General features: G+C 41.9%; 2 protein-coding genes, 1 non-coding gene and 1 pseudogene across 4 annotated transcripts in view; 1 reads left to right on the top strand and 3 right to left on the bottom strand.

Annotated features, from left to right (window-relative positions):
* The window catches only part of MYO7A (myosin VIIA), an 83,497-nt gene extending 46,893 nt beyond the window's left edge, over positions 1 to 36,604 (top strand). The window contains exons 26-47 of one of the 2 annotated variants that reach the window (XM_049889740.1): positions 2,186 to 2,312; positions 3,108 to 3,227; positions 3,836 to 4,009; positions 5,207 to 5,434; positions 7,055 to 7,225; positions 9,767 to 9,884; positions 11,578 to 11,704; positions 12,794 to 13,077; positions 15,632 to 15,822; positions 16,491 to 16,615; positions 16,941 to 17,098; positions 18,082 to 18,235; positions 23,916 to 24,071; positions 24,585 to 24,690; positions 25,973 to 26,086; positions 27,181 to 27,268; positions 27,460 to 27,566; positions 29,123 to 29,308; positions 29,813 to 29,929; positions 31,320 to 31,403; positions 32,490 to 32,609; positions 33,288 to 36,604. In XM_049889740.1, coding sequence (XP_049745697.1) covers positions 2,186 to 2,312; positions 3,108 to 3,227; positions 3,836 to 4,009; positions 5,207 to 5,434; positions 7,055 to 7,225; positions 9,767 to 9,884; positions 11,578 to 11,704; positions 12,794 to 13,077; positions 15,632 to 15,822; positions 16,491 to 16,615; positions 16,941 to 17,098; positions 18,082 to 18,235; positions 23,916 to 24,071; positions 24,585 to 24,690; positions 25,973 to 26,086; positions 27,181 to 27,268; positions 27,460 to 27,566; positions 29,123 to 29,308; positions 29,813 to 29,929; positions 31,320 to 31,403; positions 32,490 to 32,609; positions 33,288 to 33,377 — 3,145 coding nt within the window. In that variant the 3' untranslated portion in view covers positions 33,378 to 36,604. The remainder of the gene's footprint in view (positions 1 to 2,185; positions 2,313 to 3,107; positions 3,228 to 3,835; positions 4,010 to 5,206; positions 5,435 to 7,054; positions 7,226 to 9,766; positions 9,885 to 11,577; positions 11,705 to 12,793; positions 13,078 to 15,631; positions 15,823 to 16,490; positions 16,616 to 16,940; positions 17,099 to 18,081; positions 18,236 to 23,915; positions 24,072 to 24,584; positions 24,691 to 25,972; positions 26,087 to 27,180; positions 27,269 to 27,459; positions 27,567 to 29,122; positions 29,309 to 29,812; positions 29,930 to 31,319; positions 31,404 to 32,489; positions 32,610 to 33,287) is intronic. The other variant, XM_049889739.1, reaches the window with a different exon arrangement.
* On the bottom strand, positions 21,330 to 22,862 carry LOC126078848 (dolichyl-diphosphooligosaccharide--protein glycosyltransferase subunit STT3B-like; annotated as a pseudogene).
* Positions 36,605 to 49,145: 12,541 nt separating the features above from the next.
* Positions 49,146 to 131,782, bottom strand: LOC126078966 (glycerophosphodiester phosphodiesterase domain-containing protein 4-like). The gene is made up of 14 exons (XM_049889826.1): positions 131,727 to 131,782; positions 122,313 to 122,406; positions 119,644 to 119,703; positions 108,954 to 109,052; positions 108,789 to 108,882; positions 107,841 to 107,918; positions 106,938 to 107,083; positions 106,640 to 106,722; positions 95,233 to 95,383; positions 68,998 to 69,219; positions 67,932 to 68,086; positions 55,520 to 55,667; positions 50,531 to 50,613; positions 49,146 to 49,218 (listed from the first exon to the last, which is right to left on the bottom strand). Exons 1-14 carry the CDS (start codon positions 131,780 to 131,782, stop codon positions 49,146 to 49,148), a joined length of 1,542 nt encoding a protein of 513 aa, XP_049745783.1.
* A 5,179-nt stretch (positions 131,783 to 136,961) lies between these two features.
* On the bottom strand, positions 136,962 to 137,066 carry LOC126081313 (U6 spliceosomal RNA). Its single transcript, XR_007518359.1, has one exon. It is a non-coding gene; the product is annotated as a U6 spliceosomal RNA (small nuclear RNA).
* Between the last annotated feature and the right edge of the window lie 7,113 nt (positions 137,067 to 144,179).

The following is a 144,179-nucleotide window of genomic DNA, read 5'->3' as shown; positions in this document are numbered from 1 at the left end:
GATGGATCCTGGCTGAAAATAGAGAATACCAGAAGGATGTTTACCTGTGTTTTATTGACTATGCAAAGGCATTCGACTGTGTAGATCATAACAAATCATGGATAACACTGCAAAGAATGGGAATTCCAGAACACTTAATTGTACTCATGAGGAACCTTCACATAGATCAAGAGGCAGTTGTTCGGACAGAACAAGGTGATACTGATTGGTTTAAAGTCAGGAAAGGTGTGCGTCAGGGTTGTATCTTTTCACCATACCTTTTTAATCTGTATGCTGGACAAATAATACAAGAAGCCGGACTACATGAAGAAGAACAGGGCATCAGGATTGGAGGAAGACTCATAAACAGCCTGTGTTATGCAGATGACACAACCGTGCTGAAAGTGAAGAGGACTTGAAGCACTTACTAATGAAGATCAAAGCCCACAGCCTTGAGTATGGACTGCACCTCGACATAAACAAAACAAAAATCCTTACAGCTGGAGCAATGAGCAACATCATGATAAACGGAGAAAAGACTGAAGTTGTCAAGGATTTCATTTTACTTGGATCCACAATCAACAGCCATGGAAGCAGCAGTCAAGAAATCAAACGACATATTACATTGGGCAAAGCTGCTGCAAAGGACCTCTTCAAAGTGTTGAAGAGCAAAGATGTCACCCTAAAGTCTAAGGTGCGCCTGACCCAGGCCATGGTATTTTCAATCCTGCCATATGCATGTGAAAGCTGGACAATGAATAAGGAAGACTGAAGAAGAGTTGATGCCTTTAAATTGTGGTGTTGGCGAAGAATATTGAATATACCATGGACTGCCAAAAGAATGTACAAATCTGTCTTGGAAGAAGTGCAGCCCGATTGCTCCTTAGAAGCAAGGATGGTGAGACTGCATCTTACATACTTTGGATATGTTGTCAGGAGGGATCAGTCCCTGGAGAAGGACATCATGCTTGGCAGAGTAAAGAGTCAGCGAAAAAGAGGAAGACCCTCAATGAGGTGGATTGACACTGTGGCTGCAACAATGAGCTCAAGCATAATGATTGTAAGGATGGTGCAGGACCAGGCAGTATTTCTTTCTGTTGTGCATAGGGTCGCTATGAGTCGGAACTGACTCGACGGCACCTAACAACAACAACAACAACAACTTCTTCCTGCCCAGCCCTGCCTGCCCTTCTGGGAAGGAAGAGAAGCAGTTGCGCGCTCCCTGGTGGTCGCCTCATCTTTCCAGGTCCTGCCCTTGGCCCAGGGACCCTGGTTGCGTAGTGGCTAAGAACTACGACAGCTAACCAAAAGGTTGGCAGTTCAAATCCACCAGGCATTCCTTGGAAACTATGGGGCAGTTCCACTCTGCCCTTTAGGGTCTCTGTGAATTGGAATTGATTCAGTGGCGACGGGTTTTACAAGCCCTAGGCCCTGGACAGGCAGGCAGCTGACTTAGACAGCATCCAGTTTGTAGAAGGGAAGAATCTTTCCCAACAACAACAATAATTGCAACTTGCTTTTATGGAAGGTTTACTAAGATAGGCACTGTGCTAGGTGCTTTATAAGACTTCTCTCTCTCTCTCTCTTTTCGGCAAAGCAATTATTTAAAATCCCTTAAAGTTAAAAAAAAAATTGTTTTCATTGTTTTAATCTGATTATAAAAGCTATACATGGCCGCTTAAATAGTCAAGCATTATAGAAACATATCAAGAGAAAGTCAAGTTCCTACTCATTTCATACCCCGTAGACTCCCCAGATGTACTTCCTGTCTCTGCTTTACCAGTTGCCACTAGTAGACGTTGGACTTTCTGCCATGACTACGGGCTGGGGCCCAGAGAGGAGAACTAACTTGGCTTGATCACCCAGCTGGGCAGGATGAGTGTGGTTGCTGGTGGCTTGTGGCTGCTGTGCCCAGAGCATGGTACTCACCACTCTCTGGAACATGGGGCTCTGGCACGTGGAATCTGGATTGGAGTTAGAAACGTGCTTCATGCTTCGTGACCTTGTCTCTAAATTTAGCAAGAACCCTCTTCAGGGTCCCCCAAGGCCTGGGCTCAGCCTTCCCCCACCCAGCTCTATGTCCTCCTGGGCCACCGTGGGCAAGTGGAGGGGACAGCTGCGCAGTGTTCCACCTGCTGCTCGGAGGGTGGGACTCGGGGCCATTCCTCTGGAGCAGGTCTCCCTTCCTCCCTCCCCGGATACCCAGGGATGAGATCTACTGTCAGATCTGCAAGCAGCTCACCCACAACCCCTCCAAGAGCAGCTACGCCCGGGGCTGGATCCTTGTGTCCCTCTGCGTGGGCTGCTTCGCCCCCTCCGAGAAGTTCGTTAAGGTAGGGCAGGGGTCTGGCCCCTAGGGTGCAGAGGGGGGACTGGCTCTGTCCTGGCACTGAGTGAGGAGAGCAAAAGGAGGAAGCTCACCACTGGGTTGGGAGGCAGAAGAGTTTTGTAACAAGGGCCCCAGGGCCAGTGCCTTCAGGCCTCACCATCTCCCAACACTCCCTCCTCCCAGGCACCCACTACTTCACTCTATCCTCACCGCAGCCTCCTTTTATTTGCGAGGAGACCGAATTTGGCAGCAGTGTCTCCGGGGCTGTCTGGAAACTTGTCTTGAGGCAAGCACTTAGGTCAGCTCAGACTACTTTCTCAACTGTTTCTCAGTATCAGGCCCTGGGTTCTGGGGACAGAGGTGGAATTAGTCACAGCAGGACTACCCTACAGGTCAGTGCTATGAAGAGGGAAGCTCTTGCCCAGTTGGAAGGAGTCAGGGAAGGCTTCCTGGAGGAGGTGGTGAGGCCTAAGTTGGGCCCTGAAGGAAGAAGCGCAGTTAAGCTAGGTAAAGAGGGGAGTATGGTATGTGCCTGATGAGGTGAGGCAGGATGTGCAGCTATGACAGATGGGGCCAGATTGTGGTGGCCTTGCCAGCAAGCTAAGTTTCGCGGACTTGATCGTGAGGGCAGCAGAGAGCCATGGAAAGCAGACGAGGGCACAGGCAGATGGGCCTGAGTGTGAGGGCAGGGCCTGGGGACAGGAGACTTGTGAGGAAGTGAGGGCGGCCAAGAGAGGCTGGAGTGGGGGCTGGGAGAGGTAGTCCACCAGTCCCACCTCCCCTGGTCCTCTGTCTGCAGTACCTGCGGAACTTCATCCATGGGGGGCCCCCTGGCTATGCCCCGTACTGTGAGGAGCGGCTGAGGAGGACCTTTGTGAATGGGACACGGACACAGCCACCCAGCTGGCTTGAGCTGCAGGTGCTGCCCTGGCCCCACATGGGCACATGTGTGTGTGCATGTGTATTCGTGTGTGCATGTCTCCAATTTCCTCTGGTGCCCCATAAACTTCCCCTGCTTTGGGACCCACACTCCAGTTCTGAAATCCCAGGTCTGTTGGAACAGGAAAGGCCCAAAGGACAACTTATTCCCATCTGCTTGCTTTACGGTTAGAGTGACTTGGGAAAGCAAGGGTGCCCTCTGGGTCTCAGTGGCTTCATTTGCAAAATGGTGACAACGATACTCATCTCACAGGGTGTTGGGATGGTTACGTGAAATGAGGGCAGAAGTACCTGGCAGGTGGAATGCCTGCCCTCCCAGCCCGCCCTCTCAGCCCTAAAGGTCCGATTGGGGTGGGTTCCCTGGGCACCTATGATCAGGGACAGGCAGTGTCCCTGTGGAATGCTGGGAGCCTAGGCCTCAGGGACAGTTCTAACCCCAGAAGAGTAGGGAGCCAGAAGCTCAGAGGCTCCCCAGATGTCCTGGCGCTGGGCCCTAGGGCTGGTGGGAACATGAGCAAGTCTGAGGTAAAAAAAAAAAAAAAAAATTGAGGTAAAGTGATTCCATAAACCCCTTTGGGTCACTTCCAGGCCACCAAGTCCAAGAAACCCATCATGCTGCCTGTGACGTTCATGGATGGTACCACCAAGACCCTGCTGACAGACTCAGCAACCACAGCCAAAGAACTCTGCAACGCGCTGGCCGACAAGATCTCACTCAAGGACCGCTTTGGGTTCTCCCTCTACATTGCCCTGTTTGATAAGGTATGGGGCCCGGAAGCCCCTCCTCCTGGGTCCCTCCTGGGCTTGGCAGCTCCTGCTCCTATCTCAGTGCTGCCACCTACTGGCTCAGGTGACCTCGCATGGGTTGCTCCTTTAGGGCCCCGGTTTTCTCCTGTGTAAACCAGCGGCAATACCTGCTCTGCCTGGCTCATTAGGATTGTGGAGTGCTCTTAAGCACCTAAGGAAAAGTCCAACATCACAGTGCAGATTGCAACCAAGAGCTCGCTTCAATCTTATGTACTCAGGCAGAATTAATCTTTCCCTGGTGCTGGAGAGAGAGTATGGCTCGATGGGCTAGACAGCGGACAGCCATTCCAGCTCTCTGAGATTCAGTTTTCTCATCTACAAATGGGAATATAATCCTTTATCAGGTTGGTGGACCTGAGACAGACACAGAGAAGCCACTCAACAAATGGTAGTTCTTTTATGCTTGTTCATAACCAGCTGGAGTATAAGCATCCCCTGGGCCCACACCTGGCCTGGAGCCTTCTTCGACGAGCAGGACCTGGGTTGGGTGATTTTGCCTCCACACCCAGAAACATCACACACAGCAGAGGTGTCGCCCAACTGTGGCAGGTCCAAGGACAGAACTATATTGTTGGGCACAGTTTGCATGGATTTTTTAACCTGTAAAAGGAGCCCAGGTGTGCAATAGTTAAGCACTCAGCTGCTAATCAAAAGGTTGGAGGTTTGAGCCCGCCCAGCTGCTCCACAGGAGAAAAACCTGGCAATCTGATCCCATAAATATTACAGCCTAGAAAACTTTATGAGGTAGTTCTACTCTGTTATATGGGGTCATTATAAGTCAAAGCAGACTCGACAGCACTCAGCACCAACCCAACACAGATAGTTCTTATATTTTTGCTGACAATTTGTGCGTCAGTTTCACAAAAGATTTACACTAGGAAGTGGGAACTCTTGTGTGGCTGCGCCCAAAGCCGATGCTAGAAAGACAATAACTGGGTGTGTTGGCTCAGAGCCTGTGGCTGGGATCCAGGGTCCTAGTTCTGGTCTGCCTCTTGGGAGACCTTAGGCACGTCGGTGCTCTCTCTGAGCTCCAGTTTTCCATCTGAACAAGAACAGTTGGCACAGCTGGTGGCTCCTATAGTCCTTCCCTGTGTGGCTGCCAGCTCTTCCACTGGGGTCTTCTCTCCTGTGACCACTACCACGTGCCCACAGGTGTCCTCCCTGGGCAGTGGCAGTGACCATGTCATGGATGCCATCTCTCAGTGTGAGCAGTATGCCAAGGAGCAGGGTGCCCAGGAACGCAATGCCCCATGGCGTCTCTTCTTCCGCAAAGAGGTCTTCACACCCTGGCATAACCCCTCTGAAGACAATGTGGCCACCAACCTCATCTATCAGCAGGTGGTGCGAGGAGTCAAATTTGGGGAGTACAGGTGTGAGAAGGTGAGTGAGAGGAAATCTTCTGGCTGAGTTTGCTTGGCTCACAGCCACCCATTTTCCAAATGTGGGCTGAGCGCTACTGCCCATGACCCACCCACCATTAGCTATGTTCAGGTTATCCTGATTGAGTTTAGACATTATCTAGGCTTCTACTTGATTTAACACTACCTACATCATGAGAGTTGTGAAGATGAGATAAAATTACAGGAGCAAAGGCTTTGAAGAATATTATGAAGGTATTCCTATACCACTGTAGTGATTGTGTGTGGCACAGAGTACACACTTCAGTGTTACTGGCTTTATTGTTCTGAGTTACTGTAGTTAACTCTGCTCTAAATGAGTAAGAGATCCATTCATTTAGATCAGAGTTTGCAAATGTGTATTCTCCTATCTCCTTCTAAGGACAGGAGCAAGGTGGTTGTTTTGCTTCTGATGATAACGGTGATGATGGTTCTGATGATACATATGGTTCTGTTGGTGATTTGATGGAGGAATGAGGGTAGAGATGATAGAAATGAAGAGGATGGTAAAGGTCATGATGGTGGTGGTAGTGATGATGGTGGTGGTGGGATGGTGTTGGTAGTAGTGGTGATGGTGGTGGTGGGATGGTGGTGGTAGTAGTGGTGATGGTGGTGGTGGGATGGTGTTGGTAGTAGTGGTGATGGTGGTGGTGGGATGGTGGTGGTAGTAGTGGTGATGGTGGTGGTGGGATGGTGTTGGTAGTAGTGGTGATGGTGGTGGTGGGATGGTGTGGTAGTAGTGATGGTGGTGGTGGGATGGTGTTGGTAGTAGTGATCGTGGTGGTGGGATGGTGTTGGTAGTAGTAGTGATGGTGGTGTTGGTGTTTGTGGTGATGGTGTTGCTGTTGTGGTTAATGATGGTGGTGTGGTAATGGTGGTATGATGGTAGTAAGCTGGGTTGATATTCAGTAAGTATACATTAGTACAACCATATCAGTTGTAGAAAAATCTGATATACTCTGAAAGTAGTTGGAAAACATCTACTGTCTCAAGGCTACCAAGAACCTTTCTCTATTGCCCCTGCTGCCAGAGCCCTGGGGAGCCCCAGGCAGGCATCACTGGTGCTGCTGTGCACCAGCCCCAGTCAGAGAAGGGGCAAATGCCCTGTGCCAGCCTGGCTCTCTGAGGCCACTGCAGTATAGCCTACCCCCGAGGGGATGGTAGTAGTGGTGATGGGAATAGTGGTTGTGGGCACTCCCCTCACTCTGAACATCGCCAGTGGCACCTGAGACCCCACCTCCAGGGCAGGGTCTCCTCTTGCTTGTCAGCCCCAGTGGCTCTCTCATGGGGTTGAGCATGCAGAGACTGGCCCATTACCAGTGGACTGGCTGGTCTCTTTGGGCCAAGTCATATACCCTGGCTCTGGTGTTGAGAGGGCCCAGGAGACAAAAAGGGCATGGCCTTGCCCTTAGGGAGCTCACGATCTCACTGAGCAGACAGGAATTCAGTGGTGAATCAGTGAAAACACAAGGTCCCAAAGGCCAGTGTCTGAGAGCTACAGGAATGAAGGGCAGGAGAGCTGCCTGGGGCTTCGGTGTTCTGGAAGGGCTTTCCAGAGTGATCTGGGCCATATGTGTGACCCAGGTCTCCTCCACCACCTTAGGAGGACGACCTGGCCGAGCTAGCCTCACAGCAGTACTTTGTAGACTACGGCTCTGAGATGATCCTGGAGCGCCTGCTGAACCTTGTACCCACCTACATCCCGGACCGTGAGATTACGCCCCTGAAGACTCTAGAGAAGTGGGCCCACCTGGCCATTGCTGCCCACAAGAAGGTAGGAGGGCTGGGAGGGCTGTGGTGGTGGGCTTTCTGGTAACCCAGGCTGAGGCGCAAGGACCTGAGCCATCAAGGAGGTTGTAACTTTCACTTGACATCTGTCCATCCGTGGAACTGCCAGGGAACAGAATGGGTGGCAGGATGGCACCTTTGTCCTCCTGCCTCTCAGCAGCAGCCTTCCCACCACATGCATGTCAGTTCACTCATGTCTTCTGCCACCTGCTCTGGGCTGGGTCCCAGGGACACAGAGAGGGAGCAAAACTACTTCTTCAGCCACGTGAGGGAAATAGACTCTTGGTGATTGGGATCCCCTCTCCCGGACTTGCACCAGCCACTCACTAGTCTCTCAGCTTCCCAGGAGCCACAGCTCAGGAGCATTGGTGGATGCTGGAGGAAGCTTCTAGAAAGTGCACTCTCTTTTTTCCCTGAAAGACCTCCTGCTCCGACCCCCTCCCTGGAGAACTTTAGGCACACCCACCACCCCTCTTGCTTAAAGCCCCAGGCCCATAACCAGCCCTGGGTAGATCCTTCTCAAGGTCAGGGGCCTGCCCAGGTATCGCAGGGGTATACTGGCGAGGAAGGGGGTAGGGGAGGTGCTGGGCAGAGGCCATACTGCTGGTGTGCTGTTGCTGGTAGAGGACCGGTGGGCTCCCCATCCCAGGCCCATGTTGTATGGGAGTAGAAACATCTTTGCACATAAGTAGACAGAAGGCTCACAGATCAACAGTTTCTCATCCTCCTACTCTACATGGCCTCTTCCCTAGCCCAGGTGCTCGATGACCCCCTTTCACCTTCTCTGTTTACCTCCCCACCAGCCTGAAGCTCTCTCTGAATGTTCACTGCACCCCCTTCTTCACCTAGACCTGGCTCCCCGCAGAGGTCCTCCCTTTCCCTGCAGCCCACCCCAGAAGAGATGCATTCTCCCTGTCCACCTCAGCCTCCCGGGTGTAGCCTCCTGGGTCCTTCAAGGGAGAAACCTGCCCTCTGTACTTGGCATTCCCACCCCCACAGGTCACGTCCAGTTAGCTGCTAAAGCCTGTGCACTTGGTCTCCCAAACTTCTCCAGCCTCTGCCCCCGCCTTCCCTGGACCTCCTGCCGCTCCCTATTCCCTCCCATCCTGTCACGCTCTGGGTTGGGTGCCACTGCTCATGCATTCATCTCGTTCGGGGCACTTGCTGTGTGCAGGCACCGTACCAGGCCCTGGAGACACAGCCGTGAACAGGACAGACGTGGCCTCTGTTCTCTCAGAGCCCAGTGGGCCAGACCTCTTGCAGAGGAACAGGTGTGAATGAGTATTGTTTTTAGAGTGGGGGGCATAGTTTAAATTTTCAGACTTAATTGAAAGAACTGGAACTGCTGTATACTGCACACATTCCACCTTATTGTTTTTCTCTGCATACACGTTGTTGCTTCAAAGCAATCAGCCAATGAAAACCCTGTGGATCACAACGGTCTGCATAGGTGTGTAACCCGTTGCTGTTGAGTCAATTCCTACTCATAGCAACCCTATAGGACACAGTAGAACTGCCCCATAGGGTTTTCAAGGAGTGCCTGGCGGATTCAAACTGCCAACCTTTGGGTTAGCAGCCGAACTCTTAACCACTGTGCCAACAGGGTTTACGTATTATTAATTTTTCTGAAACTTTTAAGATTCACTCGGAGATACTGAGTACCTTGGCCCCTAAATACTCACCGCTTCTGGGATGTCACTGCTTTCAGGCCCTCTCAGCAGATGGAAATGTGGCAGTGTACGTCCCGATAGGCACATATTCACGTGTATCTTTATCTGTGTCTGTGTCTACATATAATAAAAAAAAAAAAAAACAGTGAGTTCATTCTGATCCCTCCAATTCTACTGCAGCATCACAGGGCTGGTGACTAGGGTTTGATTAAGGTTTGGGAGGATATTTTTAAATAAATGAAATGCTGGTGCTCTAGCTGAACCTTATCATTTCTTGCTGGGAGCTGCAATATCCCCTCACTGCTCTCCTTACTTCCAGGTTCCAGACCCATCTCCACACTATGTATGATCTTTCTAACACCCAGATTCACCTGGGTCAGTTCCGTCAAAAGCCCAATCTTGCAGTTGCGGTTTGGCCCACAATTCCAAGTGACCTGGTTCTTACACGCCATTTTCCTATCCCCCCTCCTCCCTGGCCAGCCTCGCGTGCACACCTCTGCTTAGCCATAGACTTTCCGGTTCCCCACATGCCTCTCGCTGTTCCCTGCCTCTTGGCCTTGTGCATGCAGAGTGTGTCTGCTGGGATTGCTGGCCCTCCTGTCTCTCGGGCTGGACTGGGGGCTCCTTGGCAGTGGAGCACATGTTTTCCCTAACTTTGAACCCCCAGGGCCTGCATAGAGACAGCCTCTACTGACATTGGTTGAATAAGAGAAAACAGAGTAATGGGTGTGGTGGTGGGCTGATAGGAATGTGGGCAAGACCATGACACGTGGGAGGGCACAGGGACATTTTGGGGGCAGTGACATCTGATTTCAGGCAGAGCTTGTTCATATCTTGTGTCCCCTGTCCTTCTCTAGGGGATTTACGCTCAAAGGAGAACTGATGCTCAGAAAGTCAAAGAGGACGTGGTCAATTATGCCCGCTTCAAGTGGCCCCTGCTTTTCTCCAGGTTTTATGAAGCTTACAAATTCTCAGGTACCCCTCACCCTCCTGTCTTCCAGTCTCCCTCTGCCCTTCTCCAGCCCCCTTACTCCACGGCCCCAGCCTACAGCAGAGGGAGGCGGGGAGTGGCTTGAGCCAGACTTCCCAGTCAGCAAGGGCCTAGCCTGCAGGGGCTGCCCGGTCTTTTCAGGTCAACACCGCTGAGTGGTCCTGCCTCCCTGAAGTCTGGTAGTGACTGCATGGGTGACTAGGACCCGCCTCCTCCTTCCACCCAAGCCTGGTCTCCCAACATTAGGCTCAGTCTTAGGGTCAGCATACACAGAACAGCCTGTATCAAATTGATACAAGGAGCCAAAGCCATCCTGCATTTGAAGGAGTAAGCTCCCAGTCATGGGTGGTGTGCAGGCAGGGTTGGGTGGCCCCAGTCAGGGATGTGGCTGAATAGAGTTTTGTTCAGCTCTGTTACAGCCCCCACGGCTGCCTCAACCAGACAGCTTTGTTCAAGAGTGGTAGTCCAGAGCTTATGGGCAATGGGAACACAACAGGGGTTTTCTGAGGAAGCAGTACCTGCAGGGAAATGAGTGCAAAGGAGCCGAATACCATTAGCCCTGGGCCAGAAAAGGCACTGGGTGCCTTATGTATCCTGTCTCATATAACCCCTCAGCACAAATACCATCCTATCAGTCAAGTTTTTTTGGGTGCAAGTGACAGAAAACTCAGCAGCCGTCCTCATGGTCCTAAGATGGCTGCAGCAGCTCCAGGCATCATAGCCTCAGACAAAAACTTCTCTAGGCAAAAAAGAAGCTATCTCTTCTCTGTTCTTCTTTAAGAGCCAAGAAAGTTTTCCCAGAAGTCTTTTCTCATCTAGCAGATTTCCTTTCACTTCTGATTGGCTAGAATTAGGTCACAGACTCTTTTCTAAGCCAGTTACTGGCAATGGGAATCAGATCATCTTTTTGGCACAGACCAGTCAGAATTCACTGGCAGGGTTGGTACTAGCACCAGCTTCCCCTGGGAAAGAATCAAGGTTCTGTTGGCATCACAGAACAGGGAATGGCTGTTGTGTTCCTAACCCACAGTGTCTCCACACTACTTTGTTGTAGCAGGGCTGAGACCCAAGGGAGTCTGGTCTTGAGCCTTGGCACGTAACAGGTGGTCAGTGATGCCTTAGACTGAGCACTTGAATGAATAGTTGGGTCATTATAGCACCTACTGTTACAGAAGAGGGTGGCTCAGAGAATGGGCAGGACCAGCTCTGCTGGGCTGGCTCTGTGAAGCTGGAAGTGGGCCTGGCTGATGCAAACCCACAAAGGCCATTTGCTCAGCTGTACCCCAGAGCCGGCTCTGTGCAGGCCCTGTGCTGGTGCTGGGCATCACAGAGTCCCCAGATATCAAGGCTGGAGGGAACTTTGGGGCTCAGTTAGTCTAGCCTCTCTCCATACCCCACTTTAGCATGGAGGAAGGACTTGTCCAAAGCTGTGCAAAGGCCAGTGGAAGGCTTGGGACTCAAACCCAGGTTTGCTACTGCAACACTCTCTTTCTTCTGCACCTTGGATTTCAGCTTTTAGGAATGCTATACTCTTTGATTCTCAGTTTCCCTATCTGTAAAACGGAAATCAGTATACTCTCAGCCCTGGCTGCCTCCCTGGTGGTTATGAGGATTGGGAAGAGTAGGGCCTGGGAGCTGGGATGGCCACCCTCCCCGTGTCTTTGGTCTCTGCTCCAGGCCCCAGCCTCCCCAAGAATGATGTCATTGTGGCAGTCAACTGGACAGGCGTCTACTTTGTGGATGAGCAGGAGCAGGTACTTCTGGAGCTGTCCTTCCCCGAGATCATGGCCGTGTCCAGCAGTAGGTGAGGAAGGGGCAATGGAGACACAGGCAGACAGAAGGGGAAGCAGAGGGCTGTCTTGGGAGCTATCATGCAGGTCATGGGGGTCTTTGAGGGCTTCTCTGCCTCACAGGATGTCACCAAGGCTCAAAGACATGCACTAGCCTGTCCTGGTCACACAGTGATGGAGCAGTTTGTACTACACTGGGCAGACCTCACAGGCATCTTCCTCCTAGCAGGAAGGCTTTATAGCACATTAGTAGTTTGTCTGAGATGGGGCGAGTGGTTAGAAGGACCAGTCACAGGTGTGTGAACAGAGCTTGGCTTGGGATTCAGGGGCCTGGGTGGGGCACCTCCATGTCCTCATCCCTCAGATAAGGGTCTGAATACTTTCCTTCTATAACAGCGGTGGGGAATAGATGCAATAATCAATGGGAGAGCTCTTTGTAAACTGAGAAGTGCGATGCACACAGGAGGGATGGTGGATGGTGAAGGGGGTTCCAGCTCATATCTGAAGTTCCTGGACAGACAGGCTTTCCACCAGTGCTGCCCCACCCCTGAATCCTTGGCTTATAGGAGTGTCTCTGACTATATCTGATGGGGGCCGGGGTTGGGACATGTCCAGCTCTGACTGGGCCCATGCCAGGCAGACAGGGCCTGTTGTGACAAGATGGTCCCCACCCTCTAGAAGCTTAAATTGAGAGGAGAGACAGACATGGAACAGGCCATTTGAAAGCAGGGATCAGTGTGATGAAGGCTGTGGGAGGGTAGGGAGGGTTTCTTGGAGGAGGTGGTATCTAGGCCAAGACCTGAGGGTGAGTAGGAATCATCCAGGCAAAGGGTAAGTGGGCTGGGCCAGGCCGGGATCATTCTGGACATGTCTGACTGGCTGAGAAATGCCTGGCTTGGGCCATGTCTCACCTTGGTCCGACTGTGTCTCATCCTGGGTAGACCAGGCCTTGCTCCGGCTGGGCCACATCTATCCTGGGTTAGGCTGGGCCTCACTTTGGCTGGGCCACATTTGACTCTGGCCAAGACATGGCTGACCTGGGCTAGGTGGGCCCTCTCTCTGGCCGGGCTGCATCTGACTCGGCTGGCCTTGGTCTCCTTCAGGGAGTGCCGTGTCTTGCTCTTGCTGGGCTGCTCTGACCTGGGCTGTGCTGCGTCTCACTCGGGCTGGGCAGGACTGACCCTGGATGGGCCCTGTTCTCCGTGTTGGTCCTGCAGGGGAGCAAAAATGACGGCCCCCAGCTTCACACTGGCCACCATCAAGGGGGATGAGTACACCTTCACCTCCAACAATGCTGAGGATATCCGTGACCTGGTAGTCACCTTTTTGGAAGGGCTCCGGAAGAGGTCTAAGTACGTGGTGGCCCTGCAGGACAACCCCAACCCTGGTGAGTGGCCCCTGGCACAGCCTGCCAGGCATTGAGAGCTTGGGGTGTTAGGCAGATTACATGTCTTCACCTTGGCCTGGCATTCAAGGCTGCTATTGCCTTGTTATCCTACCTTTCCCAGACAGCCGGCTCCAACTAGACCAAATAACAAAACTCTGTGCCTTCAATCTGTGCCCCGTGAGGAATCATCCCCTCCCTCCCTCTTGTTCCTTCTCTTTCTCTGCTGGGCTAATTCTCACTGGTTGTTCAATACCATCAAGAACTGATTTGCTGGGTGTTGGCAGGTGAATTAAGACAACAAGCCAAAAGGAAATCATAAGCAAGAGGCCAGAAAGAAGGTGCTGGCTCCCCCAATGTTCTATTTCCCCCACGGAATGGCATCAGGCAAGGGCCAGATGTATCAGCAAAGACAGGTGACAGGTGATATCTGCTCACTGCTGAGGGAGCCCTGAACAAAGGCTTCTGCCATTTTATGGACCCAGGGGCCGGGGGAGGGAAGGGGACAGGGCTTGGAATGGAAAAGTTCTGAGTACTGAGTCAGAGTGGAGAGTAATGGCTTCAAGGCCCCATGACAAGGTGGTCTTGACAGAGGCACCTGGAAGAGGCCTTGACCAAGGGCCCTGATAAAGATCCTCCAAATGGAGGAGCCTAGCTAAGGATGCAGATACCAGTAAGAGACTGGACAGCCAGGGAGCCTGAGTCTTTGACTGCAACTCACTCCAAAGACTGTGATGCACCCGCCATGCACCAAGTCTGGTTGAGGAGGGCAGCCCCCTACCCCCAGGCCTGCCAGGCAAGGTCTTTGTAATTGCCTGTGGTCCAGCCTGAAAGATCACACATAGGCTTTCGCCAAGAAGCTGGTTCCTCAAATACTATCTCCTGTCCCTTCTCCAGGTTAGATCATGAGTTCCTCCTCCATGTTCCCCAGGTACCCACTGTCTCAGTTTCCTAGCACTGCCATAACCAAAATACCACAAATGGGTGGCTTTAAAGAACAGACATTTATTTTCTCACAGTTCTGATAGCTAAAAGTCTAAATCAGGGTGTTAGTCTTGTCGATTCTTTCCTGTCAGTAGTCCAGGGTGTTCCTTGGTCACTTGGCTTGTAGGCGATCCTCACATCTTCCTCTGTGAGGATGTATGTGTATGTGTCTGTTCTGCTCTTTTTATAGCTCAGAGCTGATTAGGTTTAGAGTCCATGCTATGCTGTAAGACGTCAACTGATCGATTGATTACATTAAGTAAGATTGCATTACAGAAGGTGATCTGCCCTATTCAAAGCCAGCTGATTTAATTTCATGTTTAAATCATAACAGCATATGGCCAGAATTTCAACATATATTTTTGGTGGACACAATTCAACCCGTAACAGTCACCATCTTCAGATAATAACAGCAATGAAAAGTATCCTGGTTGAGCATCTCCTTGGTGGACCAGGGTGGGTCATGGAAAAGACAGAGATGAAACAGACTCCAGCCCTGCCCACAGTTGGGAGGAGGTGGAAACGCAGTTACAGCCCCTGTGACCAGCCAGTGACCTGGGAAGCCCAGAGGCTATAGGTGCCCAGAGAAGAGGCCCCTGCGCAGCCTGGGGGCTCAGGGAGGAAGGGATGTCTGAACAGAGTATATTGAGGCACAGAGAAGAGCATGAACAAAGCAAAGAGGCAAGAGAAAGCCGGCATGTCTGGGGACCTGCAAATAGTTTGGTTTGGGTAAAGTGAGGGAGGAAACACAAGAAACGAGGTGGAATAAGTCAGGAAAGCCAGGTCACAACAGACCTCATGGGCACGTCAAGAAGTGTGGGCTTTCCCGGCTACCGCTGATCACTGCCCTGACAGAGAACACAACAAAGAATCCCTAATGGAGCAGGAGCACAGTGGGATGCAGATTTCAAATTCTCACAAAAAGGCGAGGCTTTTTTTTTTTTTAATGGTCTGAGACTGGAGGGACCCTGACAGTCACGGTCCCCAGACCCTTTGTGAGCCCAAGATTGAAACCATTCCCGAAACCAACTCTCCAGATAGAGATTGGACTGGACTATAAGATAGCCACTGATACTGGTGAGGAGTGAGTTTTTTGGCTCAAATAGACACATGAGACTATGTGGGCAACTCCTGACTGGTGGCAAGATGAGAAGGAAGAGGGGAACAGGAACTGGTTGAATGGACGCAGGAAATACAGTGTGGAGAGGAGGAATGTGCTGTCTCATTAAGGGGAGAGTAGCTAGGAGTGCTCAGCGGGGTGTGTATAACTTTTTTATGAGAGACAGGCTTGATTTGTAAACGGTCACGTAAAGCACACACACACAAAAAGAAGTGTGGGCTTTCTCCTGAGGGCAATGGGGAGCCATGGAAGGGTTTTGAGCAGGGAAGTAGCCTACTCTTGTGGCCCTGTGGAGGGTTGTGGGAAGGTGGAGATAGGGTAGACATGAGTGGGACAGGGCCTCAGATTCTTTAATGGGAAGTATAGGCTTATATGTCGTCAACCCAAATAAAGATATTCCAACTCAGCCTCTCTCTTTGCCCCCATGTGGCCCCATTTGCCCCCACCCCCCAGCGGGGGAGGAATCAGGCTTCCTTAGCTTTGCCAAGGGAGACCTCATCATCCTGGACCATGACACCGGTGAACAGGTCATGAACTCGGGCTGGGCCAACGGCATCAATGAGAGGACCAAGCAGCGTGGGGACTTCCCCACTGATTGTGTGTATGTCATGCCCACTGTCACCATGCCACCGAGGGAGATTGTGGTAAGTGGACCAGGCTGGGGATGAATGGGGGGCTCCCTGGGACCCTATTTTTCCTCTTTCCATATCTGCAAAAGGAAGTGAGGACTCATACCAGATTAATGATTTGCAGCTTCTGCAGACACAAGTGAGAGTTTTATGGCACCACAGCTTAATGTTGGGGCAGCTATTAAACCTTTACCGAGTGGGGAGTGGCCTAGAAACTGCTTCAGAAGAGGCAGTGCCCAGGGGCAGGGCTCTGGATGGGAGAAGACTAGCCTGGGGGCATCACCTGGCACTCTCTGGAAGGACAATGAGGGCAGGGTTGGGAAGGGAAGGCCTAGGCCAGGCCCTGGTTCTTCTTGGAGTCCCTCTGAATACAGCATTGTGGACTCAGAGCCCAGCTTCCTAGGTGACACCAGAGCCCCCTGCCCTTGTCCAGGCTTTCTGATTGGTGCAACCTGCCCGGTTCAGCCACAGGGCACCTAGGGAAGGGTCATGAAGCCAGCATGTAACTTAAGAGATTCCAAACAGAAAAGGGTCCCAAGGTCTGAGTGGTGCATGGGGTCTACCTCGTCCTCCATGGAGAAGAGTCTCCCTCAGCCCCTTTCCAGAGGCCCTGGGCTTTTACATGGTGATCCCAGTAGCTTCAGGTGGACAGTGACCTCAGCTTCCCGCCTCCCGGCCCCCAGGCGCTGGTCACCATGACCCCTGACCAGAGGCAGGATGTCGTCCGGCTCCTGCAGCTGCGAACTGCGGAGCCCGAGGCGCGCGCCAAGCCTTACACGTTGGAGGAGTTCTCCTACGACTACTTCAGGTGACGGGGCTCCTGCAGAGAGGAGGGGCTGCAGGACAGTGAGCTGCAGGCCTCAGCTCCTCTCCAATGGGGGTGGTGGGGGGGCTTGTCCTCACCAACGCAGTCCCGGTGGGGAGACAGGCAAGAAAACAGGCAGCGGGAATTCGGAATGCCCAGAGTTAGGATGGGCATGCTGGGTGGGCCGTGGGAAGAGCAGAGGAGAGGAGGGACTTCCTGGAGGAGATGGAACTAGAGGAAGGGTGAGGAGGATGTCTTACCACCAGGCGGCTTATCCCTGGGGCCTCCAGTGTCGGGGTCAATGCTGACTGTTCCTGTGCTGTGCCAGGCCCCCACCCAAACACACTCTGAGCCGTGTGATGGTGTCCAAGGCACGTGGCAAGGATCGGCTGTGGAGCCACACGAGGGAGCCGCTTAAGCAGGCACTGCTCAAGAAGATCCTGGGCAGCGAGGAGCTCTCACAGGAGGCCTGCATGGCCTTCCTCGATATCCACACCTGCAGGGGACAGTGAAGTGGAGGGTGGTGGTCACGGGGAGGGGGACCCCAGGACAGGCAGGCCAGCTTCTGGCCTCCAGGGTTTTTGTCTGAAACACCCCTCCTTCCTTCTGAGGGGCTCAGCTGGGTCCTGGACAGATGTGGGGGATGTTGATGGAGTAACTCCATCCATGTACCTGGCGCTGTACAGTGTGCTAAGTGCTGCCTCCTGCATTGCCTCTTGGACCCCGTCATTCGTTGACAGATGTTCACTGTTCAGTGTGCTGGGCCGGGCCCCGCCCCTGGCCTCTTGAGCCTCAGCTGGGAGGGACGCATGCTGATCTCACTATTTTAAGGCTAAGATCAGTGCTGCGATGGGCCTGGGGGAGTACCGTGACCTGACCCGGCCTTGGAGAGGGGTAGGGAGGGCTTCCTGGAGGAAGTGGTATCGAGGCTGAGGCATGCAGGGTCAGTAGGGCTTAGCCAGGCAAAGGGGAGATGGGTTCCTAGACAAAGGGAACAGCACGTAAAAAGGCCCTGAGGCCAAAGAGGGCAGGGCTGTTTCTAGGGCACAGAACAATTCAGCATAGAGTTCAAGAAGGATAATTTGAAGAAGTGAATTGACTAAGGAAGGGCTCCCAAGCCATGTTAAGAAGCTTGAACTGTGTCTCAAGGCCTGGAGGAGACACGGGGCAGTGGGTGGCATGGTCAGATTTGTTCTTTGGAAAGTCCACCCTGTGGTGAGGACTTTGGATGTGGCAGGATGGCCAACAAGGAATTTGCCAGAGGAATTGGGGTTAGAGGGTGGGCAGTGGGCATGGGAAGCAGGACAGACAGATCATGCCCATTATGTAGATGCGTAGCCTGAGGCCCAAGGACTTGCCCAGGGCCACACACTGCAGGGGAGGCCAGGAGACCCTGTCGGAGAGGCCTCCTATCTCCCAGGCCAGTGCTCGCCCCACTCGGCCATAAGCCCTTCCTTAACAACCTCCACCTATGCTCAAGTACATGGGCGACTACCCATCCAAGAGGACACGCTGTGTCAACGAGCTCACCGACCAGATCTTTGAGGGTGCCCTGAAGGCTGAGCCTCTCAAGGATGAGGTGTACGTGCAGATCCTGAAGCAGCTGACCGACAACCACATCAGGTGACCTGGGGGTGGTGGGCAGGTGCAGGGGGCAGGCCCCTACCCCCTAGTGCTCAGAGCTTGAAGGGAATCTTAAAGCCCACCCACCTGTTGTGATGGGCGGGGAGCTCAACCCCTGCTGAGGTAGCAGCTGGGATAAGTCCTTCCTCACTCAGAGCAGGGAGCTGCCCTTGTGTCCCACCTCTGCCTCCAGGCCCAAGGATGACCCTCTAGGAACCAAGAGGTAGTGACTGTACCCCTTTGAGCCTGTCCTTCTCTAGGATTAATAGCCTTGGTCCTCTACCTGGTCTTCATACATTCCTGCTGCTCCCTGACTGAGCCCTTGGGTACCCACTTCCCAGCCCAGACCTGGACTGTCTGCCTATAGGGTCAGCTTGTGGTCAAATATCCCATTTCTGGCTCAGGCCGAGCTGGATGTCAGTCAGAAGCTCTGGGTGAAAACTCCCATGGGCTGGTAGTATTGGGCCCCCGAGGGTGTCGTCTTCTCCTCCATGCTGGGTCAGCCTGGGCCAAGGAGTGGGAAGTCCCACATATGCTCACCTCAGAGCCTGAGAAAAACTCCACTCTCTCTCCTTATGAAGAAGCCCTGGTGGTGCAGTGGTTAAGCACTTGACAGCTAAATGAAAGGTAGACGGTTTGAACCCACCAACTGTTCTGCGGAAGAAAGATGTGGTAATCTGCTTCCATAAAGATTACAGCCTTGGAAACCCTATGGGGCAGTTCTACTCTGTCCTGTAGGGTTGCTGGAGCCCCGATGGTGCAGTGGTTAAGAGGTTGGCTGCTAACCAAAAGGCTGGCAGTTCGAATCCACCAGCTGCACCTTGGAAACTATGAGTCAGAATCGACTAGACGGCAATGGATTCTCCTCTTATCCCCAGTCCCTGCCACCTCCCCAGTTTTGTCACTCACTACATCGCTTACACAAATCCACCCTCAAACCATGTTGTTGTTGTTGATAAGTGCTGTTAAGTCAGCTCTGACCCAGTGCCCTTATGTACAACAGAAACGAAACACTGCCCCAGGCCTGCCCCATCTTCACGATCGTCTTTATGCTTGAGCCCATTGTTGCAGTCACTGTGTCAATTCATCTCTTTGAGGGTCTCCCTCTTTTCCACTGACCCTTTACTTTACCAAGCATGATGTCCTTCTCCAGGGACTGGCCCTTCCTGATAAACGTCCAAAGTAGATGAACTTTCACCATCCTCACTTCTAAGGAGCATTCTGGTTGTACTTCTTCCAAGACAGATTTGTTTGTTCTTTTGGCAGTTCATGGTACACTCAACATTCTTCGCCAACATCATAACTCAAAGGCGTCAATTCTTCTTCAGTCTTCCTCATTCATTGTCTAGCTTTTGCATGCATACAAGGTGATTAAAAACAACATGGCTTTGATCAGGTGTACCTTCGTCCTTAAAGTGACACCTTTGCTTTCTAACACTTTAAAGAGGCCTTTTGCAGTAGGTTTGCCCAATGCAATGCATTGTTTGACTTCCTGGCTGCTGCTTCCATGGGTGTTGATTGTGGATCCAAGTAAAATGAAATCCTTGACAACATCAGTCCTTTCTCTTTCTATTTATCTTGATGGTGTTTATTGGTCCAGTTGTGAGGATTTTTGCTTTCTTTATGTTGAGGTGCAATCCATACTGAAGGCTGTGGTCTCTGATCTTCATTAGTAAGTGCTTCAAGTCCTCTTCACTTTCAGCAAGCAAGGTTGTATCATCTGCATAACGCAGGTGGTTAATGAGTCTTCCTCCAATCCTGATGCCCCGTTCTTCTTCATATAGTCCAGCTTCTCATATTATTTGCTCGGCATACAGATTGAGTAGGTATGGTGAAAGGACACAACCCTGATGCACAGCTTTCCTGACTTTAAACCATGCAGTATCCCCTTGTTTTGTCTGAATGGCTGCTTCTTGGCCTAGGTACAGGTTCCTCATGAGTACAATTAAGTGTTCTGGAATTCCCATTTTTCCCAATGGTATCCATAGTTTGTTATCATCCACACAGTCTAATGCCTTTGCAAAGTCAATAAAATACAGGTAAACATCCTTCTGGTATTCTCTGCTTTCAGCCGTGATCCATCTGACTTCAGCAATGATATCCCTCATTCCACGCCCTTTTCTGAATCCAACTTGTACTTCTGGCAGTTTCCTGTCGATGTACGGCTGTAACCACTTTTGCATGATCTTCAGCAAAATTTTACTTGCGTGTGATATTAGTGATATTGTTTGATAATTTCCGCATTCGGTTGGATCACCTATCTTTGGAATAGACATAAATATGAATCTCTTCCAGTCAGTCTTCCAAATTTCTTAGTATAGATGAGTGAGCACTCCCAGAGCTGTATCCATTTGTTGAAACATCTCAGTTGGTATTCCATCAATCCCTGCAATCCCTGGAGACTTGTTTTTCAACAATATCTTCAGTGCAGCTTGAACTTCTTCCTTCAGTACCTTCAGTTCTTAATCATATGGTATTTACTGAAATGAATGAATGTCGACCAATTCTTTTTGGTACAGTGAGTCTGTGTATTCCTTCCATCTTGTTTTGATGCTTCCTGTGTCGTTCAATATTTTGCCCAATAGAATCCTTCAATATTGCAACTTGAGGCTTGAATTTTTTTCTTCAGTTCTTTCAGCTTGAGAAATGCTGAGTGTGTTCTTCCCTTTTGGTTTTGTAACTTCAGGTCTTTGCACATGTCATTATAATGTTTATTTTGTCTTCTTGAGTTGCCCTTTGAAATCTTCTGTTCAGCTCTTTTACTTTATCATTTCTTTCTTTGGTTTTAGCTATTCTATGTTGAACGGTAGTTTCAGAGTCTCTTCTGACACCCATTTTGGTCTTTGATATTCTTTCCTGTCTTTTTAATGACCTCTTGCTTTCTTCATGTATGATGTCCTTGATGTCATTTTTTTTTTTTCAATAAGCCCATTTTTTAATTTTTTTAATCAGGCATTGTCAGAAAATTTTGTACATTAACCTGGACTAGCAATGATTCTGTACCCTCTGTTGCTGTAAAACATGACAGGAGCTAAAGGCAAAGACCAGTTCTCACAAGGACAACTGCTTCAAGTTAGGAACCAGAACAGTGTATTTAGACAGTCTTCTTAGATGTTTTCTTGCCTGTGTTAAAAACTAGCTGATTTTTAATGTAGCCACACTTCTTTTTGATGGTCTTCTTTGACAAATACTTCTGTTTTGGGATAATGTTGGTGACTCGAGGTTTATGATCTAGTGTCTCCCTGTTATTGGGTGCTTTTACATTATATATCCTAAAAAGCCAATGTTCTGATGTAATGGCTTCCTCTAAATGCCTGAATTTAATGTCTTTGTTTCCAATCTCAGCATTACATGTTCAGTCAAAACCTGGGGGTGTACGAAAATCCAGCTACATTTCTCCAAATCTGTAGTTTGACATTTTATACATAAGGCAATTCAACAAAGTGGGGGATCCTGCTTTGTCTACACAGAACTCTCCCTGTGGGGTGAAATAGTCACTTTCCCAAATGTCTTTTGGATGTTCTCCTTCAGCTATCCTAACCATCCAAAGAAACTTGTTGATATCATCACCAGACGAGCCAATAACACCTCCAAAAATAACCAAAACATAATCTACATCCAGAGTCTTCATAATTTTGTAGGCTGCTGTTTCATTTGAAGATATAACTTTTCCTACCAGTGCAATGTGTGTGCTATTCCATGTGTTATTATCCACCAAAGTAGTTCTATTAGTCATTCCAGCTATCTGGTAGCCATAGTCCCACCAAGACATCAGTATTTTGCTTTAGCAAAAAATGAGCTTCTCTAAAATCATCTAAGATATCCCTGGTGCTGTCATTATTATGAGAGACTAGGACCACACTTGGACTGGAGTAGGCATTGCCTGTGACCGAGGTACAGTGGACTGCAAACATCATCAATGACACCAGCATCAACATGGTGACGATGCTTTTTATGTTAGGACCTAATCCTTCTTCAGTTTTTTCCTGTTCAGTTACGTGTTTTCTCACTTTACCTGCCTTATCACACAAGTTTCCTGGATTTCTTTTGTCATTTTCATCACTGCTTTCTTCCACAGGTGGGTTCTCCCTTTTCATGTCCCCCCCACCCTCCAAACACTGCTCAGGAACATTGGAGAAGGCAGTTTGAGACAGCATATAGACAAGTGGAGTCAAGGTCAACATCACCCGCACCATCACGCCAGCAAAGTAGACGGCACTAATTGCATACAGAGCAACAAATACTCTTTCATCATTCATATTTTTAATGTGGAACCATAGACCTGCTGGGAGAAAGACACCCAAGTCGTAGGTTGATGCTCAGACACTGATGCAATAATTGGAATGTGTTTTTGCATACCCAGTGTCCCACAATGACTAAAACCTGCCACTCCATGGGGCAATGTAACCTGTATAAGCCAAACAGGTGACACTAAGAAACACAGCACCTGCAGCTAATGATACACCCAAAAAGAAAAGGGTCTGGAACTCTTTTTTGTTAATCGGTGTCTCAAATACTGCAAGAAAGCATAAGCCTACAGCAATGCAAAGACACAAAACCATACATCAGGTCTTTTCACACAGCCAAATTTTGTACATGCTATGCCTGCAGCCAGGAAGTCTGCCATTTCTTAATAATATGCGTATCAGAATTTGCCTTATCCTTCAAAGCCGAGCTCAAATGCCACTTCCTACCTGAAGCCAAGAGGGCTCTATGGCTTCCTCCCCTGGGCTCCCTTAACACAGTAATGATGCCTAAACTGTAGCACTGACCATTTATGTGCCATGCCCCACCAGGGTATTTATGCCCAGCTCAGGGGGTGAGGAGCTAGGCTGGAGTGAGGAGATGAGAGCAGAAGTCTGGTGATACCCCAGGTGCAGCTGACCTGGGGCTGGTGGCTGCAGGCCCAGGAGGCCCAGGTTCATGTGGTCCATAGGGATGGCTGTGAAGCAAAGAGGTGCCAGCACAGGCAGGGCTGAGTGGCTAAGAAGCAACAAGGCCAAGAGCATGTCTGATGAAAAGAATCTAGGAAGGGGGCCTATTGTCCCCAGAGCTCTGCCTATTCCTGCCCCCCTCCTGGGTTCATTTCAATTCAGGAAAACCTTTACTGGCACCCCTCAATGCCCAGCTGCATGCTGGGTGTTAGGACATGAGCCACCCCTTCTTCTGCCCCCTAAGAGCATCATTCTGAGGAGGGAAACCCAGTGACAGAAAAATTATGGCCCACAGAGCTCAGAGCAGTGCCCCAGGGGAGCCCAGGAGCTGGAATAACTCAATGCTACTCCAAGTGCTGATGAGTTAAGGAGTTTATCCCAGAATATAAATCACGCACTGCTTCCTTCATTGAGAAAGCCTTGCTATGAAAAAAATCTCAGCTGACCCAGAATACTTCGTAATTTGTTCTGGCATGAGAACCTTATCTCTGTGTGGCCTGGTGCAGGTTGGAGGACCACACTTTGAGCGGCACTGACTAGATCTGGCTGTCAGGAGGTGGGTCCTCTTTGGACCTCCAACAATGGTGGGGTTCAGGGCAGGCATGCACTGCCGTGATATGGAGCAGAGAGGGGTGTGTGGGCCTGCTGGGGGTTCTCAGAGATGGTTGGGGTGGAGGTGCACACGTTCCTGTGATTGGCTGATGATCGCTGCCGCCTGCTGGATGCCACTCCTCCACCTCCTGCAGGTATAGCGAGGAGCGGGGCTGGGAGCTGCTCTGGCTGTGCACAGGCCTCTACCCACCAAGCAACATCCTTCTGCCCCATGTGCAGCGCTTCCTGCAGTCCCGCAAGCACTGCCCACTAGCCATCGACTGCCTGCAGCGGCTCCAGAAAGCCCTGAGGTATAGTGTCCCTCCGAGGGCACTGGGCACAAGGCATGGGAGCAGGTGCTGGGATGGACTTTCAGCCACACAGGTTTGTGGGATGGGGATGAGGACATGACCACACAGCAGTTGGGGCCTTTCTCTGGAATACCAAACTGCTGGGTCCACCAGCGCATTCTGGACACAGTTTGAGAGTCTGGTTGCTCATAACTGCTTGGCTGATACTTTCAAGTCTGGTGGTGGACGGGGGTGGAGAACGGAAGCCCACTCAGCACTTTATACTCTTCAAATCCCACCTGCACCCTTCACTTCACCCAGTCCCCTCCACAGCCCTATGTGGGGGTAGTGTTATCCCTGTTTTACAGATGAGCAGCAAAAGGCTCTGAAAGCTTAAGGGACTGGTAGGAAGTGGTGGATGAGGATTAAAACTGGGGTCTGTCTGTCTCCAAAGTCCCCTCTGTTCCCTGCTTCCCATGGTCCCACTAATCCACCTGCTTCTGACTCTGCTGCCTCCCCAACCCTTGGTTTCAGAAATGGGTCCCGGAAGTACCCCCCACACCTGGTGGAAGTGGAGGCCATCCAACACAAAACCACCCAGATTTTCCACAAAGTCTACTTCCCTGATGACACTGATGAGGTGAGGTCCGCTGGCTCCTCGGTTTGTGGGTGCCCCTGATGGCCTGGGCTCCCTTGTCTGACACAGGTGCAGCCCTGACACCATTCCCCTGCCGCTCCTACATTTGCCACCTCAGTGGAGTCAGGGCCCAGCCAAGAGGCCAAAGACTTCCCGGGTCAAGGGGTGCTGTGGGGTGCCTGATCCAACCCCCTGCTTCTTTGGGCAGCTTTGTTGAGAAGGTTTTCTCTCCCTCCCTCCCTTGAGAGGCTCTGCGGTGAAGAAAAGTCCTTTCTCCCTCTGAGCTGAGCTCTGCACTGGTGCCACCCCCTCCCCATCCCCAGTTCTGTTTCCGAGCACAGAGCCTTCCTATAACCCTGAGCCCATTTTCCTGCAGGCATAGGCCCTGACCCATCTCTGCCTCCTAACCTGACATGATTGTAGGCCCCTCACCTGGCACCCTCTGCCAAAGGATCCTGTTTTTCTGCCATGCAGACATAGTCAGGCTCTCTTGTGTATCTCTACCTCCACCCCAGCTCAGCATAGCATCTCATTCAGATGCTTATGAGTCTAGCACCTAAACTTAGTTTGAAAAAGCAGTTCACTGGTCTAGGGACCAGGACCAAAATAACCAAACCCATTGCTGTCGAATTCAGATTCATAGCGACCCTATAGGACGGAGTAGAACTGCCCCATACACTTTCAAAGGAACACTTGGCGGATTTGAACTGCTGATGTTTTGGTTAGCAGCTGTAGCTCTTAACCACTGTCCACCAGGTTTTCCCTAGGGGCCAGAGATACTCAGAAATGTCACAGTAGGATTCCACTTACAAAGACAGAAAAATTACCTAAAGTCCTTTTCTGACCCTCCACTTCTCCCTCCTCCTTCCATCTGAACTTCACCAGGCTCTCAAATCCCTCTCCACCCCGGTCTGAGCTGCTGTTTCTCCTCTTCCTTTTTGGAATCCTGCTGTTTCTTTTCCTCAAGGCACCCTCCTTCCAATCACCCCATTCTCGTGTGTGCCCCTTGCCTCTACCATCACTCCAGTTTGTACAGCCCAGACCCAGGGCCCAAGGAGGCCAAGGCCAAGTCCTACTTGTGTTGTTTGGGAGAAGGGCCCAGCCATGAGTTGCTTTTTCCTGTCTTCTTAAAACGCTGTGCCCAGTGCTGGATCATAGGGAAGCCCCTCAGAGGGAGAGTGTCTTGCATGGGTCAGGGTGCTTGGTCCAGTGGAAGGCGCAGCCAGGGAGCATGAGAGGCCCAGGAGAAAGGCTGCTGGCACCAAGCAAACACCATCCCTCTCAGGCCTTCGAGGTGGAGTCCAGCACCAAGGCCAAGGACTTCTGCCAGAACATTGCCACCCGGCTGCTCCTCAAGACCTCCGAGGGGTTCAGCCTCTTTGTCAAAATTGCAGACAAGGTAGGTAATGTCTATTATGAGGAGCTTATGGGAGAGCAGGAGGAGGGCTGAGAAAAAGAGAGAGAGGGGAGAAATAAAGAGAGAGAGAGAGAGAAAGAAAGAGAGAGGGAGAAAGAAGGAGAGAAGGAGAAAGAGACAGAGAGACATGCTTGTATACAGCTCCTAAGTGTGCCCATCTCCTTCTTACATATCTACTGTGGCTCCCTTTACTTGGAGCAGCTGCCCTGAAATCTCTCCTCTGAGGCATTGCACAGCATGTCCTCAGACCCTGTTTGGAGCCATGTGCCTGGGCACTCTATGTTCTGGTCACATCAGGCTCCTCACCCTGCCCCCACACGCATGTACTTTCCAGACTTTGTTCTCACTGGTCTGTCAGCTGCCATGCCTGGGGCCGATTAACCCTTGAACTAATCCTTGAAGGGAGGCATGATTAACCCCATTTAATGCATCACAAAACTAGGTAGAGTTCAGAGAGGTTAAGTAATTTATCAAAGGTCACACAGCAGGGACTGAGATGCAGGTGGGTCTGACTCCAAAGCTCATGCCTCTGCCACCATCCCACATGGCCCTCCCTCCACGTCTCTGCACATGGAAGTCTTAAAGGCCCAGCTTTAAAGTCCCTCCCCATGAGAAGGCTTCTCTGACCATCTCAGAATTAGATGCTCCCTCCTGTTTGTCTCTGACAATTCCGTGCCCATCCACGTCTGTCTCCTCACATCACACCTGTCCTTGTGCCAGGCACAGGGGACTCAAAGGTGACCTCAATGTGATCCTGGAGCCAGGAGAGCCCAGAGCTTGTGGGAGGAGTCGGACATGGTTGCGAGAACATCAGCTTCAAGGAAGGGGCTGGGTCTTGCTCTCTGCCATGTCCCTGTGCTAGGGCAGTGTTCAGTAGACATTTGCTGAATGACTGAATGGAGACACTCAACAGGCACAGATGGGAGGAGGGTGGGGCTGATACAGGGAAACCCTTTCCGGCTGGGATTAAGTGTCTTTCTGGAGAAGGGGCCACCAGGAAGACCTTGGGTGGGAACATTGGAAAACACACTATTTGTTAAACTAAAATGAATGGACTAGAACAGCCGTGTCCCTAGGTCATCAGCGTCCCTGAGAATGACTTCTTCTTCGACTTTGTCCGACACCTGACAGACTGGATAAAGAAAGCGCGGCCAGTCAAGGATGGTAACGTGAGGTCGGGGTCCTGGGGTCATCTGGGACCCAGGGCAGGGCAGGTGCTTGCTTGGGGCCCTAGCGTGAGGTCCACCTGGGTGGGAACCGAGGCCAGGCCTTCTCCGGGCTGGTGCTGGGCTAGGAAGGGCGCGGGCACCTCTCTGTTTTGGGACCTCCTTGTGATCAACTGCCCTATGCCACAGGAATCGTGCCCTCGCTCACCTACCAGGTGTTCTTCATGAAGAAGCTGTGGACCACCACAGTGCCAGGGAAGGACCCCATGGCTGATTCCATCTTTCACTATTACCAGGTGAGCTGCCCACTGCCTCTCTGCTCCTGTTGCCACCCCTGCAGCTGCCAGCCCTGCTGTACTTTGTGATAACAGAGTCCTGCTGCCCTTGCCAGGTGAGGGGCCTGTAACAAGATGGCCTCAAAGAGATTCCCAGAATCATGTTCATCCTTCCCAGACCACCGGGCCCCCAGGGAGTGGCCCGAGTTCAGGTCCTTCTCTTTCCTAGCCGTCCAGCCCTCAAAGGCTTGATTTTTCTTCTTCTGAGCTCCCAAATCTCTGCTTGTTCTGGTTCCTCCCTCAGTGCAGGGTTGTTTTTTGAATTCAAGGTTCTGGTATTTTAACGAGGTGTATCCAGGGCCTCTGTGATTCATAAACAATTTCTACCACAGGCCTGGCTCTGAAGGAAGGTAGGAGGGAAGCTCACATGTTGCATTTCTATTATGTGTCTGGCACTTTTTACTCATTCTGTCCTCTCAACAAACCCCAAGAAGTAGGCATGTTGTTCCCATTTTATGGAGGGAGAAACTGAGATTCAGAGATGTTAGGTCATATAATTAAGATCACACAGCTGATGGTCCTGGGGTGTGATTCAGGGTCTTTGTGACTGCAGACTCAGTACTCTTTCCTGGGCTACAGCCTGCTCACCATTCTGTGGGAGAGCCAAGCCAGGAGGTTGGGAGGGGCCAGGGAGGCAGGAATGGTGGCTCCTATGGCAGAGAGAATCCTAGCCTGGAGTCAGAGGACTGCTGTCATCCAAACCTGGGATCTGCCTTTCCCTCGTGCCTGCTTCCCACCTCCACACCATGGATGGATGGTGGGTAGGTGGGTGGATGGATGGGTAGATGGATCAGTGGGTGGACAGATGAATGGGGGATGGGTGGGTGGATGGGTATGGATGGGTGGATAAGTGGGTTGGTGGGTGGGCAGATGCATGGGTGAGTAGATGTCCTCAGGTCAGTCTCAGTTTCCCTACCCTTCAAATAGTAGATAAGACAGCCCGAAGGCTCCAGGGGCCTGTGGGCAACACTAGCCCTTCAGAGACTTTATCTCTCCTTTTGGTCCACTCTCCATCCTCAGTCGCTCTGGTTCTGGGTTAGGGAGTTCTAAGGTGGTAAGGGGAGCCAGTGCTAAGGATGAAACCAGCCAGTCTCAAGGGAACATAATGACAGGAGGCCTTTCCCAAGGGAGGACAGGGCCTGGAGGGTCAGGAGTGTGGAACAGAACGGTCGGTCTCAGGTTCACCAGCTGGTCACTCCCACTTTTGTCACCTTTGCAATGGGGGCAATGGGGCTGCTAACCTCACTGAACTGTTCAGAGGGGAAATGAGATAATACTCATACATGGCTATGCTTTCAAACTATAACATGCTGGATCTGTACAGGCATAATTGTTATTTCCCTGTACTATGCCATTTCCCCTTGCTTTTGTATGCCGTTTCCCCTTGGGAAGTGGCGTCATCTGAGGCTGGAGAAGTGGGTGGGGGTAAGGCAGTAGACCCTGGCCTTGAAGGTGCTGGGGAAGGAGCCCACTGCCTCCAGGTCCCGCTACTCCTGTGACCTGTCTGTCTCTGGTAGGAGTTGCCCAAGTACCTCCGAGGCTACCACAAGTGCACACGGGAGGAGGTGCTGCAGCTGGGGGCGCTGATCTACAGGGTCAAGTTTGAGGAGGACAAGTCCTACTTCCCCAGTATCCCCAAGCTGCTTCGGGAGCTGGTGCCCCAGGACCTCATCCGGCAGATCTCGCCTGATGACTGGAAGCGGGTGAGCGTGGGAGAGGCAGAAGCAGTGGGGTTGCGGCAGCGGGTGGTGGAGGGGCTTGAATGGGTCTCTGGACACCCCAGGAGTCAAGGGGGAAGGTCCTGGACAGCCACCCAGGGAGGTACCTCTTGTGACTCATGTATGTGATCAAGCCACCCTCCCTTTCTTCCACCTGCTTTATTCTCCTGTCCCCCAATAGACGATTCAGCTGGCCACTTGGCAGTAACTTGCTCCCTTCTGGTTACCATGATGACTTGAGTTTACTTGATATCCACAGGCCATCTGCCTTGGGGGTGGGGGAGAAGCCAGGGAAGTCCTGGCTCTTAGAGCCTATTAGCTGAGACAAAGGGGAAGCCCCTCATGGCCTCTAGGACTGCCCATCCTACACCTGGCCCTCCAGAGCCAGTGACAGCTACTGACAGCACAGAATAAGGCAGGAGCGGCAGGGGAGGGGCCCCTGCTTGGGGCAGTGTCCTGGGCCCGCCCCTGACTCCCTGCCCCCTGCAGTCCATCGTTGCCTACTTCAACAAACACGCAGGCAAGTCCAAGGAGGAGGCCAAGCTGGCCTTCCTGAAGCTCATTTTCAAGTGGCCCACGTTTGGCTCAGCCTTCTTCGAGGTGAAGGTATGTCATGGGGGCCTTCTCTGAGAGGAGAAAGAGGACAAGGAGGGGGGTGAGAAGGCACAGAAAGTTCCGCTAGGACTGTGGGAAAGAGCAATACCTTCTGCCACCTGCCCTGGTGAGGAAAGGGGGGAACACCTCAGCCTTGTCCCACATGCTAAGTGCTGAACCCTGAGGGCACAGAGGCCCAGAAGCTCAGCCTAGTGGGGGAGGCAGATATGCAAACAGGTGAGGGTAATGGAGAATGATCTGTGCTATGACAGCGGGAAGCCTTCACAGAGGTGGCAGACCCCGGGAGAACCTGCCCAGACTGATGAGAAGGGCCGGGGAGGCTTCCTGATGGAGGTAACACCTGAGCTTTCCAGGGAGCCCCTGGGGAGAGTGTTCCTGGAGGAGGGCACAGTGTGTGCAAAGGCCCAGAGGTGTGAGATCTCAGGCCTGGGCAGGAAATGCAAGTGGTTAAGGGTGGATGGGCCCTAGGGTGTGAGGTGAGCAGACTGGGGTGAGGAAGTTTGGGGAGCAGGTGAGGGCATTGTGTTTCCTCCTGCGGGTGGTGCAGTCTTGGAGGGTTTTGAACAGGGAAGCTAGGACTAGAAGCGCGCTCTGGCTGTGGGGTGGAGGATGACTCCAAGGGGCCCAGTCTGAGAGGCAGAATGGTGAGGAGCCTAGTGAGAGAGGCTGAAGGGGTAGGTCAGGAGGGAGACGGGGGATAACTTTGTTGCATACCTAGGATGAGAGGCCTTTTGGGAAGCTTGAAGGAAAGACAGGTAGGATGGTAGCTGGAGGCAGGTGTAGGGTTCAAGTAGGGTTTTCTTTAAGGTGGGAGGCATTAGGGCTGAGGGAAAACACAGCAGAGACTCCTGGAGAAGGTGGAGGAGAGAAGGGATGGTTGAAAGAGGTCCCAGGAGCAGGGGGAGTGGACAGGGCCCAGAGCACTGAAGTGGGGAGCAGAGTTAGCTTTAAAGAGGAGGCAGGGTAATCCTTTATTACACTGAGGGAGAAGGGGTGGGGAGGAGATGTAGGTAAGATGGTAGCTTGAGGGGTCAGGGCAGTCTGATGGCTCCCGTTTTCTCTGTGAGGTCTTCTGCTGCGGGTGGAGGTGAGGAGAGTGGCGTAGCAGTCACTATGGGAGAGAGAGCTGTTCCGGATCCTCTGCTGTGGGGAGTGAGGGGTAATCTGGGGACCCATGAAGGGATTGGGGTAGCACTGAGGATCCAGCAGGAGTGGAAACTTTAAGGTCTGGCAGGGCCAACAGTACCTCTCTGCACCCCTGGAACCAAGCAGGTGGCAGAAGAGGTTGATTTTATCCTAGCTTCATTCTTGTCCCCAAATGCACATAGATTTTCCTATTCTCAGTCCTCCCATCTTATGGTTTCCTGTCTTTCTTCACTAGCAAACTACCGAGCCAAATTTCCCTGAGATCCTCTTAATTGCCATCAACAAGTATGGAGTCAGCCTCATTGATCCCAGAACCAAGGTGAGGAGTGACAAGAGTGAGCAGGCAGGGGTGGGCTTCTTCTCTACCAGCATGGTGGCCTCAGAAGGGCCTGCATCTGGGACACAGTGCACCCTAGACCCAAATCCTGAAAGCCCCTACCAGACCATCCTCACTCTCATCTGCCCCTCTCAGCCACCCTTCCTGAAAGATTGTATTTGCTGGGTCCACTTCCTTACTAAATCTAAGGAACTCTAATTAATATTTGGCCTTTCACAGGGAGGACAGGAAAGCTGGTAATATGGAACCCAAAGTTGACAGAGTGTTGACGTGTCGTGGGGTTGTTAACCAATGTCACAAAACAATGTGTGCTAGCTGTTTAGTGAGAAACTAGTTTGTTCTGTAAACCTTCATCTGAAGTACAATAAAAAAAGAAAAAAAAAATTGGCCTTTCAGCAGCATTGGATGCTACCAGCCACTCCCTCCTTCCAAAATGCTCTTTGCTTGTATTGGTCAAGATGGTCAGGTTGTTCAGAGGTAAAACATGTCCCTGTTGCTCGTATGTGTGAGTCAGAGCAATCCTGACCTGGGGACCAGGAAGTGCAGTCCTACCACGTGCCCAGAAGGGGGCAGCACCTATAGTTGGCCAACAGCGCCGATGACCACCATCCCCTCTTTGGCATGTGCCACACTTTCCTGATTTTCCTCTTATCTCTCTGGTCATTTATTCTCAGACACTTTAGTGGGCCTCTTCTCTACCCAGCCCATAATTGTTCCAAGCCCCAAGACTCTGTCCTTAGCCTTCTTTCTCCCTCCTCAAACTCCCTAGGTGATATTACCCAGGCTCACTTTAGTTCCCTCAGGCCTCATCCAGCTTTCCAATTTGAGCCCTATGTACCCAACACCCTACTGGTCTAGCCTAGCTATCCCACCAACTGGTCCAAATCAAGGCATGGGAGACGGAGCACCTGCTTCCTACAGCAGCTCCGTGGCGGAACTGGCCTCTTCCTGCTGCGCCTTTTCTTGTCAGAGGGCCTTTTGTGCTATGCTGTCTGTGGGCTGGACCTGGGGGGCAGTGAGACCAGGGGGTCCAGGCTGTGCAGCTTCATGCCCTTTCCGCTTCCTCAGGACATCTTGACCACTCACCCCTTCACCAAGATCTCCAACTGGAGCAGTGGCAACACCTACTTCCACATCACCATCGGGAACCTGGTGCGCGGGAGCAAACTGCTCTGTGAGACATCACTGGTGAGAGCCCTTCCTTCTGGGCCTGGTGGGCTCACTGCCTTGTCTGCAACTTCGGCCATCCTCTCGGTCCCTGGGACAAATACAAGGAGTGCTGTAAGGGTCAAGGTCAGATTGGGGCCAGGGTCAGAGGCCAGTTTAGGGGCGGGGAGGGGGCTTAACCCCTCATTCACTCAACAACAATTTTGTGAGTGCCTTCAGTATCTGGGTATTGTCTGTGGTTGTAGTTCTTTGGCCCCTGAGTTCAACAACAGAACCATTAGCAATGAGGCCTCCTGGACTGAGCTCAAACTTCCAAGGAGACCTCAGCTGGGATAGCCTTTAGAGCCATTCTTGGAAGTAGGCATCTAGAATTTGAAGGATCCACAAGCTGTGGACTTTATGTGAGATCACAACATCTTAGAACCTTAGACACAGGGCTGGATGAATCCAACCCTTCAACTGTCCAGATGGGGAGACTGAGTCCAAAGGAGGACAGGATTTGCCTTGCACCAGGGTTCTGCCCCCAGCCCTGGGTTCTCCCCACGGCACGGTTTCCTGAAGGCTGTGTTCTGGATCGCTATGAGTCGGAATCGACTCGACGGCACTGGGTTTGTTTTTTTTTTGGTTCATGTTCTGGGTTTGAGTGGGCCAGCCCTGTCCCACTCTGTGCTCTGCTTATCTTCTTGCCCCTGTGTCCAGGGCTACAAGATGGATGACCTCCTGACTTCCTACATTAGCCAGATGCTCACGGCCATGAGCAAACAGCGGGGCTCCAGGAGCAGCAAGTGAACAGCGGTGAGGAAGGGCTGGCTCCATGCTTGCTCCTTAGACAGCAGCTGGCTGAGGCCCATAAGCTCCTGCTACAGATGGGGGAAGACTTTGGCTATCCAGGCAGGAAGGCTGGACTGGCTGGCCACCACTGACTGCACCAACTTGATCTCTGATCCTTCTTCCAGTGAGGCAGCTGTGCAGAATCCCCACTCCTTCCACCTTGAGGCAGCTGGGTTGGGTTCTTGTACTGGCTTCCTATGGCATTCCCAGTTTTAAGAGCCTCCAATCTTTGGATGCACCTCCTATCTCAGACCAGCCCCATCATGCAACCCTGTTTAACTTCCTGTGTACCGTTGGGACAGAGGGATCAAGAGGACAACCCAGCTCTCCATACTGGGAGGGCCCAAATGAATTGTGCATTGAATGGAATATTCTGAAGCCTAAGGGCCTGGGGTCTTTAGCTGGGATGAGGGAGACAGACTACTTTCATATATTGCAGTGTGAGTTCTGGGTCCATGCTGAATCTCCCCTGGTCATCTCAGGGCATAAAATGTGTGTTTTATCCTCTGGCCCTTTAGTCTCTTTCCTGGGGGAGGGGGAGTGTGTGTGTGTGTGGGGCCAGGGCAGGATGCTTAGGGGACCGGCCTGTATAACTACTTCCTTGACCGTGTGTCTGCAGGGCCAAACTGGTCTGTTTGGGGGTCAGGGTGCCTATGCCCAAGGTGTGCTTAGAAGTGGCTTAAAGGATGCTGGGAGTCAGTGGGAGTCAACCTGGACAGCAGGGAGCTGAGTGTGCATGAGCTGGGGATACAGAAGAGGAACCAGTTTCTGGGCCTTAACCACGGCCAGTGGAGTCAGAGTGGTCCTTACATCTTCCAAGAAACATCTCTTTTGCTCATCAAGACATGTTCGAGAACCCCAAGAACAATGCTGAATTGGGCTAATGGATTACATCCAGAGGGTGTCTGTAAAGTGTTACTTTATGACTGGGGTGGGAAAAACAAGTTTGGGCATGACCAGGGCAGGTCTGGGGGTGGGGACTTCAGGCATAGGGGTCGGAGGATCCTCCTGGGATGTTGCTGGGATGAGTGCCTGGAGATGTGACAGTAAATAATCCCATTGAGGTGGGAGTACTTGTGACCCCAAAATCTCGATCTCTGTTTGCCTTTGATGTTCCTGATACTTCAGCAGAGATAAGTCCTGCTTCCCCTAACACACCCAAGGGCTGAAGTTGTTCCCATCTATGTGCTCAATGACTCCACAGGGAGCGCTATTCCTGTTCTCCCCAGCTGCCTGGGTAGGAGGGGGGAGAACGTGGAGGCCTAAACAAGCTGGCCCTGATCATGTGGCTGTCTAAGGAGACATTCCAGCCCCATCAATGTTTACATGACTCTACAGTCAGCCCAGGATAAAATCTGAACCAGAAGGAAGGTGCTGTGGTGATCTGCCTCTACACCATCATCATACAGGTGGGGATGCTGAGGCCCAGTGAGGGAGTGTAAATGGGTGATGGTCACACAGTGGAACTCAACTCACTGCTACTAATATCCAGCTCCTCTAGACAAAAGGGCTCCAGATGCTCGTTGAAAGCTCTAGTTTCCCTTCAAGGCCAAAGTTAAGCATGGGACTGTGCCCACCATCCCACTGACGAATCAGCCAATGAGAAGCTATTAGGAAGCATCCCACAACACACTGGAGCAGAGAATGTGTATGGACGATGAGACCTTTGCCCCTGACTCATGCCCATGTCACCACTCATCCTCTGGCTCAGGATGATATCACCTTTGCATTTGCCCCCAGTCCTGGGTGATCACAGAAGGTCCCAAAGTGTACACCACTACTGTTTGGCTTCCGGAGACGTTGCCTTTATTTACAGGCTGATGGTCACTACAGGCACTCCTTTCGCAGGGACTACTACAGAAGGATCAGGATGAGAAAAACCATATAATACCCAGAAAACCACCATCTCCAAGACCACACACAACTGTTTTCCCCTTGCCCATGAGATGCATTCTTTATAGACAGGCTGGACCAAATGGACTCCTGATAGCATCAGTGGTCCTTCTCCACTCCATTCTTTACCACTCCTCACCATCACCACCCATACAGAGAGGAAGAAGGGGGTAAGGTGTGGCTATTTCTTCTCTCAGAACATCCTAAAGCTGGAATCTGCTGTTAAAAAGGATTCGTGGGAGGGGGGTTCAACCATGGGGGCCTCTCTGGGGTGTGTTTTAGGAAGGAGGGCCACTTTAGAGGGCATTTTCCATTCATCCACCTTAATGACAGGTAAGGCAGTTCGGAGGGCGGACCGTCTGGTGGCCCACTGGGTGGGTTTTTTGGTTAGCTCAGAGGGCTTCTTTTTGGGCTCTGGTGGTTTAACATCATCCTTGGCAGGCATCAGGGGTTTGATGTTTTTCTTGGTTGGTGGTGTTTTGGCTTTCTTCTTCGGGGGTACTGTCAAAAGGAAGACACTTGAGTGGTTACTTTTCCTGCTGTCTATATTTGGGTAGGGGGCTTTTACAGTCCAAGGACTTTCTGAGACTTGGTTGAGAGGCTGTATGGATAAAGCTTCTCGAATCTTTCTCTCTCGGAGGGCCATTGCCTGAGTACCTGTGGGATAGAAAAAAAAAAAAAAGATTACTCAAATGTCACTTCTCCAAACTCTGCTTGCCATGTGATTAAATCTAGTCATCCCTCAAATATTAGCCCCTTACTTACCTTCTCAGGTTCTTCCCGCCAAACTCTCCCACCCCAAGATTTTGTGCAGATGTTATTATGGTCCTCCAATTCTGCCTGGGACTGAAGAGTCCATTGTGTGAGACTTTAGCTCACCAAGGGACCTCTCAAAAGGCATGGACTGACATTTGCTTAAAGTTCATGAATTTTACAATCCCTCCTTCAAAATCAACTTAAATAGAAAAATGAACTCTTCCTCAATAGAATATGAGCTTGAACGCAGGGAAAAAAAACTTTTTTTTCTCTGACTGATGGAAAAAACAGATAATAGAGACTTCTAATAATGGAACTAGGAAATTGGGACAAATCCTCTTACTTAAAACAAATTAAAAACAACATCTTAAAATTATCCAAGAGTTAATATAGTGAGGAACTGTGGGGCCAAAATCTAAAAGAATGTGAGTCTCCAAAGAAGCAAATCCAGGATCCAAAGTTATTTTTACTGAGTGTAATTTCAATCTGAAGACACAACTACACAAATAATCTGCATTTTTGTCAGCTTCATGGAATGACATTTTCATTGGATTTCAATCTGTAGGTCAATTCCATGACAACTAATATCTTTATGATATTGAGTTTTCTCATTCATGAACGTGGTATATTGCTCTATTTGTGGCTTAATTTCCTTCAGAAAGTTCTGTACTTTTCAGGGGCCCTTTATATATCTTCCTTTGTGAGGGCTTCCAAAGCTTTCATTAAAGTTATTCCTTAAGTATTGTATGTCTCTGTGCTATTCTAAGTGATGTTATTTCAAAATTTTATAATTTTCCAATTATTCATTGCTAAATAAAAAAATTTTTTTTTTTTTTAATATGTAGACATACAATTGATTTTTGTAAATCGATCTTGTATCTAACTCACTTCTTAGTTCCAATAGGTTTGTTTGTTGTTGTTTGAGTCCTTAGAATTTCTTATGTAAACAATCATATCATCTGTGAACCAGGACAGTTTTCTTTCTTCCTTTTCAATCTTTGTGCCTTTTATTCCTTTTTCTTGCCATATTATACTGGCTAGGATCTCCATGACAATGCCGAATAGAAATAGTGAAAGTAGATATACCCCTGCCTTATTCCTGATCATCAAAGAAAAATATTCAGTGTTTCACCATTAACTATGATAATGGCTATGTTTTTTTTTGCGATACCTTTTATCAGATTGAGGGAAGTTCCGTTCTATTCCTAGTTTGCCAAGAGTGTTTATCATAAATGGGTGTTAAATTTTGTCCCTGTATTTTCTGCTTTTTCCCTATATTTTAATGTAGTGGATTATATTCATTTTCAAAGGTTAAACCCATCTTACACTACTGAGATAAATCTCACTTGCTCATGGTGTATCATCAATTTGTTAATATTTGTTAAGAATTTTTACATCTAAGTTCATGAGTGATACTGACCTGTAAATTCAGTTTCTTGCAATGTCTTCGACAGGTTTTTATATCAGAGTATTACTGGCTTCAAAGAATGAGTTGAGAAGTGTGCCTGCCTCCTCTTTTTTTCTGAGTTTGTGTAAGATTGGTATTATTTCTTCCTGAAATACTTGATTCACCAATGCTGGGCCTAGAATTTCTTTGTGGTGAGGCTTTTGATATACGAACTTAATTGATAGATAAAACATTATTTAAATTTTCTATTTTTCTCTCAGTTCTGGTACATTGTGCATTTCAAAGAATTTGTCCATTTAAGTTTTCAGATTTAATGATATAAAAATGTTCATAATATTCCCTTATTTTCCCTTTTATGTCTAGGATCTGTAGATATAGTCCCTCTTACATCTGGTAATCAATCTCTCTGTATATCTATATATATGTCTATAGCTATGTTTTATAGATATATGTCCATCTGTTCATCTCTCTTGACAAGAGTTTATCAGTTTTATTAATCTTTTCAAAGATCTGACTTAAAGAAAATTTTGGTGAAAGTACTCATAGCCAAAGATACATCATTTCAACAATTTCTACACATAAAATTCAGTGACATCGGTTATATTCTTCAAGTTGTGCTGCCATTCTCACTATCCTTTTCCACATTATGCTACCATCATTTTCTTAAACTCACTGGCCCCAAGCTTCCCATCCAAATTTTCCAGGCGCTGTTGTTCATTTATCTCACATAGATAATTCTTTAAAAGAGCACAATGCTCAAAGCAGATGTACTTTACTAATTAAAATATGCTATTTTTGGTTCAAAGACTTCAGGGGATAGTTTTGGCATAAGGTTTAAATTTTAAAGATTATCTCAGGACAATAGTTTCAGGGGCTCATCTAGCCTCAATACCAGCTTTCCTGTTCCCTCCTGTCTTCTCGTCCTTGCCCTTGGGCTGGTGTGCCCATTTAGTCTCATTTTGTTTTATGGGCCTGTCTAATCTTTGGCTGAAGGGTGAACCTCAGTAGTGACTTCATTACTGAGCTATAACGGTGTCCATACTCTTGGGATTTCTCCAGTCTCTGTCAGACCAGTAAGTCTGGTCTTTTTTGTGTGTGTGTGAGTTAGAGTTTTGTTCTACATTTTTCTCCAGCTCTGTCCAGAACCCTCTATTGTGATCCCTGTCAGAGCAGTCCATAGTGGTAGCCGGGCTCCGTCTAGTTGTGTTGGACTCAGTCTGGTGGACGCTGTGGTAGTTGTTATCCTTTAGTCCTCTGGACTAATCTTTCCCTTGTGTGTTTGGTTTTCTTCATTCTCCCTTGCTCCTGAAGAGGTGAGACCAGCGGAGTATCTTAGATGGCCACTCACAAGCTTTTAAGATCCCAGATACTACTCACCAAAGTAAAATGTAGAGTATTTTTTATAAACTATGTTATGCCAATTGAGCAAGGTATTTCCCGAGATTATGGTCCCCACAGCCCTCAGCCCAGTGAGTTGGTCCCTCAGGGAGTTTGGATGTGTCTATGGAGCCTCCATGACCTTGCCTTGGACAAGTTGTGCTGGCTTCCCCATTTTGTGTACTTGATCAAAGTCACCACTTATCTATTGCCTATTTAGTGTTTTTCCCACCCACCCCTTCCGTCCCTCATAACCATCAAAGATTGTTTCTTTTTGTGTATAAACCTTTCCTTAAATTTTTATACTAGTGGTCTCAAACAATATTTGTTCTTTTGTGACTCACTTAATTCACTCAGCATAATGCCCTACAGATTCATCCATGTTGTGAGATGTTTCACAGAGTCATCATTGTTCTTTATCATTGCGTAGTACTCTACTGTGTGTATGTACCATAGTTTGTTTATTCATTCATCTGTTGATGGGTACCTAGATTGTTTCCATTTTTTGCTATTGCTGCAATGAACAAGGGTGTGCATATGTCTATTCGTGTGACAGCACTTATTTCTCCAGGTTATATTCCTAGGAGTGGGATTGCTGGATCATATGACATTTCTATTTCTAGCTTTCCTAGGAAGTGCCATATCATTTTTCAAAATGGTTATGCCATTTTGAATTTCCACTAGCAGTGCATAAGAGTTCCAATCTCCCCACGGCCTCACCAACATTTTTTATTTTCTGTTTTTTTGATTTGTGCCAATAATGTTGGGGTGAGATGGTATCTCACTGTGGTTTTGATTTGCATTTCTCTAATGGGTAGTGATCTTGAGCATGTCCTCATGCATCTATTAGCCACTTGAATGTCTTCTAGGATTAAGTGTCTGTTCATATCTTTTGCCTATTTTTATTTAATTGAACTTCGGATGAAGGTTAACAGAACAAAGTAGTTCTTCATCAAACAGTTAGTACACGCATTGTTGTATGACATTGGTTAACAACCCCACAACATGTCAACACTCTCTTCTCAACTCTGGGTTCCCTATTACCAGCTTTCCTGTTCCCTCCTACCTTCCAGTCCCTGCCTCAGGGCTGGTGTGCCCCTTTAGTCTTGTTTTGTTCCATTGGCCTGTTCAATCTTTGCCTGAAGGGTGAACCTCAGGAGTGGTGTCACTACTGAGCTGAAAAGGTGTCCAGGGGCCATGCTCTCAGGGTTTCTCCAGTCTCTGTCAGACCAACAAACTGAGACTTTCTTTTTGAGTTAAAATTTTGTTCTACATTTTTCTCCAGCTCTGTCTGGGATCCTCTATCAGAGCAGTCAGTGGTGGTAGCTGGGCACCATCTAGCTGTGCTCGACTCAGTCTGGTGGAGGCCATGGTAGAAGTGGTCCATCAGTCCTTTGGACTGATCTTTCCCTTGTGTCTTTAGCTATCTTCATTCTTCCTTGCTTCCAGCCTTTGCCCATTTTTTAATTGGATTATTTGTCTTTTTGTTGCACAGATGTCAAGATTTTCCTGTAGATTTTAGAGATTAGACCTTTGCTGGATTTGTCATAGCCAAACTTTTCCCCAGTCTGTAGGTTCCCTTTTTACTCTTTTGGTGAAGTCTTTTGGAGAGCATAAGTGTTTCATTTTGAGAAGATCCCAGTTATCTAGCTTATCTTCTGATGTTTGTGTATTGCTACCCAGAACCCAGTGTTGTCGAGTCAATTCCGACTCAGAGAGACCCTATAGGACAGAGAACTGCCCCATAGAGTTTCCAAGGAGCACCTGGCAAATTTGAACTGCTAATTATGTTTAATGTTATGCCTTGTATTAGGGCCTCTAGCATTGACCCTATTTTTTCTTCTATGATCTTTATAGTTTTTGGTTTCATATTTAGGTCTTTGAACCATTTTAAATTAATTATCGTGTATGGTGTGAGGTGTGGGTCCTGTTTCCTTTTTTTGCAGATGGACATCCAGTTTTCCCAGCACCTTTTGTTAAAAAGACTGTTTTTTTTCCCTGTTTGATGGACTTTGGGCCTTTGTCAAAGATCAGGTGACCACAGGTGGATGAATTTACATCTGGGTTCTCAATTCTATTCCACTGGTCAATGTGTCTGTCACTGTACCAGTACAAGGCTGTTTGGACTACCATAACTGTATAGTAGGTTCTGAGGTCTGGTAGCACAAGGCCTCCTACTTTATTCTTCTTCTTCACTAGTGCTTTACTTATGTGGGGCCTCTTGCCTTTCCATATGAAGTTAATGATTAGTTTTTCCATCTCCTTAAAGAATGCTGTTGGTATTTGGATCGAGATTGCACTGTATTTGCAGATCGCTTTGGGTAGAATTGACATTTTCACAATGTTACTTCTACCTATCCACGAGCATGGTATGTTTTTCCATTTAGGTAGGTCTCTTTTGGTTTAAAAAACCAACTTTTTACTTTGTTCATTTTCTCTATTGTTTGCCTCTTTTCTGTTTCATTGATTTCTGCTCTTTATCATTTCCTTCCTTCTACTTTGCGAAAAATTGACCGGTTGTTTAAAGCAAAAGAAAGAAGGAGAGAGAGAGAAGGAAGACAGACAGAAAGAGATTAGATAGACAGACAGATACATAGATGATAGATAGACAGATATAGATAGCTGCCATTGAGTTGACTCCAACTCCTGGTGACCTTAAGCACAACAGAACAAAATGTTGCCCAATCCTGCATTATCCTCAGGATCACTGGCATATTCAAGTCATCGTTGCAGGTACTATGCCAATCCATCTCACTGAGGGTCTCCCTTACCCTCTTTAGCTCTTTTCTTTGCAAAACATGATGTCAGCATCCAGTGATGGATTCCTTCTGGTGACGTGTCCAAAGCAAGCCATGGGACAGTGTTCTCTTGTGATCCGTAAGGTTTTCGCTGGCTAATTTTTCGAGGTAGATCACAATGCCTTTCTTTCTAGTCTTAGTCCGGAAGCTACACTGAAACCTGTCCACCATGAGTGACCCTGCTCATATTTGAAATACCAGTGGCATAGCTTCTGGCATCATAGCAACATGTACGCCATCATGGTTTGACAAACTGACAAATGGGTGGTAGAAGGCAAAAATATATAACACTTTATGTGGGGTTTATAACATATGTAGATAGGTTCTCTTACAGAAATGAAGAAAGTATCTTCAAAAAATTTTAAACATTTGCTCATATGTTTACCATTTCCAGTGCTCCTCATTCCTTCCTGTAGATCTGGATTACTATCTGATGTGATTTCTTTTCAACTTGAAAATTTTCCTTTATCATTATCACTATGGTTTCTTTAAATGCTGACTTGTTGGTAATGAATTATCTCCATTTTTGTTTATCTTAAATGTCTTAATTTCAACTTCATTTTTGAAAGATAATTGTGTTGGATACAGAATCCTAGGTTAACAGTTTTCTTCTTCCAGTATTTAAACTTGGCCTCCAGTATCTCTGATGAGAAAACACCATCATTCACTAAAGTCTTTGGCTGCTAATTATAACACTTAGGTCATCTCAGGATCAGTTCCTATTGATGGCTTTTTCTCTTTGAGTATAGCTCCTATTTCCCCATTTCTTCATGCCTAATGAATTTTGACTGTATATTGGACATTATGAAATATATATTGTAAACACAGATTTTTTTATACTCCTCAAAAAGTATTGCTTTTTTTTTCTAGTAGGCTGTTATTTCAGCTAGACTCAAAGTCCAACCTCTGTCTCCCTTGCTATGGGCAGCAGCTATAATTTATGCTCACTTCTTCCAACTTGCAGATGCTTATTCGTCACCAGGATCTCTGGGTTGTCCATTATACATGCATAGTTTAATGGTCTCCCAAGGATTAGAGTAGAATTTATGTGCAGATTCTTGGGATTTACCTGCTTTGTGGCTCCTTCTGTTCCAGAATAGCCCCATAACTTTTCAGATGCTCTGTCAAACCTGAACTCTTTCTTGCGACATCATAAACCAGTAAATTTTATGGCTTTCTGCTGCCTTGAACCACACACAAATTACGGAGAACCCTAAGGCAAAAAGCTGCAATACTGCAAATCTCACTTGTTGAAGTTCCTCTGTTCCAAGGGTAGATTTACCTCAGATTCTACAACTGACTAGTGCTTTCAAATACATTTTTCTGAAGTGTTTGTAATTTTGTTCTCTGATAAGCTAATTCCACAAAGCTGCTGTGCCATTACTGGTAGAGGATCTCCAACTATTAGCTTAAAATTTTGTATTAACGTAAAACATAATACAGAAAATGCACAAAAACGCTAACATTAACTGTGAACATCAATATAAAGAAATTTCCACTATGACAGAAGGTTCCCTTATGCTCCTAGGTAGTCAATACCAAACCAGCCCCCATATCCTGACTGCTATCATCATTCATTAGTTTTGCCTATTCTTGAACTCAATTTAGTATCTGTGACATTAATCTCTGTTGTTGTGCAGCAACATTGTTCTATTTTTTTGTGAACGATCGCAGTGTACAAGGAACCTGTACATAAACCAAGAGGCAGTCGTTCACACAGAACAAAGGGATACTGCGTGGTTCAAAATCGGGAAAGGTGTGCATCAGGGTTGTATCCTTTCATCTTTCAATCTGCATGCTGAACAAAGAATCAGAGAAGCTGGAGTATATGAAGAAGAATGGGGCATCAGGATTGGAGGAAGACTCATTAACAATGTGCAATATGCAGATGACACAACCTTGTTTGTTGAAAGTGAAGAGGACTTGAAGCACTTACTGATGAAGATCAAAGACTACAGCCTTCAGTATGGATCACACCTCAACATGAAGAGATCAAAAAGCCTTACAATAGGACCAATAAGCAACATCATGATAAATGGAGAAAAGATTGAAGTTGCCAAGGATTTCATTTTCCTTGGATCCACAACCAACTCCCATGGAAGAAGCAGTCAAGAAATCAAACAACATATTGCACTCGGCAAATCTGCTGCAAAAGACCTCTTTAAAGTGTTAAGAAGCAAACATATCACTTTGACAAGTAAAGTGTGCCTGACCCAAATCGTGGCACTCACCTCATATGCATGATAAAGCTGGACAGTAACGAAGGAAGATGGAAGAAGAATCGATGCCTTTGAATTACGACATTAGTGAACAATAACGAATATACCATGGACTGCCAGAATGAACAAATCTGTCTTGGAAGAAGTATAGCCAGAATGCCTCTTAGAAGGGAGGATGGCGAGACTTCATCTCACATACTTTGGACACGTTACCAGGAAGGACCAGCCCCTGGGGAAGGACATCATGCTTGGTAAAGTAGAGGGTCAGAGAAAAAGAGGAAGACCCTCAGTGAGATGGACTGACACAGTGGCTGCAACAATGGGCTCAAGCATAACAAAATCTCAGCAGACTTGTAACAATTGAAGAGATTGAATCAGTAATAAAAAACTTCCCAACAAAGAAAAGTCCAGGACCAGATGACTTCGCTGGTGAATTCTACCATTTAAAGAATTACATACATCATTTCTGCTCAAACTATTTAAAAAAAAAAGAAGAAGAGGGGGAGCACTTCCTAACTCATTCTGTAAGGCCAGCATTACTCTGATACCAAAACCAGTTAAATACAACACAAGGAAAGAAAATTATAGATCAATGCCTCTTATGAATATCAGTGCAAAAATTCTCAACAAAATACTAGCAAATTGAATCCAATAGCACCTTAAAAGCATTACCGACCATGGCCAAGTGGAATTTTCCCCAGGAATGCAACGGTGGCTCAACATGAGGAAATCAATCAATGCGATGCACCACACTAATAAAATGAAGGAAAAGAACCTCATGATCATCTCAATTGATGCAGAAAAAGTATTTGACAAATTCCAACACTCTTTCATGATAAAAACAATCAGCAAACTAGGAAGAGAAGGGAAATCCTTCAACACGATAAAGGGCATTTCTGAAAAACCCACAGCAAACATCATACTCAATGGTGAAAGACTGAAAGCTTTCCCCCTAAGATCAGGAAAAACACAAGAATTTCCTCTTTCACCACTGCTATTCAACATTATATTAGAAGTTCTAGATAGAGCAATCAGGCAAGAAAAAGAAATTAAAAGCATCCAGATTGGAAAGGAAGTAGTAAAACTATCCCTATTTGCAGACAACATAATCCTATATATAGAAGATCCCTTAAAGTACACAAAAAAGGTCACTGTGTTTTAGAGCTAATAAATGAATTTAGCAAAGTTTCAGGGTATGAAATCTACACGGAAAAATCAGTTGTGTTTGCATACACCAGCAATGAACAATCTGAAAAGGAAATCAAGAAAACAATTCCATTTATGATAGCATCTAAAATAACAAAATATGTAGGAATAAATTTAACCAAGAAGGTGAAAAACTTGTACACTAAAAACTATAAAACATTGCTGACGGAAATTAGAGAAATTTTAAATAAATGGGAAGACATCCTGTTTTCATAGATTGGAAGGATTAACATTGTTAAGATGTCATTATTACCCAAAATGATCTACAGATCGAGTGCAATCCCTATCAAGGTTCTTTTTTGCGGAAATGGAAAAGTTGATCCTCAAAGTCATATGGAATTTCAAAGAGATATGAATAGCTAAAACAATATTGCAAAGAGGCAGGAGGATTCACACTTCCCAATTTCAAAACATACTATAAAGGTAATCAAAACAGTGTGGTACATGATACGGATAGACATAAAGAGAATTGAGGTTTCAGAAATAAGCCCATACATCTAAATGGCCAATTGCTTTTTGACAAAGGTGCCAAGTCCATTCAGTGGGGAAAGACCTGCCTTTCAATAAGTGGTGCTGGTCTCAGGGGACACCTAGCTCAGTTGGCATAAAATAGTTTATAAAAAAAAAGTTCTACATTCTGCTTTGGTGAGTACCATCTGGGGTCTTAATAGCTTGAGTGGCCATCTAAGATACTACACTGGTCTCACCCCATCGGAAGCAAGGGATAATGAAGAAAACCAAAGACACAAGGGAAACATTAGTCCAAAGGACTAATGGACCACATCTACCACAGCCTCCACTAGACTGAGTCCAGCACAACTATATGGTGCATAGCTACCACTGACTTCTCTGACAGGGATCACAACAAAGGGTCCTGGACAGAGCTGGACAAAACTGTAGAATAAAATTCTACTAAAGAAACCCTGAGACTATGGCCCCTGGGGACACCCTTTTAAGTCAGTACTGAAGTCACTACTGAGGTTCACCCTTCAGCCAAAGTTTAGACAGGCCCATAAAAAAAATGAGACTAAATGGGCACACCATCCCAGGGGCAAGGACTAGAAGGCAGGAGAGGGCAGGAAAGCTGGTAACGGGGAACCCAAGGTCAAGAAGGGGAGGGTGTTGACATGTCATGGGGCTGGAGACCAATGTCACAAAACAATTCTGTGTATTGTTTAATAAACTAATTTGCTCTGTAAATCTTTATCTAAAGTACAGTAAAAAACAAAAAATGGTGCTTGGACAACTGGCTTGCCACATGCAAAAGAATGTAGTTGGACTTATGCCTCACAACATACAGGAAGTCCTAAGGTTATGAACAAGATCTGTTCGTGAGAGTGTCTTTAAGAATTTGTAGGTTAGTTGGAACAGGTGCACATGGTTCTTATTTAGCCTTACTTTAGTGCAAGAAAAGGCTCGACGCCATTTCAATGACTTAAAAGCTGTCATGCAGCAAGTGAAGGTGACTGTGATGAAGAATTTGTTGTGAGCAAGGTTGGTTGATCATTTCAAACAGAGGGCAAATTTATGTAACATTGAACGGCAAGTACGCGTTGTCCGTAAGTCGGGTGTTCATAACCCAGGGATTGCCTGTATACAAAAATTAACTCAAAATGGATCAATAACCTAAATATAAGAGCTAAAACAATAAAACTCTTACAAGAAAACATAGAGGTAAAAGTTCAGGACAGCAAAAATAGATAAATTTAGCTTTATATAAATGAAAAAAATGTGAATCAAAAAATTTAATCAAGAAAGTGAAAAAACAACCTGTAGAATTGAAGAAAATAGCTGGGAACCATATATCTGATAAGGGCTTAATATCCAGAATATATAAATAACACTTTTTTTACAACAAAAAGACAAACAACCCAATTTTAAAATGGGCAAAGGATCTGAATAGATATTTCTGCAAAGAAGATATACAAATGGTCAATAAGCACATGAAAAGATGCTCAAGGTCATTAGTCATTAGGGAAATGCACATCAAAACCACAATGAAATATCATCTCACACCCACTAGGACGGCTGTTGTCAGAAAAATGGAAACTAACAAGTGTTGGCGAGGATATGGAAAAATTGAAATCCTTGCGTATTGCTGATGGGAAGGTAAAATGGTATAACTGCTACAGAAAATGGTTTGGCAGTTCTTCAAAAAGTTAAGCACAGAATTACCATATGACCCATCAATCCATTCCTAGGTATTATCCAACAGACCTGAAAGCAGGTGCTCAAACAGATACGTATATGCCAATATTTATTGCAGTATTATTCACAATAGCCGAAAGGTAGAAACGACTCACGTGTCTGTCAACAGATACTCAGATAAACAAGATGTAGTATATACATACAGTAGAATATTATTCAGCCATAAAGAGAAATGAAATTCTGATACATGGATGAACCTTGAAAACATTATGCTGAACGAAAAAAGCCAGACACAAAAGAATAAATATCATACGATCCCAGTTTTATGAAATATCTAGAATAGGCAAATGCACAGACACGAAAGTTGGTTAGTGGTTCCCAGAGGCTGGGCAGAGGAGGAAATGTAGTTATTGCTGAAAGGGTACTGAGTTTCTGTTTGGAGTGATGTAAAACTTTGGGAAATGGATAGTGGTAATGATAGCACAGCACAGTGAATCTAAATCAAAGTCACTGAATTGTACACTTGAAAATGGTTAAGATGGCAGGCAAACTGTTACATATATTTCACCACAATATAACTTTTGAAAGTGAATCAGTAAATAAATATTTTCAGGATTTCTTGGTTTTAATTTCTTATATGATAAATAATGATAGAAACTGGACATGCTAAGAAGCCAGAAAACGTGATCCATATGCAGAACAAAAGTCAGTCAACAGAAACAGACCCAGAGATAATAGATGATGAAACTAGCAGACAAGGATATTAAAACAAATATAACTAAACTATGTTCAGATATTTAAAGGAAACATGAACATGAGAAATGGAAGATTAAAAAAAAAAAAACCAAAAGGAATTTCCGGAGATGAAAAGTACAATATTTGAAATGAAAATTTCACTGGCTGAGATTAAGCAGGTTAGGTATTAGAGAAGAAAAGATCAGCGAAGTTGCAGACAAGTGTGGGAGGCAGAATTCTAAGATGGCTCCCAAGATGCCCATCCTGTGGTATACATGCCCTGGATAACCCCCTTCTCTTGAATGTGACTGAGACCTTCATTAGGTTACACTATGTAACAAACGTAGTGGGGATAGTCACTCCCATGATTATATTATATTACATAAGACTCTATCATACCAGACAGGAGAGAGAGTCTCCTGTTGGCTTTGAAGTAAAGGTGCCATGTTCTCAGACAGCCATGTGGCTAGGGCCTGAAGGCGGCCTCTAGGAGCTGAGAACGAAACTCCGCCATCAGCCAGCAAGAAAACGGGTGACTTCAGTCCTACAGCTGCCAGGAACTAAATTCTGCCAGTAATCGTTAAGCTTGAAAGAGGACCCTGAGCCTTAGATGAGACTGCAGCCCTGGACGACACCTTGATTTTAGTCTGGTGATACCCTAAGCAGAGGACCAGGCTAACTCATGCCTGGACTACTGACTCGGAGAAACTGCGAAATCATCAATTTTGTGTTGTTTCAAGCTACTAGGTTTGTGGCAATTTGCTACCCAGCAATAAAAAATACACAGAAATGGAATCTATCTAGAACGAAGCAGAGAACCAGAATAGGATAACTTGTGGGACAATATCAAACTGTCTAACATTCATGTAACTGGAATCCCTAAGGGGGCGGGGCAGAAAAATATTTGAAGAAATAAAGGCTGAAATTTTCTCCAAATCTGATGAAAACTATAACAGATCTAAGAAGTTCAACAAACTCAAGCAGGATAAAAACACATACACACACTCTCTCTCATAAACACACACGCACCCTAATATAAACTAAAATCAAATTATTGAAAATCAGTAATAAAGGGAACAATCGCTATCAACAGGGGGATGAAGAAAAGAACACTGAAGACTTCATAAGAAACTATGTAAGAAAGAAGACAAAGGACCGATTCCTTTAACGTGCTGAAAACACACCCTCACAGGTGAGGGGCAATGAACGCCTTCTGGTGGCAGAAGTGGCGGCAGCAGGTGCAGCGGTACATGCCCATCCTGGACGTGGCCGTGGCGCAAGATGTGGCACTGTGTGTTTAGTGTTCAGGGCTCTCTTCTCCTCAGCCTGAATGGGGCTGGGCTGTGGTGCTGGCTGAGGTCCTGGCTTCTGCCAAGTCGTCCTTGTTCTTTCCCTGGTTCTAAACCTGGTTCTGCACCTTCTAGGTGTGTCTCTTGGAGGTGCCCAAATAGCTTTTCAATAGATTCTCTTTCTGTGTGGGTGAGGCAAAATTGGTTCCTGTAGCATGCAACTAAGAACACTTAAAAACGGGAAGAATTCTTTGTTTTCTACTCTTATTATTTTCTTACACTATTTGAATATATAGGGGCTTGGGGGTCAGGTTAACTTGTACTTTTTCTAAGGGAGCCAGTGGGTAGAGGTGGAGAAATAGGAGTGAGCTAGGCTTCTTACTTTTTTTTTTTTTTTTTTAGGCTTCTTACTTTACCTTTGCGAATGTTGGCTCTTATGTACATTTTATCTCTCTGTTCACCTTTCCACCTGGAAAAAAAGCAGATCATTCATGAACCTCACAGGCTTCTCTGAAAAAAGGCAATAACTCAAGGCAGTGCCCTGGAAGGAAAACTACCAGGCCAAATTCTCATTACGCAGAGGGTTTGTTCTTCCCGCCCCCCTCACCCCCACCCTTTAAAAGATAAGTGACAAATCAGGAAATGACAAGCCATGATGGGACCTAAGCTACCACTCTCTCCTCAAGCTACTACCCTTCTTCAACCAGGATGTTCTCCCTTTTACCTTGAACTTCCAATCCTGTAGGATTTTCCCTGAAATGTTTCTCAAATGTAATTTTCTTGGACAGATAAAAAGACTATGGCCCAGAAGGGGACGGTTATTTTCCCAGATTCACTCAACAACTAAGGTGTAAAGCCAGCGCTAAAACCCAGGCTTCCCAGTTGGTGAACCTGCTCTTTGCACAGCACCTTGCTATATTCCGTTTCCTGTAACGTGAGAATATGGAGGCACTTGTCCTGGCCAACCTTCAACTCCTGCCCTCTCCCAGAAGCTACATAGTGAACCCTTGGTAGTGTGCACTGGCTAAGCTTCACTGAGAGTCTTCATCCTTAAAATATTTTCTAATGTTGGGAAGAAAGTAGGGGAGTGAGGAGCAGCGGGCAGCATGAGAAGAAACAAGAAATTCAGATTATAACACCATCTTCCTGAGAATTTGCCCAAGTGGGATTACAAAAAGAATGTAACTCTTCCCCCCGCCCCCCCCACCTTAACTTCTGTAAGAACCATTTATCATTTTATTTTGGGAAGTAAATCATTTAAAATATATAAATATACACTTACCAGTGAAAATAAAATATAGCAAAAATTAAAATTGCAGAAATACCATCTATGAGAAGCCATATGAACATATAGTACCTTGGTGTCTGTAAAACATGAAATGAGTAACAGTTAAAGGACTTTGCAGTTGGAAGGGATTTTAGATCACGTGGGCCAAGTCCCTCGCTCTGCTACAAGAGCTAGAAGAGGGACAGAAGGGGGGATAGACCAGGTGGAGGAGCACTGACTGACATGGTGGTCTCAAACACACAGAGTACCTGCTGCTATCCTAAGAACTACCCTTTACACATGCAGGGAGCCCTACTAGGGACAAAATACTTTATACCCTTCATCTCCCTTGACCCTCAAGACAGAGGTCTGAGAAATTCACTGTGTTCACAGTAATTCTTCCTATTATACAGATGTGAAGCTGGGTCCAGAAAAGTCCGATAGGAAGTCTGTTCTGCACCAGGACTACAGCCCAGGCTTCTTTTCTTCTAGTCCTCTATGTTTTCATGGCATGTGTTCCCAAACGTGTCTGTACAAATCCACCTGGGCAGCTTTTAGTAATACAGGTTCCTGGGTCTCACTACAGATGTACGGAATCAGAATCTCTGCATTTTTAACAAGCCTCTCAGATGATGCTGAAGCAACTAGTTTGTGAACCAGCATTTGGGAACCATTGTTCTAAATTATCCTGCTTTAAATAAATATGTTGAAATTACAATACCCCCTTACCTTACATGCCCCTTCTCCATGCTCCTTGCCTGAATCACCCAATTCCTACAGTCCTATCTCTTGGGTCCTCCTATGTGAGTTTCACAATTCCCTAGTTTGATCCTCCCTTCCCAGCTCCAATGTTCCCCCTACTCCAATTTCACTTGATACCACTGTGGCTGGCACATTTTATTATTTCTCAGGTCACTCTCAACCCTGTCTCAAGGTCTTTCCTTGCACTGAATAATAATAACACTAAGGATCGTGATAATAATGATAACAACAAACATTTAATGAGTATTTATTAGGAGCCAGGTAGGTGTTCTAAGAACTTTGAAGGTATTTTCATGTCCTCGCAACAGCCCCATGAGGCAGGTATAGTGGAAGCTCTTAATGAAAAGCCTCTTCTAAACCAAGGCCCTTAATTCCCTCTGGGAAACATACTGACCGACGCCTTGCCCTACTGACTGCTCCAGGACGCCCAGCGGGTGAACAGTATGTTCACCAAGAATCAGTTGCCCTTGTCTCCAAATGGCTTAGTTGGGTCAGTACTACTTGTTACTGTAATTCTGCAATGTAATTAAATATTGCTTAAATCTACAAAATTGGAGTGAAAAAAAGTATGTCACTGTCAAGAAAATTAAGTCAATGCTTTGAAACATTCAGTGAAGACAGAATAGGTCACTATAAAAAATAAACTGCAATTGAATTAGGTGAGGGTGGAATACTGTAAGAGACTGGAGTAGGGGAATTATAAAAAAGTAGATGAATTCCTCCTTCAGATTTGTTTTCTCCTAATGACTTTCTTATTTCACTTTAAAGAAACAAAAATTAGAAATCACAGCTGGTTCGCTGGGTGTTAAAAGAACCAAGAGAACACAGAATTCAATCAGCTGAGGTATCCTCAAAGAAGAGAACTTGGCCCTATACAAAAGGTGAATAAATGAATATTTTAAATTAAATTAAAATGTGTAAGGCATGTGTGTGGTAGACTATTTACAAAAACAACCACACTACTCCTCCCAAGCCTCTCTGCAGGCTTCTTTGCCATGTGGCTTTGCTGCTCCTCACCATCCTGATGTGATGTCTGTTTCTCCCTCACCTTGAATCTGGACTTGGCCATGTGATGTTCTTTGGCCAATCAGGCATTAGGAAACAACACTGGGAGAACCTGGAAAAGTGCCTGGGCATTGAGGCTTGGCCTCCCTTGAGGCTGGGAACCCTTCTGCCACTAGGTGAACACATCCAGGCTAGCCTCCGTGACGGTTTATGACCACATGGAGAGAGACCCAGTCATCCCAGCTGTCCCAACCATCCCGGTAAGGCCCTACACATAGGAGTGAGTTCATCCTAGACCATCTAGCCAGCCATATTGGCTCAGACCAGAGGAACTACTCAGCTGTGATACAGAATTATGAGAAATAATGCCTTTCGTCTTAAGCCACTAAGTTTTGAGGTATTTTTTTTAAAAGCAGTAATAGCATGTGTATCTTTTTTTTTTTTTTTTAATGAATCCCTGCTTCAACTAACTTTTTCAATTAACTGACCAATGATCAGTCCAATTGTGTTGGATCAAAGTACTTCTACTGGAATATTATATCTCCAATTTACAAAACAACACATTGAGGCATGGACAGGTTAATTAAGATTTCCAAGTTGACAATATAAGTAGTGGAGCCAAGATTTGAATCTGCACAATCTGACTCCAGAGCGTGGGATGCTGGCCCCACCTCCCCGAAGCAGTGACACACAGCAGGAGCCTGGAACTGTATATTGGGCCCTTTAAACAAGCCTCGGCCAGGTGTGGAGGGAAGATTTTCCACCTATACCTTTTGATATTTTGAATTTTGAAACACATAAATTTATTACGAATTCAAACATTAAAAAAAAAAAAATGCTTTCAGCAACAGTGGTAGCACTTAAGTAAATGTGTAGCCTCCCAAGGGGACAACTTTGAACAAGACATTACTGATTTGGGGGGATAGGGTTATGGAGGAATGTATTGCTTTCAGAATTATGCATTGTTTTAATGACTGAATTTTATATAATAAACACCCTTACATTTATAATCCATTAAAAAGAACAAAAATGTTAATACCAGAGAACATAAAAAAAGCCCTGACCACAGACCCTGCCTACTGGAGTTGGGCTGAACACACATTTTTGCCTCCAGTCCCTATTTCCTGCCTTGACTGGTCTCTGTCCTGGGCTCACACCCACAACTTACAGTTTACTCAGTACGCAAAATGACAGCACTGTAACTCGTAATATTTCATTTAATCCTGATACAGAAAACCTGAAAGGTGGATTTCCTTGTCCCTGCTTTACAGTAAGTAATAACAGGATGTTAAAGTGGGACTTTTTCTTGCTGTTTCAAGTAAGGCTCCACAGGTCAGGACAGAATGGGGGGCTTAGGAGCCCATGTTCCAAAGTGAGGGTCTAGGTCCTCTCCACATGCCTGTGTGCAATTCCTGTGGAGGATTTCTTAAGAGTTGTCTATGTGTTGTGCTCCCCACCCTACCCATGGTGATAGCGGCAGGTTGCCTTCCTCTCACCTCAGGCCAACTAAGAGGGGCTTCAAGGAGACTGCTTGGAGATCCCCTGGCCTGTGTTTCCTAGAATTTCAGCTTGAAGTAGCTGGGCAAAAAGGGAGAGATGCCTGTACTTTCTTGACTTGGAGGTTGGGGCTGTGATTAAAGGAGTGATGTGACTCCCATAAAGGGAGTTTACAAAAAAAAGGAAAAAACAAAACCAAGCCCATTGCCGTCAAGTCGATTCCAACTCACAGCAACCCTACAGGACTGAGTGGAACGGCCCCATAGTTTCCAAGGAGTGCCTGGTGGATTTGAACCGCTGATCTCTTAGTTAGCAGCCATAGCTCTTAACACACCACCAAACAGAGTTTGGGTACAGTAAACTGCAGAATCCTGGAGGACTGAGAGGGAAGTTATATGGGGGCAGGTAGGTGAGGAAGCTTTTCTTGGGCCAACAAACCTGCCATCCAAGGTTCCCTGAAGGTCATCTCCAGGTACCCATGCAAACCACCAGAGAGAGGAGAGCTCAGAGATTTGACACCTGCCATCACAGGGCCTTTAATGCAGTATGGGCCCTGTGAGACAGTGCTCTGAACCCCTCTCCCTAATCCCCTCTTCTCTAGTCCTGACCCTTGATAGGTTAGAAATGGGGATTAGGGAGGGCAGAAGTAGGGAGACGGAAACCAGAGACCTCTGCCCACTTCAGCGTTCTCTGCCAAAAGCTTTACGTCACTACAGTTTGGAGTTTGGGTTATTACTCTAGAACAGGCACTTTAATTCTGAAATGAGGCTTTTTTGTGACTAAAAGTAAACTTCAAAAAAGTGTCTAAGAGTGGCTAGAAAAGCTATGAGACCTAAGTGATATTTCATTCAGGGGAGGGAAAAGCCTAGCTCACAAAGCAGGTTTTAAATGTCAGTGAGGAAAATTTAAACTGTTTTCTGCTTGTATGCTATTGTGTCCCAACCTGCTCAATCTACTCTCTACCCAAACAAGATAAAAGGACTCTGTAGCAGTGAACTGGTTAGCTGGGGCTCCTTCCACTGACACTTACTGATGGGATTTGGCTGGTATTACAACCCAGGTCCTTCAGGTCCCCAAGCCTCTGGCAATGAGCAATAGCAGGGTTAGAAGGGAAAACTACCCTAGGCAACTAGACACTGGCTCCCTTCTTCAGAAGTGTTTTGTTCAGTGTACACAGTTTTTATACCAATGAAATAGAGTATATACCCAAAAATAGACCCACGCAAATATGCCCAACTGATTTTTGACAGAGGTGCAAAGGCAACTTGTGATAGTTAGGTTTCACTTTTGTTCGTAAACTTGGTTTTCTCCTCATACTCCATGCCATTATTCATTGTTGCCATACCTTTAGGAAAGTAACAAAGCTCTGGAGTCAGATCTCATTCTGAATCCCACATCATGAGACCTTGCACAAGGATCTTAGCGTCTAGGAGCTTCAGTTTCCTCATGGGAATGGTAACAGTAGATAACTCAGAGGGTTATATTTTATAATGCATCCAAAGCATATTTTAAGGATTCAATAAATGGCAATAATCATAATAATACTAATTAATCTCTCCCTGCAAATCACAGAAGGATCTAGGTGAGAGAAGGGAAAATGGTATATCTCCAATATCAAAGAAATCTCTACTCTTAAATAGCTCCCTAGTAGACTGCACAGTGGGAAATGTAGGGTGAGGTGGGAGGACATAGATCCCTATGGTACCAGGCTTGGAAGAACAATATGGGCAACCAGCTCACCATGAAGAAGTGAGGGTGATCAATCTCACTCAGGAGCTTAATGTTGTCTGTGGTGACTGAATGAATTCTGGAGCACCAGGCCAGTGAGAAGAGCCAAGGCTTATTGACGACATATAAGTTGATGGTGATGTTAGCGGCTTTATAATCTCTGAAATAAAAAGAGAACCCACAGGGTATTTAGATCTAGTCTCGCTCTCATCATCTACAAAAGGAAAAGCCACCATGTTATTGAAAGGCTGTTGTCTAAATCACCAGGAGCAGTGGGTCCTGGGATGACTTATGATGGAATATGACAGAATAGGCTCACATTGCAATGGGATAAAGGACTGAATTCAGTGCCTCTGCTCCCTTAGCAGCGTAGTGTGCTGGTAAACTGGATCTCCTAAGGAAAAGGGAAAAAAGAGAGGAGCAGGGGGAGGAGAGGGAGAAGGAGAAAGGAATCCCTTATTTGTAGCATTTGCAAATTTCCATGGTGTAAATACTCCTACACTGGCCAATTTCAGCTACCACTGGTAAAACCAGTTTGCAAAATTCCTGAATATTTAATCACTGGAAAACAGTTTCGTGGTTTCTTAAAAACGTAAGCATAGAGTTGGCATACTCAAAAGAATTTAAAACAGGTATTTAAATCCCACTCCTGGCAATACAAATTTGGAGCCCTGGTGGTACAGTGATTATGAGTTCGGCTGCCAACCAAAAGTTTGGCACTTTGAATCCACCAGCCACTCCTTCGAAACCCTATGGGGCAGTTCTACCCTGTCCTATAAGGTCGCTATGAGTCTGAATTGACTCCACGGCAATGGGTTCGGTTTGGATTTATCCAAACAAAAACCATTTAAAATAGTCAAAAGGTGGAAACAACACACATGTCCATCAATCAATGTATGAATGGATAAAGAATTGTAGTATATCCATACAATGGATGGAGGGATATATTCAGTCAAAAAAGAATGACATAACCCAATCAAAAAGTGGGCAAAGGATATGAACACACATTTCACTAAAGAAGATATTCAGGCAGCCAACAGATACATGAGAAAATGCTCACGATCATTAGCCATTAGAGAAATGCAAATTAAAACTACGATGAGATTCCATCTCACACCAGCAAGGCTGGCATTAATCCAAAAAACACAAAATAATAAATGTTGGAGAGGCTGTGGAGAGATTGGAACTCTTATACACTGCTGGTGGGAATGTAAAATGGTACAACCACTTTGGAAATCTATCTGGCGTTATCTTAAACAGTTAGAAATAGAACTACCATACAACGCAGAAATCCCACTCCTGGGAATATACCCTAGAGATACAAGAGCCTTCATACAAACAGATATATCCACACCCATGTTTATTGCAGCTCTGTTTACAATAGCAAAAAGTTGGAAGCAACCAAGATGTCCATCAAAGGATGAATGGGTAAATAAATTGTGGTATGTTCACACAATGGAATACTACGCATCGATAAAGAACAGTGATGAATCTGTGAAACATTTCATAACATGGAGGAATCTCGAAGGCATTATGCTGAGTGAAATTAGTCAGAGGCAAAAGGACAAATATTGTATAAGACCACTATTATAAGATCTTGAGAAATAGTAAACCTGAGAAGAACACATACTTTTGTGGTTACGAGGGGGGGAGGGAGGGAGGGTGGGAGAGGGTTTTTTATTGATTAATCAGTAGATAAGAAATGCTTTAGGTGAAGGGAAAGACAACACTCAAAACAAGGAAGGTCAGCTCAATTGGACTGGACCAAAAGCAAAGAAGTTTCCAGGATAAAATGAATGCTTCAAAGGTCAGTGGAGCAAGGGTGGGGGTCTGGGGAACATGGTTTGCAGGGACTTCTAAGTCAATTGGCAAAATAATACTATTATGAAATCATTCTGCATCCCACTTTGAAATGTGGCGTCTGGGGTCTTAAATGCTAACAAGCGGCCATCTAAGATGCATCAATTGGTCTCAACCCACCTGGAGCAAAGGAAAATGAAGAACACCAAGGCCACATGACAACTAAGAGCCCAAGAGACAGAAAGGGCCACATGAACCAGAGACCTACATCATCCTGAGACCAGAAGAACTAGTTGGTGCCCGGCCACAATAGATGACTGCCCTGACAGGGAGCACAGCAGAGGACCCCTGAGGGAGCAGGAGATCAGTGGGATACAGACCCCAAATTCTCATAAAAAGACCAAACTTAATGGTCTGACTGAGACTAGAGGAATCCCGGCAGCCATGGTCCCCAGACCTTCTGTTGGCACAGGACAGGAACCATCCCCGAAGAAACTCATCAGACATGAAAGGGACTGGTCAGCGGGTGGGAGAGAGACGCTGATGAACAGTGAGCTAATTATATCAGGTGGACACTTGAGATTGTGTTGGCAACTCTTGTCTGGAGGGGGGATGGGAGGATAGAGAGAGAAGCCGGCAAAATTGTCAAGAAAGGAGAGACTGAAAGGGCTGACTCAAGAAGGGGAGAGCAAGTGGGAGTAGGGAGTGAGATGTATGTAAACTTATATGTGACAGACTGATTGGATTTGTAAACGTTCACTTGAAGCTTAATAAAAGTTACTAAAAAAAAAAAAGAATGACATACTGCCACATGGTACAATGTGCATGAACCTCAAAACACATTATGCTAAGTGAAAGAAGGCAGACACAAAAGACCACATATTGTGTGATTCCATTTATATGAATTACCCAGAATATGTAAATCCATAGAAACAAAGAGCAGATTTGTGGCTGCCAAGCTTTAGGGTGCTAGGAGAATGGGGACTGACTGCTTAATGAGTACAAGGTTTCTGTTTGGGATGATGACCAATGAAAACGCCAAAGCTTGGGTCAGGCACACCTTAGTTCTTAAAGTGACATCTGTGCTCTTTAACACTTTAAACAGGTCTTTTGCAGCAGATTTGGCCAATGCAATGTATCGCTTGATTTCTTGACTACTGCTTCTACGGGCATTGATTATGGATCAAAGTGAAATGAAATCCTTTTCATTTTCTCCGTTTATGATAATGTTGTTTATTGGGCCAGTTGTGAGGATTTTTGTTTTCTTTCTGTTGAGGTATAATCCATACTGAAGGCTGTAGCCTTTGATCTTCATCAGTAAGTGCTTCAGGTAATCTTCACTTTCAGCAAGCAAGGTTGTGTCATCTGCATAACACAGGTTGTTAATGAGTCTTCCTCCAATCCCGATGCCCCCTTCTTCTTCATATAGCCCAGCTTCTCAGGTTATTTGCTCAGCATACAGATTGAATAAGTATGATGAAAGGATACAACCCTGACACACACCTCTCATGACTTTAAACCACACAGTATTCCCTTGTTCTGTTCAAAAGACTGCCTCTTGGTCTACGTACAGGTTCCTCATGAGAATTAATACATTTAGTATATGTTACTAAAATAAATTTAGTAAGGTTGTAAAACAAATTTAATATGCAAAAATAAAATTTATTTGTATACGCTAACAATGAACAAATGGAAAAAGAAATCAAAAACAGTATCATTCACAATAGCATTCAAGATATAAAGTACCTAGAGATAAATTCAATAACTATAAACTTGAGGACATTAAAAAAGCTAAGTGAAATACACAAAAGGACAAATACTGTTTGATTCCACTTATACAAGGTACCTACAAGAGGCAAACTCATAGAGACAGAAAATAGAATAGAGGTTACCAAGGGCTGAGGAGAGGAGAAAAAGGGGAGTTGTTGTTTAATGGGTATATAATTTCTATATGGGATGATGAAAAGATCTGGAAATAGATAGAAGTGATGGTAACACAACATTATGAATGTATGTAACACCACTGAATTGTATAGTCAAAACCTTAAAACAGTAAATTTTATGTTACCACAATAAAAAAGAAAGAAAAAAGAAACAGACCTACACAGATATGGCCAAATTGTTTTTGACAAAGGTGTATAGGCAATTCAATGGAGAAAGCATAGTCTCTTCAGCAAATAGTGTTGAAACAACTGGATATCTATACCCAAGAAAATGAACCTTGACCTAAACTTTCCCCTAGATAAAACTGAGTGAAAATAGATCATACATAAATGTAAAATGTAAAGGTATAATACTTTTAAAATAAAACATAGGAGAAAATCCTTGTGACCTTGAATTAGGCAAAGAGTTCTTAAATATGATACTAAAACCATGATCCACAAAAGGAAAAAACTGATAAATTGCATTTCATAAATTAAAAAAAACATTTCCTCTGCCAAAAACACCAGTGAGAGAATGTAAAGACAAGCTACAGAAAGGGAGAAAATATTTTCAAATCACATACTGAGCAACGAAGTTGTATCCAGCATATATAAAGAGCTCTCAAAACCCAAAGGTGAGAAAATAAACAATCTAATTTTAAAAATAATGGACACTCATTCCTCATAAAAACTCTCAATAGGAATAGAAGGGAAATTCCTCAACATAATAATGGGCATCTATATAAAACCAAGAGCCAACATCATTCTCAATGGAGATACGCTGAAAGCATTCCCCCTGAGAATGGGAACAAGACAAAGATGCCCTTTATCACCACTATTTAATATTGTGCTGGAAGTCCTAGCTAGAGCAGTAAGGAAAGAAAAAGAAATAAACGGCATCTAAATTGAAAAGGAAGAAGTAAAATTATCCTTTTTCGCAGATGGTATGATCCTATACACAGAGAACCCCAAAGAGTCCACAAGAAAACCACTGGAACTAATAGATTCAGAAGAATAGCAGGATACAAGACCAACATACAGAAATCAATTGGATTCCTATACACTAACAAAGTGAATTCTGAAGAGGAAATCAGGAAAACAATACCATTTATAATAGCCCCTAAAAAGATAAAATACTTAGGAACAAATCTAACCAGAGACATAAAAGACCAATACAAAGAAAACTACAAAACACTACTGCAAGAAACCAAAGGAGAACTACATAAATGAACAAAGATACCATGCTCATGGATAGGAAGACTCAACTTTGTAAAAATGTCAATCTTACCCAAAGCAATCTTCAGATATAATGGAAGCCCAATCCAGATACCAACAGCATTCTTTAATGAGATGGAAAAGCTAAGCACCAATTTCACATGGGAAGGAAATAGGCCCCAGATAAGCAAAGCATTACTGAAGAAAAAGAACAAAGTAGGAGGCCTCACACCATCTACTATACGGCCACAGTAGTCAAAACAGCCTGGAACTGGTACAAAGACACACAGACCAATGGAATAGAATCGAGAACCCAGGTGTAAATCCACCCACCTACGGTCAGCTAATCTTTGACAAAGAACCAAAGTCCATTAAGTGGGGAAAAGGCAGTCTTTTTAACAAATGGTGCTGGCAAAACTGGATGTCCATCTGTAAAAAAAATGAAACAGGACCCATACCTCAAATTATACACAAAAACTAACTCAAAATGGATCAAAGACCTACACATAAAACCTAAAATGATAAAGATCATGGAAGAGAAAACAGGGACAGTGCTAAGGATCCTACATGGCATACATATAATAAAAACCATAACTAATGATAAACAAACACCGAAAGAGAATAGATAACTGGGAGCTCATAAAAATTAAGCACTTATGCTCATTAAAAGACTTCACCAAAACAGTAAAAAGAAAACCTACAGAGTGGGAAAAAAACAATTGGCTACGACATACCTGACAAGGGTGTAATCTTTAAAATCTATAGAACACTTCAAAGTCTTAACAACAAAAAGACAGATAGCCCAATTAAAAAATGGGCAAAGCATATGAACAGACACTTCACTAAAGAAAACACTCGGGTGGCTAACAGACACATGAGAAAATGCTCATGTTCATTAGCCATTAGAGAAACATAAATCAAAACTATAATGAGATACCAGTTCATTCCAACATTACTAGCATTAATCAAAAAAACAAAATAACAAATGTTGGAGAAGTTGCAGGGAGATTGGAACGCTTATGCACTGCAGGAGGGAATGTAAAATGGTACAACCGCTATAGAATACCATATGGCGCCTCCTTAAAAAGCTAGAAATAGAAATACTATGTAATCCAGCAACCCTACTCCTAGGAATACATCCTAGAGAAATAAGAGCCTTCGCAGGAACAGACATATGCACACCCATGTTCACTGCAGTATTATTCACAACAGCAAAAAAGATGGAAACACTCTAAGTGTCCTTCAACAGAGACAAGAAGGCAGGACGGGACAGGAAACCTGGATAAATGGACAAGGGGAACACAGGGTGTAAAGGGAAAGCAGAAGCATGCTGACACATTGAGGGGATTCCAACCAATGTAACAAAACAATCTGTATATAAATTTTTGAATGAGAAATAATTTGCACTGTAAACTTTCACCTAAAACAGTAAAATTAAAGAGAGAAAAAATGGTAAAATGGGGGAAAAAAGAAAGATGATAACTTCAACAGACATTTAAGCAATGAGGATATAGAAGGATATAGTTATCCTTAACTTACAAATAAGAAAACTGATATCAGAAAGTTCCCAAAGTCACACAGGAAATGACGGGTAGGACAGGATTTGAAATGGAATCTGTGTTGACTGAGTTGATTCCAACTCATAGCGACCCTATAGGACAGAGTAGAACTGCACCATAGAGTTTCCAAGGAGCACCTGGTGGATTTGAACCGCTGACCTTTTGGTTAGCAGCCACAGCACTTAACCACTCACTACGTCACCAGGGTTTCCATTAATGTAAAAAAAATTTTTTTTTATTAATATAGATAGAATTAATATTAAGATAGCAGATCTCTGATCCATTTTGAGAGAACATTCACATTTGCTGATCCAGCAACTCCAGCCAGAAGGGCCAGCAATGCTCTTTGCCATGATATAAACACAAGGGTACGCTCTTGCACACATCCTGGTAAACAACCAATGGGAACTACAGTCCAAGGTAACATACAGAAGTGAGAGAACTCGAATAAGTCGACCATTACAATGAATTCAATCAAGGTACTTTTAAACTGTACAGCATTTATATACACAGTTATGACCTAAGTTTTGTACACAATAATATTTATAACTTTAAAATGTGTTTGGCATACGTGTGGAATGTATCTAGCACATTTAATATTAACATGGGTAATAATTTAATACATTATTAATATAGCAAAATCCAAAAAATACTGGAAATATTATTTATCTAACACAAAAATGTTTAATTTTGTATCAAGTAAGTTTGTTCTTACTCTCTGTTGTGAGAGACACAGTGCTTGATATTACTCTATGTATGCTAATAAATGAGGTACTTGGCACATTAAGAGGACACAAAATTGAATATATATTTATTATGCAAAATACACTTCTGTTTTGCAACTAGTGTGCCTCTAAATTCACCTTCTAAGAAAGGAACACAGGGAGTTTATCAGAACATTATAATTTTATCAGAATATTTACATATCTCCATGTAAGAAAACTGAACATTTCCTGAAGGAAATAAATTAAATGAATATTTAGATAATAAAAATTATATAAATGTATTTTCCGTTTCCCTTCAGACTGACTTTCTTTTAAGAAATTGATAGATATTGTTATGACTCACAAAACAAGCTTGCTCATTGAGAAGTGGCACTATTATTACATCAATTATGTACATAACTCCAAATATGGGCATTGAACAATCCCACAAATAAATAAAATGTCCCGTGCAAAGCAAACCAAAACGTGTCTTCAGGTTGAGCATACCCTTTATTGGTACGCTCTTTGCGATTGCTAGTGCACCCATTGGGTATTGAAGGTAGTCTAATAACTGTGAAGACGCAGCACCAAAGGACAGAACGTGAGTGTGCAGGCTTTTAAGTACTATTTCAAGACAAAGACACTCATGGAGATCTGCAAGGGGCCTCCAATAAACATCACAGGACAAGCGAATGAAATTATTTCTGACTGCCTTATACTATTTCTTTTGACTGTTTAAGATCTGAAGAACAAAATGACATGTTCCAAATCGATTTTTTTTACTTAATAATTCTAAAATATAAATTTTTGTCTAACATCCAACTTTTAATGTAAATTTTATTTATTCAAATTTATTTGCTATGGTAGAGCCAAATTTAAAAAGTGATATAATTTTTCATCCCTAAAATGAAACAGCAATAACTAAGTGAAGTGCAAAAATGAAAGCTTGCAGAAGATAAAAAGGATTTGTGAATCCTAAAGACAATTACAAAATTAACTTCCTTTTTAAAACATAATGAATTAGAAGAGCCTTTTTCCATTGTATCTCAAATAGCTTTAGTAGTACCCCTAGTGCTGAAATTACTAATAGCCATACAAATATAACAGAATTTATTCCTAATTCTGTACCTATTCCTCGGTGTACTAAAAAAAAAATTAATAATGGTGTAGAAAGTGAAACTATTTTAGAATCTGAAATTGTCACACCAACAGAAATACAAATCCTGTTTTCTGAAATAATTTTCCTTCTAATGATGTAAATTACTGAATCGAAACAGGGCCAAGAGATTGTCAGCATCACGGTGGACCATTTGAAAATTCGTGTTGAAAATTTCTGGAGAGTAAATAAGCAAGGTTCTGTAGCCGGAATATATTTCTACAGTGCAAAGCTAATGGTGAAAATTATAAGAGGGAGTGGCTACTGTATTCTCCATCAGTCAGCTCTGTACGTTGTTTTGTTTGCAAACTATTCACTTCTAAATCATTTAATTCTCGATTTGCTACAGATGTATTTAGCAATTGGCGCAACGTGAATATGTTTGATAAACATGAAAACAGTTCAATTCACAGAGATTATATGTTCTCACACTTAAACTGAAGACATGATTTTGGCTTAACTTACGAACTGAAAACACAAATTAATAAAGAATGTTAGTACCGGAAAGCAATTTTGCAATGCGTTGTTGCTGTCATTATAATAATCACTGAATGTGGACTATCTTTTCAATGAAGAAATGAAGTGTTTAAGTCCCCACAAAGTGGAAATTTTGGGGGTTTACTTGAACTTATTGTCCACTGTGATCCATTTTTAGCAGGTCACATCTTAAAATATGGTAACACAGGAAAGGGCAACCCATCATATATGTCTAAAACAATGTGTGAGTAATCAATAAATGTAATAAGTGATAAAGTTTGATCAACTATTTTCAATGAAATTAGTACAGCTTGATATTTCAGTTTGTCTGTAGATTGCACTCCTGATCTTTCTCATACAGATCACTTGAGTATTGTTTTAAGATACATATCTCCAACAGATGGAAAACCTGTCACACGATTTAGAATATTTACTAGCTTAAATTCATACTGATAAAGAAACTGCAAATCAAGTACTTCACTACTTATGTGAAGTTTCAAAATTAGATTTTTCTACGTGCAGAAGCCAGTCCTATGCCAACGCTGCCAATATGTCAAGGCGTTATAAAGGCATGAAAAAGAGAATTTTAGAACATAATGCATGTGCCATTTTCATACCATGTGCTGCACATTCACTGAAACTTGTAGGACGTAATGAAGTAGATTGTTGTCTGGAAGGAGTTGATTTTTTTTCCCTTTGATCAGTTACTCTACACATATTTTGCCACCTTAATGGAGCCCTGCTGGCGCAGTGGTTAAGAGCCTGGCTGCTAACCAAAAGGTTGGCAGTTTGAATCCACCAGCCACTCCTTGGAAACCCTATGGGGCAGTTCTACTCTGCCCTATAGGATCGCTAGGAGTCAGAATTGACTCAACAGCAATGGGTACTCATGGTATGTTCTTAAAACATATTTAGGCAATGATTATTAAAATGCCTTTCCAACACACAACGGGAAGCACGTGCTGTAACAACAACTGCAATCCTGAAACCCTAATCTTAGATTCTAGATGCCTCAGGAAATATTGCTGAAGAGAAGACACAAAAAGGAGATACCAAAAGAGAAGCTGAAAAATTTGCCAACAAGATGCAAACACGAGAGTATGTATTTAGGCCGGTTATGTGGAATAATATATTGCAGAGTTTTTATCAGATTAAGTCAAGCTCGCCATGATTCAAAAGTAAATTTGAAGACATGCTCAGATCTCTACCAGTCATTAATAGGTATTTACATAATTTAAGAGAAGATTTTGAAAAATTTGAGAACACAACAAAACAAGTACTACCAAATACTGATTTTCAAGGAATTCAGCATCACAGAAGCATTAGAAAGAGACAAGTAAATGACAGAAGTACTCCAGAAATACTGAGTGCCAGAGATCAATTTCATGTAAGCACACACTACACCGTCATTGACACATTTGAATCTTGCATGAAAAGAAGGGCAAAAGTATATGCAGTTCTTTCACATAAATTTTCCTTCTTAAAGAATGTGGACATATGTAATGAAGAATGCATAATGGCATCCAAGAAATTAGTGCAGGCTTTAAAAAAAATTTTTTTTTTTTATCCCAATGACTTAAATACAAAGCTTTATGGAGAAGTGTGACAATTTTGTTCTTAAATGAGACCTAAGTTTAGAGATTAGGTAAAGACAAATTTTACTCATGTAGGCATGTATGATTCCATAATAGAAGATAAAATACAATGCATATTTACCAATGTTGAAATTGGATTATGCATATTCTTAAGCTTAATGATCACAAATTGCACAACACAAAACTCATTTTCATCCTTCAAGAGACTCAAAAACTCTCAGCATACAACAATGATTCAAGAAAGACTCAATTCGTTATCCTTATTATGCAGGGAAGTAGATATTTTTCAGCAGTTTAATTCTGATGAAATCGTTGAAGAATTTGTAAGAGCAAAGAACAGAAAAAATGTTTTTAGTTATAACAGAGATGAAAGATCTATCTAAAAAAAAAAATCATTTGTTGTAATATGTTTTCTGATCATTAAATTTTCTTTTATGACATTTTTCATTTGTAATTATAGAATTTATTATGAAACAAGCATCAAAACTGAAGTATGAGGCCGTTTAAAACAAAATTGGTGAAAGTCAACTTTTCGTTGTGGGAGGTCAACAGAATTTTACATTGAAACAACTAAGTTCACTGACTCATTTTCTTTGTTATAGAATTTCTTTTCATAGAAAATGTGGTATATAGTGTCATGGATTGAACTGTGTCCCTCCAAAATATCTGTTAACTTGGCTAGGTCATGATTCTCTTGTATGATTATGTGATTGCCTGCCATTTTATCATCCGATGTGATTTCCCTACGTGTTGTAAATCCCACCACTGTGATGTAACAAGATGGATTAGCAGCAGTTATATTGATGAGGTCTACAAGATTAGGTAGTGTCTTAAGCCAATCTCTTTGAGATATAAAAGAGAAGCGAGCAGAGAGACATGGGGACCTCATACCACCAAGAAAGGAGTGCCAGGAGCACAACACGTCCTTTGATCCTCAGGTTCCTGTTCGGAGATGCTCCCAGACCAACGGAAGACTGATCCTCCAGAGGTGACAGAGAGAGAAGGCCTTCCCAAGGAGACAGCACTCTAAATTTGGATTTCTAGCCTACTGGACTGTGAGAGAATAAACTTCTCTTTCTTAAAGTCATCCACTTGTGGTATTTGTGTTACAGCAGCACTAGATGACTAAGACATGTAGAAAAAATATTAGTACCCTGTACCCAATAAAAAATTTATAATCTATTTCATCTCATTCCACTAAAATGGTATACACCACTTTTGCATTCAATCGCTAATATTATAGTCACATTTTAAAAGAAGTTACATCATAGATAGCTAAGACACACATATATATGTATACGTATATATATAACTCACATATCCCGTTTGAATGTGTGAGTGAGCAGAGTAGAAGACACCACAGAGTATTGGTCCTTAGGGCCCTCGCATGCCTTAATCTGGTCCTGTTTTTAATTCTGAAAATTTTTCTCCAACTGAGTATTCATGAAAGTGGTGGTTAATAATTTTAGATCCTTCTCATGCTTGGCTGCTTGAAACTTAAAACTTTTTTTTTTTTAAAGAATGATTTAGTAATATTTTTAATTATGCCTACTAGAAATCTGACTATCTGGATCATGAAGCTATATATGAGATACTGCAATTGATCTGGCAATGGCAGGAAGAAATAAAAAACTTTTTAAATTCTGACTTTTCCATGTCTAACTTAATAAAATCAGAAATGCAAAGTATGCAAAAGAGTGTGCCAAATGATGAGGGATTAGGACACACAAAAAAGAAGGGGTTTAAGACTATGTTCCAGGGACATAGTCCATACTTTATGTATCATTTGTAGGTAGAGGGAGGGAAGAGAAGAGATGGAAAAAGGCTGAAAAAGTGGAAGAAGGGTCGGGTAGGAAGGAGGAAGTAGGTGATTCCAAGAAGACGACTGCACATAGCAATCCTGAGATGGAGAGGGGAAACTAAGTAGCTTAGTTGGAATGTGGATTTTCTGCAAGTAAGGCAACTCATGCTAAGAGTGGTACAGTCAATCACTTACCTCAAGCCACTGTAGAACAACTCCTTGTAGTCAACATTTATTATTCTTATGTTTTCCTTTGAAAGTTGGTCAAGGGGGTATAACCGGCCCACTTGCTGAAAACCAGGAGCCATATACCTGACGTAGTCCCTGTCAAAATTTGGCAACCAAAAAATCTGTAAAGAAAAACAGTAAATCCTTCAGTGGATAATCATCTGTCTCGGTACAAACAGCTCCACGTAGAATAGAGGGAGCACCATTTTAGTACTGGTTAACAGTCTATGGGAAATATAGAGAGTGATTCTGGCCCTTGTGAAAAGGACCAGCCTGGCCTAATACAGACAGTCTGATGGGGCCTTCCCCAGAGTTATTTTGGAGCTGAGTTTTCTCAAGACCTCTCGTCCACCAGTTAACATCACAGACCAAGGGTCCACTATATACATAAAGTCTCATACTAGGCAAACTGTATGATGAGTGGGTAGATGAGGATGAAAGGCAGGAATCATAAACATATCCCCTGGATGATGCTGCTGAAAACAATCCTTGAGAGGAGTCATTTCCTGCCAACAGGGAAAGCTATTATGATTCATCTGTGAAAATAGTTCCATTTGCAAAAAAATTCATATTTATTTCACTCCTAATACTCTCCCATATGATTCTGTGAATTAGCTGCCCAAATGTAGAGAGTTGCTTCTGAGAAATATGATGAATGAGTCTCTGCTCAAATATGAAGCAGGTACCCTTTCTACATTATTCATCAAAGCCAATTTATCAAAGCCTTAATGTTACCCAAGCTCTTTCTAATAGATCTATGTTAGTGATGGTTCAGGTCACATCACATGGTCATTATAAACATTCCTCTTTGACAGGGTGCTGATATTTCATCTGGTTTGGAATAGCAAATGGCCTGCTTGCTATTTAACTGGGTCATCCTCAAATTGTTACCTGTAACTGTATTAGCAACCATCTGCAAAATTACTTAAGAATCCCATGGAGGAGCCACACAGCTGATCACGTCCAACTGCTATACTCCTGGGACATGCTATCCACCTCCCAGTCTCTACTATAAACACTGAGATAGACGTACCAGATGTGGCTCAATTTTAGAGTCAAGGATCACGCTTACTACCAGTCGGACAAATGTATTTCTGTGAGGATGTTTTGGTGGAGGGGTTGTAAGATCAAATATCACGTATTTTTTTTCCTTCTGTGCGAGATCCAATAAATCACGTAATTTGGGGATTTTCTGATTTCTTGCTTTGTCATTATCAGCCTCTGATAGGGGTTCCATACGATAAAATGGTTTGTCCTAAAAATATACAAATACATCAGAAAATACATTGGCTCCCATCAAAAGCATTTCCTGGTTCTCTTGCTATGTAGTCCCAAACTCAGCCCTACCTCCATCTTCCTCCATTACCATTCAACCTACCAGGCCCTCTGAAACACTGGTTCTGAGATCAGAGTTGACAAGAAGAAAAGTAAAATGTAATCTTCATAGGTGATTCTGGTGTTTGCAATGGTTTCTTTTATATCTAAGAGCATGTTGTATTTGCACTAAGGGTCATTTATGTTCTAGTTCTGTCCTTTCTTTTCAGGCTTTTCTTCCATAACTCAAGGTAATATATCCCTTTTCAATTTCACTAGATTCCCACATATGTTCTCACTGTTCTAGTTTTGAGTAACGGAAAGACAATAGGCTTTGGCCTCATATTTAATTGGCTATAATCTCACCTCTACCACACACTTGTCTTCCTTGCTACATCTTCCTGTTAAAATCCTACCCCCAACATACAAAGCCATGTTCAAATGCTACCTTCTTCACGAAGTCTTCCTTAAATATTCCTGAACTAAAAATGAATATCAATGGTGTTAAACCTCTATAGTCTGTTTTTATGCCTGTTTAATTATATGCCTCATTCTGCTTTCTATAGTTATTCGTACATGTCTTAGATAGACCAAGGTTCAAATCCTGGCTAAACACACTTCTTACTGCGTAACATTGCTAAAATCATTTAAATTCTCAAAGTCTTAATTGCCCAAAGTATAAATTACAAGAGTGCAGGGGTAATCCATGTATTATTAGGATTATTTTGAAGATTACATATGATAAAATATTTACAGGGTCTAGGAGCATATCTGCTACACAGAAGGTATACAGATCACATTAGTTCCCTTATTTTGTACTGTTTCTACTGGAGTATAGCTCCCTCGTGGCAGCAACTTCTTCTTATTTTCTATACAATGCACAATATCTTACACATAAACAAACAAAAAAAAACCCCACACCCATTGCCGTGGAGTCAATTCAGACTCATAGCCACTTTATTGGACAGAACAGAACTGCCAATAGGGCTTCCAAGGAGTGGCTGGTGGATTTGAACTGCCAACATTTTGGTTAGCAGCATAGCTCTTAACCATTGTGCCACCAGGGCTCCATCTTACACATAACCCAGTGCTCTTGAGTCACAGCAGGCCATAAATATATTTGCTGTATTAAATTCAATCGAGTGACATCAGCAAGACGGCAGACTAACCAACTCTACGCTCCCACATCAGCCTCCCCACAGAAACATCCAAAATAAGCAGAAACTATCAAGACCAACTTTGTCAGAACTCTGGGAAATAGTCAAAGGTTTACAACAGTCAAGTGAATGTTGAATCAAGAAAAATGCAACTTCATAATGGTAGGAGAGCTTTGTGCCATGGCTCTTTACTTGCTCGTGCTCCAATCCCTCCCTGGCTCAGCAGCTGGCTTGACGGAAGCAGCCTCTGTTCCTAGCATGGGACTCTGGATCCTCGGTTTTAGAGTAAGAAGAGAAAACCTTATTAACAAGTTACTGAGTTTCTCTGTTCTAATCTGTCAGGTGGCTACCTAAATGACTGAAGCAAGGCACTTGTCTCTGGTTCACCTATCTCAGAACTCATGCAGAGTGGAAAATGTCAGGCATTGCTCAAACACTGTAAGGTGAACAATCAACCTGTAGCTGTCTGGTGCAAAAGAGTGTGATTAACATATACAGCAGACGGCCTAAGGACTAGAAAGCAAGGCTAAAGAAGTTTCTTAAAAAAAAATTAGGACATTCAAAAGCACCCATGGAAGAGGGGGTGGGGAATTTAGAAAGCTACATGAATGCCCAGGGCAAGACACATGCTCATAGAAGACCTGAGAAAACCGTAAACTTTCACACTGGGTTGATTGCTAAACTCAATGTAGGCCTTGCTAAGTATTGAAGGAATGTCCCAACACAGAGCCAGTCTGCAAAGACAGGAAGTGGTGATTTTATTCTGTTGTTGCTTTTGTTTTGGGGTTTCTTCTTCTTTTTTTTACTTCTGGAATTCAAAGAAATCTCTGTCAAAACACCAACTGAATATGAGCTAAAGAAACAGACTTCAGTGACCACACACATTAGGGAACACACTTTTTGCAAAAATAGTTTGGACAGATCACTAAACCAATGGGTCATTACAGTCTGCAACACTAAGAAAAAGCAGAACATCATGAAGAAGTGAGATAATCTGATTTCTAGAGTTACTATGTTATAATATTCAAGTGTCCCATTTTCAACATAAAATCACACACATACAGAGAAACATGAAAGTTTAATTCATTCAAAAGAACAACAACACAATGACAGAAACCATCTCCCAAGGAACCCCAGATACTGGACTTACTAGACAAGGACTTTAAAACACTGTCTTAAGTAAGTATGCTAAAAGAGCTAAATGAAAACATAAACAAAGAACTAAAGGAAATAAGGTAAGTGATGTAAGAACAAAATGAGAATATTTATAAAGAGGCAGAAATGACAAAAAAAAAAACAAAACAGAAATTCTGTAGCTCAGAAATATAATAACTGAAGTGAAAAATTCACTGGCATTCTTCAACAGCAGATTTGAATTGGCAAAAGAGAAAAGCAGCAAACTTGAAGATAAGAAATTTGAAATTACCAAGTCTTAGGAGAAAAAAAAAGAGTGAAGAAAAGTGAACAGAGAATAAGGGGCTTGTAGGACACTATCAAGGTGACTAACATATGCATCCTGGGAGTCTTGGAAGGTGAAGAGAAAGAGGAAAGGGCAGAAAGAATACTTGAAGAAATAATAGCCAGAAACGGGTGAAATTTGATGAAAGGCATGAAAGTTGAGGAGTCGGACTAAGTGGCAAGGGGAGGAACAGACAGTTCAGAAGCACCAAAGAAGTGCCAGTCTTGAGCTAGCAGGCACCCTGTGGGCTGGGTTGGCTGGCGCACATGGGCTGAGGTGGGCAGTGGCTCTCAGGAAGCATTTCACCACATCCAGAGAGACTGGGCAGAGGCATAAGCCTTGGAAGCCGGGGTAAGTGGCATTGGATCTGCAAAAGTTAAGTGCAAGCATCTAACCTACCGCATGGGATCAAAATAACCCCTCCCCCTCCCCAGCTCTGCTCCAATATCAGACTGGCAGTACTCAACAACTGCCACATTGAATAAGCCAGAAATAGGGGCTATTGCACCCAAACCAGTCTAGAGGCTTTAGAAAAAAAAAAAAAACCCACCAAGTCCCCTAAGCCAGGAACTCAGTCTCCAGCTTCAAAAAATCACTATGCCCCCTACACCAGGAACTCAAGGAAGGCACTGTCCTTTTGCCTAGGCACTGGCATAAGGGGTCCATGGACTTGGAATGCCCTTCACTCCTGCCTAGACCTGTGTGGGCCAGTTCAACAGTGGAGGTCTTCACTACCATAAAGCAACTGGGTACACACCTGAAGCCTATTTTCAACTGCAGCATCCAAGGGGGAGCTGCAGATTTATGACATTTGACACTACCCTGCCTATTAAGTAGGGTCCTCACCTACCCACATCAGGGGCCTGAGGACTGCAGGTTCCATCCATTCCACCTAGCCACTCATGCCAGGGGTCCAAGTGGTACCTCCCAGTCCTTAACAGCCAACAGCATTGGGTGCCCAAAGTCTGGCTGCAAAACCTATGCACCTATGTGCTCTAGGGGAGAAGGACATACCTCCCACCTAGGCACTTGGACAGCCATGAGCCCCCTACCTTGCTCATCACATAGCCCCACAGAGGCAGATATCTGTGCCTGCTCCAATCACCCCTACATAACCCTGCCCGTTTAGGGCTGTAGGTAAGAGTCTGTACCACATACTCAGTGACCAACGACCTGGACATCCGAGCCAAATCTGCACAAGAAATGTAAACAGACTCCTGGGCTCACACACCTAGTAGTAGCTCAAACCACCTGGTGACACGATGTGAAAGCTTCAAAGATGCCAATAACCAAAGTAACTCATATGCCCACCCTATCTGGGCATATCAAAACAAAACAAAAAGCTATGAGATAGTAAGCAAAAATACAATAAATATAACTACTGATGGCTCAGAGATAACACTCAATATCAAATCTCATAACCAAGCAGGACAAGATGGCTCCAACAAGTGACCAAAACGAAGAACCAGAAAACCTTCCAGAGGAAGATGTCTTGGAATTACCAAAGTTGGAATTCAAAATATTAATATACAGAGCTCTTCAAGAGATCAGGAAGGAGGTCAGGCAAAACTCAGACCAAGCTAAGGAACACATAGACAAAGCAGTAGACGAATTCAGGAAAGCAACACAAGAACAGAATGACAAATTTAACAGGCAGCTAGAAACCACAGGCGGACAGCAACTAAAATCCAAAAGTTTAACAATAAAATTTCAGAACTGGACAACTCAATAGAAAGTCATAAAAGCATAACTGAGGCAATGGAAACCAGAATCAGTGAAACTGAAGATAGAGCCCTTGATACCAATTTTTTTAAGGAAAAAATCAGATAAAAGAATTTTTTTTAAATGAAGAAATTCTGAGACCTATGTGGGACATTTCAAGAGGAAAAACCTACTAGCTATTGGAGTACCAGAATGATGGGGGGTGGGGTGGGGGGAACAGAAAATACAAAGAGAATTGTTGAAGTTTTGCTGGCAGAAAAATTTCCTGATATCGTGAAAGACAAGAAGATATCTATCCAAGAACCTCATTGAACCCCACAAAGGGTAGATCCCAAAAGAGTCACCAAGACATATCATAATCAAACTTGCCAAAACCAGAGATAAAGAAAATTAACAGCGGTTAGGGATAAATGAAAAGTCACCTACAAAGCAGAATCAATAAGACTAAGCTCTAACTGCTCAGCAGAAACCAGGCAGGCAAGAAGGCATGGAATGGCATATATAAAGCCTTGAAAGAAAAAAACTGTTAGCCAAGAATTATATATCCAGAAAACTGTCTCTCAAATATGATGGTGAAATTAGGGCATTTCCAGATGAACAGAAATTGATGGAATTTGTAAAAACCAAATCAAAATTACAAGAAATATTAAAGGGAGTCCTTTCGCTAGAGAACCAGTATCAGACAACAACCCAAGACTAGAACACAGGATGGAATAACCACATATCAGCCTATGGGGAAGTCACAAAAATAAGTCAAAGCTAAAAGACTGAAAATAGGGCAACAGAGACATGAATATGTAAACGACGACAAAATCAAAACAAAAAAGAGGGACTAAATAATGTAGTCAAAGAACTTTCATATGGAGAGGAAGTTAAGGCAATATCAAGAAATAAAAAATTGGTTTAAGCTTATAAAGATACAGGTAAATTTTAAGGTAACCACAAAGGAAGCTAACAAACCTACCCATCAAAATAAAAAAGAAAAACATAAAGACTCAACAAACACACACAAAAAAAATAATAATGAAAAAGATGAAAAGAAAATACATAAAGAAATATGACTCAGCACAGAAAATTAAGTGGAACAAACAAACCGTCAACACCATATATGCAAAAAAAATACATCAAAATGACAGCACTGAACTCATACCTATCAATAGATACGCTGAACATAAATGGACTAAATGCACCAATAAAGAGACAGAGAGTGGCGAAATGGATAAAAAAGAAAAAAATCCATCTATATGCCACCTAAAAGAGATTCAAAGACACAAACCTTAGATTTAGATCCAAAGACACAAACAAACTAAAACTCAAAGGCTGGGAAAAAATATATCAAACAAACAACAACCAGAAAAGAGTAGGAGTGGCAATATTAATCTCTGACAAAACAGACTTTAAAGCAAAATCCACTACACATGACAAGAAAGGATACTATGTAATGATTAAAGGGTCAGTACACCCGGAGGACATAACCATAATAAATATATACGCACAAATGACAGGGCTCCAAAATACATAAAACAAACTCTAACAGCATTGAAAAGAGAAATAGCTTCACAATGACAGCAGGAGACTTCAACACACCACTTTCAGTGAAGGACAGAACATTTAGAAAGAAACTCAACAAAGATACAGAAGATCTAAATGCTATAGTCAATCAACTTGAGTTTATAGACATACACAGAACACTCTATACAACAGCAGCCAAGTATGCATTCTTTTCTAATGCACGTGGAACATTCTCCAGATTAGACCACATGTTAGGCCACAAACCATGATTTAAGAGAATCTAAAACATTGAAATATTACATGGCATCTTTTCTGACCATAAAGCCATAAAAGTAGAAAACAACAACAGAAACATCAAGGAAACAAAAATTCAAATACATGGAAACTGAACAATACCCTGCTCAAAAACTGCTGGGTTATAGAAGAGATCAAGGATGGAGTAAAGAAATTCATAGAATCAAACGGGAATAAAAACACATCTTACCAAAACCTTTGAGACAGAGCAAAAGCAATGCTCAGAGGTCAATTTATAGCAATAAATTGCACACATCCAAAAAGAAGAAAAGACCATAATCAACATATTAATCCTACATCTTGAACAAATAGAAAGAGAGCAGCAAAAGAAGCCCTCAGGCACCAGAAGAAAGGAAATAATAAAGATAAGGGTAGAAATAAATGAAATAGAAAACAACTGAAAGAGTCAACAAGACCAAAAGTTGGTCCTTTGAATAGACCAACAAAATCCACAAACCACTGGCCAAACTGACAAAAGAAAAACAGGAGAGGAAGCAAACAACTTGAATAAGAAATAAGATGGGGGATATCACAACTGACTCAACTGAAATTAAAAGGATCATAACACAATACTATGAAAAACTGTACAAATTTGAAAACCTAGAGGAAATGAACAAATTTCTAGAAACATACTATCTACCTAAACTAACAAACTGAGGTAGAAAAGCTAAATAAATTCATTACAAAAGAAGAGACTGAAGAGGTAATTTGAAAAAACTCCCATCAACACCAACAACAAAAAAAGCCCCGGCCCAGAGGGCTTCTCTGGAGAATTTACCAAACTTACAGAGAACAGTTAACACCACTACTACGAAAGGTATTTCAGAGCATGAAAAAGGAAGAAATACTCCTGAACTCATTCTATGAAGCTGGTGTAACCCTGATACCAAAGCCAGGTAAAGACACCACAAAAAAAGAAAATTACAGCCCAATATCCCTCGTGAACATAGATGCAAAAATCCTCACCAAAAATCTAGCCAATAGAATTCAACAGCATATGAAAAAAAAATAATAATAATTCATCATGACCAAGTGGGATTCATACAAGGTATGCAGGAATGGTTCAACATTAGAAAAACAATCAATGTAATCCACCACATAAGTAAAACAAAACTTAAGAACCACATGATCTTATCAACTGATGCGGAAAAGGCATTTAACAAAGTTCAACACCCATTCATGATAAAAACGCTCAGCAAATTAGGAATAGAAGGGAAATTCTTCTACATAATAAAGGGCATTTATACAAAGCCTAAGTCAACATCATTCTAAAGGGAGACAGACTGAAAGCATTCCCCTTGAGAACGGAAACCAGACAAGGGTGCCCTTTTTCACCACTCTTATTCAACCATGGTGTCGGAGGTCCTAGCCAGAGCAATAATAAGGCAAGAAAAGAAATAAAGGCATCCATATTGATTAGGGAGAAGTAAAAGTGTCCCTATTTTCAGATGATATGACCCAAAGAATCCATAAGTAAACTACTGGCACTAATACAAGATTTCAGCAAATTACCAGGATAAAGATAAACATACAAAAATCAGTTGGATTCCTCTAAACCAACAAAGAGAACTTTGAAAAGGAAATTAGCAAATCAATACCACTTACAATAGCCCCCAAGAAGATAAAGTACTTAGGAATAAACCTAACCAGAGACATAAAAGACCTATATAAAGAAAACTACGAAACACTTCTACAAGAAACCAAGAGAGACCTACATTAAGTAGAAAAAACACCATGCTCATGGATAGGAAGGCTTAACACTGTGAAGATGTCAATTCCACCCAAATAAAATGCAACCCTTACCCAAATTCCAACAGCATTTTTTTAACAAGATGGAGAAACAAATTACCAACTTCATATGGAAGGGAAGAGGCCCCAGATAAGTAAAGCAGTACTGAAAAACAACAAAGTGGGAGGCTTCACACTACCAGACTTTAGAACCTATTATACCGCCACAGTAGTCAAAACAGCCTGGTACTGATACAACAACAGATATATAGACCATGGAGCAGAATTGAGAACCCAGGCCTAATTCCATTCACCTATGAGCAGCTGATATTTGATAAAGGTCCAAAGTCCATTAAACAGGGAAAAGATGGTCTCTTTAACAAATGGTGCTGGCATAACTTGATATCAATCTTTAAAAAAAAAAAAAAAAAAGAAACAAGGACCCATACCTCCCACCATACACAAAAACGGAACAAAGACCTAAATATAAAACGAAAAACTATAATGATCATGGAAGAAAAAACAGGGACACTGCTAGCAGCCCTAATACATGGCAGAAATAGTATACAAACCATAACTAAAATGCACACAGACCAGGAGATAAGCTAGATAACTGTGAGCTACTAAATATCAAACATTCACACTCATCAGAAGACTTGAAAGAGTAAAAAGAGAATCTACAGACTGGGAAAAAAAAATTGGCTACAACATATCCAATAAGGGTCTAATCTCTAAAATCTACTGCAAGACCTCAACATCAAAAAGACAGATAGTAATACAATTAAAAAATGGGCAAAGGTTATAAACAGACACTTCACTAAAGAAGACATTCAGGTGGCTAACAGATACATGAGGAAATGCTCATGATCATTAGCCATTACAATGAGATACCATCTCGCCCCAACAAGGCTGGCACAAATCCAAAAAACACAAAATAATAAATGTTGGAGAGACTGGAACACTTATTCACTGCTGGTGGGAATGTATAATGGTACAACCACCTTGGAAAACAATATAGCACTTCCATAAAAAGCTAGAAATAGATTAACACTGTACAATCCAGCAATCCCACTCCTAGGAATATATCCTAGAGAAATAAAACCTGTCACACAAATAGGCACATGCACGTGTTCATTATAGCACTGTTCACAATAGCAAAAAGATGTAAACAACCTAGGTGCCCATCAACAGAAGAACGGATAAACAAATTATGGTACATCATTCCTTCATACATAGAATGGAATACTATGCAAAGATAAAGAACAATGATGAATCCACGAAACATCTCACATGGATGAATCTGGAAAGCATTTATGTGGAGTGAAATTAGTCAGTCACAAAAGGACAAATACTGTATGAAACCGCTATTATGAGAACTCAAGAAAAAGTTTAAACAGAAAAAAGCATTCTTTGATGGTTAAGAGGGTAGGGAGGGAGGAGAAGGGGAATTCACTAACTAGGTAGTAGACAAGGATCAACTTCAGTGAAGGGTGGACAACACACAATACAGGAGAAGTTAGCACAACTGGACCAAAGTAGAAGTTAAGAAGTTTCCTGGACACACCTCTGCTCCCCCCAGCCCCAATAAAGCTCTTGGTTGGATTGGGATTGCATTGTATTTGTACATTGCTTTCAGGAGAGCTGACATTTTCATGATGTTGAGTCTACCTATCTCTGAACATGGTTTTTCCATTTATGTTAGGTCTCTTTTGATTTTCCGCAGTAGTGTTTTGTAGTTTTCTTTGTATAGGTCTTTCAAGTTCCTGGTTAGATTTATTCCTAAGTGTCTTGGTTTTTTTTACGGGTATTACAAATGGTGTTGCTTTCCTGATTTCCTTTTTGTAGTTCTCTTTACTGGTATATAGGAATCCAACTGATTTTTGTATGTTTACCTTGTATCCTGCTTCTCTGCTGATTCCATCTTTGATTTCTTCTATTATCCAATGGTTTTTAAGCTAGGCATTACTCAATTTCCATGTATTTGATTTTTTTTCCTTGCTCTTCCTGTTATTAATTTCTATTTTTGTGGTGTTGTGATCAGAGAAGATGCTTTGTATTATTTCAGTGTTTTGGGATTTTGTTGTGGCCTAAGATGTGACCTATTCTGGAGAATGTTCCATGTGCGTCGGAAGAGAATGTATACTTTGCTACTATTGAGTGGAGTGTTCTGTATGTCTATAAGGTCAAGTTGGTTGATTATGGACTTTAGATCTTCTGTGTCTTTGTTGAGTCTCTTTCCAAATGTTCTGCTCTTTACAGAAAGTGGTGTGTTGAAGTCTCTCACTATTATTGTGGAAATGTAAATTTCTCTTCAGTGCTGTTAGAATTTGTTTTATGCATTTTGGAGCTCTGTCATTGGGTGTATGGATATTTATTATGGTTATGTCCTCATGGTGGATTGTCCCTTTGATCATTATATAATATCCTTCCTTGTCTTTTATGGTGGATTTTGTTTTAAAGTCTATTTTATCTGAGATTAGTATTGCCACTCCTGCTCTTTTCTGGTTGCTGTTTGCTCGATATGTTTTTTTTTTTTTTTTCCATCCTTTGATTTTTAATATGTCTTTGTTTCTAAGGTGTGTCCCTTGTAAATAGCGTATTGATGGGTCCTGTTTTTTTTTTTTTTTTTAATCCATTCTGTCACTCTCTGTCTCTTTATGGGTACATTTAAGCTATTTACATTCAGTGTGATTATCAATAATTGTGAGTTCATTGCTGTCATTTTGTAGTGTTTTTTTCTTTCTTTCTTTTTTGTGGTGCTGACATTTTCTTTGTTCTTACTCTCCCGTGCTGAGTTCCTTTTGTTTGTGGATTTTGTTTGTTTGTTTTTTGTAGACTTTGTGTTTACTGAGACTATGTTTTTCTTCTTTATTTTGATGAGTAGGTCTGTTAACTTTCTTTGTGGTTACCTTGAAATTTACCCCTATCTTCCTAAGTTTAAACCAGTCTTTTACTACTTGATATCGCCTTTACTTCCTCTCCATTTGAAAATTCTATACCTACACCGTTTATTCCCTCTTTTATTGTTCTGACGTTGTTGTCATTTAGAGACTGACGTTGCCGGCTCCCTGTTGTAAATCTTCTAGTTTTGTTTTAGCCTTGAGAGTTCATTACCGAGGTTGGTATCTGGCTGATGCTGTCCTGTGTCCTAGATTCAGGTTGTTGTCTGATGTTGTTTGTTCTCAAACGGAAGATCTTCCTTTAATAATTCTTTTAAGTTTGGTTTTTACATATTCCTTTAATTTCTGTTTATCTGGAAATATCCTAATTTCACCATCGTATCTGATTGAGTTTTGCAGGATATATTATTCTTGGTTGGCAATTTTTTTCTTTCAAGGTTTTATATATGTCATCCCATTGCCTTCTTGCCTGCATGGTTTCTGCCAAGTAATAAGAGCTTAGTCTTACTGTTTCCCTTTTGTATGTGACTTTTTGTTTTTCTTGAGCTGCTCTTAGGATTCTTTCCTTGCCTTTGTTTTGGTGAGTGTGATTATGATGTCTTGGTGACTTTCTTTTGGGGTGTACCCTTTATGGGGTTTGTTGAGCTTTTTGGTGGTCAGCTTTTCACCTGTCATATTAGGGAAGTTTTCTGTCAACAAAGCTTCAAAGATCCTCTGTGTTTTCCATTTTCTCCCCATGTTCTGGAACTGTAATTGTGCAAATTTTTGCTCTTGACTGTATCCCGTATCATTCTCAGGTTTTCTTCATTCTTTTCTCTGATTTTTCCTCAAACAAAGTGGTATCCAAGGATTTGTCTTCAATTTCACTGACCCTGTTTTCTGTTGTTTCAAATTTTCTCCTAAAACCTTCAACTGCACTGTCCATTTCTAAAATCTTCTTGCTTATCTTTTGGATTTCTAATTACTGTTTTTGTATGATTTGTAGTTGTTTGTTTATTTTGATATTGTTCCCGAATTCTTCTAATGCTTTGTCCCTATTTTCCCTGATTTTGTCTGTTTTTTCCTTATTTTGTCTTTGTTTTCCTTCATCCCTGTCCTAATCTCTTGGAGATCCCTAAATATTAGACTTTTGAATTCCCTATCATGTAGTTCCAGTGCCTTTTCTTCTATAGGAAGGCCATCTAGTGTTTTATTTGGTTGCTTACTGGAGCCATCCTGTCCTGTTTTAACTCTATATTCTAAAGAGAAAACTAAATATTCCAAAATCAATTTATCATTTTAACAAAGAGAAAGTCAAATTTTAGTTTAACAATAATATAACATTTGTTAGTGAAGCATTCACAAGCCTTTTTTTTATCTTAAAATAAACCCTTTAAAACAAGCCTACATGTTTCATTGCTTCTTACTATACTCATTATTTTCTGGTAGTTTAAATCAAGGCAAACAAAGTTCACTTTCTCTTAAACCCTCTGCAACTTATGATACCTACTCATTTGTCTATTATTTTATTTTGCATTCCAGAACATTCAGACACTTTAAATCAGCCATATTACTAAGCTCAATGTTTCGTTCAGTTGACTTTTTTCTTTTCACAGCAAGATTTTCTTGGAGAAGATAGTAGTCTGTTGATTTACATTCTGTTGTGTGTGTTTGTATCTATATACGCATATATATAGACACACAAACACATACATATGCATATGACATATATTTTATTAGTTGCCATCAAGTCAACTGCAGCTCATGATGACTTATGGATTGAATTATGACCCTCCAAAATTAGTGCTGTAAATCCTAATCCCTATACTTGTGGTTGTAATCCCACTTGGGAATGGATTTTCTTTGTTATGTTGAAGAGGCCATATCAGTGTAGGGTGTGTTTTAAGCCAATCACCTTTGAGATATAAATGGAGCAGATCTATAGTTGCAATGCAATCCTGATCCAAATTTCAACGCATTTTTTAATGAGATGGAGAAACAATTCATGAGCTTCACACGGAAAGGCAAGAGGTCCCGGATAAGTAAAGCATTACTGAAAAAGAAGAACAAAGCAGGAAGCCTCACACCACCTGGTTTTAGAACCTATTATACCACCACAGTAGTCAAAACTGCCTGGTACTGGTACAACAACAGACACACAGAGCAAAGGCACAGAATTGAGAATCCAGACGTAAATTCATCCACCTATAAGCAGCTGATATTTGACAAAGGCCTGAAGTCTGTTAAACTGGGAAAAGACAGTCTCTTTAACAAATGGTGCTGGCATAAATGAATATCCATTTGCAAAAAAATGAAAAAGACCCATACCTCACACCAAGCACAAAAACTAACTCAAAATCGATCAAAGACCTAAAAATAAAATAAAAAATGATAACGATCATGGAAGAAAAAATAGGGACAATGTGAGGAGCCGTAATACATGGCATAAACAGTATACAAAATTTTACCAAAAATGCACAAACACCAGAAGAGAAACTAGATAACTGGGAGTGACTAAAAATCGAACTCTTATGCTCTTCAAAAGACTTCACCAAAAGACTGAAAAGAAACGTGAAAAAAAAAAAAAAGTTGATGTTAAATTGATTCCAACTCATAGCAACTCTGTAGGATAGCACAGAACTGCCCCCCTAGGTTCCAAGGAGCAGCAGGTGGATTCAAACTGCCAACCTTTTGATTAGCAGCCATAGTACTTAGCCACTACACTACCAGGGTTTCCTAAAAAAAGACAACCTACAGACTGGGAAAAAAAAAATCTGGCTACAACATATCTGATCACGGTCTAATCTCTTAAAATCAAGATACTGCAAAATCTCAAAAACAAAAATAACCCAATTAAAAAATGGGCAAAAGATATGAACAGGCACTTCACCAAAGAAGACATTAGGGTGGCTAACAGATATACGAGGAAATACGATCATTAGCCATTAGAGAAATGCAAATCAAAACTACAGTAAGATTCCATCTCACCCTGACAAGGCTATCATTAATCCAAAAAACACAAAATAACAAATGTTGGAGAGACTGGAACATGTATACACTGCTGGTAGGAATATAAAATGGCACAACCACTTTGGAAATCAATTTAGTGCTTCCTTAATAAGCTAGAAATAGAACTACCATAAAATCCAGCAATCCCACTCCTTGGAATATATTCTAGAGAAAGAAGAGCCTTTACATGAACAGATATATGCACACCCATGTTCATTGCAGCACTGTTTACAATAGCAAAAAGACGGAAGCAACCAAGGTGCTCATCAATGGATGAAGGGATAAATAAATTATGGTATATTCACACAATGGAACACTATGCATCAATAAAGAACAATGATGAATCTGTGAAACACTTCATAACATGGAGGAATGTGGAAGGCATTATGCTGAGTGAAATTGGTCAGTTGCAAAATGACAAATATTGTATGAGGCCACTATTATAAGAACTTGAGAAAGAGTTTAAACAGAGTAGAAAATATTCTTTGATTGTTATGAGAGTGGGGAGGGAAGGAGGGAAAGGGGAATTCACTCATTAGATAGTAGACAAGAACTATTTTAGGTGAAGGGAAAGACAACACACAATACAGGAGAGGTCAGCACAACTGGACTAAGCCCAAAGCAGTTTCCTGAATAAACTGAATGATTTGAAGGCCATGGTAGCGCGGCGGGAATTTGGGGACCATGGTTTCAGGGGACATCTAGGTCAACTGGCATAATAAAATCTATTAAGAAAACATTCTGCACCCCACTTTGGAGAGTGGCGTCTGGGTCTTAAACGCTAGCACATGGCCATTTAAGATGCACCAATTGGTCTCAACCCACCTGGAGCAATGGAGAATGAAGAACAACAAAGATACAAGGTAATTATAAGCCCAAGAGACAGAAAGGGCCACATAAAGCAGAGACTACATCAGCCTGAGATGAGATGAACTACATGGTGCCCAGATACAACCGCTGACTGCCCTGTCAGGGAACACAACAGAAAACCCCTGAGGAAGCAGGAGAGCAGTGGAATGCAGACCCCAAATTCTCATAAAAAGACCAGACTTAATGGTCTGACTGAGACTAAAAGGACCCTGGAAGTCGTGGTCCCCAGACCTTCTGTTAGGCCAAGATAGGAACCATTCCCAAAGCCAACTCTTCAGACAGGGACTTGACTGGACTATGGGATAGAAAATGATACCTATCAGGAGTGAGCTTCTTGGATCAAGTAGACACATGAGACTATGTGGGCAGCTCCTGTCTGGATGGGAGATGAGAGGGCAGAGGGAAACAGAAGCTGGCTGAATGGATACAAAAATAGGAAATGAAAAGAAGTGTGCTGTCTCATTAGGTAGAGAGCAACCAGGAGTACACAGCAAGGTGTATATAAATTTTTGTATGAGAGACTGACTTGATTTGTAAACTTTCACTTAAAGCACAATAAAAATTAAAAAAAAAAACAAAAACCTAGAAATAGAACTACTTTACATTCCAGCAATCCCACTCCTTAGAATATATCCTAGAGAAATAAAAACCCTCACACGAATAGATATATGCACACCCATGTTCACTGCAGCACTGTTCACAACAGCAAAAAGATGGAAACAACATAGGTGACTATCAACAGACGAATGGATAAACAAATTATGGTACATTCACACCATGGAATACTACACAACGATAAAGAACAATGATGAATCCATGAAATACAACATGGATGAATCTGGAAGGCATTATGTTGAGTGAAATTAGTCACAAAAGGACAAATATTGTATAAGACTGCTATTATAAGAACTCAAAAAAAGGTTTAAACACAGAAGAAAACATTCTTTGATGTTATGAGGGTGGGAGGGAAGGAGAGGAGTATTCACTAACTCGATTAAAAAAAAAAAACCCATTGCCATTGAGTCGATTCCAACTCACAGTGACCCTACAGGACAGAGTAGAACTGCCCCATAGAGTTGCCAAGGAGCACCTGGTGGATTCACTGGTGACTTTTTGGTTAGCAGCTGTAGCTCTTAACCACTATGCCACCAGGGTTTCACACTAACTAGAATTATCTTAGGTGAAGGGAAGGACAACACACAATATAGAAGTCAGCATGACTGAACTAAACCAAAAGCTAAGACATTTCCTGAATACAATCAAGCACTTCGAGGGACAGAGTAGCAGGGGGAGGGGTCTGGGGACCATGGTTTCAGGGGACATCTAGGTCAATTGGCATAACAAAGTTTATTAACTTTGGTGAGTGTCATCTGGGGTCTTAAAAGGTAGTGAGCCGCCATCTAAGATGCATCGATTGGTCCCAACCCACCTGGAGCAAAGAAAGGAGAATGAAGAACACCAAAGAGACAAGGAAAATATGAGCCCAAGGGACAGAAAGGGCCACATAAACCAGAGACTATATCAGCCTGAGACCAGAAGAACTAAATGGTGCCTGGCTACCACCAATGACCGCCCTGACAGGGAACACAACAGAGAGTCCCTGATGGAGCAGGAGAAAAGTGTGGTGCAGAACACAAATTCTAGTAAAAAGACCAGACTTAATGGTCTGAGACTTGCAGGAACCCCTAAGACATGGCCCCTGGACTGTTAACCCAGAACTAAAACCATTTCTGAAGCCAACTCTTCAGATAAAAATTAGACTGGACTGTAAGACATAAAATGATACTCATGAGGAGTGTGCTTCTAAGTTCAAGTAGATACATAAAAAAAAAAAAATTTTTTTTTTTTAATGTATCTACTTGAACTTAGAAGCACACTCCTCATGAGACTAGATAAATGAGACTAGATAGGTAGCTCTTATCTGGAGGTGAGATAAGAAGGCAGAAAGAGACAGGAGCTGGCCTAATGGACACGGGAAATCTGGGTGGCAAGGAGGGTTTTGCTGTCATATTATAGAGAGAGCAACTAGGGTCACATAACAATGCATGTATAAATTTTTGTATGAGAAATTAACTTGAGCTGTAAACTTTCACTTAAAGCACAATAAAAACAAAATCAAAATTACAAAATACATTCCTACCCTAACCTTTCATTGTCTATTTAGTGTTTGTATTTTATCACTTCAAATACAATGGAGAACTCTTGCAGCTATATAGATCCCTTTATCCTCCCCACACTGTATTATAGTTGTTATGTATTGTATCTACATTCATTGAAAACTCTGTGAGAAAGTGTTATAATTTTACTTTCAGTTGTAAATATTTGTTAAAAATTGAGAGGAAAAAGGTAACCTATCATATTCACTCACGTATTTACAATTTTTGTTGCCATTTCTTCATTCCCAAAGTTCCAAGTTTCCTTCTGGTACTTTCTTTAGGATTTCTTTTAGAGTACGTCTTCTGACAATAAATTCTCTAATTTTCCCTGCATCTGAGAATGCACTGATTTCACAGTCATTCCTGAAGGATATGTCAGGATTTGCTATTGTCAGTTTCTTTGATATTGGCCATTCTACCAGGAGCCCTAGTAGTGCAGTGGTTAAGCACTTGGCTGCTAACCAAAAAGTCAGCAGGTTCAAACCCACCAGCTGCTATGCGGGAGAAAAGACCTGGCAATCAGCTTTCATAAAGATTACAGCCTGGGAAGTTTTATTTAGTTAGTTCTATGATCTATTTTAAGTTATTTTCTTCTAACGTGTGAAGTGTATGTTGAGATTAATATGGGACATCCAATTGTTCCAACACCGTTTCTTCTAAAGACTATCCTTTCTCTATTGATTTGCCTTTGCACCTTTGTCAAAAGTCAGTTTATTTCTAGGATCAAAATTCTGTTCCATGATCTTTCTCTATCCTTTCACCAATACCACACTTTCTGGATAATTGTAGCTTTATAGTAAGTTTTCAAATCAGGTAACGCCCTACAATGGTCTTCTTTTTCAGAATCACTTTGATTTTTCTCATTCCTTTGCCTTTTCATATAAATTTTAGAATCGGCTTGTTGACACATGAAAAAATAGATTCCTTGGATTTTGATATTTTGATTGAGATTGTATTGAATCTATCAACTGGCATCTTAATATCAACGCTTTCAATTCATGAACATAGTATACCTCGCCATTAATCTAGATCTTCTTTGGTTTCTTTCATCATCATTTTGTAGTTTTTAAGCATACAGATCCTGCACAATTTCTTTTTTTTAGATTTATGCCTAAGCACTTGCTTTTTGGGTGCTACTATAATGTTACTATTATGTTAATTTCACACTTCAATTTTTCACTATTAGAATTTAAGAATACAATTGACTTCTGTATATAGACCTTGTATCCTGGGACCTTGTTAAACCCACTTATTAGCTCTAGGAGCCTTTTTGTAGATTCTTTTCAAATTTTTACAGAAACAATCATGTTGTATGTGAATAGAGACAACTTGCTTTCTTCCTTTCAAATATGTACAATTTTTCTTTCCTTAATGCACTATCTAAAACTTCCATTGTGATACTTAATAGGAGTGATGATAGAAGGCAATGTTGGGGAAGAAGCACTCTAGTCTTGGGGAAGAAGCATTCATTCTTTCACTATTAAGAATAATGTTTGTAGGTTTTTTGATATTCTCCTTTATTAGTGTAAGGAAGTTCCCTTCTATTTATAACTTGCCGAGAGTTTTTACTGTGAATGGAATTTTGTTGAATGCTTCTGCTGTAACAGTTGAAGTCATTACGTAGTTTTCTTTAGACTCTCAATATGGTAAATTACATTGATTGATTTATCAATGTTGAACCAGTGTTCTACTCCCAGGATGGAGTCCACCTGATCATGATATATTTTCTGTTTTATATAATCCAATATTTGAGATACTAATATTTTGCTGAGGTATTTTCTATGTTCAGGAATTAACATTATGAAGGACAAACGTGGACACTGTATCATGTATTAGATTTCTATTGCTGCTATAACAAATCAACACAAATTAGCAGCTTAAAACAACACAAATATAGTTTGGTAGGTCAGCTGTCTGATATTGGTCTCACCAAGCTAAAAGCAAGGTGTTAGCAGGTCTGCTCTTAACAAAGAGCTTCAAAATACATGAAGCAAAACCTGACAGATCTACAAGGAGAAATACATAAATCAACAAGCATATTGAAAGACTTCAACACTCTTTCCTCAGTAATTCATAAAACAAGCGTGCAGAAAAATCCATATGGATCTACATGACTTGAACAACATTATTAACCAACTTAACCTCATTGAAATTTACAGGACACTCCACACAACAACTGCAGAATACACATGTTCTTAAGCACACATGGAACATTCATCAAAACAAGTCACATTCTGGTTTATAAAACAAATCTTAGTAAACATAAAAAAAACAGAAATCATATAAAGCATGCAGTCAGAATTAAACTAGAAATCAATAACCGGAAGATACTTGTAAAATCCTCAAATATTCAGAAACTTAAAAATATACTTCTGAATAACTCATGGATCAAGGAAGAAGAGTCAAGGGAAATTTTAAAACATTTTGAAGTAAATACAAATTAAAATGTAACATTTTAAAATCTGCAAGATACAGCTAAAAGCAGTGTTTATGAGTAAATGTATAGTATTAAATGTTTATATTAAGAAGGAGAAAGATCTAATATCAGTAACCGAAGCTTCCACCTTAACAAATTAGAAAAAAGAAAAATCACCCCAAAGTAATCAGAAGAAAAAAACTAATAAAGATTTCAGCAGAAATCAATGAAATTAAAAACAGAAAAACAACACAGAAAACCAATGAAACCAAACATTGTTTCTTCAATAAGATCAATACAATTGCTGTAACTGTAGCCGGGCTGTACCAAAAGAGAGAAAGAACAACAAATTAACCAATATCAGGAATGAAAGAGGGAATATCACTACTGATGCTACAGTAACTTAAAGGATAATGAGGAAATGTTAAGAACAACTCTGTTCATAAATTTGATATCTTAGATGATACAGACCAATTCCTAGAAACACACAAACTATCAACAATGACTCAAGAACAAAGAGATAATCTGAAATGCCCTATGTCTAGTAAAAAAACTGAATTTATAATTAAAAACCTTCAACAAAGAAAACTCTAGGCCCAGGTACATTCACTATTGAATTCTACCAAACATTCAAGGAACAAATTCTATGCAATAGCTTCCAGAAAATAGATGAGGACAGAATACTGCTCAACTCATTTTATGAGGCCATTACCCTAAAGCAAAACCAGGTAACGACATTATTAGAATAAGAAAAAAAAAACAAAAAACAAAAAAACTGCAGACCAATATGCCTCATGAATACGTCCATCCAACAAAAAGCCACCAGCCTAAACTTCACAAACAAAATCAATTTCTTCACCATCAAAAATTACCCAGTTCTACAAATGGTTTAAATTACATGCCACCACCACTTCAACCAACTTCTGACCATACTGTTATGCAAGCAAAGAAAGCTCCACAATCCAACCTAAAAATAAAGACCCCCAGATAATCATATCTGATCTTCAAATTTCAAAATATTGCTCAGTAGCCATAGTAAGAATATAACTAGACACTACAAGCATACAACCTAAATATACTAAAGTAGTAACCCGAAAATATTCACCAAAATTTAGTACAATAACATAACCAACTCTACCACTTCCAAATAACCCAAGACATTCACAGACAGAGATGCTTTGGGAAGAAAGTCTTGAAAACTAGTAATTAAAATACCTAAATATGTCATAGCTATCACATGGAATTTAACCATCACCAGTGACATGAAAAACCACTGTTGTCTTTCAACAGTGTAACCAACATACGAAAACTCACCTATTAATTAAAATTATCAACCACTCATTCATCAACCTCCCTGCTTTATCAAACATCTCAGCCAGATGGAACTTTGGCTCAATTTTAGGAGTATGTTTAATCTGACAAATCCTAATAAGACTTTTCCGAGCCATAAATTATATGTCAGATACAATATAACAGCCTTCTCATCTGGAACATGCATTTGCCAAGATGTTAACTATGACTGACTAATCCAAAATACACATACTAATGGAGCATCTCTAGTTTTTATGTATCTATTTATTCATCTATAATGGGACTTGTACTACATACACAGAGAAACCTGGGATATCAGAGTAATCCTATCGTTTTAACTTACAGAAACAGCATTTATAGGCTATGTACTTCATGAGGACAAATATCTGGAGGAGCTACAGTAACCACAAATCTACCTTCAGCTGTCTCTTATATTGACACTAGCTAACAGAATGAGTCAGAAAAGGTGTGTGTAAGGGCTGCATCCTTTTACCGTATTTATTCAATCTGTATGCTGAACAACAGTCTGAGAAGCTGAACTGTATGAAGAACACAGCATCAGGATTGTAGAAAGACTCATTAACAACTTGCGATAGGCAGATGACACAACCTTGCTTGCTGAAAGCAAAGAGGATTTGAAGCACGTACTGAGGAAGACCAAAGACTACAGCCCTCAGTATGGATTACGCTTCAAGATAAAGAAAACGAAAATCCTCACAACTGGACCAATAAGCAACATCATAATTAAAGGAGAAAATACTGAAGTTGTCAAGGATTTCATTTTACTTGGATCTACAATCAATACCTGTGGAAGCGACAGTCAAGAAATCAAACAACATATTGCATTGGGCAAATATGCTGCACAAGGCCTAACTAGATAATAGATAATTGGTAACTTTGGTGAAGGGTAAGACAGACAGTATACAATACTGGGGATGTTAACACAAAGTCATAGAAAAAGAAAAAAAAACTGCAGACCAGTATGCCTCATTAATATGCCCATCCAAAGTCATAGAAACTTCAGACAACCCAAATGCCCTCAGAGACCGAGCTACTGGGTCAAGGCCTGGGAACCATGGTCTTGGGGAACATCTAGCTCAACTGGTGTAACATAGTTTATAAAGAAAATGTTCTACATCTGACTAGGGAGAGTAGCGACTGGGGTCTTAAAAGCCTGCGAGTGGCCATCTAAGATACATCTACTGGTCCATCCTGGCTGGAGCAAAGGAGAATGAAGAACACCAAAGATACAAGGGAACGATTAGTCCAAAGGACTAATGGGCCACAACTGCCACAATCTCCACCAGACTGAGCCTAGAACAACTAGATGGTGCCCCATTACCACTACCAACTGCTCTGGCAGGGGTTACAATAGAGGGTCCCGGACAGAGGTGCAGAAAAATGTAGAACAAAATTCTAAGTCTCAAAAAAAGACCAGACTTAGTGTTCTGACAGAAACTGGAGAAACGCCAAGAGTACTGTCCCTGGACACTCTTTAACTCAGTACAGAAGTCACTCCTGAGGTTCACCCTTCAGCCAAAGATTAGACAGGCCCATAAATCAAACAATAATACACATAGTTCAACCATGTATACAAGACTAAATGGGCACACCAGACCAAGGGCAAGGACGAGATGGCAGGAGGGACAGTAAAGCTGGAAGAATGGAAATGGGGACCACAAGGTCAAGAAAGGGAGAGTGTTGACACATCACAGGGTTGGCAACCAATGTCACAAAACAGTATGTGTATTAATTGTTTAACGAGAAACTAATTTGCTGCAAAAGACCTCTTGAACGTGTTCAAAAGCAAAGATGTCACTTTGAAGACTAAGGTGTGTCTAACCTAACCCATGGTATTTTCGGTTGCCTCATATACATAGGAAAGCCAGACAATGAATACGGAAGACCAAAGAGGAATCGATGCCTTTGAATTATGGTGTTGGTGAAGAATATTGAATATGCCACAGATTCTCAGATGAACAAAGAAATCTGTCTTAGAAGAAGTGTAGCCAGAATGCTCCTTAGAAGCGAGGATGCGAGACTGAGACTTTGTCTCATACTTTGGACATGTTATCAGGAAGGACCAGTCTTTGGAGAAGGACATCATGCTTGGCAGAGTAGAGGGTCAGTGAAAAAGAGCAAGACCTTCAATGAAATGGACTGACACGGTGTCTGCAACAGTGGGCTCAAACATAGCAACGATTGTGAGGGTGACACAGGATCAGGCAGTGTTCTGTTCTGTTGTATGTAAGGTCTCTGTGAGTCGGAACCAACTTGAAGGCACCTAACAACAACAGAATGAATCTTAAGTGGAGTCTCAATAGATAAATCTATCCCTACGTAATTCCTCACTTTTCACTGTTTTTACATTAAACAGGATCAAATAAGCCATTACATCCAGTATAAATAAAATTCCACTCCACCCTTCGTACACGATAAAAAATACCTTAAAATTCATTTTCTTAATTGCATTATTACCTGAAAAAAGAGCTAGTGCCACAGCTGACCTCCCCCATTACGCTACTATCTCTATTGACACATATACCAGAAATATGAATATCCACTGTCTATCTTGTTCATAGGAGCCCTGCTGTTGCAGTGGTTAAGTGCTCGGCTACTAACTGAAAGCTCAGCTGCTTAAAGCCACCAGCTGCTCCACAGGAGAAAAATGTGGCAGTCTGCTTCTGTAAAGATTATAGCCTTGGAAACCCTATGGGGCAGTTCTGCTCTGTCCTATAGGGTTCCTATGAGTCGGAATTGACTCCACAGCAATGGGTTTATCTTGTTCAGATGCTTACTTTCAAAATCAAATTCTCAAATGAGTACCTCTGATTGGCAGGACCTAGGTCACAGGGATTCACCCTCGCCACAAGACAAGCTGGGAAAATGTGTTCTGTTTTCTTTAACTTGAGAAAGCAGGTTTGAACTTTATCAAATGCATATATAACCTTTTATTTTCCCCACTTAAAAATCTTCAAGAATAATTCTAAACTAACTTGTTATTTCAGAATTGCTATAATCAACTTTCAAAATGTTTTCCCAGACTCTTCTCCCAGTCTTTCTTCTATCTCCTCCCTGCCTCTCCCTTTCCCCCTTCTCTCCCTCTCCCTTATAGGCACACAAACACACACACCACATCCCTCTTGCTTGAATATGCTGTGATCTCTGAAAAACGCTATCATCAATACTCATGGTTTCCCTTAGAGTAACGATCTTCCCTCAGAAGAAATGACAACTTTGCACAAAGTATTCTCCAAGCCCCTCAAGTAGAACCATTAATTTCTCCTTCAAAATTACTTAACACACAGCACTTGCTTTTAATTTTATCACACTCATTATTGCCCTATACACCTCCTTCTTCTAGAATCTCCCATCACCACTCATCATACTAAAGTTAGAAGTTGTTCTTGTGTGCTCCCAAAGCAACCTGAAATTCTACTTTAGCACTTATCACAATGTATTGTAATTTTCTTCTTATACTACCCTGTGAGCTTTATTAGGGCTGGATATGTGCACACACTAGTACCCAGTAGGTACACAATAAATATTTGTTGAATAGCAAGAAGAAGGAATCAAGAATAATTATGTTTCTAGTCTTCCTCATATATGAAATGGTGAGCTACTCAAAATGCCCAGTAAAAGTACCCCACTTATCCACAGTTTCACTTTCTGCAGTTTGTAACCTGCGGTCAACCATAGTTCAAAAACGTCAAATGAATAGTGTGATGAAATCTTGAGCCATCCCACTCCACCCCGCCTGGAACACGAATCATCCCTTTATCCAGGGTATCCATGCTGCGTACACTACCTGCCAGTTAGTCACTTAGCAGCCAACTTGGTTATCGGATCCACTGTTGTGGTACCGCAGGGCTTGTGTTCAAATAACCCTTATCTTACTTAATAATGGCCTCAAAGTGCAAGAGTAGTCTGCTGGCAGTTTGGATATGCCAAAGAGAAACCATAAAGTGCTTCCTTTTAAGGGTGCTGGTACATATATGTCCCTGTTACATTTTCCACCCCTGGAGGTTTACTGGCAGACATTTGAGCCACTTCAGTGCGTATGGCTGGATACTGGTGCAACTGCCTGAAAAGTGCTGAGAGCTATTTGGACAAGGTGATGCTTGTAGGAGGAGTAATTATGTGAAATTTTTGTGTCTTTTGGCTTCTGTACAGTGACATAAGGTCTAAGGCTTGCAAAGATGTTTATTATTTCTGTTGTGGTATTGGGAAGGTATGGTTATCAGTATTCAGAAATATTCAAGTACTGAGTTATTTTCAGGGTGAAAACAGTTTGTGATGCACTTGCTGGGCTATGGGATGGATATGGCCCACTTGTATTAGTCACCTCCCTTACGACATCTTTTATAAAGTGCTCACCTTGCTGATGAAGAGCATTTCCCAGTCAAGACAACCAGAAGGTGATGCATAGAATGTAGCACTCAGAAGAAACATAGTCAAACAACAATTACATGCAGAAAGTGCAAACTACCTTTATGTGTCACCCTTTGTTTTCTAAAGTTTCCCTCAAAATCAAACTGATAACAATTATGTGCAGGAAGTGCAATGTTTATTTAGTATTTTGGGTGTATTTCTGGAAAGCTGAGTAAGATATTTTATGACTCAAGTATAAGCAGGAAGTGTGCTGCACTTCCTGGGCCATGGTATCAATATGGCTCGCTTGCAATTGTCACCTCATTTTTTCAAATAATAAATAACTGTCAACAATGATTCAGCATCCCTGCCATTAATGAAAAAATATGGCATCACCAAAAAGTTTCCCCCAAAATTCATCCTTCAAAGGGTTAAGTGAAAAGGTAAGAGTTCTCAACATTATTACAAGAAGAAGGGTGAGTATGGTACCATATTTTGAGAGAGAGAGAAACCACAGTCACCTAACTTTTATTACACTGTATTGCTATAATTGTTCTATTTTATTAGTTAGTGTTGTTAATCTCCTACTGTGCTTAATTTATAAATCAAACTTTATCATAAGCATGTATATTCAGGACAAAACATACTATATATAAGGCTCAGTACTATCCATGGTTTCAGGCATCCACTGGGAGCCTTGGAACGTATCCCCTGCAGATAAGGGGGTACTACTGTACATGATAAGGGAGGACAACTGTACCTGGGGGGCACACTGCAGAACTTCATGAATTGTTTGAACGAAAAGGAATTATATGACAAGTTTACACGTATGTCTTTGGACTTTCCAGTAAAAAAAAAAAAAAAAAAATGTAGCAACCAGCAATTCAACTGAATGAATTACTGGAAAGACTCTCCTGCCGGTACTAGAACCCTACCAACAAACTGCGATAAAACTGTGTGTATACTTGCCTATCTTTACCAATGGCCTTATCTCAAAGAGTAGCACATGCAGAGAGATTCGAAGCAGGTTTGTTGAGCTGAGGACTCTGTCTTACCCACGGTTCTATTACCTTCAAAAACCATATGCCTGCATTCAGAGTCGATATGAAATCCCAGGTGAAGAATTCACTTCTGTTGAGGGCAGCACTGGGTATCACCTCCCTGATATCAGTTGTTCGCTTGAAGTCATGGTCGTGCAGGAGGAAAGGCACACTATCGTAACTGCAGACAGAGGGAAAAAAGGGAGGTAAATGTAGGTAAGTTGAATGCAGCTATCTTGGTAGAGAAAAAAAAGCCAAACCTGCTGCCACTGAGCAGATTCTGACTCATAGCAATCCCATATGACAGAGTAGAACTTCCCCCATATGATCTCCAAGGAGAGGCTGGTGGATCTGAACTATTAACCTTTTGGTTAGCAGCCGTAGCTCTTAACCACTACACCATCAGGGTTTCCTCTTGGTAGAGAGGATCTTTGAAAGCCTATCAAGGTCACAAGTCTTACTAGGGTTCTTTCCTCCCTCACAAATCTCAGTAAGGCACTAAGTACCAGTCATGTGTACTTCAATGGCAGTATTTTCCTGCCCTAGCAATCAATATTTTTTCATGACGCATAATGATCATATTAGTGATGGTGAAAGAGTAGATTGTCTATTCAGGGTATTTCCAGCACCAGAAAAGCAGCAGGTATAGTAGTGACATGAGAGTAAGGTGAGTGAAAGTATGAGTCCTGAGGTCCCCAGGGCCATAGTAAGCAGGTGTCCATACAGTCTTTGTGTCTTTCTGACTCTTTCCCCTATCTAGGCACCAGCCCTAGGTCTCTCACAACATACGTTATCATTAGACAAGTTTCTGGTCCTACTATTTGGTATTTGCCTTGGGGAATCTCTGTTTCTATAAAAAAAAAAAAAAAAAAGTCTCTCTTGCCTTCTCAATAAAATATCTATGAAGAGAACTTGTGCAATGGGCACAATGGAGTAACAGGTTTGGTAGTTACCCTAGCCATAAGCAACTGGAAAACTGGACAAAATAAATAATAGTTTTCAGTCAATGGACAACAGGGAGGAAGCACAGTATTATGATCTCTGAGAAAAAAGAAATAAATATGATAATCCCTATCAATACCCAGACTTTTTTCCTGCAAGTGACTGTGGACAGAGAAAGAAAACCTAAAATGAGGAGAAAGAAATTGAAGTAAAGAAAGGCCAAGGCAGCTGGAATTTGTGAGCCAGATTCCCACAGAGGTTGGAATGAAACAGTTCCAGAAATCTTTACAGAAGTCCCTTGAGTCTATGGCCTAATACCAATCTGTATATATGTAGGGTAAATTCTATAAAGCTTGGCAAGAACAACTTGGCAAGAAAAGAAAAAGTACCAGAAAGTTCTAAACCAAATAGTTTTCAGAGCCAACATGGGTATGAATCATTCAAGTTCCTTCTCGGAAGAGTGGAGACACCTCAATGTTTGTATGGGATATTTATTAGACACTCCAGAGGAACATACCTTAGAAATATGGCTAATTAACATCTAGGATAATTCAGATTTGGAGTCATCATAAAAGAGCTTGAAAACAAACATCGAAGAAGTCAAATATTTCTGCCTCCTAGAAGAAGTCCAATAAAATATAGCACCCAGCAATGTAAAATCAAAATGTCCAGTATGTAACCAAAACTTAGACATGCAAAGCAGCAAAAAAAAAAAAAGATGACTGGCCCATAACAGCAGGCACTACTCAATAGAGAAAACTCAAAAATGAAAGAGATGATAATATTAGTAAAGACATTAAATAATATAAAACAAAATATAAATAATGTAAATAATAGATATAAAGGAAATGACCATATGAGGAGATAAATGGAAAATATGTTTTTAAGACTAGGAATTATTGAGATGAAAAATATAATAACAAAAAAAATTAGACTGGATGAAATTACAGATAACACAAAGATTGGTGAATTTGAAGATGCAGCAATACAATCTATCCAAAATGTAGCACAGAGAGAAAAACGACTGGAACAAAAAGAACAGGGTATCAATGTGACCTCTGAGACATATCAAGCAGAATCATATATGTGTAACTGGAATCCTAAAGTGAGAGGAGGGGCAGAAAAATATTTGAAGAAATAAAAGTTAAAATTTTTCAAAATTTGATGATCATTATGCACCAACAGATCCAAGAATCTCAACAAATTCTAAGCAGAATAAATACAAGTGTACAAAAACACACACACACACCATATTAAGGATCACCATAATCAAATTGGTAAGGAATCAGTGACAAAAGAAAATCTTAAAAGAAGCCAGAGAAAAAACAGACATACACTGGTATAAAGATTATCACAGTGGAATAAAGATAATCATTATCACAGATTAAAAACAAAAACCAAACCCGTTGCCATCAGGTCAATTCCAACTCATAGTTACCCTATAGGACAGAGTAGAACCGCCCCATAGAGTTTTCAAGGAGCACTGGGTGGATTTGAACTGCCGAACTTTTGATTAACAGCCATAGCACTTAACCACAACGTCACCAGGGTTTCCTATCACAGATTATTCATCAGAAAATATGTAAGTCAGAAAAAAATAGAACAACATATTTAAATGCTGAAAGAAAAAGCTGTCAACTTACACAGTTAACAAAAATATTCTTCAAAAATGAAGGTAAAATGAAAATATTTCAGACAAACAAAAGGCAGTCCTGCTCTACAAGAAACATTTAAAGAAGTGCTTAGGCAAAGGGAAAATTATATCAGTTGAAAACTTAGATCTACACAAAAGAATGAAGAGTGCAGGATATGATAAATACGTAGATAAATATTAAAAAACTTTTTCCCATTTTTTAATCTCTTAAAAAATAATTGTTCAAAGTAAAAATTAATAACAATGTGTTATGAAGTTCAATACAGCAATAGGTTTAAGAATTGACACCAGTCCTGATTAAACTCTTCCAAAAGATAGAAAGGGAAGGAATACTCCTTAATTCACTCTATGAAGCAAACATAAGCCTGATACCAAAACCAGATAAACACACTACAAGAAAACTAGAGGTTAATATCCATTATGAATATAGATGCAAAAATCTTCAAAAATATACTAACGAACAGAATCCAATAGCATATGAAAAGATTCATGCACCATGACCAAATGGGATTTATTCCAGGAATACAAGGATAGTTCTTTAGAAAATCGATCAACATAATACACCACACATCAATAGAACAAAGGAAAAGAACCTGATCAATCATCTCTACAGATGCAGAAAAGCATTTGATAATATCTAATACTATTTCTTGATGAAAACCTCAAGAAGATTGGAATAGAAGGGAAATCACTCAACATGATTCGGGGCATATATGAAAAGCCAACAGCTAACATTATACTTAATGGGGAAAGACTGAGAGCTTTTCCTTTGAAACTGGGAACAAGACAAGGGTATTCTCTCTCACTGCTTCTATTCAATATTGTGTTAGAAGTCCCAGACAGAGCAGTAAGACAAGAAAAAGAAGTAAAAGGTATCTAGATCGGAAAAGTAAAATTATCTGTATTCATAGATGGCATGATCCTGAATATAGAAAATCCCAAAGAGTCCACAAGAAAAATTCTAGATATATAATAGAGAAATTTAGCAAAGTTGCAGGGTACAAGTTCAACGAACAAAAATCAATTGGGTTTCTATACACCAGCAATGAGAAATCTGAAAGGAAAATTATGGAAACAATTCAATTTACGACAGCATCTAAGAGAATAAAATGCCTAGGAATAAATTTAACCAGGGAAATGAGGGACTTATACAATGAAAATTATAAAACACTGCTGGAAATATTAAAGAATACTTAAAGAAATGGAAAAATGTTCTGTATTTATGGATTGGAAAACTTAATATTGTTAAGATGCCAATACTACTTAAAGTGATCTATAGGTTCTCAATGCACTCCCAATCAAAATCCCAATAGCCATCTTTACAGAAATGGAAAAACCAATCCTCAATTTTATACGGAATGGTAAGAGGACCTCAATAGCTAAAGCCATGGTGTAAGAGAAGAACAAAGTAGGAGGACTCACATTTCCTTATTTTAAAACATATTATACAGCTACAGTAATCAAAATAGCATAGAAACAAAAAACAACAGACATATAGACCACTAGAATAGAACTGAGAATCTAGAAATAAACCTACACATGTATGGTCAACTGATTTTTGATAAGGGTATTAAGTCCGTTTGATGGGGAAAGAAAAGATTCTTCAATAAATGCTGCTGGGAAAATTGATTTCCACATGCGGAAAAATGAAACAGGATCCATGCCTCACATCATATACAAAAACAAATTAAAAATTCATGAAGGACCTAAATGTGGAAACTAAAACCTTAAAATTCTTAGAAAGAAATGCAGGGACTATGTAGTCAGGCGTAGCTTTTAACAACGGACTATCTAATATAATAAAAAAAGCAGAGACACTGAAAGACAAAATAAATAAATGAGACCTCATAAAAATTAAAAACTTTTTTTAATCAAAGGACTTTATCAGACTTCCAGCCAACATGGTGCCATAGACAGAAACACCTCACCATCCCTGCACAGCAAAGACCCAAAAAACTAAGCAAAACAGAGACCAACGTCAGTCCTGGAACCCTAAGTGTCAAATTAAGAGAGAAAGAACTCAGCCAAGCACCAGATGGAATAATAAACTGGCAAAGAACAGACAGCGAGGAGAAATATGTGCGGTGGTCCCCCATCAGCTAATGCACCATGATTCACCACCTTGGACTCCTGCTAGAGACAAGCAGACAGGGTGCACGGGAAAGCAGCTTCACGGAGCTCACAGCAGGAGACAGAGGACCCAGTAACCAGTTATACATGTTTCCCATCCCCCATACTCTCCCTGCTGCTCTACCTCCGTGCTTCCTGGGTGGCAGCAGTGGCTTGGCCGGCTGGAAAGTGCAGCATGCATGCTGCTTGGATTTGCCCCACACACATCAGATATCGGTGGACAGGGAGTGTGGGAAAGCAGCTTCGTGAAGTTCCAGCAGGTGACAGAGCACTCGTAACCAGCAATATATGCTTTTCTAACCTCCCGCCCTTCTTACCTCCTCTGCCCTCAGCTGCCTCTGCTTCCCGCCAGCTGCAGTCTCTTGGGCCTGAGGCAACTGCTTTGGCCCCGGGCCACTTGGATTCACCCCACCCACAAGGGCTGGCTACTTGAGTGCCATCTGTCTGTCGTTGGTGTTGCTTTTTTCCATTTCTTTTCGTTTCTTCCATGCCTCTCACCACCTCCCCCTCCTTTTTTGTGAACATCTGACTCCGTGTGCCATCTTTGCTTCCTCTTGAAAGGCTATGTCGCACCACTCAACTGGGGAACCACTCCCCCCAGCCCATGACACCATGCTGGTAGGATCCCTGAGGCTTTTTTTGTTTGTTTTGTTTTGTTTCTGTTTTATTTGTTTGTTTTCTTTTTCTTTTCATGGCTTGAGAGCCCCTTCCAGCCACGGTGCACTGCACGGCTTATAAGCCACTCTCCTAACCTGTGCAGCCATGAAGTGGGGATCCCTGGGGGCATTTCTTTTTTCTTTCCTTCCTTTTTTTTTTTCCTCCCTTTTTTCCTTTCTTTTGCTCTTCTTTTGTCAATTCTCATCTCTCTATACTTATCTTCTTTTCCTGTTTCCTGAATACCTGGCGCTGTGTGACATCTATACTCCCTCTAGCCAAGCTATATTGTGCAGTCTGGGAGCCAGTTTTTCGGTTTTCTGCAGTTGCACTGGTGGGACTACTGGGGAGGTTTCTTTTTTCCAAATTTTTATCTAGTTATTTTTTGTCTTTTTCCCTTTTGGTAAACTTATTAAAAATCAAAGGAAAAAAATAAATATATCAAGAATTAATGCCTTTGAATTATGGTGTTGTTGAAGAATACTGAATAAACCATGGACTGCCCAAAGAATGAACAGACCTGTCTTGGAAGAAGTACAGCCAGAATGCTCCTTAGAAGCAAGGATGGCAAGACTTTGTCTCACAAACCTTGGACATGTTACCAGGAGGGACCAGTCCCTGGAGGACACCATGCTTGGTAAAGCAGAGGGTCAGCGAAAGAGAAGACCTTCAAAGAGACGGATTGACACAGTGGCTACAATTTTCTCAAAGACATCAACACTTGTAAGCATGCAGTGGGACCAGGCAATGTTTCGTTCTGTTGTACATAGGCTCGCTATGAGTTGGAACTGACATGATGGTACCTAACAACAAAAATTCTATCTGCGAGGGACAGGTGAGGAGAAATTATAAACAGATTTATTTTAAATTTCTGTTCCCAATTGTTCATTGATGGTATAAGAAATACTACCAACTTTTATGTATTCACTTTGGACTCTTTGTGCTGGACGCGCTTCTTACTTCTAGAATCTTTCTGGTACAATTTTGGAGATGTTTTACATAGACAATCACGTCATCTACAAATTGGGATGATTTCATTTCTTCCCATCCAATTTGGATTCCTTTTACTTCCTTTACTGTGCTGGGTAGAACTTCCAGTACTATGGTGAATAAGAGTGGTGAGAGTGGACAATTTGTCTTGTTCCTATTTTTTCCAGGAAAGTATTCAGACTTTCACCATTAAGTATAATGTTAGCTGTATACTTTTTGTAGATGCTCTCTATCAAGTTGAGGAATTCCCCTTCTATTTCTAATTTTCTGAGCATTTTTATCATGAATGGGTTGGTGTTATCTATTGAATTCTGTACCCCCAAAATATGTATTGGAATCCCAACTTCTATACCTGTATATGTAATCTAATCACTCTGCACAATGTAATCTAACATAATATAATCAGTCAATCAGTTGAGGTCTTACCAGTGCAGCATGGATCTTAAACCTAATCACTTCGGAGTAATACAAAGAACAGCACAGACACAGATGCATGCACACACACACAGGAGAAGAGAGACACCATGTGGTGTCTCTGAAGTGCAGGACAGAATACAAAGGAGGCAAACAAATCAAAAGAAAACAATCACCAAAAAAAAGCCCAGGGAACTCCCTACTGAGTTGTCCCTTGAGTTTCGTGGACTCTTGCCAGTCCACCTTCTTTTCTCTACCTTTCAGAGTCTTCTGTTACTTGCTTTTTCAATTTTGTCCAGGCTTTTCCTAAGAATATAGTGGGATGTGCTTACACCATCTTGTCTGGAACCAGAACTCCCAGTAGCCGTTTTTTTTTTTAGCACTTGCTATTTCCATACTCCTTACCTGTACCGGTACCAGCTACCACCCAGTCAACTCTGACTCATGGCAACCCCATGTGTCTCAGAATAAAACTGTGCTCCATAGCACTTCCAATGGCTGATTTTTCAGAAGTAGATCACCAGGCCTTTCTTCCAAGGTGCATCTGGGTGGAATCGAACCTCCAACATTTCTGTTAGTAGTCTAGCACATTAACTGTTTGCACTACCCAGGGACTCCTCACCAGATGGAACACACAGAAATCAAACTGACGACATCTGTGGCAAGAGGTGATGGAAAAGCTCGATATCATCAGTCAGGACAAGGCCAGGGGCCAACTGTGGAATAGACCATCAATTGCTCTTATGTAAGTTCAAGCTGAAACTGAAGGAAATCAGAGCAAGTCCATGACAGCCAAAATATGAACTTGAGTATATCCCACCTGAATTTAGAGACCATCTGAAGAGTAAATTTGATGCACTGAATGCTAGTGACTGAAGGCCAGACAGTTGTGGAATGACATCAAGGACATCATCCATGAAGAATGCAAGATGTCACTGAAAAGACAGGAAGGAAAGAAAAGAACAAGATGGATGTCAGAGGAGACTTGGAAACTTGCTCTTGAGAGTCGAGCAGCTAAAGCAAAAAGAAGAATTGATGAAGTAAAAGAACTGAACAGAAGATTTCAAAGGGCAGCTGGAGAGGACAAAGTAAAGTATTATACCGACATGTGCAGAGAGCTGGAGATGGAAAACCAAAAGGGAAGAACACACTTGGTGTTTCTCAAGCTGAAAGAACTGAAGAAAAAATACAAGCCTTGAGTTGCAATAGTGAAGGATTCTATTGGGAAAATATTAAATGATGCAGAAAGCATCAAAAGAAGATGGAAGGAATACACAAAGTCATTATACCAAAAAGAATTAGTCGATATTCAACCATTTCAAGAGGTGGCATATGATCAGGAACCCATGGTACTGAGGGAAGAAGTCCAAGCTGCTCTGAAGGCATTGGTGAAAAACAAGGCTCTGGGAATTGACGGAATATCAATTGAGATGTTTCAACAAACAGATGCAGAGCTGGAGGTGCTCACTCGTCTATGCCAAGAAATATGGAAGACAGCTTCCTGGCCAACTGACTGCAAGAGATCCATATTTATGCCTATTCCCAAGAAAGGTGATCCAACCGAATGTGGAAATTATACAACAATATCGTTAATATCACACGCAAGCAAAATTTTGCTGAAGATCACTCAAAAATGGCTGCAGCAGTATATCAACAGGGAACTGCCAGAAATTTAGGCCAGTTTCAGAAGAGGACGTAGAACCAGGGATATCATTGCTGATGTCAGATGGATCCTCGCTGAAAGCAGAGAATACCAGGAGGATGTTTACCTATGTTTTATTGACTATGCAAAGGCATTAGACTGTGTGGATCATAACAAATTATGGATAACATTGCGAAGAATAGGAATTCCAGAACACTTAATTGTGCTCATGAGGAACCTTTACATAGATCAAGAGGCAGCTGTTCAGACAGAACAAGGGGATACTGATTGGTTTAAAGTCAGGAAAGGTGTGCATCAGGGTTGTATTCTTTCACCATACCTATTTAATCTGTATGCTGAACAAATAATCCGAGAAGCTGGGCTATATGAAGAAGAACGGGGCATCAGGATTGGAGGAAGACTCATTAACAACCCGCGTTATGCAGATAACACAAGCTTGCTTGCTGAAAGTGAAGAGAACTTGAACCACTTACTAATGAAGATCAAAGACCACAGCCTTCAGTATGGATTGCACCTCGACATAAAGAAAACAAAAATCCTCACAACTGGACAAATGAGCAATATCATGATAAATGGAGAAAAAATTGACGTTGTCAAGGATTTCATTTTACTTGGATCCACAATCAACAGCCACGGAAGCAGCAGTCAAGAAATCAAAAGATGCATTGCATTCGGTAAATCTGCTGCGAGAGACCTCTTTAAAGTGTTGAAGAGCAAAGATGTCACCTTGGAGACTATGGTGTGCCTGAGCTAAGCCATGGTATTTTCAGTTGCATCATATGCATATGAAAGCTGGATGGTGAATAAGGAAGATGGAAGAAGAATTGATGCCTTTGAATTCTGGTGTTGGCGAAGAATATTGAATATACCATGGACTGCCAAAAGAACAAACAAACCTGTCTTGGAAGAAGTACAACTAGAATGCTCCTTAGAAGCAAGGATGGCGATACTGCATCTTACATACTTTGGACATGTTGTCAGGAGGGATCAGCCCCTGGAGAAGAACATCATGCTTGGCAGAGTACAGGGTCAGCGGAAAAGAGGAAGACCCTCAATGAGGTGGATTGACACAGTAGCTGTAACAATGAGCTCAAGCATAACGATTGTAAGGATGGCACCAGACTGGGCAGTGTTTCATTCTGTTGTGTACAGGGTCGCTATGAGTAGGAATCGACTCGACGGCACCTAACAACAACAAGGGACTCCTCTGTATTACAAGTCTTATTTTTACCTCTGTTAGTAGTTAACCACATTTACTACTTAGTAATTCTTGATATTACATTTTTCCTGTTCGAATTACTGTTGCAATTTCTGTGTCCTCACTGAACTCTGACTGATATGCAGTTTTTGGTAGTGAGACACCTTAGGTAGGGTATGACCATGAACGCAGATGGTGGAGGTACATAGAGGAGAAGATCACTGGAAAAAAGAACGTCAGCAAACAGAAAAACAGAACAGTTGAAAGGATAATGTACATCAAATTTGAAATCACAGTAGTAAGTGAGGAGAGAAAGACAAGGCATCAGGATCTCACTGGCCCAGCACCCTTGCCACATTATGCCCATGGCCACTAGACATTTGTCTACCAGTGACACCAGCAGCTCTGCTTGAACATCCAGTTTTAATCCTGACTCAAAATATTCTGCATGGAAGGGTTGTCACTTTTGAGTAATATCAAGAACCCTGGTCTGAGGTCATGAAATCTAGTTCTAATTCTGGCTGTATCATGTACATTATAGCCATATGACCTGAGCAATACACTTTTCTTCTTGGGACCCAGGTTCAAACCACAGTTTCCTCTATCTGTGAAACAGAATGTTAATTTCTGTTCTGCTTGCCTCACACGATGGCCGTGAAGAGGCTTTATACATACCACATACACTACTATATCCACGCTAGAGATGGCCCCAGACTTCCCACTTCCTCAGCTGCCCAGCTTTGTCAATTTTACTGAGAAGCATGTCTTTTTATCCCTGCTCTTGCTCTGATCCAAGTCTTTCTTTGTCTCTCCTTGGACCGTTGCTACAGTCATTGTTACTCATCTCTCTGGCAATTCTTCCTTACAGCCTTTCAGATGAATCCTTCTAAAACACATTTCCAGTGTGGTCATCTCTTCTCTAAAACCCCCCATGGCTGCTCATTACACATTCCGGGCTCTGCATGGTCCAGTCTCAGGCAGGCCTATAGTCACATCTCTCCTCACGTAGCCCTCTCCAGACCACAAAGCATATCACTTTTGGCGTCCATACAAGTTAGCTCACAGACCTACAAACTTACTATTTCTCACTTAAATGCCTTTGAATAAGCTGATGCCTCTGCCTGGAATGTCTCTTTTCCCCAACTCTGCTTGATAAAATACTATTTTTCCTTCAAATCCCAGCCCAATCATAACCTAGAGCACAGAGTATTTTTTAAAATCACACAATAGGAGGTAACCTTTTCCTCCACTGAGGTTCCATGGCACTTGCCTTATTCTTCTCTTGAAAGCGCTCACTACAAATGGTCTTATACTGCGGTTATTTGTAAATATGCCATGTTTCCTTCACTGGGTTGGGAACGTCTCTTAGATAGGACTATATCTTACTCGTTTGCATTTCCTCAGCACTCTGAAGAAAGCCTGCAATATAGTGGATGCTCAGTGAATGGTAGTTAAATCAAGTGCTGAGCTGTGGTACATAGTGCATGGTTTGCCATAGAGATAAATTTGAATTATGTGTGGGAAATGCAGAGTGTGTGTATGATTTGTGCTGTGTGTGGAAGGATGTTTGCCTTTTATTCCATTTGTGCCTGAATTGAGAATGTAGGGGTACAGATGTGTGGTTTGTAAGGGGGATATGGTTCATATGTGTGGTATCTGCATATACACCATGAGTACAGGAGAAACTCTGCAGGGCTTCCCCCTCTACTCCTTGGGTCAGACTGGTCCTCTTCCATGGCACTGGCCTGATCTTCTCCTGCTCCCAACTCCATCCCTGATCCTACTTTCTTACCTTATACGTACGTCAGACTCTAGCCCATGGGCTCCATGTTCAACAGCTTTCTCAAAAGACATCATGGTATTCTCAGGCCCGAACTGTGAAAGAAGAGATAAAGGGACACTAAAAGAAATGGACTGGGAGTCAGGTGATCTGGGTTTGAGTCCAACCTCAACAATGAATTCCTTATTCTCATCATATCAAGCCAACCCCTTTCCTCTCCAGGGGCTCCTATGGTTCTGAGATCCCTTTCTCTCACCCATACACTCCATGCACTCCTGTACTTACCCTTGTTCACCACAGTCAGACCTACCATGGGGGCACCTCTATGTCCAAAGAAGGTCGGCTTGGGCCCTAAATTCTCCTTATCTTGGATGCAGGGAGAATGAATCCCCAGTGGCATCATGTAGAGAAACAAAAGGACAATAACAAAAGGCAGTCCAACAACTATTTGTAGAGCTGAAAAAGTTGGAAGAAAGGGGAAGAGAGAAAAGAAGAAAAGGGAGATGAAGACCCATTCCAAGCAACTGACTATCCCAAAGCAGCAGTCTGAGTAAATACCCAGCCCATTGGTTTCACTGACTCTGTGGATTGGCTGATTTACTCTACTTCTGTCACATCCCCACCTACTTTCAGTGATTTGCATGTGAAAGTACAAGACTGTCCAAATATATGGCATTATGCTTAAGGCAGCATTACTGGAACTGGAAACTGACAGGGGAATGAATTGTGCAGGGGGTACAAAGGGAAGGAAGCAGAGGGAATGTTAAGGATTAGCTTCTCAGGAGGAGAGGCTTGGCTGATTTTGAGAAAGCCCTAAAGCCTGTAAAGATCAACCTAACATGTCCCTATATTTGAGGCAGTGCGGTATAATGGACGGGTACTAGCTGACAGAAACTTCAAAGCCAGGCTCTGCCACTTTCTAATTGTTGCTTAACCTCTCTGGGTCTTCATTTTCTCCTATAAAATGGGGGCTATTCTGCCACTAACATCTACCTCACAGAGTTGTTATAACTTTGTTGACTCAAAACAGGCGCTCAATAAATATTAGGTACTTGCTTTTCTCTCTCGCTGTCCCTCTTGTACACATACACACCCTGTCCACAGCCCATTATCACTGGTCATTCCCCAACACTTAATGTTTTAGACTTCTGAAGATATTTGAAGTCACCACAAATGCTTCATTGACTTTCAAATCTAGGTCTCCAGCTCTAACCTTTCAACCTTGTGAGTATATGACATCTCTTGGTTTTTTCTCTCTCATAATATGGCATCATGCATCTTCTGTATCTAGCTAAAATTTAGGAAGTAAAAAAAAAAAAAGCATTCATTACTGTCACCTTTAAGTTCTTACCCCAGAAACATTTTCTAAAATTCATCCTGCACAGACATACATACAAACATACATATGTACAATGGCATCACTATCAATTCAGTCTTTCTCTTGCCTGTATCCTTCCACAAATCAGGAAACAAATACCCTATACTAAACCAATGGTAAACAGGGAGGCTTAGAGAGAAGGTTCTATTGGTTCCTCAGGAGGGGTAACCCACTGCCATCTAGTAGTAAGAGATAACTCTATTCTCAAAACAATTAAGTGTACAGCTGATTCTCTTTTGTTTCCATTATATCAGGGCAAAGATTGAGAGAAAACCAGTGACAGAACTAAAAGTCTTTACTCCTGCTGTGAGTCCCCAGGTGTGACAGACAGGGATTCACAGGGGCCTGCTTTGAGTTTCTGGGAGGTAACCAGGGACCTATGGGTCTCATAAAAATTCATTAAAACTAGTAATATTTTCTAAACCAAACTGAAAGTACTGTGACTCTTATCAGTACTCTGGTCAAATAAAATTAAAATGGTCCCACTGCCCCCACCCCACCATTCCCAGACAGTCAATGTGTAACAACATACAAAACAATCTTATTTTTCTAGAAGAAGAATCCCTCTTTAGAAGACGTATTTGGTCAGGGAAATAAATACTGTGACACAGGCCATTTACAGCAGGGAGTGAGAACACAAGGAACACGCCTGAGTAATGAGCTAAACTACTTTCAAAGAGCCATAGGGTTGGCTAGCTACCAAGGCTCTGTTTCACTGAGTGCAGTATATCAGCTAAAGCCAGAGCTGAATGGGTCAGGCAAGGGTCTGCCAAAATGACATACCTTCTCCTTCCAACTGGACCAAGTAGTAGGACACAGGCCATGAAAGGATAATCATCAAAGTTATGCAGGCCAGATGCCAGTAGGGAGCAAAGATCTGGGAGAAAGCCAGAAATCAGGCTGGATACACCTGGACAGACAGTGCTAGAACTGCAGGATGATGCTTACCTTCAGAGACAGCCCAAGTATCAGCCACTTGTCTCTCCATAATTTGCATAAAACCCACAACAAAGTGATGGCTAGTGCAGTCACTAGCAGAATCAGGATCTGAGGAAACAGAAAGGATCTCCTAACTGCCAGGCACTAAGGCAGAACCAGAACTGACCTTGGGGATTGTATGTGTGTTCCCAACAACATCAGAGTCCTCATTCCTCATTCTTTTAATTTAACCTTCCTGCAAACCCTCAATATTGGATGGATCCAATCATTCACCTTCTCTGCTCCTAAGTCTGTTGTATGGCATGGCTAGAAAATATTACACAGCCATATGGTGTGATGACATTACTAATTTATCATTTCCAGCCTCAACCGGACCCTCAACCTGGATTGGCGTCCCTCTTTCATTCTCAACAATGGCCGTAGCAAATATTCACTTCTATATACCACTCAGTATAATTATAACCAAATAATATTTTGTAATTACCTCTTTAATGTATGTTTTCTCCAAAAGACTGTAAGGTTCATGAAGTCAGGGATAATATTTGTATTATTACTACATCCTCAGTGTCTCGCACTGTCTGACATATAGTAAGCATCCAATAAATATTTGCTGAATAGATGAAAAAAGCTGCCAAATCAGACTCATAAATCACAGATCTTACCCAACGCCAAAGTTTGCGAATGACTTAAAGGATACACACAATCATAAGGTATAGGCGAAGCATCTCCCCTTGGAGAAATCCGATCCTGTCAAGAAAGTTCTTTCCTCTCCTGCATTAGGATACATTCTGGTTTGGGACTAGAAATGTAAGGTGTGTTCTGAGCAACATATGCAGAAACACTGCCTCACAGAAGGGGCCACTTTGGTTACAGAACATCCCTACTTCATATACCATTAATGATATCACTCCACCCAGCCACGTCCCCTAGCCTATAAATCTATAAATTCCAGGTTTATTTAGATTAACAATAAGCAACCTAGTTATACTAGGTATATCCTGTTAAAAAATTTCATAGATATGGACTATACAGTACCTTTTGGCTAACAAATACCTTTAGTGGGTTTACCAGGATATCTGGTTATTAGCAGGTTTACAGGGAGTTTCGATTTAGGTCATTCATTCCACCCTGGACATCTCTAGGTAGAAGGGAAATAGGCTATACGTCTGTCACTAACCTCTTCCTTGTTGGGTTTATCATGAGTGCATTAAGACTGAAATTCCAAGTGCTACAGAATTTGTCTTCTGAACAGAAACAGTCTATGCCCCAAGTCTAGTAAGCCTGGCCCTTCCTTGCTTGAAGGTCCAACTGAGGTAGTTACCTTCCAAGGGGATGCCAACTGTTCTCATACCCCACCTCCATCATCTCTCATTGCTGTCAGACTTAAAACTGCAATTAGATCCCAGAATGCCTCAGGAGATTAAGGCTTATAAAAGAATAGCAAGATTTTGCTCATTTACATTGGCAAAAATCCTGTAGCATATATGCAGGATGCTAGACCAGGAGAAAAGAACATTAGATCAGGCTAAATTTATTGATAAAGTTCCATTTACCAGAGATTCTGGATTCAATATATCAGGATCCAAGTGTTAAACAGCTTTGGGTCATTCTAATTGTCTGCAATCTTGGTTCTATAGTGGCCTGTGCCTAATGAAATTGGGATGATAGCAATGTCTTGGTATGGAAGAAAAAATCCAAAGATTTAGGGAGAAAAAGATGTTGGAACGCTATCGCCTGTGATCAGCTCACCTACCCCATATCATGGTCTCTGGGAGGTCTCAGAAGACCCTGAAAAATACACCATGGCTGTCTACTCAATTCTGACTCATAGTGCCCTACAGGACAGAGTAGAACTGCCCCATAGGGTTTCCAAGGAGCTGCTGGTAGATTTGAATTGCTGACCTTTTGTTTAGCAGCTGGGCTCTCAACCACCATGCCACCAGGACTCCATGAAAGTGCCAGTATACTTAAAAAGCACTGTTATGGCTACCCTCCAGGCCTGAATAAAGGTGAGAGATGCTGGGCTCCCTGATTTCCAAGGGAATGATGAGATCCAGCTGTAGTCAAAGCCAAGCAGCAGAACTGCCAGGAGAAGGTGAGCATGGTTTCTATAAGAGGCACAAGCCCGGAATGGTAATAAGAATAGTTTAACAGAAATAAATCCAGGGCTTCAACTGGTTCATTTTGGTTCGAAACCCTGCTGAGAATCTGCATTTTTTTTTAATTAACTTTTATTAAGCTTCAAGTGAACGTTTACAAATCCAATCAGTCTGTCACATATAAGTTTACATACATCTCACTCCCTACTCCCACTTGCTCTCCCCTTCTTGAGTCAGCCCTTTCAGTCTCTCCTTTCGTGACAATTTTGCCGGCTTCCCTCTCTCTCTATCCTCCCATCCCCCCTCCAGACAAGAGTTGCCAACACAATCTCAAGTATCCACCTGATATAATTAGCTCACTCTTCATCAGCGTCTCTCTCCCACCTGCTGACCAGTCCCTTTCATGTCTGATGAGTTTCTTCGGGGATGGTTCCTGTCCTGTGCCAACAGAAGGTCTGGGGACCATGGCCGCCGGGATTCCTCTAGTCTCAGTCAGACCATTAAGTATGGTCTTTTTATGAGAATTTGGGGTCTGCATCCCACTGATCTCCTGCTCCCTCAGGGGTCCTCTGCTGTGCTCCCTGTCAGGGCAGTCATCTATTGTGGCTGGGCACCAACTAGTTCTTCTGGTCTCAGGATGATGTAGGTCTCTGGTTCATGTGGCCCTTTCTGTCTCTTGGGCTCTTAGTTGTCGTGTGACCTTGGTGTTCTTCATTTTCCTTTGCTCCAGGTGGGTTGAGACCAATTGATGCATCTTAGATGGCCGCTTGTTAGCATTTAAGACCCCAGACGCCACATTTCAAAGTGGGATGCAGAATGATTTCATAATAGAATTATTTTGCCAATTGACTTAGAAGTCCCCGCAAACCATGTTCCCCAGACCCCCGCCCTTGCTCTGCTGACCTTTGAAGCATTCATTTTATCCCGGAAACTTCTTTGCTTTTGGTCCAGTCCAATTGAGCTAACCTTCCAAGTATTGAGTGTTGTCTTTCCGTTCACCTAAAGCAGTTCTTATCTACTGATAAATCAATAAAAAACCCTCTCCCACTCTCCCTCCCTCCCCCCCTCGTAACCACAAAAGTATGTGTTCTTCTCAGGTTTACTATTTCTCAAGATCTTATAATAGTGGTCTTATACAATATTTGTCCTTTTGCATCTGACTAATTTCGCTCAGCATAATGCCTTCCAGGTTCCTCCATGTTATGAAATGTTTCACAGATTCGTCACTGTTCTTTATCGATGCGTAGTATTCCATTGTGTGAATAAACCACAATTTATTTACCCATTCATCCGTTAATGGACTCCTTGGTTGCTTCCAACTTTTTGCTATTGTAAACAGAGCTGCAATAAACATGGGTGTGCATATATCTGTTCGTGTGAAGGCTCTTGTATCTCTAGGGTATATTCCGAGGAGTGGGATTTCTGGGTTGTATGGTAGTTCTATTTCTAACTGTTTAAGATAACGCCAGATAGATTTCCAAAGTGGTTGTACCATTTTACATTCCCACCAGCAGTGTATAAGAGTTCCAATCTCTCCACAGCCTCTCCAACATTTATTATTTTGTGTTTTTTGGATTAATGCCAGCCTTGCTGGTGTGAGATGGAATCTCATCGTAGTTTTAATTTGCATTTCTCTAATGGCTAATGATCGAGAGCATTTTCTCATGTATCTGTTGAGTATCTTCTTTAGTGAAATGTGTGTTCATATCCTTTGCCCACTTTTTGATTGGGTTGTTTGTCTTTTTGTGGTTGAGTTTTGCCAGAATCATGTAGATTTTAGAGATCAGGCGCTGGTCGGAGATGTCATAGCTGAAAATTCTTTCCCAGTCTGTACGTGGTCTTTTTACTCTTTTGGTGAAGTCTTTAGATGAGCATAGGTGTTTGATTTTTAGGAGCTCCCAGTTATCGGGTTTCTCTTTGTCATTTTTGGTAATGTTTTGTATTCTGTTTATGCCTTGTATTAGGGCTCCTAGGGTTGTCCCTATTTTTTCTTCCATGATCTTTATCGTTTTAGTCTTTATGTTTAGGTCTTTGATCCACTTGGAGTTAGTTTTTGTGCATGGTGTGAGGTATGGGTCCTGTTTCATTTTTTTGCAAATGGATATCCAATTATGCCAGCACCATTTGTTAAAAAGACTATCTTTTCCCCAATTAATTGACACTGGTCCTTTGTCAAATATCAGCTACTCATACGTGGATGGATCTATGTCTGGGCTCTCAATTCTGTTCCATTGGTCTGTGTGCCTGTTGTTGTACCAGTACCAGGCTGTTTTGACTACTGTGGCTGTATAATAGGTTCTGAAGTCAGGTAGAGTGAGGCCTCCCACTTTCTTCTTCTTTTTCAGTAGTGCTTTGCTTATCCGGGGCTTCTTTCCCTTCCATATGAAATTGGTGATTTGTTTCTCTATCCCCTTAAAATATGACATTGGAATTTGGATCGGAAGTGCATTGTATGTATAGATGGCTTTTGGTAGAATAGACATTTTTACTATGTTAAGTCTTCCTATCCATGAGCAGGGTATGTTTTTCCACTTAAGTATGTTCTTTTGAATTTCTTGTAGTAGAGCTTTGTAGTTTTCTTTGTATAGGTCTTTTACATCCTTGGTAAGATTTATTCCTAAGTATCTTATCTTCTTGGGGGCTACTGTGAATGGTATTGATTTGGTTATTTCCTCTTCGGTGTTCTTTTTGTTGATGTAGAGGAATCCAAGTGATTTTTGTATGTTTATTTTATAACCTGAGACTCTGCCAAACTCTTCTATTAGTTTCAGTAGTTTTCTGGAGGATTCCTTAGGGTTTTCTGTGTATATAATCATGTCATCTGCAAATAGTGATAACTTTACTTCCTCCTTGCCAATCCAGATACCTTTTATTTCTTTGTCTAGCCTAATTGCCCTGGCTAGGACTTCCAGCACGATGTTGAATAAGAGCGGTGATAAAGGGCATCCTTGTCTGGTTCCTGTTCTTAAGGGAAATGCTTTCAGGTTCTCTCCATTTAGAGTGATATTGGCTGTTGGGTTTGCATAGATTCCCTTTATTATGTTGAGGAATTTTCCTTCAATTCCTATTTTGGTAAGAGTTTTTATCATAAATGGGTGTTGGACTTTGTCAAATGCCTTTTCTGCATCAATTGTTAAGATCATGTGGTTTTTGTCCTTTGTTTTATTTATGTGATGGATTACATTAATGGTTTTTCTGATATTAAACCAGCCTTGCATACCTGGTATAAATCCCACTTGATCAGGGTGAATTATTTTTTTGATGTGTTGTTGGATTCCATTGGCTAGAATTTTGTTGAGGATTTTTGCATCTATGTTCATGAGGGATATAGGTCTATAATTTTCTTTTTTTGTAATGTCTTTACCTGGTTTTGGTATCAGGGAGATGGTGGCTTCATAGAATGAGTTTGGTAGTATTCTGTCATTTTCTATGCTTTGGAATACCTTCAGAAGTAGTGGTGTTAACTCTTCTCTGAAAGTTTGGTAGAACTCTGCAGTGAAGCCGTCCGGGCCAGGGCTTTTTTTTGTTGGGAGTTTTTTGGTTACCGTTTCAATCTCTTTTTTTGTTATGGGTCTATTTAGTTGTTCTACTTCTGAATGTGTTAGTTTAGGTAGGTAGTGTTTTTCCAGGAATTCATCCATTTCTTCTAGGTTTTCAAATTTGTTAGAGTACAATTTTTCATAATAATCTGAAATGATTCTTTTAATTTCATTTGGTTCTGTTGTGATGTGGTCCTTCTCATTTCTTATTTGGGTTATTTGTTTCCTTTCCTGTATTTCTTCAGTCAGTCTAGCCAATGGTTTATCAATTTTGTTAATTTTTTCGAAGAACCAGCTTTTGGCTCTGTTAATTCTTTCAATTGTTTTTCTGTTCTCTAATTCACTTAGTTCAGCTCTAATTTTTATTATTTGTTTTCTTCTGGTGCCTGATGGATTCTTTTGTTGCTCACTTTCTATTTGTTCAAGTTGTAGGGACAGTTCTCTGATTTTGGCTCTTTCTTCTTTTTGTATGTGTGCATTTATTGATATAAATTGGCCTCTGAGCACTGCTTTTGCTGTGTCCCATAGGTTTTGATAGGAAGTATTTTCATTCTCGTTGCTTTCTATGAATTTCCTTGTTCCCTCCTTGATGTCTTCTATAACCCAGTCTTTTTCAGGAAGGTATTGCTCATTTTCCAAGTATTTGATTTCTTTTCCCTAGTTTTTCTGTTATTGATCTCTAGTTTTATTGCCTTGTGGTCTGAGAAGATGCTTTGTAATATTTCGATGTCTTGGACTCTGCAAAGGTTTGTTTTATGACCTAATATGTGGTCTATTCTAGAGAATGTTCCATGTGCGCTAGAAAAAAAAGTATACTTTGCAGCAGTTGGGTGGAGAGTTCTGAATAAGTCAACGAGGTCAAGTTGGTTAATTGTTGTAATTAGATCTTCCGTGTCTCTATTGAGCTTCTTACTAGATGTCCTGTCCTTTTTCGAAAGTGGTGTGTTGAAGTCTCCTACTATAATTGTGGAGATATCTATCTCACTTTTCAATTCTGTTAAAATTTGATATATGTATCTTGCAGCCCTGTCATTGGGTGCATAAATATTTAATATGGTTATGTCTTCCTGATCAATTGTCCCTTTTATCATTATATAGTATCCTTCTTTATCCTTTGTGGTGGATTTAAGTCTAAACTCTATTTTGTCAGAAATTAATATTGCTACTCCTCTTCTTTTTTGCTTATTGTTTGCTTGATATATTTTTTTCCATCCTTTGAGTTTTAGTTTGTTTGTGTCTCTAAGTCTAAGGTGTGTCTCTGTAGGCAGCATATAGATGGATCGTGTTTCTTTATCCAGTCCAAGACTCTCTGTCTCTTTATTGGTGCATTTAGTCCATTTACATTCAGCGTAATTATAGATAAATAAGTTTTTAGTGCTGTCATTTTGATGCCTTTTTATGTGTGTTGTTGACAATTTCATTTTTCCACATACTTTTTTGTGCTGAGGCATTTTTCTCAGTAAATTGTGAGATCCTCATTTTCATAGTGTTTGACTTTATGTTAGTTGAGTCGTTACGTTTTTCTTGGCTTTTATCTTGAGTTATAGAGTTGTTATACCTTTTTGTGGTTACCTTATTATTTACCCCTATTTTTCTAAGTAAAAACTTAACTTGTATTGTTCTATATCGCCTTGTATCACTCTCTGTATGGCAGTTCAATGCCTCCTGTATTTAGTCCCTCTTTTTGATTATTGTGATCTTTTACCTATTGACTTCCATGATTCCCTGTTATGTGTATTTTTTTTTTTAATTAATCTTAATTTGTTTGTTTTTGTGATTTCCCTATTTGAGTTGATATCAGGACGTTCTGTTTTGTGACCTTGTGTTGTGCTGGTATCTGATATTATTGGTTCTCTGACCAAACAATATCCTTTAGTATTTCTTGTAGCTTTGGTTTGGTTTTTGCAAATTCTCTAAACTTGTGTTTATCTGAAAATATCTTAATTTCACCTTCATATTTCAGAGAGAGTTTTGCTGGATATATGATCCTTGGCTGGCAGTTTTTCTCCTTCAGTGTTCTGTATATGTCGTCCCATTCCCTTCTTGCCTGCATGGTTTCTGCTGAGTAGTCTGAACTTATTCTTATTGATTCTCCCTTGAAGGAAACCTTTCTTTTCTCCCTGGCTGCTTTTAAAATTTTCTGTTTATCTTTGGTTTTGGTGAGTTTGATGATAATATGTCTTGGAGTTTTTCTTTTTGGATCAATCTTAAATGGGGTTCGATGAGCATCTTGGATAGATATCCTTTCGTCTTTCATGATGTCAGGGAAGTTTTCTGTCAGGAGTTCTTCAACTATTTTCTCTGTGTTTTCTATCCCCCCTCCCTGTTCTGGGACTCCAATCACCCGCAGGTTATCCTTCTTGATAGAGTCCCACATGATTCTTAGGGTTTCTTCATTTTTTTAAATTCTTTTATCTGATTTTTTTTCAGCTATGTTGGTGTTGATTCCCTGGTCCTCCAGATTTCCCACTCTGTATTCTAATTGCTCGAGTCTGCTCCTCTGACTTCCTATTGCGTTGTCTAATTCTGTAATTTTATTGTTAATCTTTTGGATTTCTACATGCTGTCTCTCTATGGATTCTTGCAACTTATTAATTTTTCCACTATGTTCTTGAATAATCTTTTTGAGTTCTTCAACAGTTTTATCAGTGTGTTCCTTGGCTTTTTCTGCAGTTTGCCTTATTTCATTTGTGATGTCTTTAAGCATTCTGTAAATTAGTTTTTTATATTCTGTATCTGATAATTCCAGGATTGTATCTTCATTTGGGAAAGATTTTGATTCTTTTGTTTGGGGGGTTGGAGAAGCTGTCATGGTCTGCTTCTTTAAGTGGTTTGATATGGATTGTTGTGTCCGAGCCATCACTGGGAAACTAGTTTTTCCAGAAAATCCGCTAAAAAAAAAATGCAGTCAAATCCCTATCAGAGTTCTTCCTCTGGCTCAGGCTATTTGGATGTTAATGAAGCCGCCTGGGGAGGGTGGGGGAGGGAACAGAGAGATAGGAGAGTAGCACCTCAGAATATAGCCAGAGTTGCTTGTCTTGCTTGGAATGGCTATTATATCTGAGATTCCCGCAGGGCGCATCGCCTATGTGTGCTGGCTGTGTGGAGATTGCCCCTGGGGGGTCTGGCCCGCTGGAGTCACGGTCAGATCCTCCGCTTCCAGCCCCACGCCCAGCATCAAGGCTCCCCTGCTGGGACGGTGCACTCTCGACTTTAAAATCAGTCGCTGCCTCCCGGGGACTTCTCGTCCCTCCAGCCGCGTTGCCGTGCCGCCCCCGCGAACTGGTTGGGTCCCCTCCCGGGGTTAGTTCAGGTGGGTGGAGCAGCTCCCCGTGCTTGTGCCATGACCGAGTGTTCCGGTTGGGACGCTGTTCTCCCAGCTCCAATACCAGTCGCTGCCTCCCGGGGACTTCTCCTACCGGCTGTGTCCCACGCCGCCCGCGGAACTGGCTGGTCGCCCTCCCGGGGTTAGTTCAGGGGGGTGGAGCAGCTCTCTGTGCTTGTGCTGTACCTGACTGGTACGCTGGCTTCAGGTTCTGAAAACAATCGCTGCTTCCCCATATTAGTTCGTTCTCCGTCTCTAAATCTGTGTTTGTTGTTCAGGGTTCGTAGATTGTTATGTATGTGATCAATTCACTTGTTTTTCCGTGTCTTTGTTGTAAGAGGGATCCGAGGTAGCGTCTGCCTAGTCCGCCATCTTGGCTCCGCCGAGAATCTGCATTTTTAACAAGTTCTCAGACAACGCTAATACTGCTGGTTAGGGATCAATTCTGCGAACCACTAGTAGAGCAGTGGTTTGAAAGTTTATTATACATAAGAATCACCTGGGGATCTTGTTAAACTGTAGATTCTGATTCAGTACATCTGGGGTGAAAATGCAAATTTTCAGCAGGGATTTGAACTGGAACGAGCCAGTTCAAAGCCCTGGATAAATTGTTAGTGACTAATTGATTGTAAAAAAAAATTTTTTTTTTTAATTGATTGTAGTGTCCCAACTCTAAGATAGTGATCTCACTAAGATCTATTCACTTCTCAGTCTACATTCTTTCCCTAGAAGATCTCATGACTTCAATTTTCACTTGTACTGACAACTCCTGAATTTGTACGTCCAGTTCAAACTTCTCATTTGAGTAAGAGAAGATTTAAGGGGACCACTCAGAGAGTTTGACGTGTTCCTGGATTTGGGGAAATATAAGGAATGGTATCAGCCACTCTCGGAAAAGTCTATAAAAAAGCAAAAGGCTGGGACTGGAGCTGCTCCTGCCTGTGGCAGAACAAAAGGAGGTTTATTTTGGAAATGAGCTGCATGTCTACAAATAGTGGACAAAGTTACCGGTTTTCTGCGAACCAGATAGGGACCCTTTGAGAGAAACCATGCTGGCATCACCTTAAATGGATCCCACAAAAGGGAGGGTTAAAAGGACCTCAACAGAGAAATTTTAGGATGAAGGGCAGGCATTTACTCCATCAGGAGAGTTGAAGACAAGGTTTTCAGCAGAAGGGGATACACAGAAGCAACCCATGAGGAAAAGAGCTAGGAACTGTGCATTTGTCTGGTCCAGACAGAATAACTGAGATGACCAGAGGGAAGAGGACCCTATGCCCTCTTCACCAGTATAGGCTTCCAGGCCTGAGTTAGGCCCAAATAGGGGAGGGAAGAAATTTTAAGATTAATAAAATTGAAGTTTGGGTTATTACAATGAACTGAAACTTTCAATAACTGAGATAAGAATGTTCTTGTGACTAAAAGGGATTGAAAACTAATGGACCTTTCCTAAGATCCTTGCCTAAGATTTTTTCTGGGTGGGAAAAACAAGGCCACAGAGTGGGTTTAACAGGGAGTGGTGAGAAAGAATAAAGTTTGAATTCGTCTTGGGTTCAACTCCTTCAATAAGCCAGTTACATCTAGTAGAAATTATTTCAGTTAAAATAGTGTAAGTAAATCTCTTCTCTCTAGAGGAAACAACAAAAGACTGACTGACTCTGTACCTAACCCTGAGTGCCAGAGAGGCACAGTCAGTCCTGGTTTTAAGGACTCCTATGAGGATTCAAATGTCCTACCTTATGGCACCAGTGCAGGTATAGTTTGTTCCCTTCCCAAACCAACAAAAATCCAAGTACCTGCAAAAGAGAAAAGAGGAGGTAATTTTGAAATCACCAAGTTGTTGCTCAAACCACTGTTCTGTAGCTCAAAATTCCACAGTCTGGCACTATAGTCACTTCTTGCTATACCTGCGCTTCTTAGCCTCTGGGACTTCGCCATGTTCCTCTACCTGGAAAGCTCTCTCTCCCCATTCCACTTACCCTTCAAAGCCAGGTCAAATGTTACCTCCTATTTGTAACTTTTAGAAGCTTCCCCAGGAAGAATTAATTATTATCTCCTCTGGGATTTTATAACAATCACCCCAGTAATACCCTTTGTGAGTTCCTGCCAATACTTTTCCCCTGGGTTGGACTTGATTCCTGGCATTACTCAAACCAATTTGCCAGAGGACCCAGGTCAGGGGCTAGCCCTTCCAATGGTCTTTTAAAAGCTATTTTTTGGGGAAATGGTATGTAACATTACCACCACAGCTACCACCGTGAACACTGGTACGTACTCAATAAATCTTACTTAGACTTGGTGTACATCTATCTAGTTACCAAGCCAGTGCAGAGATGAAAACTGAAAATTGGAGTATTCCTCAGATGCCTTGTATATTAATGATAATTTGCATGTGTAAGGCCCTTTATCTTTTTATCAAAATATCATCTATATGGGAAACCCTGGTGGCATCGTGGTTAAGTGCTACAGCTGCTAACCAAAGGGTCAGCAGTTCAAATCTGCCAGGCGCTCCTTGGAAACTCTATGGGGCAGCTCTACTCTGTCCTATAGGGTCGCTATGAGTTGGAATCGACTCGGCAGCACTGGGTTTGGTTTGGTTTGGTTTTTTGGATCATATATATGATTTCACTTGTTCTTTATCAAATCCTATGGAACATCTTTTTTTTATATATTATAATACTCATTTGAAAGAAGGAAACAGAGGCTCAAAAGAGTTACATAACTTGACCAAGGTTACAAAAGAACTTAAAGATAGAGCAAGAAACAGAGCCAGGTCTCCCTCCACGTTTACTGTTGTTGCCATTGCAGATATTCAAAAAGAGGTAGGGTGGTAGCGTACAGTAGAAAGCTTGTTAAAATATATTAGTTCACTGGGCACTAGCACGCATGTCCACCTGAGAAGCTAACTTTACCATTTCATGTTTATTGTCTATGAAAATTGTGTAATTCAGTGGCCAGGGTTTGGCTCAGAGCACGTCCTTCACAGGCATTTTCCCTATTAAAAAAAAAAAGCTTCTAATTGGTCTCTCTGCTTGCAAGCTCCAACTACAACTTTTAGAACGATTTTCCTAAAATAAAAATCTGATTTATTTCAAATGTCTTAGTCTTGCTTTTCAGGTCTTCCAAAATCTGTTACAAGCCTACTTTTCAGTCCTGTTCCCCATTATTCTTCATTATGTCCTACACACTAACAGAACTGACCTTTCTCTCTTTTCTAGACTTATTCCGTAGTTTTCTGTCTCACTGCCTTTGTCATGATGTTCCTTCAGCCTGGAATATTCTTCACAATTCCAACATTTGTAGTCCACATCCAACATTCCCTTAAGGATTTTATTCTAGTACCACCTTCTTCAAGAAGTCTTACTTAATAGCCATGGCTGGAAGCTAACCTCTTCCTTCTCAGAAACCCTGCAGAGCTTTATTTAGGCTCTCCAATAACAATTATAATGCTCCACCTTGTGTTAATTATTTTTGTCCATAGCTGAGCCCTACTAGATCTAACTCTTTGGGTGAAGGTGGTTGTTTCACTTTATCTCTCATACCTATTTCCATGAAATATTGTGCATGAAACAGACACTACATATATTTTGTTGATCTCTGTATTCTCAGCACTTAGCACAATGTTCTACTCATAGTAATACTCTACGTTTTGTTGAAAGAAAAAAATGAATACAAATGGCAGCTGATTTGGAGGTTAGGTCCTTCTGTGTCAAACAGGAAATCAGTAGGGGCAGAGAACAGTAGATTCAGAGAGAGATGTCTGCCTTCTGTACATGTGAATATTCAAAAATTCCAATTGCCTAAAGTTATCCTCCCATATGCTTCCCATTTCCACAGCCTTTTCTCTTCCCTGGCTTGAAATTCTCACACTACACTATACTGCTATGTCAGGCAAAGAGACAGGGTCACCATTGCCAAAAGACTTTTGCTCTAATCTACTTTTCATTTGGACTAGGTGATTAGCATTTGCACATTAGAAGAGATTTAACAATCTAGCTAATTCAATTTTTAAGGCCCAGAAAGACTGATTCCCAGGGGATGCAATATGAAATGAAATAGCTGAGTGTGTAAAGGTATTACTGATGGGAATCTGCAAGTGCCTAAAATTACAATACTGTGTGAACCATAGGACAGGCTATGAAACAGGGAACAGAAAGAGGATATTCTGCCACCCTTTAAAAGGGTCAAATTGGTAAGGCACATTCTCTAATAGCACAAGCCTTTTTTCCCCCCTCTACCTCTTGTTTCAAAACTCAAGTAGCTGATATGAAACCAAGCTCTGCTAAAAAAAGGGAGTTTGTAGGTTTTGGGGGCTCTGTAACCAAGTGGGTACCATATCAGGGACAGGAGCACCTCACGAGTCCACTCATGGAGTCAGTCAGGAAAAATGGGAAGCATTACTCACCAACAGCAATGAAGTGTAGGCAGTCAGGATCCCAAAAAGAGACAACAAAACAATGGACCAGTAGAACCAGATTCCTGTAGTTAAGTAAGTGGCCCTGCAAAAATGTGTTTCAATCCTTAATACACAGCTGAACGCAGTGGAGTTTCTGCCAAGGATGGGACAACACAGGACTGAATGAGGCATAGGAGAACCAGAGAGATAAGAAGATAAGAGGTCTGGGAACAGATTTATGAAGATCTTTGGGGCTATTTAGTTGAAGACTTTGAACACTGTCCTGCAGGCAATTGGGTACTTTAGTGGGGTCTGTATAAATGGTAAGATTATATTTAAAAAGAGTTACTTAGAGTATATATTCAAAAATCATACCCTCTTTAATAAAATGATATAATACAGACATTCTAGAATGTGAAAAAAGGAAAACGTCTTCCCATAATATCACTCCCTTAACAAAATTAATACTTTACATCTTGGCAGTTTCCTTACCCATGTGCATGTATATTTTTTACAGAATTGTAACCACAGTCAACATATTAATTGCTCTGTTCTGTGTGAGAGATTTTGGCTCTTTAATAACAGTCCTAAATATTTCTGTTCTTGAAGTACTTTATGAGAGGGAAATTACTAATGATCTGCTAAGAGAAATAATGTCATACTTAGTCTAGGTACGTATCCCAAAGAATTTAAACTTTTCATTTCAAGATAGTAGAGTGATAATATGTTGAAATTTTCTCATCTCCATACAAAACCTGGAGAAATTATATTTTAAAATATATAAGCTATAGATCAATGAACAAACAACCACATAAAAATAAGAAAGAACCCAGGAGGTCAGGGTCCCCAGACCTTCTGTTAGCCTAAGACAGGAACCATTCTCAAATCGAGCTCTTCAGACAGGGATTGGACTGGACTATGGGATAGAAAATGACACTGGTGAAGAATGAGCTTCTTGGATCAAGTAGGCACATCAGACTATGTTGGCATCTCCTGTCTGAAGGGGAGATGAGAGGGTAGAGGGCATCAGAAGCTGGCCGAATGGACACGAAAAGAGAGAGTGGAGGGAAGGAGTATGCTGTCTCATTAAGGGGAGGGCAATTTTTTTTTTTTTTTAGCAAGGTGTTTACAAATTTTTGTATGAGAGTTCAACTTGATTTGTAAACTTTCACTTAAAACACAATAAAAATTTTAAAAAACCCAAAAAACAAGGAAGAATATTCTCTTTGGCCAGAAACTACAAGATACACCCAGAAGAAGAAAAGAGGAAAGTAGCCACCCTAGTAAGAACCTCCCCAGATTCATACCACACAATGTCTAGCATTCAAGCAAAAACAATCAGGCACACTAGGACAAGACCATATTAGTGAAAGTCAAAAGAAACAATGTACAACAGAAAAAGACCCTTAACTAGATAATGGAGTTATCAGATGTGGACTTCTAAACGATTACCCTTAATATGCTATACTGGGACAAAACTGTGAATTTCATGTGAGAACTATTAATAAGAGGGTAAGTTAAAAATTCTAGAAAGAAAGATACAGCAATAAAAATTAAGAAATCAATAGGTAAATTTGATAGTAGGTAAGGCAGAGCTACAAAGAATTTTTTAAATGAAGAATTGATCAGCAGAAGCTATCAAAATGAAACAAAGATAAAAAATGAAAAATGCAGGTGAAAGGGTAAGAGATTATGGGGTAAAGACAAAAGGTCTAATATACACAAAATTGGACCCTCCTAAGTACAGGAGATAGAGAATGGGGTAGAAATGATAGTTGAAGAGCTAATGACTAAGAACTTTTCCAACATGATTAAAAACATTGTATCAGTCCGGGATCACTCAGAGAAGCAGAACAACTATAAGTGTTATAAAAAAAAAACTATGAGTTTATGTAGGAATCAGACGACATATTATGGGAGCTGCTAGAGAAGGCTGTTACATCTGCTCTGATGTTTGGCCCACAGTTGCTAGAGGTCAGAAAGGCCAGCAGTTAGGAAGCAAAGCTGAACATAAAGTGTGAGAGAGCAAGGGCAAACTGAAATTCACAAGAATGAATGGGAACTCATGAGAACAAAAGGAATGCGGGTATGTCTATCACTACCTTCTTCTGATATGGGTGATGCAAGTGACCTGCAGAAGTTGACACCCTTCACTGAGCTGCATGCTTATCTGGCTCTGGACTTGGAGAAGTTGAAGATCTGGCAGAAGCAGGGAGAGTTGCAGGCCTAAGTGCTGGCCCATGTCAACTCAGTAAGCTACCAGATACTGACATTGCATGCAGGCTGTCATAGTGCTCAGGGCCATCACTGACCTTCATAGTGTAAGATAATGACTGCTGCCTCACTTCTCCCTTCCAAATTTCATTGCAATTTTTCTTAGGATCTCTATTAATCCAGTCCTATACTGGAAAGGGAATTCTGGGAAATAACAGTATCATTTTAACTAAGTTGACCCAATTAGTACATCACCACAGTTCACCCATTATCAACCTGGCATTCATAGACACCTCTTTTAATCATCCTTAACTTCTAACACAATGTGATTATCCCTCATACAACCAAAAACACACTAACCCTCCCCAAAATGGATACTATTGGGCGACTCTTATTTGTCTTAATTAAGTATTGATATATAAAGCCAACTATTGTTAACACGTCTGTGTTCAATGGGAGGGGAATTGGAAAGGAGGGAAATATATATATATATATGTATATATATACATATATATATATATATATATGTGTACACAGACACACATGCACAGAACTCTGGCTCCCATGGCCTTTGCCCTCTATCACAAGTAGTCATATAAGGTAAAAAAGACTGTGCAGATGTAATTAATGTTACTAATCAGCTGACCTTAAAATAGGGACATTAACCTGGATGACCTGGACAAACTCAGTGTAATCAAGTGAGCTCTTTAAAACAGAAAAGGAAGTCAGAGAGATGCATTAAAAGGGAAAGTCAGAGAAATCTGAATGCTCAACACCAAAGAAGTCAAGAAAAGAGAAAAAAATAAATATAGAAGTGATGGGATAATAGTATTAGGAAGATCATAGATGTAAGCTGAAATACAGTAGTAATTATATTAGTACAGAAATATCTTTTATTTGTAACAAAATATAAATATTGCCAGACTGGGTTTTTAAAAATCCAGCCGTATAGTATCTATGAAAGAAACTTCTAAAACATAAAATACAGAAAGGTTAAAAAGAAAACAGAAAATGAACAATTGAAATTTGAAATTAAAAACACAACACCATTTACACTACCACCAAAAAATTACTTAGGCATAAATATATACAAGATCTATACAAGGAAAACAAAATCCTGATGAAAGGAATCGAAAAAGATTTTAATAAATGGAGAGATATTCCGTGTTAATGAAGAGGTAGACTTAATAGTATAAAGATGTCAATTATTCCCAACACGATTTCTACATTCAAAACAATCTCAGACAAAATCCCAGGAAGTTATTTTGCAGATATCAACAAACTGATCCTCAAGTTTACATGAAAAGGCAAAAGACCAAGAATAGCCAGCACAATACTGAAGAAGAACAAAGTCAGAGGACTGACACTACTAACTTCATGACTTACTATAAAGCTACAGTAATCAAGACAGTGTATACTGATGAAAGAATAGACACATAGATCAATTGAACTTAATAGAGAGCCCAGAAATAGACCCACACAGCTACAGTCATCTGATCTTTAACAAAGGGGCAAAGATAATTCAATGGAGAAAATAAGTCTTTTCAATAAATGGTGCTGGAACAAATGGACATCCACATGTATAAAAATGAATCTGGTGCAAAATGCTGGTAGAAGAAGGGAAAGACAAGCACAGAATGGGAGAAAATATTTGCAAAACATGTAGCTGATAAATAACTTGTATCCAAGATATATAAGGAACCCATAAAACTCAAAAACCAAAAACAAACAACCCAATTACAAAATGGGCAGAATATGTGAACAAACATCTCACCAAAGAAGATACACAGATGGCAAATAAACATATGAAAAGATGGTCAACATCATATTTCATCAGGGAATTGCAAATTAAAGCACTACACACACCACTTAAAAAAAAAAAAAAGCTAAAATACAGAACACTGACAACCCCAAATGCTACTGAGGATGTGGAGTAACAAGAACTCTCACTCACTACTACTGGGAATGAAAAATGGTAGAACCACTTTGGAAGACAATCTGGAAGCTTCTTACAAAGCTTAATACAGTCTCACCATACGATCCTGCGATAGTGCTCTTAGATGGTTACCCAAACAAGGCGAAAACTTTTATCCACACAAAAAGTTGCACACGAGTGTTTACAGCAGCTTTATTTATAATTGCCAAAAATTGGAAGCAACCACAACGTCCTGGAATAGGTGAGTGGATAAACAAACTGTGGTGTACCCATGCAATGCAATATTACTCAGCAGTAAAGAGACATCAGCTGTCAAGCTACAAAAAGGCATGGAGGAACCCTAAGTGCATACTGTTAAGCAAAAGAAGCCAGTCTGAAAAACCTACATACTGTATGATTCCAGCTACATAACACTGTGGAAAAGGAAAAACTAGAGAGACAGTAAAAATGATCAATGGTTGCTAGGTATTGGGGTCAGGGCATTCAACAGATAAAGCACAGGGCATTCTAAGGGCTGCGAAACTATTCTGCATGATATTTTAAAGGTGAATACATGAAATTATGCATTTTTCAAAACCCATAGAACTGTACAACACAAAGAGCGGGTGCTAATGTAAACTATGGACTTCAGTTAATAATAATGTACCAATGTTGGTTCATCAAGTGTAACAATTACACCACACTAAAGCAAAATGGTAACAATAGGGGAAACTGAACAGGGAGGAGGGGGATGCATGAGAATTCTTCATATTTTCTGCACAATTTTTCTGTCAACCTAAAACTCGAGAAAATAAAGTGTATTAAAATAGAAGATGAAAAAAGGAAAAGGATGAAAAAGATGAATCAGGCAAAGTTGGTATATGTATACTAACATCATACAAAAAGTACCTTACCTTATAAGACAGTACCCAGCACTGGGGAAGCCAGCACAATTTGTACAAGGCAAGCTCATGGAAGCTCCATAGACATATCAGAACTTCCTAAGGGATCGAATTCCTGGGCTGAGGAGTGTGGGGACCATGGTTTCTGGGAACATCTAGCTCAACTGGCATAACATAGTTTATAAAGAAAATGTTCTACATTCTACTCTGACAAAACTGAACATACACTCATGGGAAAAAAACAAAACAAAACAAAACAAAACCAAGTAGTCTAGGAATTTAAGGGAGACTCCTTAACCTGATAAAGATTATATACAAAATAATCTCCAGCAAACATACTTAATGGCAAAATGTTGCAGATTTTTCCTTTGAGATCAAGAACAAGAAAAGGCTGATCACTATCATCACTTCTACATAAAATTGAATTGGAAGGTCTAACCAGCTCAGTTGGCAAGAAAGAGATATAAAATATAAGGACTCAAAAAGAAGACACAATAGTTATTACTTACAGATGATATGACCGTAAGTAAAAACTCAAAAGTGGCCTACAAATAAATTATATGAATAAGAAAAAAAGCAAAATTGCTGATAATAAAATCAATATATAAAAATCAATTGTATTCTTAAATATCAGTTAAAAAAATAGTTACAATAGTATAAAATATCAAGTACCTAGGAAAAAATCTAACAAAATATATGTAAGATCTCTAAAGGGAAAAATCAAAACATTTATTAAGAAATATTTTAAAGGACTCAACTCAAGAAGAGGCAGTATCCAATTCAAGGACTAGCAAAGTCAATATTGTAAAGGTGTCATTTCTTCCCAAATTAATTTACAACAACGCCAATCAAAATTCCAACATACTTTTTATGGACCATGAAAGATAGATTCTAAAATTTGTATGGAAGAAAAAGGGATGAAAGATCATGAAGACATCTTAGAGAAGAACACTGTGTGAGGACCTGCTCTACCAGATACAAAGACTGGTAACTAGACAGTGTGGAATTGGTGCAGAGATAGACCAATGGGCCAATGGAACATAACACACTGCCCAAATACAAACCCACACCTGTATGTGCACTTGATACACGACAGGTTTGGCACTGCCCAGCAGCAGGGAAAGGATATAGTTCTTAATAAATGATGCTGGGACAATTGAGAAAAAAAATAGTTCCTTATGTCACAGTATAACAAAAATTATTTTCAAGTTGATTAAAGGTTTAAATGTAAAGGGCAAAACTATATAACTTTTAGAAGATGATATTAGTAGAGTAAAAGTAGTCCCTGATTTACAGCAGGGTTTCCTTTCGAAATATCAAACAGCAAAGAAAATGAAAGAAATCACGTGGACATACAAAGTTTGGATGAATCTAGCAAACAATGCTAAGTGAAACAAAAAGCAATGACTACAGTAAGGTATTAGTGATAAAAATTGCAAAAACAAGCAAAATTAGGTTACATATTAAGAGATATATTCACACATGATAAAACTATAAAGAAATTTTTAGCTAGGATAGTGGTTACCTCTAGATGAAGGAGGGGGTTGTGATCTGGACTGGATACAGGTGGACTGCTGAAACTGGCAATATTCTATCTCTTGAGTTAGTAGGTGGTTATACTGGTGTTTATTTTGTAATTATTTTTAAAACTATATATTTTTATAATCTATGCAATTTTATATACTTTATAATAAACATACTTTACTTTTCAACAAGTAAATAAGTTAAACCATATGATCTTCCCAATCCCAAAACCCAGTGCTGTCGAGTCAATTCCGACTCATACCGACCCCATAGGATGAAGTAGAACTGCCCTATAGAGTTTGATTTTCCCAATAGATGCCCCCAAAACATAGATAAAACTTCACAAACTCATCTGATAAATTTTTTTTAGAAAATCAGGAATCGCAGAACATTTTCTTAACATGAAAATATGTACCTTAAACTATCAGCAAACAATATACAATTAATCTGGGTTGTCTGTCAAAGAGGGGCAAGGAATAGAAGTTGGGGCTTTGAAGAAAATCAGGGATTATCCCTACTCTAAAGACACAGAGAGTTACTTTCCATTAGGATTGAAAAAAGGGAGCTGTTCAAGATTGCACTACTACTCAGACTTGTGCCCAACTTCCACGTTGCACCCTGGAGGCACACGACCATGAGTGGGGGACTGCTGCATGGGAGCTTATGGAGGCTGACTATTAAGCATCTGTCTTGGGAGCAACGGTGAGGATTCTGGAGCCAATCTTATGCTTAATACAAAAGACTGTTGTGAAAGTCATCTTGGTAACATACCTGGAAGAGCAATTCCAAAAAGTGGTCAGGAACCAGTACCTGACTGAGGCATTGTATAACGAAAGTAATAATGGCCAAGGTGGTCAGTGTAAACTGATGATCCGAGGTTCCCCTCACAACCACCATACTATTTTGGCTGTACTGCAGTAAACCTCCAGACTTTGATACAACACCAGGGGATGCAGAGGGAGCTCGGTAAGTTTAAATACACCTTCTCACTTATTGACTATCTCGTTATCTGACATTTTCAAGTTACAATAGTAGTAAAAAATCTACTAACCAAAAATTTTGTGCATTAACAACGTTTGTCTGGCAGTAATGAATGCTGAGATGCAAGGTGAGACTAACACTGGCCTTGATGGTTAAGGTTGTGTCAACCTAGCTAGGCCATGATTCTCAGTGGTTTGGCAGTTCTATTATGATGTAATTTGGCAGTTACATAACAACGTGATTTGGGAGTTATGTAAATGTGATTTGGCAGTTATGTAATGATGCAGTCATCCTCCATTTTGTTATCGGATGTGGTCATCCTCCATTTTCACAGAACACTGATTTTTCATAAAGACCTGGTCTTGGGAACCTAACCAGATTGATAAGTAAGGAGAGGGTGTATTAGACTATGCACAAACCTTGACATCTATGGATCTCTGAGCCACATTTTTAAAAGTCTGTAAATATAAAAAATGAAACATTTCTTGTATTTCAAGCACTGCAGAATAATTCATAAGAAGTCCATAAATAAATACTGCAAATAAACTGATGAGAAAACTTACTGAAGGCCCCAAAAGATAAACGGACAAGGGAAAACTAAAGAGAAGATAAATTAGCTAACTAAAAAAGTGTTGAGAATCAATGATTCAAATTAAAACATGGTAAAAAAAAAATTGCATCTAGCACACTAACAAAATTTATTCAAAATTAGAATATTTAATGCTGGCAATAGTAGGTTAAAACACAAACTTTCATATACACCTTTTGAGAAAGTACTTTGGTGATAGGTATAATGAATTTTTAAGACTGTTCTTGCCTCAATAACTCCACTTGTATAATCTATCCTAAGAACATTAGTCAGAATACAAAGATTTATCTGTACTGTTATTTTACAAAACAAGAAAACTAGAAACAATCATAATGCCTAACACTAAAAAATGGGTAAGTATGCTATATCATCTTCATGTGATGAAATCTCTTGAAACTAAATGACATTCAGAGTTTTAGTAATTTGTTAAAATGTCTGTAATTATTTTAAGTGAAAATAGAAAAAATATATATACACATATGAGCATAATAATGCAAAAATAAGCATAGAAAAAAAGGGCTAGGAAATATACCAACAAGTGATACTTTAGAATGAGACTTAGGAAATTTTATATTTTCTAATTTCTTCTTCACATTTAACAAATCATGTTAAAATAACATATTTTACTTCTATAAAGAGAAAAATAAAATGTATCCCATTGGGAAAAAAATGCCTCATATCCCAACATACCCCTCCTCCCCCAAAATACCAAATAATGGGTAATATTTTACAGCAAAGTTGGAAGGCATTGGGTCAGAAAAACTGGAAGGGTTGGGAGCAGACCAGGAGTAGAAGTTTAGCCATGAAAGGGTGCTGAGAAGGGACAGCTATCTCTATGTTCAGAGTCTTCCTAGGATAACTCCTAAGGACAGGAGGAGGCAGGGGTTGTAGGTGCTGCACTGACAGCAGGGTTCAGAGACAGAGATCATGAAGACCAACTGCTGTAGATGTCAGTAACCCAGACAAAAAGCCTGAGGAGTAAGACACCAGGGAGTCATTATCTGAGTAGCAGGACTGGGGACACCGGAAACAAAGACAAAGCTTCCCACTGAGGTAGATGACAGATTTTGTCTAAGTACGATACTGAGCACAGCTGGAAGTGGTGTATAGTAGGTTACGGTGCTAAGCATCCTCACTCCCACCCAGAGTCAGGCCTCTAACTCATAATCTGTGGGATGTCCAGTTTTGTCCACCCTGCCCTCTTATGCCACCACATCTTTGCGACCTGGTGTATAATCCAGATGGCTATCAGACCAAAGAGCCCTTACATAAATGAAAATGCAAAAAGTGAAACTCACCAGTCAAAACCAAAGTATTCATTTGAGGTTTCCACCCACACGAACAGTAAAATCATAGAGAAGCCAAATGAAATAATCATAAATGGGAAGAATAACTGCTCTCTCTGGGAAGAAAAAGAAAGGAAGCTAATTTAGCTCCATTCACCCATGCAATTTCATAACAAGCAATTTCTGTATCTACTTGTTAAGGTTAATACCACTGCCAGTACTTTCCATCACCTCCCCAGGCTGGACTGGCCACTCTCTTATTCTCACCCTCCCTCCAAAAAGAATCTTGTCTGTGCCTATTTACAGCATTTATTACACTGAACTGTACTTACATGTTTATGTTTCTATCTGCTGCTACACTGTTTCTTCTTTGGGAAAAAAAGGTAACTTCTCTTACATATCTCTGTATTGCCAATATCTGGCATAGTTCCTTGAATGTAGTTGGCTCTCTATAATCACCTTTTGAATTTATCTACCTCTCTACCTACCAAATGTTTGTTTGGTGATTCATTCATTGAGGTATTCATTCATCAGTTTATTTAGTCATTTATCTGTCTACTGGTGGGGAGAAGAGAGATGTCAGGATTAAGGAATAATTTTTTTTTTTTTTGTAGTAGCTATTTTGTGCCATTACAATGCTAAGGACCTCACAAGCTACTTTTATTTTATTCAGTTTATTTCTCATAACAGCCATATGAGTTAAGTATTGTTAATCTCATTTTGCACAAAAAAGAGCTAAGGCTCAGTGAGATAAAGCAGCTGGATAAACATCACACAGCCAAGAAATGTCAGGGCCCGAACTAGAACCCAGATTAGTGAGCCTAAAGCCAGGATGGAAGACAAGTTCAAACTGGGTCTTGAAGGTACCCACCCTACCACTGAAAAACATGTCACAAAGCACCCATGCTACAATTTGGCCAAATCCTTCCAGGAAGGATAAGGCTTAAGTTGCTATTTGAGTTAAGAGTGCTAACAGCCTCGTATTCTCTGTATCACATGAATAAGAAAATTTGACCTCTTTGGGGCACTGTTTATAATTTGTTAAAAATGGATGGACTAATCCTGGTCTTGTCTAAAGTACAATTATGGGGTTATTGTGAGGGTAACCAGAGCTAGTCAGTAGTGAAGTTATAAATTTTTTCTACATCTTAATTTTGTTGTTGTTGAGAACATACATAGAAAAACACACACCAATTCCAGTTTCCACATATACAATTTAGTGACACTGATTACACTCCCGGAGTTGTACAACCATTCTTACCGTCATTTTCTAAGTTGTTCCTCTCTCATTAACATAAGCGCATTACCCTCTAAGGTTCCTATCTAAACTTTTGAGTTGCTGTTATCACTTTGAACCTATATACTTCTTAAAAGAGCATAATTCTCAAGACAGACATTCTTTACTAGTTAAGCTCAACTACTGTTCTTTTTGAGGTGACTTCAGGGGATACTTTTGGTTTAAGCTTTAGAGATATCCCAGGAAATATATTCAGGGGCTCATCCACCCTCCATGGCTCCAGAAAGTCTAGAGTCCATGAGAATTTGAAATTCTGTTCTGTGTTTTCCCCCTTTTGATCAGGGTTCTCCTATGGAATCTTTGATGAAAATATTCAGTAGTGAGAGCTGAGCACCATCAGTTCTTCTGGCCTCAGGGCAAAAGAAGGCAGTTGTTCATGGAGGCAATTAGCAACACATTCCATATCCTCCTCTTATGCCTGATACTCCTTCCTGTGTTGCTCCAGGTGAAGAGAGACCAATTGTTGTGCCTTGGATGGCCACTTGCAAGCTTTTAAGACCCCACGGACTACTCAACAAACTAAGAGGTAGAACAGAAGCACTAAACTCGTTATTAGGCCTATTAATTGGGATGTCCCAAGAAACCATGACCCTAAACCTCCAAATCAAAGAACCAAATGCCATGCGGTGTTTGGTTGTACATAAGCAGCCTCAGTAGCTACTTTTACAGGTGTACAACTTTTTGACAGCCATCATCATAACCAGCTGTGCAACCCTACCCTTAATCAATGTGATTTTTCCATCATTGTGTCCCCCCCCTTTCTCCCTCCCTCCCAACCCTGGTAAACACTAATAAACTTTAGTCTCTATACGCTTGTCTTTTCTTGTCTTTTTAAATAAGTGAAATCATACAATATTTGTTCTTTTATAATTGGCTTATTTTGCTCAACCTAATTCTTTTTTTTAATGTCTTCAAGCTCCATCCATTCTGTATCATGTATCAAGACTTCATTTCACCTACTGGCTGAGTAGTAGTATTCCACTGTATGTATACATCACATTTTGTTTATCCGTTCATCTGATGATGGGCATTTAGGTTGTTTCCACCTTCTGGCTATTATGACTAATGCTGCAATGAATACTGGTGTACAAGTATCTTTCTGAGTCTCTGCTTTCAAGTCTTTTGGGTATATACCTAGAAGTGGAATTGCTGGGTCATATAGTAGTTCTGGAAACCCTGGTGGCGTAGTGGTTAAGTGCTATGGCTGCTAATCAAAGGGTCAGCAGTTCGAATCCACCAGGCGCTCCTTGGAACTCCATGGAGCAGTTCTACTCTGTCCTATAGGGTCACTGAGTCAGAATCTCAACTTGACAGCACTGGACAATGGATAGTAGTTCTATTTTTAGTTTTGTGAGGAATCCCCACACTGTTTTCCACAAGAGCTGTACCATTTTGCATTCCCACCAGCAATGGGTAAGTGTTCCAACTTCCCCACATCCTCGCCAACATTTGTTCTTTTTCTTTTTTTAAATCTTAGCTATCCTAGTGGGAGTCAAGTAATATCTCACTGTGGTTTTGACTTGCATCTCTCTGATGGCTGATGATGCTGAGCGTCTTTTCATGTGTTTGGTAGTCATTCGAATGTCCTCTTTGGTGAAATGTCTATTCAAGTCCTTTAGCCATTTTATGATTGGGTTGTCTTTTTGGTGTTAAGTTGTTGAATCTTTATATATGTATTGGTTATTAGATTCTTGTTGGACTTATGGTTTTCAAAGATATTCTCCAGCCAGAGCTTGTCTGTTCACTTTTTTTGTAAAATCTTTTGATAAGTAAACATTTTTAATTTTCATAAGGTCTCATTTGTCTTTTGCTGTTTGTGCTTTTGTTATTACATTAGATAATCCATTGTTGAAAGCTATACCTGACAGTGTAACCAGTAGTTGTTCTTCTAAGAATTTTAGGGTTTTAGTTTACACATTTAGGTCTTTAATCTACTTTGAATTTGTTTTTTGTATGGCGTGAGGTATAGATCGTTTCATTATTCTGCATGTGGAAATTCAATTTTATCAACATCATTTATTGAAGAGACTCCTCCTTCCCCATCGAATGGACTTAGCACCCTTATCAAATATCTGTTGACCATAGATGTGTGGGTTTATTTCTGGACTCCCAATTCTACTTCATTGGTCTACATGACTATGGGTTATACCAGTATTAGGGTGTTTTGATTATGGCTGTACAGAATATTTTAAAATCAGGAAGTGTGAGTCCTCCTACTTTGTTCTTCTCTCTCAACATCATTTTAGCTATTCAGGACCTCTTGCCATTCCATACAAAGTTAAGGATTGGTTCTTCTATTTCTGCAAAGAAAGGTGTTGAAATTTCGATCAAGATTCTGTTCAATCTATAGACTGCTTTGGATAGTATTGACATCTCAACAATATTAAGTCTTTCAATCCATGAACATGGAACACTTTTCCATTTATTTAAGTATTCTTTAATCTCTTTCAACAGTGTTCTACACATTGTGTAAGTCCGTCATGCCCCTGGTTAGATTTGTTCCTAGGTATTTTATTCTCTTAGGTGCTATTATAAATGGAATTGTTCCCCTAAATTCCCTTTCAGATTTCTTATTGCTCATATACAGAAACCCAACTGATTTTTTAATTGTGCGTTAAGTGAAAGTTTACAGCTTAAGGTAATTTCTCATATAAAAGTTTATACACATACTACTTTGTGACATTAGTTGCAATCCCTACAATGTGACAGCACTCTCTCCCTTAACACCTGGGGTTCCCTGTGTCCATTCAACCAATTCCTGTCCCTTCCTGCCTTTTCATGTTGCCTCTGGACAGGAGCCACCGGTTTGGTCTCATGTATCTGACTGAACTAAGAAGTACACTCCTTATGTGTATTATTTTTTGTTTTATAATCCTGTCTAATCTTTCTCTGAAGAGTGGGGTCCAGGAATGGTTTCAGTTCTGCGTTAACAGAGCATCTGAGGGCCATAGTTTCAGGGGTTCCTCCAGTCTCTGTTGGACCACTAAGTTTGTTCTTTTCATGTGAATTTGAGTCCCCCTTTATACTTTTTTCACACTGCGTCGAGGACTCTCTGTTGTGTTCCCTGTCAGGGTAGTCACTGGTGGTACCCAGACACCATCTAGTTCTTCTGGTTTCAGGCTAGGGGAATCTCTGGTTTATGTGGCCCTTTAGTCTCCTGGGCTAATATTTTTTCGTGTCTTTGTTTTTCTTCATTTGCTCCAAGTAGGATGGGACCAATTGATGCATCTTAGATGGCCACTCCCAAGCTTTTAAAACCCCGGATGCCACTCACCAAAGTGGGATGCAGAACATTCTCTTAATAAATTTTGTTATGCCAATTGACCTAGGTGTCCCCCAAACCTATGGTCTCCAGGCCCCAGCACCAGCTACTCTGTCCCTGAAAGTGTCTGGATGTGTCCAGGAAACTTTTTCACTTTTGTTTTGGTCCAATTGTGCTGACTTCGTGTTGTGTGTTGTCCTTCCCTTCACCGAAGTTGACCCTTTTCTACTAATTAGTAAATTTCCCTCTCCCCACCTTCATGGCCATCAAAGAATGTTTTTTCTGTTTAAACCTTTCCTTGAGTTCTTACAATAGTGGTCTCATACAATATTTGTCCTTTTGTGACTAATTTTACTTAGCATCCTGCCCTCCAGATTCATCCACATTCTAAGATGTTTTGCGGATTCATCATTGTTCTTTAACGTTGTGCAGTATTCCACTGTGTGTATGTACCATAATTTATCCATTCATCTGAAGATGGGCACCTAGGTTGTTTCCATCTTTTTGCTACTGTGAACAATGCTGCAATGAACATACATGTGCATATGTCCATTCATGTGATGGCTCTTATTTCTCTAGGATATATTCCTAGGAGTGGGATTGCTGGATCATACGGTATAGCTTTTTTTTTTTAAATTTTTATTGTGCTTTAAGTGAAAGTTTACAAATCAAGTCAGTCTCTCATACAAAAAATATGGAACGCTTCACAAATTTGTGTCATACTTGCGCAGGGTCCACGCTAATCTTCTCTGTATCCTTCCAATTTTAGTATATGTGCTGCCAAAGCGAGAACTATTTCTAGCTTTATAAGGAATCACCAGATCCTTTTCCATAGTGGTTGTACCGTTTTACATTCCCACCAGCATCAGTGTTCCAATCTCTCCACAACCTCTCCAACAATTATTATTTTATTTTTTTTGGATTAGTGCCAGCCTTGTTGAGGTGAGATGGTATCTCGTTTTGATTTACATTTCTCTAGTGACTAATAATCACGAGCATTTCCTCATGTGTCTGTTAGCTTCCTGAATGTCTTCTTTGGTAAACTGTCTGTTCATACCCTTTGCCCATTTTTTAATTGGATTATTGGTCTTTTTGTTGAGATGTTGCAGTATTTTGTAGATTTTAGAGATTAGATCCTTACTAGATATGTTAGTCAATTCCCCCCGCCCCCCTTTTTAGGAGCTCACAGTTATCTAGTTTCTCTTTGGGTGTTTGCCCATTGTTATGATTTGTACACTACTTATATTAGGGCTCCCAGAGTTGTCCTTTTTTCTTTCTTCCATGATATTTATCGTGACAGGTTTTATTTTTAGGTCTTTGATCCATTTTGAGTTAGTTTTTGTTTGTGGTGTGAGATATGGGTCCTGTTTCATTTTTCTTGAATAATCTTTTTGATTTCTTCAACTGCTTTATCAGTGTATTCCTTGGCTTTTTCTGTAGATTGCCTTATTTCATTTCTGAGGTCATCCCTGATGTCTTGAAGCATTCTGTATATTAGTTTTTTATATTCTGTGTCTGGCAATTCCAGGATTGTATCTTCATTTGGGAAAGATTTTGATTTTTTAATTTGGGGAGTTGTAGAAGCAATCATGGTCTGCTTCTTTATGTGGTTTGATATCGACTGCTGTCTCTGAGCCATCTATAAGATACTGTAATGATTTATTTTATATTTGCTCACTGAGTCTTGTCTTGTTTTCTTTCAGTATACCCAGATGGGCTACTAGATTGTGCTGTCTTGATTGTTGTAGCCTTTGAATCACTTATGTCCTATTACCAGCTGGTTTGGGCTGTTACCAGATATATAAACCTAAGAGTCCATTCACTATTCTTGAATAGAATCAGCTTAGGTGTTCTGATTTTGGGTCACCAAGTGTGTGGTGTACACTGTCACCTATTAACTTAGAGGAGTAGTGGTGATAGTTGTGTGCATCAGATTCTAGTAGTAGCAGGGGGTCACACTCCAGGGGGGCAGGATGCTGACAGCCTTCCCCCACATGCCAGTGAGGTAGGTATGTCTCTATTCCTAAAGCACTTTGGTGGGTGGGCTCTGCAGCTGTACCTTAGGCACCCGATGCATGTACCTCTAAAGACTGGTAGGCGTCAGTATCCTCAGACCCCTTTGGCAGGTGGCTAGGTGGTTTGGGTGGAGCTTCAGCCCTCAGTTCCCCATTGTGGATCAGTGAGGGCTCTGTTTAACAGGTAGAGATATCAGACCTGGAAAACTTGTCTTTCCAGTGATCAGCTAAAAGAATTACATTCAGATCTCTTATCAGAATTGCCTTTGTATTATAATAGCCACCTTGTTCCCTGTAGGGATGAAAGCCAAAGACTGTGGATCTCATATGCTTGGCCTGGAGCTGGTTCTGTATTTTTATTCCAGTTTAGGGAAGTCAGGGGAGGATTTTTCTTCCCTGGGTTTTTAGTAGCTGCTTCTCTCAGGCCTTTTTTTTTTCTCTCTCTCAGGCCAGGAGAATGGGTTAGGAAAAGAAAAGAAAAAAAAAAACCCACTGAGCACTTCACTCCTTGGCCCAGGAAATTCCAATGTTAATGAAGCCGCCTGGGGCAGGGAGGGGAGGGATCAGATAGGAGAGAGTAGCACCCAGCAATATAGACAAAGTTACTTATCTTGCTTGGTGATGACTATTTTATCTGAGATTCCTGAGGGGCATGTAGCCTGTGTGCACTGGCTGGGTTGAGATTGCCCCCGAGGGTCAGGTTTCAGAAGCCGTAGTCAGCTCCTCCGTTCCCAGTCCAAAGCCCAGCGCCAAGGTTCCCCGGCTGGGACGCCACATTCCAGGCTCCAAAACCAGTCGTTGCCTCCAGGTGACTTCTCCTCCTGTCAGTCGTGTATTGCGCTGCCTGCCTGCACTGGCTGGGCTTCCCCCGAGATCACTTCAGGGGGCTAGGGCTGCGTCCCCTGCTTGTGCTGTCTCAAGAAGCCATGTTCAGCTCCCCTGCGCCCAGTCCAAAGCCCGGCGCCAAGGTTTTCTGACTGGGACGCTGGCTCCCAGCTCTGAAAACAGTTGCTGCTTCTCTCATTAGCCGCGTCAGTGTGCAGCCTGCTTGCGCTGGCTGAGTCTCTACCAAGGTTACCCCAGGGGGCTAGGGGTTAGGGCTGTGTGCTGTGCCTGCCCCGCCTCAGAAAGCCACAATTAGCCCCGCCACTCGGCACCAGGGAACCGCGAGAGCTCAAGGCTGTGGAGCAGGATGCCAGTTCCAGAGGCGGTCGCTGCTTCAGGGTGCAGCTTTTCACTCCCGTCACTCAGGTCAACTCTTTAGATCTGTGTTTGATGGTCAGAGTTTGTAGATTGTCATGTATGTGATCGATTCACTTGTTTTTCCGAGTCTTTGTTGCAAGAGGGATCGCAGTAGCTTCTACCTAGTCAGCCATCTTGGCCCCGCCTCCCGTTTCATTTTTTTTTTGTAGATGAATATCCAGTTATGCCAGCACCACTTGTTAGAGACTCTGTTTTCCCCATTTAACGGACTTTGGGCCTTTGTCCAACATCAGGTGACCACAGGTGGATGGACTTATATCTGGGTTCTCAATTCTGTTACACTGGTCTATGTATGTGTTGTTGTACCAGTACCAGGCTGTTTTGACGGCCATGGCAGTATAATAGGTTCTAAAATCTGGTAGTGTGAGGCCACTTTGTTGTTGTTATTCAGTAATGCTTTACTTATCTGGGGCCTCTTACCTTTCCATATGAAGTTGGTGATTTCTTCCTCCATCTTGTTGAAAAATGCCATTGAAATCTGGATCAAGACTGCAATGTATCTGTAGATTACTTGGGGTAGAACTGACATTTTCACAATGTTGTGTCTTCTTATCCAAGGGCATTGTATGTTTTTCCACTTATGTCAGTCTTTTGGCTTCTTACAGTGTTTTGTAGTTTTCTTTGTATACGTCTTTTATGTCTCTGGTTAGACTTATTCCTAAATATGTTATCTTCTTGAGAGCTATTGTAAATGGTATTGATTTGGTGATTTCCTTTCAGTTTGTCAACTGATTTTTCTTTGTTGACCTTGTACTCTACAACTTTGCTGAATACTTTTATTAGCTCTGGAAGTTTTCTGGTGGATTCTCTGGGGTTTTCTATATATAGGATCACATCATCCATGAACAGAAATGATTTTACTTCTTCTTTTCCAAACTGGATACCTTTTCTTTTTCTTTTCTTATTGCTCTGCCTAGGACTTCTAACACAATATTGAATAGAAGTGGTGAGGGCAGGCATCCTTGTCTTGTTCCTGATTTCAAGGAGAAAGCTCTCAGTCTTTCTACATTAAATACTGGTTGTTGGCATTTCATATATGCCCTAAATCACATTGAGGAATTTCCATTCTATTCCAATTTTCTTGAGAGTTTTCATCAAGAAACAGTATTCGATTTTATCAAATGCTTTTTCTGCATCCATAGAGATGATCACGTGGTTCTTTTCCTTTGTTTTATTAATGTGATGTACTATGTTCATTGATTTTCTAATGTTGGGCCATCCATGGATTCCTGGAATAAATCTCATTTGGTCATGGTGTATGACTGTTTTTATATGCTGTTGGATTCTGTGTGCTAGTATTTTATTGACAATTTTTGCATCTATATACATAGAGATATTGGCCTGCAGTTTTCTTTTCTTGTGGTGTCTTTGTCTGGTTTTGGTAGTAGTGTTATGTTTGCTTCACAGAATGAATGAGGGAGTATTTCTCCCTTCTCTATCTTTTGGAAGAGTTTAAACAGTATTGGTGTCAATTCTTCTCTAAATATTTGGTAGAACTTCCCAGGGAAGCCATCTGGTCCAGGATTTTGTTTGCTGTTGGAAGGTTTTTGATCACTGATTCAATCTCTTCCATTGTTATAGTTCTGTTGAGAATTTCTATTTCCCCTAGAGTCAGTTTGGGTATGCGGTATGCTTCTTAAGAGTTTGTCCATTTCATCTAGGCTCTCTAATTTGTTGCCATAAGTTGTTCATAATATTTTACCATATGAAGTCATAATTTGAATTCAGGCAGTCTTTCTCTAGAACACAAGATCTTAACTCTTATGCTATATTCCTTTCCTTGAGCAGGAAGGGACCTTGAGAATCATCTAGTTTAATTTCCTTGTTGTAAAGAGGCTTAGAGATGTCACATAACAAGCCCAAGGTCAGAGTTGGAATTAGGACTCATATGTACATATATCTGGTCCAGGGATTTTTACATTATACCACACTGCCTCAAATGTCACCTTTCTCATGATGTCTCCCTTTATTTTTCCCTCTATGTCTTTCTTTATAGCTTTCATGTGACTACCGCATTCCTAATTAATAAATATTGGTTAAATCTATCCACACTCTCCATCTTTACCATTAACTCTACCCAGGGCACCATCATCTCTTATCTGGAATAGTGCTATCGCCTTGTCTTTATCTTCTTTCTGGTCTCCCTGCATTACTTTTGTCCTTTCCAATCTACCCTCCACAAAATAAAATACTCTTTCCAAAACATAGCTTGTACTACATCACCAGCTTAAAACAGTCAAGGACTCTTTATTCCCTACATGGTAAAGGTCAAATTCTTTAAACTACACAATATCTGACCCATCTTCCTCTCTAGCTTCGTGTTTCATCACGTCTCCATTCATATCCTTTGTTCCACCTAAATTAAGCCTTAAAACAATCTCCAAACTCATCATGTCCTTTGGTTTCACTCTGTATCTTCAAATACCCTTTCTTTGCCTATCCTATTCTTAAGCACCCTTCGCCTTCTAAAAAAGTTATCTTTGGCACCTCCCTTGGTGTGTGCACACACACACATAAACACACACACATATAAACATACACATATGTACACACATATACACTACAGCACTTATCTTACTACACTAACATTATGAGTGTGTCTTTTCCCCCGGTGGACTATGGTTTCCTTCAGAGCAAGGACCATGCCTGAGGTACTCCCGTTATCCCCTGTGACCAGCATAGAAGCCAAATATCTAGGCAGGAATGATATAAGGGATAGGAGAACAGGCTTCCCTACTCTGGGGAAGCCTCCAATTTCCTATCTCTTTTCCTGTGTTCCCCACCTCAGGCATAAGAAATTAGTGCTCCAATTGCACAGATTCTTGGATCCTAGCTAGATCAAGTAGGTGAAGATATATGTATACACCCCTCCTCTTCTCACCTCAGTATACTTATATTTGGTCTCTTACACCATATAGCCCACCAGAAGGTCCCAACACATGGCTTAGAGAAAGAGGCCCTCAACAAGTCTAGGTCACATGCCACCACTCAGCCTTACTAGAACTCTTCTTTAGGGAATAGCAGGCACTACCCACCCACCCATTGCTGTCGAGTCAATTCCAACTCATAGTGACCCTATAGGACAGAGTAAAAATGTTGCACAGGGTTTCCTAGGCTGTAATCTTTACAGGAGCAGATTGCCACATCTTTTTGCCATGGAGCAGCTGATGGGTTCAAATCACGAACCTTTCAGTTAGCAGCCAAGTGCCTAGCCACTGCACCACCAGGACTCCTCAGTGAACACTAGTCAGACCAGTAAAAAAGGAGTGCCTTATTTCTAACCTGCTATGTTTTTCTTATGAGCATAACTCCCCTGGGAAACTCACAGTGATGACAGAATTGAAGATTCAGGTATTCCTAGCCAAAAATATCTACTTGCACATAAACCTCACTTTTTCTGCAAGTTTCACTGAATAATAAATGCAAAAGTGCATGAATGAACGAATGGCATAAAAGAGATAGTAAGGAAAGGGAAAAGTTGAGAAGAAAAGTGAAAGGAAAAAAAGAAAGCAAGTACATGTTTCAATAAGGTTTTCTTTGGATCCAGAATTGGGATAGTCTTTTGAGGGAAGAACTAGAGCCCTAGCATCCCCAGTCCTGCAGACTCTAATAAGCCCTCTTGGTGCCAGAAGCCATCCCAAGTTCCCCACATCTGAGAAAGTGTTGTCGAGCTTCTTCCCATATCTCTGTACCAAACTGCAGCAACAGGATCCTAATTTATATTTTTCCCAGTCTTTCAGCTTCCACTGACAGCTGTAGCAACCAGTAATGAAAGTAACATAGCAATGGTGGTTGATGAAATGTGCGATCCATGTGTGTGACATTTTCTGGCTTCTCATCTTCTCACTCCTGGGCTCAATCGTGTTCTTAAGCATGATTCACTCTTTTGCTGGAAGGATAAAAAAAACAATCAGGATACAATGTAACTCCCTTAAATAAACTCACCGTATTCCACCATTCAACAGAATTCTATGGAAAGATATGGATTAAAAAAAGTTTATAATCAGGGATAATGCACTAGATTGGGGGCAGAACAATACAGCTTTATCCTATCTTTCCCACTAACTTGTTGAGTGTTTATGACAGCACTCTAGGTTTAGGTTTCTCTCCATTCTAGGTTTAGGTTTCTTACCTCTAAAATGGGATCATAACCAACAGCATTCTTTAACAAGATGGAAAAACTAATCACTAACTTTATATGGAAAGGAAATAGGCCTCAAATAAGCAAAGCATTACAGAAGAAAAAGAACAAAGTAGAAGGCCACACTCATACTACCTGATCTCAGAACCTACTATACAGCCACAGTAGTCAAAACAGCCTGGTACTGGTACAAGAGCAGATGCATAGACCAATGGAACAGAATGGAGAACCCAGAGGTAAATCCATTCACCTACAGTTAGCTGATTTTTGACAAAGGACCAGAGTCCATTAAAGGAGGAAAAGGAAGTCTTTAACAAATGGTGCTGGCAAAAGTGGATGTCCATCCATTAAAAAAATGAAACAGGACCCATACCTCACACCACACATAAAAACTAACTCAAAATGAACCAAAGACCTAAATATAAAACCTACAACTATAAAGATTATGGAAGAAAAAATAGTGACAATGCTAGGGGCCCTAATACAT

Source organism: Elephas maximus, chromosome 7, assembly GCF_024166365.1.
Source record: "Elephas maximus indicus isolate mEleMax1 chromosome 7, mEleMax1 primary haplotype, whole genome shotgun sequence".
Taxonomy (NCBI): Eukaryota; Metazoa; Chordata; class Mammalia; order Proboscidea; family Elephantidae; genus Elephas; species Elephas maximus.
This window is presented reverse-complemented; position numbering and strand designations above follow the sequence as displayed.

Excerpts from the sequence above, each read along its gene's own strand:
- LOC126078966 (XM_049889826.1), bottom strand. The coding sequence starts at position 131,782 with ATGATTTTACTGTTCGTGTGGGTGGAAACCTCAAATGAATACTTTGGT. Across the intron at positions 107,084-107,840 it reads TATACTCACAAGGTTGAAAG|CTCTACAAATAGTTGTTGGA; the intron begins GTTAGAGCTGGA and ends CAACTTTTTCAG. Across the intron at positions 50,614-55,519 it reads ATCACCCTCACTTCTTCATG|ACACCAAGGTACTATATGTT; the intron begins GTGAGCTGGTTG and ends CATGTTTTACAG.